Here is a 144179-nt window from a genome sequence, read left to right as displayed (position 1 = left end):
TATCCTGTAAAACAATGCATTCTCTTCCTAATTGTAACTGGAAATTATACCAAAGTTATCATCTGTGCTCAGTGAGTTTGTGAATTAATTTACTATGCTGTTAAAATCCCAGCATCTCTCATCACCTGCTGCTTTGAAGACTCAGGTTTGCATTACTCATGCTGTCCCATCAGCTGCCAACTGCTTGAGCTGGGGGCAGCTAAGAAGTGAATCCTTGAGCTGAGAAATTCCACCTAGGGGAGGAGATGCAGCTTTGACTTGCAAACATGGCCCAGGAACCCAGCAGAGCTATCTGGAGAACCACCTGAATCATCGATCCATAAAACCATCATGAAAGTCAATGTCTCCTCCAGCACAGATCAGAGTCAGGCTTGGATAAAATGCTGTAGGTGATGATAACCCTGTTTCTCTGAGCATGGTCAAGACTAAGGCATTGGTCGTAGTGTACTTGGAGGACAGCTGTGCAAACACTAACCTGAAAACAGCAGTCAGAGAAGCCAAGCCATCCCTTTGTTTTGAAATCCTTTCCTAAATATACGTGACTTATGCATTTAAAGTTTGATGTTACCTTTGAGTAAATAAGCCAGCATCACTGATTAAAAGAATATTTATTTTCTGCAATGCCACCATAAGCCACATATATTTGCCTGGCTGCCAAGAGATAATTAATTTCCTAGTGTGCACTGCCTGTCTCGAGACTTCCACAGAGCTACCTAGTATTTCTCATTAAAACGAATCCTGAAGGCACTTTATTATTGTTCAGTCTCAGAAAAATATTGGTGGGTTTTTCTTTTACCCTCCATCAACATCATTGTTTTCTAAATGTTAAGTGTAAAAGAATTTTTTGTACAGCTTTGAAGTATTCCTTATCAATAATTCATTTACAATCACAAAGGAGCAAAATAGCTGGGTGGTCAAAACTATAGCAATATTAGGAAAATCACATCTGCATTTAGCTCATCATATTACTGAGCTAGAGCTCCACTGAAGAAACAATAACGTCCACAAGTCCATGAGTCTCTTTGTGTTCAATTCAGCTGTGCTTTTAAACTGAGCTTTAGGGGGTGTTTTACCAACATTTCAGATGACAGCCCCAAGGTGTAGGCACTCTCAGATCCATTTTTGTTTAAATGCCTACTGAAAGAGCAGAGTACTTACTTGTGCAGTGTTCTACCTTTGCCTGTAGTACGGATAATTATCTCTTAATGTTGCAGTTTTGTTTACCTTATTTGTACATTATGCCCATCGGGAATGGATTGCTCCTACTCTGTGATATTCAATGCAGAGCCGACTCTAATGCCAGTGCTAAATAAATGTTAAATAATAAGAATCATATCGTTTTCGTCTTGAAGAATGTCATTCGAAAAAAAGCAGAATAAAATTGAAACCTACTATACATTTGCCAAAAACATCCTCGACAAAACTTAGATATAAAAAGTCAGACTCTCCATTTTGCTTTTACTGTCACAGGAAAAGGTCTTGCCATTTAATTATTCCAACCATAGGTTAAAGAAAACAGCCATTAGCTCTTTTGTTAAAACATTCTTCTACTCTCTTCATTTGAAAGTTAATGCCAGTGGTTTCTCTGTCACTGAACTGAGTTTTAAAACTACTAAACCTTATTCCTGAAGTCTAAAGTGACAGTTAAATGTTACATAGAGTTTATGTAACAATCTAGGATATATTTTCTTGACGTTATTAGACATCTTAGAGTTAATGTTTTTTTTAGAAACTACAAAAAGAGAAATAAAAATGTTGGTTGAGTCTGGCTTATAACTTATATCTGAAAAGTTACCTGTTGGCACACTCAGAAACCCATTCAAACTTCCTCTGGGCATCAAATGAACATCCTTTAGTATGTCTGCTTTTTAGTCAAAAAACAATGAAATATGATTTAATCTGAAATAAATCTTTAATATCTGTTTAATCTTTTATCCATGGCAAAATATAGCATTGTGCAAAACTAGTTACTGAACAAAGAATATCAATCATATCTCATAATTCACTTTTATCTCAGCACTGGTAGGCAATACTTGGGGTGTGCCTAACACTAAGGTTAAAAAGGTAAGTTTTATTCTATTTCATTGTTCACAGAAACATGAAAACCTCAGTCAAAGGTTTTACAAACTGAGAAATATGAATAGATTAAAACTGTACATTAGATTATTTCAAGAATAAGAAACATAAATGTTAATATAGCATCAATTGTCCACAAACTAAACTAAGCCAAATATACCTCATTCTTTTCTTTGATCAGGTATTAATTAGTCTGATATAGAAAGACATATATTGATCAAATTCTCTCATAATGTCCTCAGATAACAATATCAATAATAAACATATGTAAAAACACATGTAAAATCCTTATAACAATGTTTTGCGACTAGTATTCTTACTCCCATTTTTCAGTGGAGGAAACAAAGTTTCAAAAATGTTATATCTTGGACATAGCCAAAGGGCACGGCCAGGATTTGAATCTATGTCTGTATGACTCAGTACCTGTGTCCTTAAACATTACTAGGCAATAGTATTGTCAGAAATCTCAATAGTCGATTACACAACCTCATGTAAAGAATATGGATATATGTAATCAGTATTCTCCCAGAGAGAGGTCTCTCATACACGGATTTTCACATTTGGTTCAACTATTTTTAATCACCAGCTTTATTAAGATCTACTTTTCAAATTTACATATTACACAAATCTGGGAGGAATGAGTAGCTAATGGATTATGAAATCATATCTAAAAAGAGCTCAACACACAGAAATCATAAACCTAAACTAGATATATTTAATAGGAGAAGCATAAAGAGGAAGACCTATCTTAATCTCGGTCATAGTAAAAAAAAAAAAAAAAATCCTACAGATTTTAAATGGCCACAGATAGCATGATAATGCAGCCCAGGAAACAAAGATGAAGTGCCTAATCCAGACAGAGGAAAACAGTTCTATCACTGTACTTTGCAATTGTCAGGGAATGTCTACAATACGAAAAAATTTCCAAGAAGGACACAAGACAGCTTGCGAAAGTGTGGAGAGGGGAACTCTTGCAGTTTTCAGCCAGATTAGAGACCACATCAGGTTCGCTGTGGAACCTCTGAAGTTACATGGGCCTGGGCTCCTCCCCTCTGAAAGCCCCATCCAACCCCACTGGGATGCGACAGATCTTTCAGAGGCTTCTGCTGATGTGCTTTGAAAATGATTCCCCAGTGATTCCAATACATTTCTATCTACATTACATCTTATTCTCCTAAAACCATGCCTGTACCACCCTCAACCATTTCCCAAGTAAAAGTCATTTAACTGCATATATTAAGGCTATGAAATAGAAATAGACATTAAGAATCAAGTAGTAAGAGAAAGAAGCCAAATATGTCTTTCATTTAATAGCCAGAATTCAGCAACGCATTCGCTGAAATATCCCAGCATCAAAGCAAAAAGTAAGAAACTAGAGTATAAAGTAAACTTCGAAGTAGTTAAAAGTTAAAATTTTAAAGTCAGACAGATCTTGTTAGAATTTCTGCAGTGTCATTTAATAGGCTTTTGACGTTGGGGAAATTTTTTAGCCTCTTTAAGCTTCAAGTATCTCTTCTGCAAAATGGGATAGTAACTGTTCCTCAGCTTGAATCCCAGTTCAACCAATTCTGTCTATGCAACCTTGGGAAAGATGTTTGACCTCTCTGTGTAGCTTTGAGTTGACCTTCAATAAACCTTAGCAGGGGTTAAGACAAACCCATCTCTTTTAACAATGGAGACGATATAAACTGCCTTATCTATCTCATGGTACTCTTATAGGATTCATATCATGTAATGAATAAGGTATCATTCTTCAAACTGAAACTTGAATATTCACGGATATTTTTATTTTTATCATCCAGGTGTCCACAAAGCATTCATATCAATTTAAAATTAAATCTTAATTATATATTGTTGTATGTAGTCAGGTCATTTATCAGATTTGGGGGGGGGGGCGGTTTGAAATGAATCTCAAAATATGTTGCCCATAATTTTGCCTACATATGATAAATGTATGCTTACACATTTGCCTTTGCAGGAGACTTTGGGAAGAATCTAAAAATTGTGAATTTCAACCTAATTTCAGAAGCTAAGCAGGATCTGGCCTGGTTAGTACTTGGATGGGAGACCACCTAGGAAGACCAGGTGCTGTAGCTACAATAAATAAACAAACAAACAAACAAATAAATAAAAAGTTATTCTTACCATTTAAAAAATAAAAATAAATATATAAAAATTGTGAATTTCAAAACAACTTTTTAATGAACTTCATTTTCAAGCTTCCAGTGGAGAAAGCAAACAGCTGTTTTGGGGTTTGAGTTTCACTCAGACCCAGGATTGTTTTTAACTGACTTTATTGGCTAACCTTTGAGAAATAAATCATTGGTTCACAGACAGTAACACTCTGAATGAGACCCCAAAATCATCACCAGCAGACATCATTTCTAGCCACAGACAGCTGAATCATCTTCTAAAACATGGCTTCGAGTTGTACTTTTGCTTTAAAGTCTTGCTATTTTTTAAACTTCTAAGGTAAATTTCTCTGTATCTGCTGTTTAATGAACAACATTTTGAATTCATGTTTGATTTTTCTTTAGCTTTTCAATATTAAATCAACTACATTAGTTTGTTTGTTTTACTTTTTCTTATGCTGTCTCATATTCAAAGCTCAAAATATAATGCTTGCAGGCTATTATCAAATTATATGCATAGAATAGTATTCAACCAACAAAAAGTCATGCTACCTCAAAATGTATTAGATTTACTGAAGTGTCTTCAAAGAGAAGGTTGTTTTATGAAGAAAAAGAACTAGCTCTTTTTTTTTCCTGACCAGATTTTCTAGTTTGAAGTGAACTGTTTTCTCAGAATAAGTGAGAAGCGGCAATAGAAGCTGAGTGAAAACCCAGGAGACAGTGCCCGCCTTGAACTGAACGTGGGGGCAGCATCACACTATGTGCAAACGTCTCGCAAGACCGTCAGAGCCAGGTCTCCTTCGGCTCCATGAAGCACAGTTAATCTGTGCCTATTTGACAGCCATCAAAGGCCCCAAAAAGGAAATTTGTTTTCAAATGCCCTGGAGTGTTGATGATGCCCATAATTTCACAAGGGATAAAATAAAACTTTTGTTTTGTTTCTCAATTGTAAAAGCGAAGTTAACATTTCTCACAACCACCTCCTAGTAGATTAAAAATCAATTATTCATTGGGAAAGGAAGTAAGTACAGAAAGAATATTGCTAACAAAGACCTTTCAAATAGACAATTTTAAGCAAAAGGCAATCATGAACAAAAAGTTCATAGATTTTTTTTTTAATCACAAGAAGATAGGTGTCTGGGATGTTTAGTCTACTTTTAAAAGTGTTCACATAGTTTACTCTGAGATAATCTACCTGCAAGAAAATGAAGACCATCTTAGATTGTAGATGGTGCCGTTTAGACTTGCCAACCCTATGCTACCACAGAGGTAACTCCGGTTATTATTGAAAAGGAAGAAAAAAAGGGAAAAGGTCAAGGCTACTCCAAATCTGTATGTCCTACTTCTTGGTGATAGCCCTAACAACTACCTTTCACACTGCCGAAGTTATCATCAGGAGTTAGGTCATGGGGCTTTACAACCAAACAAAAATTTCATTAAAATTGTCTTTTTCTTTTATAAAGGTGACATGCCCATTTAAAAAAAAAATCTTACAATTCCATTTCTCCCAAAAAAGAGACAGTACCCTGAATGCAGGAAATACCCACTCCACAGCTTAAAACAGAATGACTTCGAAATTTTCTCCAAATAACTTTTTGAAAGAGGAAGGAATGTTGGAATTGTCATAGACACCCCAAGTACACAGGAGAATAATCTCTCCACTCCAAGTGAAAATACTCTGTAATTGGGCCCAATTTAAACTTGGACTTCCAACAACATTTTTGCTCCAGGAAATAATATGTTAAAAAGTGGAAAGGATGCCAATTCAAGTCATCAAGATTTAATTCTCATTTCCAAAAATATAATCATAGAAGGGAGGGCTTCTAAAATTAGAACCCAAAATAACTATTGAGCTAAATTCATCTTCAGAGGCAGTACTAAGCATTTAATTAGGCTATTTCTGCAAGGAAAGAGCTGGTAAATCAATATAATCTAATAAGCTTTTGGCCAGGGCAAGGAAGAGTGATCACAATTGCTTGCCATGTGTTTACTCTTCAGGCCTTTTATTGGGTAAGTTCCACTAAAGAACAATACAATCAAAGAGGAAGGAGTTGAGAGATTTTTTTTTTTAATAGAAGAATTCTGGCTTCAGGATACTATTTTATATATTGAAGATACACTATAAACCTTCTTTGAAAATTCTCCCTACTTTGAGCTTCATAAGTTTGATAAATGGCTGTTTTTTCCTCCAACCTACTAAACGGGGAGAACAAAAACATGAGAACATTTTGGTTTTAGAGTACTGCACATGGACCTGTGAAAGTTTTCTGATTTGAGTCACCATAACACAAAAAGGATGTGGCTTACCTTGTAACAAGAGGAAAATATCTTTAACTTTAATTCATTTAGCTTTTCTGGGTCTTGCTCTTATTATTTTTAAAACAAAAGGACTAGGTGAAATATTTCCTCACCGCCTCTGTTTGTAGGAATTTGGTTCTTATATGTATATATTGTTAAAGGAAACCTTATTCTGACAGGCGTAAAGGCTGTAAGGAAGAATTTATTCAGGACTACGGCAATAAGTGTTAAGACTGCCGCAATTGGGAGACACAGAGCTCTACTCCACTCCAAAAAAAGAAAAGAAAAGAAAAACGAAAAAGAAAAAAGAAAAAAAGAAAACAGAATGAGAGGGTCAATGGATGAAAAATTACTAAGAGGACACATCAAGGGTAGAGGGAATTCTTACTCAACAGATTTAAGAGGACATTGTTGAATGCAGGTCAGGGCAATCAGGTCCTGGGGAGTAAGGAATTTGATCAGATATGGAGGCTGGAGGATTCTCACAAAACTGACTCAGCAGGACTTTTGCTACAACTGGGCGACGCACACAGGCCTTGTAAAGACAGGGCCAAGGCTGAGACAGGTCAAGAAGAGGGCTCCGAAGGATCCTCACTAAAGGTTGATCAAGGACAGTCCTTGCCAATACGTAGGTCAGAGCACTGAAGCAGACAGATTAGAATCAGACGCAGCAGCAGGTGCACTTCAGAGTGAGAAACAAGATTCAGGTGGCACCAAGTGAGAGGCTGCCCACAAAGAGGGTGTGTGTTCAGGCACCTGAACAGGCGACAAACATTTGGGCTAATTCAAAGTCAAATCAAAGGATGCAAAAATGGGGCCGCTCCTCAGGCCCGCCAGACGTGGCCCGACTCGGCCGGCCGGGTTGGTCCAGTTCGGCGTCCCGCTCCGCCGCGCTCCGCGGAGCCTGCGCCTCGGCTGCTCTTCCCGCACGCGGCGTCTTCTCATGGCCTCTGGTTCGCACAGCGGGTCCTGGAGGCAGAAGGAGGATGTTCCTTGGTCTCCCCTCGGGTTTTTGCGCCTTTTCAGAATCTCTGCCGGATCTCAGATTCCTTGCGCGACCAGTTCTTCCAGGACTCAATCATCAAGACAATTGGTTACAACTGACTGGTCCTACAAGGAGAGGAAGGATGGTACCTGAGCTTTTCAGAACTGAGTCATTCATTAGTCTGGATATCCTGGCCAGCCAGAAATTTTTCCTCCTGGCTAGACAGAAATTTTTTCTGCTTTTTTTTTTTTTTTTGGCAATAAAGTTATTAGATTACAGAAATAAACACTGAAATCTCAACACTTTAAAAATACTCCCCCAATCCAACCTATGGAATATGGTTAAATTATATTAAATACATAATATATATGTGCATAATAATATAAATTAATAAACTTCTTACATCTATAGAATATTAGCATTTGAGTTCAAATTGTAACTTAGTAAATTTATTAGATTTTTCCTAATCTGCATATTGTAGTAAAAGAAATATACAGTGAGTGTTCATAGGTTTTATCCTAGATTCCCAAGGTGAATTGGAATCATGAGGAAAATAAATTAAATTTGAAAACTTAGACAAGAAATACAGTTAGTTTGCTGTTTCTTAGAATAAGAAAATGAAACAGTAACACACTTGTAAAAATATTTTGAGGGTCAGTATCTTTAGTTTCATAGTCCAAGGAACCAAACTTTTTTTTAAAAGAAGCAAAAATGATGGGTTATGTTCTGTAAAATAAAAAGCACAGTAATTACCTAACAATGATTAACTATCAAGTCAGTCGATCTGTTGTACTTGGAGAAACTACTTTTATCCTGAAGAATAGAGGGAAGTGGACATGTTCACTTTTTTCCTCTAAAATATAAATAGACAATGACAAAATAATCTTGCCAAATGTCAAACCTTTACTATTTTGAAAAGAGTAAACCAAAAGGATTAAGCCAACAGGACTTACTGTTATTTTTAAGGAACCCTCTCCAAGTGGTATTGAAACATTTACTATAACATCATAGAGGAATTTGTAATTTCTGTACTTATAAAATTAGTTTTACAAATGAATAAATGATCTGAAAAAAGGAGATGTGAAAATGGATTCATTAAAGTCTAACCTCACAGCTCAAATAGCCAACATCACAGCAAAGCCAGGGAGCAGAAAAGCATTCCTGGTCCTAACGGTTTATGGGTTCTAGGTCTGAGGGGAAATAAAGAAACTTTTGCTACCTTTTCTGTGTTCTGTGAAAACAAATGGCCAAAAGCCCTCAAAGTTATCACTGAGCAGAGACTCCAGATGAAGAGGGGAGGCTACACAACCTCACCTCCATCCTCCAGATGTAAAACTTGTCGTCTTCCTGTCATGTCCTCCAGTTCTTATGGTTGATCCCCGACCAGGTCTGCCTCTTCAGGCCATTGTCATTGAGTAATAGTTTGGTCTTGTATTTCTCATATTACTTCAGTGGAGTTACTAGTATGAGAGGACACAGAGAACAAAGTCTCCCTGAGTCGTAAACACTGCATCTTGAGAAAGACTCGCTCTGAATGGCTCAATCCCCAACTTCATGTCACACTGATTTCAAATATAAAGCCCAATTTTATCAGTCTTGGCATTGTACTTGCTGTGGATCTTCAGGGACTGTCTAGTCCAGAGATTCTCAAACTGTTGAACATAAGAATGACTATGCTGCTTTTTAAAAATGCAACTTCATAGGCCCCGTGCTCAGAAATTCTAATTAGGTCAGTCTTGGTTGGAACTTTCAAATATGCATTTTTCAGAAGGTTTCCAGGAATATCCATTTTTAAGAAGGCTTCCTGTAGATTTTGATGTTTTCTTTGAGAAAGCCTTATCTAGGGTTTGTCTCGTCAAAAACACGTGTCAAAACTCCTCTAAATTCCAATGACCTGTTTTCTAGGTCAAATTGAAAGTATTAGACCTGGATAGTTCGAAATTAAGGAGCAAATAATCACATGAGAATAAATCAAGCTAAATATTTATCCCTCTCCCATGAAGATATGGAAACACTATTTATAAACCTCTTTTCTAAAATTTAAGTTTTCGGACTTTTCCTTAAACTAAAAGCTCTTGTCCTAATTGGAGGGAGTATATGTTGTTATAAAGTCAAAAACTGACTCCCCTGCTAAGTAGTCTTGTAGTAAGGGCACTGATTCGCCACAGCCACATGTATTTTTCAACTCCCCAAATTAAGACAATCTATAAAGAAATGTTCATTTATTAGTAACTTGTGTTTGACAGTTTATTTCATGTCAGCCTCCAGCTTTCCTTTGCAAGCTTATTTGCATAATGTGTTATTATGTCTAAATGGAAAACTAAATGCCTGCATGTGGTCTTTAAATGACAAGTGCTTGTCAGCTTCATGCAATATTCAGAAGTAATAGATCCAAATCACAACAGCACTCACTGAGATGGTTAAAAAAAAAAAATTAAAAAAAAAAACTTGTTGTGTATCCTTCCTTGACAAATTTACACTTTGGTACAGAATTGTCAATTAGACATTCCATGTGTTAAACAGTTTAGTTCAACTGTGAAGGAATTTACTGTAGCTTTATTCTACAGTGTTCTTAGTAATTACAATTCACATTACATTTTTTTTTTCTAATTTCAAACAAAGCAGCTCAGAATAATCTCCAAATGACCTTGGCAAGATATCTCCAAGAACTTTTGTTTAATTATTTTAGAATATATGGAAGTTTTATGATAATGTTTTTAAGAACTCTGAAAAATCCACTGTGGGAATCTAAAATTATTTTGGCCTTGGACTTGATGTTTAGGATCAGCAAAATAGTGCTAATACTTGGTATTTAACAAGAAATACACTAGTTTAAAGGAATTTTTACTGACTCATCATGGGCTTCCCCCTCATGTATTTAGTATTGTTCTCTTTTTAACATACCAATTCCACATTAATATTTGATTTAACCTTAGCACCAACAATTAAATTCACAGAACTTCCTCCACATAAACCACTGAAAAGAAGTCCTTTTGTCTCAAGGGCCTTTTCAATTGAGAGACAACAAAGAGAATGTAGCCACAAAGTATCCATTCATACAATTTCTCTCACTACGTTTTGTTTAAAGTTGTGGATGTCCCACAGTGGACCCAACCTTGGAAAGTCCCCACAAGAAAGAAGCATAGAAAGATAACAGAGGCTTGAGACCCCTGGTTTAGGGATCGTAGGGATCTGGAAGCAGAACATGACAGGACTGAGGTTTCCATGGGGAGGGAAGACTGACCTGGCCTCTGAGAAAAGGGAAGAGGGGGAGGCCTGGTTGAATGTACCTGCATCCCATAGACCCTCTCCATAGAATGAATAGGCAGGAATGGAATGAGAGAACTGACAATGTGACTGATTTCCTGAGTGCATCCCCCAGGACTTAGTTGATTTGGGACTTTGAATGATTAGAGTCTGCACCCCAAGCGCTAGTTGGTGGGAAATGTGCTCGTAGGGATGTTTGACCCCCCCGTCCTGACCCTAGAAAGTGATGATGTGTTCAATAGGTTTTGTCTGGGAGTTCTGGAGACTGGTGATGGATGGCAAATGAGTGGGCAGAAGCTGACCTCAGAATAACAACAAGGACTCAGTGAACCCAGATAATGGCCTATTCAAGTCAGTTCCTAAGAGACCTCAAAGAGCCACAGAGAAAGAATTCAGAACAGTGTGATGAAAAGTAAGCAGTTAGGTCGATTTAGAAAGGAGAAAAATAATGGATCCAGAACTGTGGGAATCATGAATTGCTGAATATAGAAGGTACCTGAAAGACATGTTAGTCCAGTCCTCTTATTTTACAGATAACAAAAGAGAAGCCCAGAAAAGTGAGTGACATGATTTACCCTGCTGCTCAGTAGCATAATTGGGCCCGGATTTGGATCATCTAGCACTTAGTCATGATCGTTTCACCATGTCACGTCAGAGAAAATATTCAGTTTTCCCAGGTCCTCTCTAACCCCTTAGTCATAAAGTAAAATAGAGTTAATGGCAGAAAGTAAATCTAATTCTGTTTCATTTACTGTTCAAGGTGTTCTGGGCAATTCACATTCTTTTTAATGTTATTATCTATGATAATGATAGTATCAAGAAGAGTGAAATTGCTCTTTTTGGAATCATATTAAATAATTCTGATTATGGTACATTTCTGCTCAATTCTCCTCTTAGTAGAACAAGGACATACTACTCATGTATTAAAAATCAGCCAATAAATTAATATGAATTTTTAGTACTTCCTCCATTGATTCATTCAACAAAAATATATTTATCACCTATTAGGTGCCAGGCTTTGTTCTACAAACTTGAGATATAGCAGTGAACAAAACATAAAATTCCTTACATTCATAGTATTTATGCTCTAGAGGAACAGACAGTGATTACCAAAATAATGAGCTCAGACGTGGTACGTACAGTGTAGGAAATGAAGCCAGCTCAGTGTACGGGAACACTAGTCTACTGCATGGTCACTTCTCAGTAAATTATCTGGCCAGTAAGGCAAGACTAACTCATTGAAGAGCTTCAGAGGAATAGGAATAAAACTACATTTCACAATATGTGAGCCATATAATGCCAATTGTATCAGATGATAAGAGGTCTTTTGTGCAAAAACAAAAGAAACTCTATAGTTAAATAACTTTAGAAAAGCTTAAATTAAATAAAGTAAAATAAACATATTTCTGGACAGTTCTTCAGAGGCAATGGAATGCTAGAATGCACTGGGGCTCTCCAATACAAGAATATTAGAATATTACACTCGGTATTTCCCTGTCTTGACCTTAGAACCTGCTGAACAAATTCTCTATGGAAAGAATTTAGAAATACTTGTACTACAAATACTTGTACTGTGTAGACTCAAATATTTATTTTCTTTCCTAACATGGTAGGTTCAATGATGAATTTTAAAAAGCGATTGAGGCATAAACTTTGAAAATTGGTGCCTGAGGAAAATCTGTTGTATATTTCCATTAAAAGGGAGAAAAATATTATTTTACATTACAAAACATATAATCAACTTGTAATGTGTTATGTGTAAAGAAAGTTTTTATGGTCCATATAAAATACTTGTATGTCTATATCCCACCTAGACAACGTGTTGAAAAGACTCCAACGATGACACATCATACAATGCTTGGCAGACGGTATACGGACAATGTGCATGTGTTAAATATATGAATGAATCGATAAATGAATAAGGGTACCACACAGCAGTCCATGTTACCCCACTTATCCTATGATTGACATATTGCAATACTCATTTTTTATTATTGAGGTATAATTCACATGACATAAAATTAATTATTAACTTTAAAAAGCAAACAATTCAATGGTATTTAGTACATTCACAATGTAGTGCAACCACCATCTTTATCTGTTCCAAAACAATTTTATACCCCAAAAGGAAACCCATACCCATTAAGCAGTTACTCCCCATTCCTCTAATCCTCCCCACCACGAGCCTCTGGCAATAACGAGTTTGTTTTCTATCTCTGTAGATTTATCTATGACAGATATTTCATAGACGGAAATGTCTTTTTAAGTAGGTGACTGTCTTTGAATTTACTTTCTCATGAGCATGTGTTCTATCTTTCCGTAATTTATTCATTCCAACTTTAGTAGTCCATGTGTTCCCCTCACCTCTCCCCATCAAACTTGCTCCTATTTATATGTTACTGTGAATTTAAGTGACTGTGTTACTTCTTTGTGTTGTCTCTATCATTACCAGCTTATAAGATCCCTGAGAGCGTGGACTTTTCCTGCTCTTTGCTGTTTTCTCAGCACCTTAGACAATAAATGGCACATAGTAGGTGCTCAATAAATATTTATGGCCCAATTCCTCTAATTATGGAATACAAATAGTTTATGTTTTTTAAAGAACTTTAGGCATCAACAAACTGTCGTGTGTGTGTGTGTGTGTGTGTGTGTGTGTGTGTGTTTGTGCATGAGAGATAGTTACATAAAGGGGAAGGAAAATGAAATACTACCTAGGCAGCCACTTACTCTGACTATGCACAAACCAGTCAATCAAAACAGTAAGTTACCAAATTCGGAATCTGCCAAGTTTGGCTTAAAAAAATAAATTACAGAGGCTGCTAATCTCTAAAGTGACAGTGATTTACATATGCAGCTCCCTGAGTATTAAAGAAAAAAGGAACCCTAAAATGTCTGAAGCTAACAGAGATAAAAAAGCTTTCAGATGCATCTGTACATACGTTACCAATGAGATTTAGTTTAAGTTACCTGGGTGGCAATCAGACTATTTCTCCAGAGAAGAAAAAATTTAAGACATTATATAAGTACTGCTATTCATGTTTTAATCTACTGTAAAACTGGGGAGAAAACAAATACAATCCTTCACCTTTCTTGGGTATTTTTACTTGGAAATAATTATGCACAGAGAGATTAGTTGCAACCCTCACGGCAACTGTGGTAGCTTTTAGTGGTTGATAAGGTCCGGTAGTAATAAAATGAAGCGGGACCCTCAAGACAGCTTGGTGGGGGGCAATTATGGCCCATTACTGTGTGAATCCCACACTGTGATTAAACTCGTAGGAGGCGCTCAGCATCCGCACTTGTTGTGAAAAGGGTCCTGATTAGCATTTGTACTGTGCATTTTGGTAATCAGAAATCATTATAGAGAATGCAACATTAAATGAAGGAATATGGCAATCTCCCATGCATTAAATAGGCTAATTTTTAAAAAGAAATGACTTTATATCTAAAGCAAATAACATCATTTCTTTTCCTGAAAAGCATTAGCACGTGGTCAGACTCTCTATAAGGGTAGAGACTCTGTAAGTGTTGCCACAGCGAACATTTGATTAGCAAATACTCCACTCTGCATGTTAGAGAGAGTGTTTTCATTTAAATGTTGATATATAAGAGCTATTTTTGCTATATGTTTTTAGTCTAGTAGAGAGCTAAATGATGAATTAAACTAGCTAGATAGAAACAGCAAGTTTCAAATTCTTACACCATTCTACAAATTAGGTCAAGATTCAAGAAGGCTTCTGACAGAAGCATCAGAAATATTTTTAATTCTATGAAATATTAACAGGGATGAAAGCTACTAATATAATGTTTTTGGCATATTTTGACACTTGAACTATTGTCATTTCAAGAGACTTGCATTTATTTAACCATTGTAATAAAGTCTTAAACAATTGTATCAGATAGTTTGTGTATGAATTTCAAAAGTTTTTTCAGTTTTATATCTGTAAGTAAACAGTCTAAGAAATCCTTTTTGTATCAAATCTTTGCAAGATTATATTATTATACCCACAAGTATTCGATTCTATTTTTTTTTAATTGTATAGATTCTTTTGTAAAATATTCAGGAAAAGAGGCACTGTCAAGAATTGAATAGGACAGTCGAACTCTACATTCACTCAAAAGAAATTTTAAACACTTTATTTTTAACAGGTATAATTCAAACTAGTTATTAAATGACCATTCATTCATTATTTTATGCTATATGATTAAAAGAACTTTTAACTTTGACTGTAATGTTACCAACATGACTTACCTAAATCATTATTGCTGTATTTTTAAACCTCTTCTCTGGCAAAGCACTTGAACTGATCAACTAAAGAGCTAAAATTGGCTAAAATAAAGTAACTACCACTTATTTCAAAGTGCATTAGACAATAGCTAAATAAAGAACTTCATTAATATTTCTTTTTAAAAAGAATAAAATATGATGGTTACCCAGAGTTTCTTTTTGCTTTGCCTTAACTGATATTATTCTAAAATTATTTTGTAGTTTACACAGTATTTACAAAAATGAACCTAGTAAAATACTATATATTGTAATAATACGTGACTTGTCTGTAGAGATGTTTATAAGCATGACAGTACTCCAATTTGACCCACAAGCATGACAGTACTCCAATTTGTTTTCCCACATTCTATTCACACCCCATATCTCTGTCCCACTTTGTGACTAGAAGCATAATTTGCAAAGCTATCTGGCATTAGGACTGTGGTCATTTATGTAAAACAGAAAGCCGGTGACATAGTCCTATATTCAGAAGTGACAGTTTTGAAAAAGAATGGAGAAGAGAGAGAAACTAACAATTAATGAGTCCCACTAGGCATCACGCATACATTTTAATACATTTAAAAAATAATTTGAGCTGTACATACATTTAAAAAGTTAAACCGAGCACCATATAAGAGAGTGTAACATAACATGAGAAAGCAGTCAAATCACCAAGTACAAAGGAAGTCATTCTCTTGATTCTCAAATGAAGCTCATTTAGAAATTCCATGTCTCATAGTCAATGTGAATCCAGTGAAGGAATATCATTTGAATTCATGGAATGTCAATGCTAAGTTGAAAAATATATTGTGAGACAAAAAAACTGCATGTTCACTCAGAAGAAAAAAACACTAAACCTTTTTCTTAACTTGAAAAGGTCTTGACCTGGCATTACTATATAATAGAGGTTTCACTGATGATGGAACTTAGGTTGAAATGCTTTCCTGAGGTTGAGGAGAAGTGTATAAGAATATGGAATTGTCTGTGTTTATTTGTGTAAAGAAGGAATTGTGCAGGATATTTTGTGTTTTCAAGGTCAGGGTGAACAGAAAAATTCAGAGAAAAACCATTGGGGTGGGTTAAACTATGAGAGAAGATCTTTTGCTGATGTAAAGAAAAAAAAAACATTTGAGACTCTCAGTTAGTTCTGATTTGCAACAAGGTTAAAAAGCTACTGTTGTCGAATAATAGGAGAATACATAAAAATACATGATTTGGGAAAGGTTGGACCTGGATTCTAATTCTCATCCCACTTATCAGCTGATTGACCTTGATGAAATTACTTTTCATAGCCTCGTTTTTGTTTTTGTTTTTTAATCTACAAAGTAGGAGTAAAAATAGTAACCGCAGGGTTACTGTGAATATAAAATGAGATAATGCAAATAAATACAATGTATGGCACCTGGCAAACACTCAATAAATGTTAACTGTAATTAGTATCCCCATTTTACAGATGAGAAAATAAATGATCAGGGAAGTTAGGAAACTTTCCCATAATCCACAGCTAACATGTAATAAAGCCAGTGCGCAAATCACTTTACATCCAAGTGAAAAACTCTGAATGAATGAATGAATGAATGAATATATAGTAAATTAGGATACAGACTCAAGGCTGTCTAACTTCAAAACTCATATGCTTTCTACTTCCTCATGCTGCTTATCAAATTCAGGTGGCAAAAAAAAAAAAAAAAAATCAAGGTAGATAGAAGCAGAATGAAAGAAGACATTAGCAGCTCCAAATGAAGCTTGCATTACCAGTGGAAATGATTGGGGCATGGGAGGCATTTGACTGGGGTACAATATAAACATTTGCCTGTGTGCAGTTTCTGAATAGAATTTAGCAAAGAGTAACTGGGAAACAAAGGGCTCTAAAAACATCCCTTGATGTTTGTTCATATCAAGTCACAGGAATATGGTGTTTAAAACTGAAATAGCAACAGCAACTATTTTTCCAAAATAACTAATTTAAAAATCATCACATAATACCTGCTGTTTTGTATCCTTAATCTTAAACAGTCCACTTGTCAAGTGTTTCGTAGTCTTTTAATAGATGGTCAGTCAGGTCAGTCAGGCCACAAGAGGAGACAGAAGAGAGGCTCAGGAAAACAGTTTATTGTACTCACAGATGCTAGAGACATGAAGCAGGGCTCGCCACTCAGGTCCACAACACACCACAGCAGTTAGGAGGCAGGACCAGGAGGGAGGGCGAAGTTCAGACTACGAGCCTTTCTTGGGGTTTCCATGGGAAAGTGAAGGCAGCTCAGGGTAAGCTGTTTAAGAATGTCTAGTTTGAATAGTTTTAGTGGGCTCTAAACACAGGCATGGCCCCAAACTCACTGGTACCTAGCTTGAGGATGATTAAAGCCGAGGACTATTGCCTCCTGGGGTGAACAGGCGTGGCTTTGAATTGGTTAGTTTGCATACCAAAGGCATGTTCCTGGCCGAGCCCTTTGCTCTAAGAATTGGCCAGCCTCAGGAAAGGCAGTCCTACCCAGCCAGAAAGGTTTGTTTTTTAAGATATCAAAATGTGATAATATATAGAAAATAAAAAAATACATATATATATATACATGCAATACAATAGGCATCTTTTTAGTTACATATTCACATATCAAAATATTTCTTCATATATAATTTGAGAAAGATCTTGAAACATAGTTATCTATATGAGACTGATTTAACTAACTATATACACTCATTGAAATTATGTACTGAATCAGCTGATTTCTAATGGCAAAAAAAAAACCTCTGGATATTAGGATATATTTCTCTGACAAAAAGTTTTAAAACCTATTCTAATTAAGCATCTTTTTCCACACGCCTTGTTTTATAAATGTCCATGTGTCTTTCATTCTCAGTATTGCTCCTGTTTGAATATTGGGGTAGGATGGGCAGTACTCTTTTTATAAGGGCTCAAGGATGTGGAGCATCATTTCTCCCTGTGGGATGGGGGTGACCAGACCCTATGCCTCAGGCTCAAGCCGATGATCACATCTCGTTGAGTACTCCATCTTTTCCTTATTGAGACAGGTTCTGTCAAAGCTACCGCTGTTCAAGGGTGACAGAACATGACCTCCACAGAACACAGGAGAATTCAAGACAAATTGAAATTTCAGGTAATTTATTTCAAGTTAGAAATGTAACAAAAGCCTTGTGCTGATAAAGAGGCTCTCACACAGGATCAGAGCCATTAATCCGTAAGATCCGACTGAAGAAAAAGTATTATTCGCCTAAAATGCAATATCCTATTAATGATAGAGAAAATATTCACATTTGTGAATTCAAAATCATGTGAACCTCAATTATTGAAAATATACCCATTTATTGAATAACTACTAGATCTGATGCCCTGACTAGATATGGTAAAAAACAGAAAAATGTTCAAATCATAGTCTTTGCCCTCAAAATACTGGCAACCTAAAAAGAAAAAGACCAAGTATGCAGGGTAGAATTTTATCTTTCTTGGTCTGGAAAGACCTTTAGATTCCCTGACTCTAGCATGCCTTCTCCCCATTTCTTTGGCGCAGAAGCTCCAGCTTATTTTCCAAAATCTCCTTTTTCTTTGAAATCCCTCCTCAGATATCCCTCTTCAGATATTGAGTCACTCCTTGCTTGGTGCTCCTCTAGAGATTGTACTCACTTCTCCCAGAGCATTTATTATGTTATATTATATAGCATTTGTCTCGCCTTCTGCCCTCTGCAAGTTATGTCCATCCTTCTAATAATGCTTCCTCCTCCTGTAATCTCATAAACACCTTACAGCCCACATCCTGGTATAAGTCTTAGGATAACTGTTAAATAGATGAATGCAGGGATGATTGAATGAGTGGAAGGCACACAGAATTATACAAGGTCTGATTATTCTACTCAGTGGGATGCATCTCAGTCTTAGTTATATTCTGTTTAAATTCAGAGGCATTTTTGCTTATACCTCAGTTTTCCCAAATTTTAAGCACAACAAATTGCCCCTGGCTGATTTGCCTTAGCTGGCCAAGTAAAGAAAGACATGCCAGCTGCCCTCAAAATTTTAGCCAAGAACAGAATTGAAGCAAAAGCAACTTTTCAGAACTAGAAGGGTTTTATACTAGAGGGGACAATGTTCTGATTCACAAAAATGATTCGCCTTGACTAGAATAGCCCCCCAAAATGGAAGACTCCACCACAGTACTCGTCCTGAAAGCTTGGATTTCAAGTGAAGAGAATTAAAATGTTCAAATTTCATCCTCTGTTGGCTTGATACTCTGTCTACCTAAATGTTTTGGCTATTCACTGAACAGCTTGCATAGCCCATATGGTTACCATGGAGCCCATGTTAGACTGAATGCCACTTAAATCTTCTAAATCCTCCTTTCAAAGATTTCATGCCACTCTCTCTGCTTCCTCCAGCAAAATAAAATTTGAACAGTGACAGTTGGTAAGTAGCTCAGAACAAGCTATTGATTTTTAATTTACCAATTTGTAAAACAAAAATGTGATTTCTTTTTACATAATGTTTTGATAAAAATCTTACCAGTAATTAGGTTTTGATGTCTGTAAAACACACTGAATTCCTTAGAATTAAAACTCTCTGGAATTTCTCTCCAATTTGAAAAAAGTTTAATTAATTGAAAATATCTATTAAAAAATACACCAATAATTCCTGGTAATTCTGCTAAATGTGTACATTTTTAAAATTTTTTTAATTTAAAAAGAAAATAAATTAGAAAATGAAATGTTGGTTTCTTTCCCTCTGGATTAGAAAGGACAGTTTCCTGTTGTTATTGCAGTTCTTTCTTTTGCCTTAATCATTGATTCATCTTTAATTTATCAGGTGGCATTTTCCCAAGAGATCTAAGCAACTGCTATTTTTGGTGTGAGAGATTTGTAATTTTTCCTCTATATTTTTTAAAATATGCAATTATTCACATATAAACTAGTAAGGAATGTCGTATTGAGTACACATCTCAGCTTTCCTGGCTGGAGAATTTTGTCCCTAAAAACAGCATAAACAAATGGTTTGTGGGAGGGCATGTTTGCCCTCCATTATGTGAACAGCAGAATGCCAAGGCATTTTCTTCGAGAACTCACCAGAAATCTATCATCCACGCATGTATTTAAACCTTTTTAAATGCATTCTTATTTCAACCTATACTGAATCTTGAAGTAATACATTTCCATAATTTCAATATCCGTTATGTAAAGTTCTAGTACCACTTACTGGTTTTACATTTTTCTTCTTTTAAATCCCAAAGGATGCCCCCATTCTGTTTTTGCAGGAGTCAGGGAATAAGTCTATGCGAGTTACCCTTTTCAGATCGTTCATATTATAAATTGCGATTAAAACTCCTCTCACCTTTGGACTGAAATGTTCTACTTATTTAATATGTTTCATAGTCATTATCATTGGTGACCTGGTAAATATCCAGACATTAGCCCTTTTCAGTTATTATTCTTATTTCTCTGCCACATATGACGGTGTTAATCACATTGTTTCTTTATATTCTTTCTTATCCTGGCTCTTCTGACACACTACATTACTTTAATGTTTGCACTGCTATTCATTCTTCATACCATCAATATTCTCTTTTTCTTTTCTTGGCTCCAATTCTTCCACAGTGTGATCTAAATTTAGAATTTGATCACCATTCTTCTCAGCCACCCTTATCTCCTCTGATATGTTTTTTTTTTTTTAATTGACTTCAGGAGTCAATCTAGAATGATTGTTTTTTTCTAGAATTCAGAAAAATTCTGTAACAAAAACAAAGGACTTCACATTAAAAATCATCTAGGTATACTATTTGATAATATTCCTTCCTGTGTCTCTAGTGAAAACTGTCTTTACAGCCCAAATAGCCTCAGTAAGTCTTTCCAAAGTTTATGTGAAAGTTTATCTTTCCATATTTAGTTAAGCTGAATGCTCACTGTAGAAGATTACCCTTTTTTTCTGGGTCACTTACAAATGTGTTAAATAAAATAAATTCCAGCCTCAATCTTTGAGAAGCTACACAGCTTATACATCTCCAAGTTACAGGTGCTTTTTAAAAAGCAAAGATGCAAACCTTACCAAGCTTCATTTGTTAATTGATTTCCTTGATCGCTTGAACACTAAAATGAGACCCCTCCTAAAATGGTCCATTCTCTCTCTAGAGATGCCCACTTCCCTGCGATGTCCTAATTGTACTTTATCACACTATATATACTTTACATAGAAACTTGAAAAAAAAAAACAACCCTCTTATTCATTTCTTGTATGTATACTTGAAGCCTATTTAAAAAGAAATACAGTGACAATATGAATAAGAATTACAAAACTTTAAATAATTTTAATGGCTACTACAATCTCATTATGCATAACAATGAGTAAAATTCAATTTATTTATATTTAATTTTAATTACATTGAAATGGAAATAACCAGTCTACATTAAATAATCAAGCCACTCTTAGTGAGGCAGAATGACTGGACATATAAGGTATGGGATGTAGTGGGAGGTTTGATGAATTTCAAAGAATATCAAACCTCTCTTCAAAACTACTTAAATAATTTTATATCCTTTCTAGAAATGAAAGATTAACTATTGACATTTGATGCAGTGATTTTTATCATATCTGGAGAAATAGTTTTATATTTGTTCCATCACTTTCTTCCTTATGTCAAAACCTAATTATGACATAAATTATTTGGGAGTACATCAAAAAATAAATATTTTTACTTAGTTTTTTCACTATGCCCATTAAGAAACAATCGTGCATTCCCAAAAAAACCTCTACTAGTTGCGTGTGTGCATGTATGTGTCCCTGTGTGTATTGATAAACAGATTCTGAAACTTACTTGAAATGCATACAGTCAATAGCAATTATAATTATGGAAAAGGACAAAGTTAATTGAGTTATACTACTTGATATGTAGATTTATTATAAGATTATAGTAATTAAAACTGTGGAATTGGTGCAAGAATAGATGGAATGGAATAAAGAATTCAGAAAAAAACAATCTATTAATAATCACTTTATTTATCTATGACATAGGTGCCACTGCAAGGCACTGAGGAAAAGGTAATCATTTCAATTTATATTCATGTAGGTAAAAATGAACCTTGACCCTTATCTCATACCACACATTTCAGATAGGTCATGGACTTCAATGTGAAGAGTGAGACAATAAAGCTTATAGAAGAAAATATAAAAAAAATCTTCATGTCCTCAGAGTCAGCAATGATTTTTGAGAAATCACAAAAAAGTTTAAGAAATCAGAAATTAAGAAAAGCACCAATCATAAAAAAAAGAGATTGGCAAATAGGACTTCATTAAGATTATGAACTTCTGTTAAACAGGATTAAGAGATTAGAAAGGTAAACAGAAAGAAAATATTTGCAACGCATTTCCAGAACTCATATCCAGAATATATAGAGAATGACTACATGCCAATTAATAAATATAGAAAAATTTAAAACATGGGCAACAAACTTGAACAAACACTTTACCAAAGAGTATATACAAATGGCCAGTAAGTATATTCACAGGTCATTAGTCAACAAGGACATGTATTGGGAACCACAATAGATATTATTTCACACCCACCAAAATAGCAAAGACTAAAAAGACTGATAATATTTAGTATTGGTGTGAATCTAACGTGATCAGAACTCTCAGATTGTGCTGATAAGAATGTAAATCAGTACCAGTGTTTTTGGCAATATTTACTAGAGCTACCACATACCCACTCTATAAACCAGCAGTGCTATTCCCAAGTGTATACCCAGTAAAAGTGAGTGCATATGTCCACTAAAAGACGTGTCAAGAATATATATACATCAGTTTTATTCATGATATCTAAAATAAGAAAAATCCATATGTTTCCCAACAATAGTCTGGATAAATAAATTGTGTTCTACTTATATAATAAAACGCTATGCAACAATAAAAAAGAACACACTATAGCTACATGCAGCAATATGGATTAATTTTGTAGACATGTGTTGAACCAAAAAGCCAGCCATAAAAGATTTCCTGTGAAATTTAAAATCAGACAAATTACAGAGATTAACTCAGAACAGTGATCACTTTTTGGCAGAAGGGCAGTGAAGGGGAGAGAATACAAGGGAATCTGCTGGGATACTAAAAATAGCTTATATTTTGATCTGGCTGATGGTTACCTGAGTATACACATATTTAAAAAATTAAAATATGCACATAATATTTGAGTACTAGTGCATATGTATTAGACTCAAAAATAGGAGAGAAGGAGAAGTAAGAGGGAGGAAAAGGGGAGAGGAGGTAGAGGAGGAGCAGAGACTGTGATGTGAAAATTCATGAATTCAACCTGCTACAAAATAATTATGCTTATAAGATATTTATTTCATAATATAGCTATCTGCTTCATAGAACCATCTCAGATGGCCTTATGTAGATTGGCTTTAATTAAAAAAAAAATTAACATAAAAAAAAGACATTTTTAAAGCTGAGGGACTTCTGGCCAAGATGGTGGAGTAGGTAAATGCTGTGTTCCCCTCCTCTCACGACCACACCAAAATTACAACTTAACTGCAGAGCAATCATCTTTGGGAATTACCTAAAGTCTAGCTGGACAGAAGTCCTACCACCAGGGACACACAGAAAGAAGTCACAAGAAGACAGATAGGAGGGGCAGAGATGCGAAGTGGGCTGTCTGCTCACATGCTCACATGTGGAGGTTAAAAATCGGGAGAGATGTCTAAATTTCAAAGGTCCCCCTGAAGAAGTGAGAGGTCTCAGCCCCACACTGGGCTCCCCCGCCCATGGTTCCAGTGCCGGAAAGAGATGTCCCCATAACTTCTGGTTGTGAAAACAAGCGGAGATTGTGGCCGAGTGAGACAGAGGGCAACTGGAGTTCCAGGCACTCCACTTAAAGGGCTAGTGCATGAACTTATTCATGGAAGGACTCACTCGCTCTGAGCTCCAGAGCTGGGGCAGCAGCTCAACAGGGAGGAATTGAAATGTCTAGCTGCAGTGCAACAGCTGGAGGGGCAACTTTTCCCAGACAGAAATGTTGGTGGAGTCCATAGTTTTTTTGTTGAGCTTTCCCTTCTCCCAGCACATACACGTAGGTGAGCACCATCTCTGAGTCTCTATCAATCTGGCTAACCCCGGTTACCCCGCCCTTTGATTCCTTGAGACCCTGCTACACCCAACTGTGGGCCCACCCAAGCCACTTCCAGTGGCTTTTCCATACAAATGACTTCTCTTGGTTCATGCTTTGGACTTTCCTGATATCTCTCTAAGGTTCACAAACCCAAACAGGTAGCACCTGGCCTCAGCATACTCCATACCTTTTGTTGAGCAGCCCCAAGCCTGACACTAGTGACGACCAGCCTTGGTTTACAGTTTAGCCTCTCCCAGGCACCTCCAAATTCAGCACAAGCAGTAACTATCTGTAGATTACTTTGTAGCTTATATTAAGTGGCCCTGGGCAGGGCACAGGCAGCAGCCGACTTTGGCCTGCCGCAGAGTGCCTCCCAAGAGGCCCCAGAAAAAAAGTACCTTGTGCCCAGCTTTAGACCATACCACAGCATCACCCAACCATCTCCAAAAACAGCACACCCAAAGAGCAGACTCGGCAGACACCAGAGCCCCACTAAAGCAAATCCTGCTTTGTGGGATCGGCCGCTGAACAACAGCTCTTCCATGCAGTGGCCAGTTCTCACAACCACTGACTTGCAAACAGTAACTAAGGCTCAACTACAACAGAAAGGCACACACAACCCACACAAGGAACATACCTGGACCACCTGGCTCAGGAGACCAGGGAGATTGTGCCAGTGGGCCCCACAGGACACCTACTACATAAGGTCATTCTACTAAGACTGGGAGAAATAATAGCTCTACCTAATACATAAAAACAAACACAGAAAGGCAGCCAAATGGGAAGACAAAGAAATATGTTCCAAATGAAAGAACAGAAGAGAGCTCTAGAAAAAGAACTAAGCAAAATAGGAGACAAGCAATCTACCAGATGCAGAGTTCAAAACACTGATTATAGGAAGCTCCATGTTCTCAGTGAGAACTTCAACAAAGAGGAAGTGTAAAGATGGAGATAGAAAACAATAAAGAACCAGTCGGAAATGAATATAATAACTGAAATGAAGAATACATCAGAGGGAATCAACAGTAGTATATTAGATGAAGCAGAGGAACGAATCAGCAATGTGAAAGATAAGGTAGCAGATCACTCAATCAGAACAGAAAAAAAAAAAATCCAAAAAATGAGGATAGTTTAAGGGGCCTCTGGTACAACATCAACTGTACCCATATTCAGATCACCACATTCACATCACTTTTTCAGAAGGAGAAGAGAGACAGCAAGGATTGAGAATTTATTTGAAGAAATAATAGGGAAAAACTTCCCCAACTTGTCGAAGGAAATAGAAAGCCCAGGAAGCTCAGAGTCTCGAAAAAGATGAATCCAAAGAGGCCCACACCAGGACACATCATCATCAAAATGCCAAATGTTAAAGACAAAGAGAGAACCTTAAAAGCGGTGACGGAAAAGCAGTTAGTTACCTACGAGGGAGCTCCCATAAGATTATCTGTTAATTTCTCAGCAGAAACTCTGCAGGCCAGAAGGGATTTGCATGAAATATTCAAAGTGATGAAAAGCAAGTACCTACAACCAAGACTACTCGACCCAGCAAAGCTAGCTTTTAGAATCGGAGGGCAGATAAAGAGCTTCCCAGACAAAACAAAGCTAAAGGAGTTCATCATCACCAGGCCAATACTACAAGAAATGTTAAAGGAACTACTTTAAGAAGAATAAAAAATATCAAAAATATGAATCAAGAATGGCAATAACTACACATCTAGCAATAATTACTTTAAATGTAATTGAATCGAATGCTCCAATCAAAAGATTTAGGGTAGCCGAATGGAAAAAAATAAAACCCTTACATGTGCTGCCTACGAGAGACACTTCAGATATAAAACACAAAGAGACTGAAAGTAAAGGGATGGAACAAGATATTTCATGAAAATGGAAATGAAAAAAAATGGGATAGCAATACTTATACCAGACAAAATAGATTTTATTTATTTATTTATTTATTTATTTATTTATTGTTATTAAGTTTATTGGGGTAATGTTGGTTAACAAAATTACATAATTTTCAGGTGTACATTATCATTTGACGTTTGTATTCTCTATTGTGTGTTTACCACCCGAAGTCCAGTTTCCTTCAGCTACCATATATTTGATCCCCTTTACCCACTTTATGTTCTCCTTACTCCCCTATTTTTGACTCTCTTTACTCCATCTACTTCCTACCTCCTCCTCCGCCCCACTGGTAAACACCGTTACATAGTACTCTGGTAACCACTAGTTTATGGTCCATGTCCACGAGTCTCTGTGTGTTTCTCTTGCTCATTTGTTGCTTTTAGGTTTATATTCTACATATAAGTGATAGCATGTGATTTTCAACTTTTTCTGTCTGGCTTATTTCACTTAGCATGATTATCTTGAGTTCCATCCATGTTATTGCAAATAGCAGTATTTCATCTCTTCTCATGGCTGAGTAATATTCCATTGTATATATGTACCACAGCTTCTTTGCCAAGTGTCTATCATAGGACATTTTGGTTGCTTCCATGTCCTGGCCACTATGAAAAATGCTGCTATGAACATCGGTGTGCTAATATCTTTACGGATATGAGTTTCAAGTCTTTGGGGTAAGCACCTAGTAGAGGGATTGCTGGATCATATAGTAGATCAATTCTTAGTTTTTTGAGGAACCTCCATACTGTTTTCCATAGTGGCTGTACCAATTTGCAGTCCCACTAGCAGTGTATGAGGGCTCCTTTTTCTCCATATCTTCTCCAAGATCTGTTATTAATTGTCCTGTTGATTATAGCTATTCTAACAGGTGTGAGGTGGTATCTCAGTGTGGTTTAAATTTGCATTTCCCTAATAGCTAGCAATGTTGAGCGTCTTTTTATATAGTTGTTGGTCATTTGTATGTCCTCTAGGAAAAAGTGTCTGTTCAGGTCCTCTGCTCATTTGTTGATTGGATCATTTGGTTTTTGTTGCTATTGAGTTGTATGAGTTCTTTGTATATTTTGGATATTAGGTCCTTATTGGAGGCATATATTTTCCCATTCAGATGGTTCTCTCTTTACCTTGTTGACGATTTCTTTTTCTGAGTAGAAACTTTTTACTTTGATGTAGTCCTATTCATTTATTTTAGCTTTTACTTCCCTTGCTTTTTTGGTCAAATTCATAAAATCCTCTTTAAGTCCAAGGCTCTTGAGTTTAGTTCCTATTTCGTCTGATATTAGTACTGCTACTCTGGCTTTTCTCTGAATGCCATTTGCTTGAAATACCATTTTCCACCCTTTCACTTTGAGTCTGTATTTGTCTTTGGAGCTGAGATCTGTCTCCTGGATGCAGTATATGGTTGGGTTTTGTTTTTTAATCCATTCTGTGACTCTGTGCCTTTTTATTTGTGAGTTCAGTTCATTTACATTTTGGGTGATTATTGAAATATAAGGTCTTCTTATAGCCATTTTATCTTTTGCTTTCTGGTAGCTCGGCGTTTCCATTGCTTCCTTGTCCTTGTGTTTGTTTTCTTTATTTTGGTGGCTTTTGTGGGTTTTGTCTCCGGTTCTTCTTGTTTTACGTTATATACTTCAGTTCTGAATCTTTGGTGTGTGGTTACCATTACAAATATGAAAAGGATAGTTACATACAGTCGTCCATTTTCTGTGCTTGCTTTAACTCCACTCCCCTTTGCAAATTTGGAAATTCGAATCCCCCCTTTTCATCATTGTTATCTCAATTTATTCCTATGTATGCTGAACATTCATTACTATCTTGCCGTAACAATTCTCTTATTATTGTTTAAGCTTATGATGCCCTGTTCTTAGTAAGGGCTGCACTCCTCTGCTTCTATTTGCCTGATAGTCACTTTACTTCTAATTATGTTTTTGTCATTTTGTTTTAGGTAAACTGACCCCTTGCAGTATTTTCTGTAGTGCAGGCTTCGTAATGGAGAATTTTCTCAGTTTCTGTACGTCTGGAAAAGTTTTAATTTCTCCTTCATATCTAAAGGAGAGCTTAGCTGGATACACTATTCTAGGCTGGTAGTTCCTTTCACTTAGTAGTTTAAATATTTGATTCCATTCCTTTCTGGCTTGTAAGGTTTGCACTGAGAAGTCCAAGGATAATCTAATGAGTTTATAAGTGGCCTTTTTTTCTCCCTGGATGCCTTGAGAATTCTATCTTTGTCGTTGATTTTTGATAACTTTAATATAATGTTTCTTGGCGAAGGCCTTTTTGGTTTGAGGTAATTGAGTATTCTATTGACTTCTTGAATTCCAAGCTGCAGCTCATTCCTTAGATTTAGGAAATTCTCGTCCATTATTTGTCTGAAATGCTTTCTAGTTCTTGCTCCTTTTCTTTGCCTTCGATAATGCCCATTATTCTTATGTTTCCTCTCCTGATGGTATTAACTAGTTCTTAAATTTATCTTTCTTTATTTTTCATTCTTCGGTTTTTCTCTCCTTCCTTCTAAAACATTTCTGTCTTCAATATCACTGATCCTTGCCTCCATTTCTTTGATTCTATTTCCCAAGCTTGCTATTTCATTTTTCAACTCCTGCAGTGTGTGTGTGTGTGTGTGTGTGTGTGTGTGTGTGTGTATCTCCAGAAGATCTATTCTGTTTTTTTGTTGTTGTTGTTGTTGCGGATTTCAATCTCTTTTCTCTGCCCATCTAGTTGTTTTTTAAATTCCTGGAATTGTTGATATGATTTATTTTGGAACTCACTGAATTTTTTCAGAAGTACCATCCTGAATTCTTGGTCATTTAAGTTGCTTATTTTCTGGAGATTTTTCTCTTTCTTTCTGAGATGCCTTGTCACCTTGGTTGTTCATGGTGTTCAATGGACTATTTCTCTGCCTTGGTATTAATGGAAGTATGGAAGTATATTCTGCGGTTTTTCCAGAAAGAAGGTTTATTTTATAAAGATCTCTCTTTAGCCTGTTGCAAAGAAAGTACTTTTCTTTTGGTTTCCAGTAGGTGGCATCTAAGCCTTTTGGATCCCTGCTTTAAGCCTTAATATGCCTTTTTGAAATATTTTCTTGCAGATATTTAATCACCCTCACTGCTCAGTTTCAGTCCCTGTCAGTGTCAGTGACAGTCTCAGCCAAGTTTGCTCAGATTCCCCTGGGGCTCCATGCTGATGGGTCTTGGAGAGTATAGGGGGAGGGTCCCTCTGGGTGGGGGGTTGGGGGCTGTGGCTCAGCCTCGGTTTTGCAATCGGGGCCAGTAAAAATCAACTGTTGTTTCTCTGAGGTCCCGTCCCACTTCTCTGTCTTCTGCTCTGATGACTGGGCCCTTCTGCTCAGCATGGGTTGCTTACAGCAGTCCCAGGCAGGGCTGTTCGGGGAAGTTCCTGCACCTTCACCCCTCCCCCTTCTCCTGCAGGGAGCTCCGGTGGGTGCGAGAGGCAGCTCCTTTATTTCCCTCAGTCCACCACCCAACACCCAGGGTTCTGACCTATGGTAGCTCTTGTGTGCAGATCCCAAGCTCAGATGTGCTGGTGTGCAGTTTGGGTGTTTTTTTTTTTTGGTGCATTTTAGATGTTCAGCTTATTGTTGTTTCCAGAGGAGAGATCTGGGGACATCTCTCACTCTGCCACGTTTCTGCCAAGTCCCAAAATAGATTTTAAAACAAAGTCTATAGCAGGAGACAAAGAAGGACTCAGTAATTCCACTTCTGGGTACTTATTTAAAGGAACCCAAAACAGTACTTCAAAGAGACATAAGAGTCTACGTGTTCACTGTAGTATTATTTGCAATATCCAAAATATGGAGACACCCTAGGTCTCCATCAATGGATGAACGGATAAAGAAGTTGTGGTACATATATACAATGAAATATTACTCAGCCATAAAAAAATGAAATCTTGCCATCTGCAACAAAGTGGATGGACCTAGAGGATACTGTGCTGAGTGGATTAAGTCAAACAAAGACAAATGTCATATGATTTCACTTATATGTAGAATCTAAGGAATGAAATAAACAAAATGGAAGCAAATTCATAGATACAGAGATCATTTTGATGGTTCCAGATGAGAGGGGGTTAGGAACTGGATGAAAAAAAAGAGGAGTTAAGGACAAATTGGTTTAAGAAGCTAAAAATAGTCTTGGGGATGTAAAGTATACATAAGGAATATTATCAATAATATAATAACTATGTATGGTGCCAAATAGATTCTAGATTTATTGTGATGATCACTATGGTGTACACTTGAAACTAATATAATGTATGCCAACTATAACCGAAAAATAAAAAATTATTTAAATAAAAGTAAAGTCACAGAGGATATTCTAACTTTCCATAATGATTTAATTTGGTATTATCTGTACTCATATTGAAAGGATCTTATGATTTTTATTATTATTTTACCATAACCCCATGTGTCTAGCTGTTTACCTTTTTTCTATATTTACCAAACTTAGAAAAACTTCATTCATAACTCCAAAGGTCATAGGGTATATTTACACATTTGTAAAGCACATTATTATAGAAAATAATGTGCAAAATTTAAGTGACTAGTTTTTTATTTATTAAATTATATTGTTTTCTAGAATCGAACATTTACAAGTATTTTTATTTAGATTTATTTGTGATACCAAAGTCATATGAAATAAATTAGATAAAATAAATTAATGAATATCTTTGTGGAATATCAGTTACAACATTAAAACACTGCATCCTTAATATAGTATACTATTAACGATGATGTAGTAGAAAACAGATCAATCAGATCAACAGCATTGTTTAATATGATACCTAATTTGACACTTGAGGTACTCTTTAGATTCATCCATTTTTCCAGATATTTAAGATTATTTACTTTTAGAATCAAATCTATGTAACCACATCTACCTGAGCTTTCCATGTAAACACTTGCTGGCAGTTATACTAAATATTTGCACTCAGATATTTGAAAATAAATAATCAAGATTTTTTCACAAGAAGTATATATTATATATTAGTTTTTAAATAAGTAGTTTGAACCTGAAGTAGCGAGAGTAGTCAATTAAATATAGTTTCTATCTTTAAAAAATTTATTTCAATGTCTTAAGAAGAATGTGGCCTTTGAGTATAATTATATAGACATGGACCATCTTTGTTCAAGACTATCTCTTTAAGCATGTTTGTATGTGAAACAGTCTTAGAAGAGAGAGAGTCTTCCTATGGGACAGAGGGCAGGTTTGTTTACTGTCCATTGTAATAAAGATAACAATTCTCTCCAGGGTGAAAGTCTGGCAGACTTGCTTTCATTTTAATATAAAAGATTCAGGTCTCCTGAGATCAAGGCTCTTCATCTACAACAAAATCCCACTGTGTGCACAGCATCTACCTGGGTCTTTGTCATCACTAGGGGAACCAAGGTGAACATAAACTTCTGTTAATTTCTGTGCTGTGTGTGACAAAGTCTTTTGTCTCTACCCAGAAGTCTGTGTCCCTGTTTTGTGTCTCTATCTGTGAAACCGTAGCAGGCTAACTGGATAGCCTGGGGTGCAAATGGGGTTTTTGACAATCTGTACCTTGTTGTTTATATAATCGAGGATACTGTTTTTCTCAGGCACTGACTTCATTTAGTCACAGAATACTGCCAGAGCAGATGTTATCATCTAGGATTTAATAAGAGAAGCCAGGCGTTCCAGCCAAATGTAGCTATCCTATCAGTAGTTAAAATGATCAGACCGATGAAACTATACTCTGACATTTTATGTTTTCTAATGCTGCCCTGGCAAGACCTGTTCATGCCACTCATTTGCTTAAGTTCTTTCTATTTCCTAATGTTTCTAGAATACAATCATTAAAGTAGCACATGGGGCCGTAATTAATATGGGCCAAGTCTTTTCGGCCTCATTTTCTTTTCCTTCCTCTGTCCAGCTCCTGTTTCATTGAACTTTTCACTATTCCTTGGGTGTCACCAATGTTCTAACTGCCAGGAGCATCTGTGCATGCTTTTCTTTCCTCTAGAATGTTTTACTCTATGCAATTGATTAGAAACATATATTGAGAGACAAGTAGGGGCCCTTTGGTATGTTCAAATAAATGTGTTAGAAACAAACAATTCCTACCTTTATGGAGATTTCAATCTGGAGGATCCTGTTTTAGAAAGTTCTACTTTGCTGTTTAAGACCTAACTGAAATCTTAAGTCTTCACAGAAGCCTTTTTAATTATTTTCTAGGTGTACTTGTTTTTCTGTCCTCCATGCTAGCATGCTATTTGACCCATATCACAGCCTAACTCTCTGTCTCAGGGTAGGACCATGTCTCATTTATTTTTTATCCTCATCATCTACCTCAGTACTCGGGACCTACTTGGAGGGTGCTTAATGTTTAAGATTAAAAGGAAGAAGAGATGAACAAAAAAAGAAGCATATACATATTACACACTGGTTAGTCTGCTCTCATGATAAGGAAAAAATTAGAATGTGGCTTTGACCTGTATCTTTTTTCATTTGTAACCTGTGTCTTAAATGACTTAGGGCATGATTCAAAGCCCAGAGGCAAGGTTGCACCTCAGCACTTGTTCTTACTTTTTACTTAAGGAGTTACAGATAATCTTTGATTATGAGGTAGAGCCCGTATAATGGAAAGGGCAAGTGCTTTATTTAACAGAAGCTAATTAAAGGCTGGGCCAGCTGTATGGGTGCCCTGGGATTTCAGAATAAGGAACACTAAGAGATTAATGAAAATGTAAAAAGATGGAAAATATCATTTGTTTGTTGTTTTCCCCAGGATTCCTCTCTGAAAAAAAAACACTATAAAAGGTTGGAAAGAATTCTTTAGTATGTTATTGGATGAGGGAGTAAGTAGCAAAGTAGCTGATAACAATAACCAGCTTTCTCAGGAAATGGAACGTACAATCTGCAGGGCTTTGGTTCCCACCAGGGGCATATGGGTTTGAAACCAAAAGAAGGAAAGCTGGGCACTGTTGTTAGGGGGTCTTCTCCTCCCTACACCCCCGCCCCCCCCCCCCCCCCCGTCTCTCAGCATCTTTGCTAAATAAATGTTGAATAAACTGTTTAAAGTTTTCAATTTCATGATGCAGGGGGAGAGAATAGAGTGAGTGTTTTTTTCTGACCTTGTACATTGGAATGACACTGACCTAGGTTCAAATCTTAATTTGGAAAAAAAGGCTTAACCTCTCCAGGCAGGGCAAGCTACAATCTTAAAGAAAATGACACCCTCACAGGCTCTTGTAAGGGTTATGTGAGTTACCAGGTGAAAAGTGTCCAGCCTGTTGTAAACATTCAATAATTATTGTTCCTGTTCTTTCTCCTCCCACCCCCTCTCCTCTCTCTTACTCTCATACCCTTCATTATAACAGGGATAATATGTTAAATACATTTATGCTATTGGTTAAGTTACCCATCCAAGAAACAAATATAATATATATGTAGATAATGTTAGAGATAATTTTCTATAATAACAAAGATAATACAGGAAGATTGAAATCACAAATGTTAAGCCATAACGTAAAATTTCTCCCCATCGATTACCCTTTAATGAGAATTAATAGAAATGAATTTTTCTAGTGACATAAAACAATGATATAATATAGTACTAGAATTAGAATAAAGATCTTTTTTTAGTTCAATTTCATATACATTAGAGCACACTGCTTTAGTTATCTTAAAATTCACTGCACACTCAAAAAAAATAGTATTTCTTGTCTGTATTTTTAACAGATCAGAATTGGTTTTAATTTATTTTATTATAGTCCGTGCACACAATAGCGGAGATAGGCTGCATACCAAGTGTCCTGAATATGAAACTTGAGTATTTTATATGAAATTCCCTCCTGAAAATATTGAGAAAATGCCAAAATGTCTGTTATGTAAATTAAATATCAGCCTTGGGCACCTATGAGTTATGGGTCATTCACATTATACAGTAAAATGTTTTACTTTTTCTTAACTAGCACAAATTCCCTCTAGACCTAAAGTAAAAGTCACTCACAATCACATATTTAAGTACAGAAAATGCAAATGACGGTGCTTCTGAAACCCAGTCATGATGCCAAAGAATACAGATTTTATAGTCATTGAAAATTATATTTTCACATACACTTTCTAATATTTTTGCTTTAATTGTCAAAAGAGTTGATGCTTTTCTTTTTAAATGCTCATGCCTGAAAAAAATAGCATTGTAAAACTGAATTAAATTTCAACAAAATAAGAAAATATCTAATGTATATAATCAGCTTATCCATCATTTCAGTTTATAACATGGTTCATGTACCAAGATTCATTCTCTTATCTTCATAAAATATAACAAAAGGATTATATATATTTAAATGTACACATACATTTATATATATTTACATATATGTATATTTAAATAATGTGTGTGTATCTGAGAAGAAAAGATCCTTGATCTTTTTCTATCTGTTGTTTATTGGAGTTTAAATAATCTTCGAAGACAGGTAACCTTTTGTTCTCCTGTGGTGTTATTATATAATAAAGCTTCTTTGTTAACTTCGTCAAAGCAGGAGTTGAGTGGTGTAAGAGTTTCACCAAATATACATGCAATCGCATCTGTCTGTATAATTTAAAATGAGGATAATAATTCCTGTTCTGCCTATCTCCGGGGTCACGAGGAGGATCAGTGGAGATAAAGTATAAGAAAGCTTCTTCAAGCTCTAAGGCTTTTTACAAGTGTGTGGAAATATAGGAAAACGGTGACATTGTCATTTCTAAGTATTGTCAAACACTACTTATTAAATAAATGATTACTTGTAATACTGTGTTAAGTGTAAAGTGCCACACTGTAACAATGGAACCAATATTATGTTTGCAAATTATAATAATAGAGTTTACTTCAGAAACTGTGAACTCCCCATGGAATATAATGATCCTTTTCCCAAATACCCAAAGAAATGTTTGTTACTAATATTAATGGCTGAATAAATATTTTGTTTTACTTAAAACATAGGACTAGTACTGTAGCTTCTGAACTAAATACTTTTTATTCAAAACAACTTCACTCCTCTGCAAAAAAATACTATAGTTATTTTTTCAAATGTTTCTAAATGCCTTTGTTGTTCATTTACAAAAATAATTTACAAGTATATTTTCACATAATTTGTATTCATTTTTAAACTCTTTACTAGAATTTTTAGAAATTTTATTGTGGTGAGATCAAATCTAAGACCCACGGAGCCAATTGAGATGAATTGTGAGCCTTTATTAGCTGGCCAGTGACTGACTCTCTCTACCACGCAGGGTCAGAGGAGATCAGCCCCGAGCTCACAAAAGAGGCAGTTTATAAAACCTAGAACCACACCCTGGTTAACAAGTAAGAAGATTATCACATCCTGGTTAATAAATTAACAGATTACCACACCCTGGTTAACAAGTAAACAGATTACCATACCCTGGTTAATATCAAACAACTAAACAGATTACAGAAGCAATGTAAATCCTTAATGCTGGTTTACAGGAAAATTTTCCACCCTTAACAATTTAAGAATTCTTAACTATGTCCTAGGCTTACACCAAAATTTTAAGTCATACATGTTTAATGTTAAATACAGTAATGAAAGTGCTTTAAGAAACATATATAATATAAATATATGACACCAAAAGCAAAGGAAGAAAATCAATAAACTAGATTTCATAAAAATTTAAAACTCTTGCTGTGAGAGAACCTGTTAAATATATGAACAGATAAAAATAATATATTTCTTTAAGCACTTTAAAATAAAACATATAAGTATACATTTATAATAAAAATATATATTACGTGGATAATATTTCTACTTGAGTGTGTTTTTCACTTAATTTGTTTTATTACTTAAAATGATAAAACATTGTGTTTTAGAATATTTTCAACTTTCCTCTCTACCAGGCCGAGTTTTTGGCATGTATGTGACAAAGGTGATCTAAATGTAGGAGAAAATTGCAGCCATTTTATTGCTACATCTGAGTTTCATCTGTTAAGCATTTTTCCATATAAATTCATATTTAAATGAATTTAAACACATTTTGAAAAACATTCACCCTTAAATAGAGATCCAACACCAATGACTAATTCAAAGGTATAGATGACATTCGCTTTAGTATAATCTTATATATATAGATAATTATCTCTGAGTTTGGTAACAGATAAATATGGATTTTCAGAAAAATAAAATTACATTCTGGAGTTAATGTATCTGAAACAGCAAAAAAAAAAAAAAAAGACACTGAGAAAAGTACAAAATTTGTTTTCTCCTGAGTCTTTCTCTCTACTGCTCTAGAATAAGATTTCTGAAGGACATGTCAGTGGATATTTCCTGATGAGATGATTCAACTTAGGTTTTGCAAGTGGATTTTAATAACTCAAACAGAAAATCCTGTTTTAGAAAATCACACCTGGACATTCTGCTTTAAAACCTCAAGTCTCTGGATTGCTCATCTGATGACCCAAATAATAATCACCATGAAACTATTTAATTTTTAAATGACAAACAAGTGATATAGGGGAAAGAGAAATAGAAGATGACTTAGTGTGTATGCCTTGTCTACTATATACTATATTAAATGATATACTGACTATTTTGTTTAAAGAGCTTGAACTCCCAAAATAGCTGAGAAATAGAACACACACTACCAAGGACTTACTTCACAGCTAAATGTGGATACAGATATATATGACAGTACTACCTAGTCAGCTCTCACATAGGAAATTACAAATAATAGAGAATTATGTCTACAGTAATCAAGACGCTGTGATACTAGGAATAGGATAAACACATAGATCGGTGGAATAGAAGAGATAAACCAGAAATAGATCCACATGATATTTGACAAAGTTGCAAAAGTAAATCAATGGACAAAGGATAATCTTCTTAGTAAATGTTGTTGGAACAATTGAACATACAAGCTTGACCTAAATTTCACTTAACTATTAACTCGAAATGAATCATTGGTCAAACATAAGATGAAAAACTACATGACTTCTAGAAGAAAACATAGGAGAAAATATTTATGACCTAGGGTTTGACGAAGAATTCTGAGTATAACACTGAAAACAAGGGGCAAAAAAATCCATAAACTAGATTTCATAAAAATTTAAAACTCTTTCTGTGAGAAACCCTGTTAAGTTGATGAAAAGACAAACCACTGACTGAAAAAATATTTGCAAATTGTATATCTGAGAAAGGACTTGTAAGCCAAATATACAAAGAACTCTCTAAACTCAATAATAAGAAAACAATCCAATTAGGAAATGGACAAAAGACTTGAACAGACAATTTACCAACAAGGACATGAAGATGGAAAATAAGTACATGAAAAGTTATTCAATGTTACTAGCCATTAGGGAAATGCTAATTAAAGCCACAATGAGCTACCATTAGACATATTTTATAATGACTAAAATGGAAAACACTGACAATATCAAGTGCTATCAAGGATGTGGAGCTGCTAGAGCTCTCATCTGCTGCTGGAGGGAATGTGAAATGGTAAAACCACTCTGGAAAACGGTTGCGCAGTTCCTTATAAAGTGAAGCATTCACTCACCGAACAACACAGCAATTCCACTGTTGGGTATTCATTGTCGAAAAATGAAAACTCAAGTCTACACAAGAACCTGTGTGCAAATATTCATAACAACATTTTTGTAATAGCCCCAAAATGGAAACAACCCAAATGTCCTTCTGTGGGTGAACATATTAAAACGAAACAAAACAAACCAAAAACCTGTCCATACAATGGAATAAAAAGGAGCAAACGCTCGATACATGCAACAATATAGATGATATTAACGGTATTATACTGAATGAAAGAAGCCAATCTCCAAAGTTTACGTACTGTAAGATTACATTTATATAACACTCAATGACAAAATTATAGTGATGAAGAACAGATGAGTACTGGCCACAGGTTGGGATTGGAAAGAGGGTATGATGATAACAAGTTAGTGTGAGGAATGCTCCTTATTGTGACAGAATAGCATCTTTGTTGTGGAGGTGGTTGTATAAATCTAAACATGTGGTGAAATTTCATAGAACAATTGAGTCAAACTCTTTTAGCGAGCTCTATGTACACACACACACACACACACACACACACACACACACACACACAAAGGAAAGAGAGAAATCTGAACAAGTTCTGTAATTTAGTCAGTAGTATTATACCAATGCCCGTTTACTGGTTTGACTATTTAATATGATTACCTAAGATGTTTTTGGAGAAAGCTGGGTGAAGGATGCACAGGAAATCTTCGTACTATTTTTTCAACTTCTTGTAAGTCTTAAATTATTTCAAAATAAAAAATTTAAAAAGTACTATATGATGTGACTGGAATATAAATTTACTTGTACTTGCAACTTCAAGTCTGCATGAATATCTATTTAAAAAAGAAACATTTTGACACATCTAAAATATTCAAATCCATTTTTCAACAGATATGTAAAAAAAAATAGATTTCTGAGTGAACTCTCTAATAATAAAATCTTCTAGAAATGTTTACAAAAGGAGGAGGAAAAATCATTCTTTATGGGCCTGACAAGAACTTTGGAAGTAGAAGGAGGAGGGAGTAAGGAAATCAGAAGCTAAAATCAGAAGCTACCATTAGAGATAAATTCAGGGAAAATAGACACAAGAAACTTAGTGTTGCCAAGAAAAGTTCAGTGACAAGCTTGGTTAAGTGTTGTTCATTTAGTGAGGTTAAAGCCAAAGGTTACAATTTTGACTTCAAATTTCTATTTCTGTAATTTGTTGTCATTTTAAATTAATGATTAAACTACCTTGGAATATAAAATTCTATGTTCACCCCAGAAGGACATTTGGGTTGTTTCCATTTTGGGGCTATTACAAAAATGTTGTTATGAATATTTGCACACAGGTTCTTGTGTAGACTTGAGTTTTCATTTTTCGACAATGAATACCCAACAGTGGAATTGCTGTGTTGTTCGGTGAGTGAATGCTTCACTTTATAAGGAACTGCGCAACCGTTTTCCAGAGTGGTTTTACCATTTCATATTCCCTCCAGCAGCAGATGAGAGCTCTAGCAGCTCCACATCCTTTTTTTTTTTTTTTAAGTATGGAAATTCTTACCTATTTCACAGGGTGAAAAAGTTCTTAAATTACATCATCACTCCTCTCTAAAAATGTCCAAAGTTCAAGGAGTCTCCTTGCGATTAAGAATATTCTGTGATTGTGGTAATGTGTTCATACACATGAAGTTGTTACAAATTGTCTTAGCATCTTGGAACTCTAATTGGCCTTGGCTCATGATTTCAGATGATTCTTCAATCAAAAGAGAGTAAACTCCTATAAAGTTACTATAAGAAAGAAGGTTATGATCTCTCTAGATAACTTTTTTTCTAAAGAGGATTTGCTAACATTCTATATCTTTCCTTTAAAGTAAAGATTACGAGGAAATGACATCAGAAAATTGGGTATTTGTGAGATGGAAGACAAGGATCAGTTCTCGGACAAATATTCGGTGCAGCCGATTATAGACACTGATGCAGCCACCGTTGCAGCAAATGGACTGCAACTACATATTCTGAATTATTGAAGCAGTGGCTTGAAACTATTCAGTAGATCAGATGTATTGCCTTCCTTCTTGAGATTGATGAGAATTCAACTCTGCTCGCCACACTCCAGTGCAGAGGACTGGAGGGCATTTAGCATGCTGAGAAAGGTCAAAGTAAGACAGTATCAGTTCTGAACCTAAAAATTTCAAACTCCTTGCTACCCATTAAAATGAATGAAGAAAAGCTATGTTTTGATATGTAGCATCCCAAAATCTTGCTCTAGGCATAAAGGAAAGAAACTACTATGGCTCAGATCATTTGCCACCTTCCAGAGCATATAAAGGAGCACAGTGCTGTGCACTGTCTCATTCCTGAAACATTATCATCTCAAAAGTTATATGTCACTTAAATAATGGAGATTCCAACATAGAAAACACATTACTATATCCCCCTCCCCCTTTTTTGGGCATACAATCCAGAAACAAAACAGCAAAATAATTTTACTATAAAAATTATCGTGAAATGGATTTTTCATACAAAAGGCTGAAGTCAGATTTCACTGCAGGAAAAAGTCTAAGAGTTTAGGAAAAGCACTAATTAGGCAGAATATTAGTTTTCTGAGAAAACACTTATACTAGTGATCAAATACACTTCTCTTAAACTGTGCTTAACTCTCTGGTTAAATCACAACAGCTTTAAATTGTATGACATGGTTTAGAATGAGAGAATACTCTTGGTCAAACATGTTAGATGATTGTTCTTCGACTTGAAATAGTAGGAATTTAATAAGATGTAGTTATGTGCTTCTTATTAGCATGTCAGGTTGATCAGGACTGGAATTCTACTATTCTCTTTCTCTCAATTTTTTCCCTCCTCTGACTCTGTCTGGCATCAGAGATCCCAAAGAACATGACTCATTTATTAAATAATTTGGCTTCTGGAAGAAAGAAATATGGAAAGTAAGGTGCTTGTACACACACACACACACACACACACACATAATTTCTTCCCTTCGAGTTTATATCTGAAATTTTTTCTACTATCCTCACCCAAATTAAATTAAACTTCCAATAAAATCTTCCTTTGAGACCCCATCACTGGAAATCTCTTAGAGAAAGGTAGAGCAACATTTGTTATCAGAAATTTAGAATGGCCATAGTAACAGAAAGGGCTAAGTTAGTCTGTTAGGTTTCTTTTCCATCGTTTTTTACCAATTGACATTTGATACATATGTAAGAATATATATAAAGTAATTATTTTTGTGAATTGAAGTTACTAACCTTCGATTGAATTGAAGTTACTAACCAACATAAAAACACTGCCAATAATGTGGCATCTACCTGCTTCCTGTCTCTGTACCACCTCTTTGCCTCCCTACACCCAAGAGGTACCATGATTCTGAAACTTGCGTTTTTCTTGTGTTTCTTTCCCCTGCTTTCCCCCACTCCCCCATAGTTTTACATAAATGTATTTAGTTCTAAACAATATACTGGTTTGGAGATTTGTAAAAATAGTAACCTAATGTATTCATTATTCTATCATTTCCTTTGTTTAAGCAGCATTTTTTTCAAGGATCTATTCATGATGTTGCATATCATTGTAGATCCTTTTCACTGCTGTAGCGAATCACATTGTGTAAATATTCTATACTGATTCTAATTTGTCAACAGACATTTGGGACATTCAAATTGCCTCCCAGTTACCCAGGCTCTTGTCATCACCCATTTAAGTTTGGTAATCTTGATTGCCAATAGGCTAAAGTTTCTTCAGCTAGAATGAATTAGTATGTTAAATTATAGCCCTTTGTAAGGAATAAACCAAAGAGGCTCTCTGTAGGTCCTTCCGATCACAGATGCTTAGCCCTTTAGGAAGCCACATTACCGGTTCTACTATTTATTTCATGTTTTGTAACAGTATAGTCTGCTTCGTATTTACTTTGAATCAACATAGTCTAAATTTTGGAATCCTGGATGGAAAAATATTTTCTGTAATAGGAAGACTTTATGCTTTGGATTCAGTCGCATCTGGATTTAAGTCTGATTCTGCCACCTTCTATGAGATCTTAGATAATGTATTAACCTCCCCAAGTCTTAGTCTCTGCTTCATTAAAACAGAAACAATATTACATGTTCAAAAGATTGATATTGTGATTAAATAAGGTAATATATTAATGTCTAATGCAATGTTCGGCACATAGAAGATGATTAAAAAATGTTTAGAGAATAAAGGATTGAAGAATGAATAGGCAAAGGGGTGAGCAAGGAGGCTGTATAATTAGCTACAAAGCAGAGGAGAACATAAATGTGTGAGACAGGTGTAAGAAAATACTTAGTGGTAGGTGCTGTTGAAATGAGAGAACACACGCCCTTGTCACTGGGCTGCCACATCACACACCAGGATGCTCTCTGGAGTTGTGCCACGTGGCAGCTGTGTCAAGACATTTATTTTCTTTTTTAAGCAAATATAACATTCTGGTCAAACAAAACATGTTTGCTAGTGATTGGCCTGAATAACCAATATTCAATCCCTAGTTTATAGAACTCTTATCGGGGGATGTTGGAATTATCTAATATGTGATAAAAACAGAGCTAATATTTTTTGTGTACCTACCATATGTCATATACCCTCCTGGAATGGAAAATAAAAAATGTTGTTAACAAAAACCTCATCCCTTTTCTTAAGAACCTAAAATTCGTTCCTTCTCTCTTGTGACATGGTTTCCTGACACTGTCAGCTTCCTTGGGAAGTTCCTCCTTATCTAAGATATGCCTTTTGAAGTCAGTCCAGGCCAAAGGGCTTTGAATACCTAAAATACCCTTCAAAAGCTGCCAAGCACATATACTTATAAAGCAAAATAAGGTTGCTGGCTTCTCCACAGCAGATATGGTCTTGATATTCATTTCTACATCTCCTCTCATTCATCCTATCTTCCAGCCCTTTCCTACTATTTCCTGTTTCTCTCATTTTGTTTTCAGAGCTCTATTCCCTAAAACAAAGATGTTCTAGACAACTCATCTCTAATTCCTTTTATGTACCTCTTGCTAGGAACAACTGTAAGGAAACAATCATTTTGCACTGACTGATTGATGTAGTTCAAGTTCTTCATATTGTCTTATACATAGTATCTGTATTATTAGTACAATGAAACCTTTCTCTCCCATCCCATTGGTCATTCAAGTAAGTCATGGCCTACCATATAGAATTTAAAACATAGCTGAACATATTTTAAAGGCCAAATTTTACTGAAGAAAAAATTGGCCTACATTTTGCCAAATTCTGACTTGTAAAGTATGTATAAACTTTAAACGTTTTGGTCATTCTGTGGGAGGCCACATGCCAATGAGGCCAGGGCCCCCACTGATGAGACCTCCCTCCCGTCCCATAATGGTACCTACCCAGCCAGGAATGATTCAACAGGACAGGTAAAGAGATGGGGAAGCCTCTTTCTATCAGTTTTACATAACTTGTCCTTCTTCACCAGGACATTGTGGTGCTGTGACTTTAGATGTTTTCTAACAGCCTGGCAGGGAAGACTCACCTTCTCTTTCTATCAAAGAGAGAATAGTTTTGGTGGGGAGTAGTGCAACAAAAATAGCAATTTTCATTTGTATTGTGATGTGAAAATAATATTGTCATCTCTGAAAGTATGGATCATTCTTGCCTCTTTTCACCCTTTTAAAACCTTATCTTACATACATTGACCATTACTGCTTCCAAGTGATCATCCTAGGCCTGTCATCAGTCTGGCCTGGTTCCCTTGCATGCTTTAATGAGTTCATTTTATTTGGCCTCAGGAATCTACCATATATTGTCTGGCAATTTTATATAATATCCCTGGCAATTTTTTCTTCTCATTACTATATTAAGGAGATCCGAAACACCAAACAGTCATAGTCTGCCGTGCCCATTTTGTCACATTCTTATGGCCAGATTAATAAGAAAAAAAATAACACAACGATGAAATATTATAAGATAGACAACTTATAAAAGTTGCAAAAGTCCAACGTTGGGACATGCTGTGTGGTCCCTTCGTCATGCCGGAGGAGCGAAGATTGCCAGTCTGACTTCTCTGCTTACCTCTGTTGCTAGCCTTCCAGTGCGGCACTCCTGGTTCTCCCCTGCCCAGCGCCTCGTGTGTGAGCATCACCTCCAGTCTCTCCAGACCCCTAAGCAACATTTCTGGTCTATCATTTATTCTCAATTCTGTGTTTCTTTCTCTGGACTACTCTGATTTCTGCAAGGAATGATCGCACTGCAGAGGGGCTGAGGTAAAACCCATTTCCTTTCTAAGAACAGGTATGTTAATGTCATTTCTCTCTTGTGTTGTCAGTGTCTTGGCTGCTCACCCTAGTGGCACGCGTCAATAGGAAGAGCTTGGTTTCTAGTCTTTATGACTTTGGGGGACACTGTCCCCTATCAGAAAACAGCAGCACAAAAGCCATCCACTGGCTCTTTAATTCTAGACCAGACGTATTCAGCTAAAATTAAAAGAAAATATTACCGATAGTGGTAATACAGATAGGAAGTCTGCTACTACTATTCTACAATGCCATCGAAGACCAAGGCTCATCTAAGCTATCTTTCTGCTGTGTGTACTAAGCATGTAGTTTTAATCCTCATATTTTTAAAATGCCTACCGCGCTTCCATGCATTACATGTGTTCCATGCAGGAAGAAAGTAGAAAGAAGGTCACATACCGTCTTCTCACAGGGTTTCTCCTCTGAGATTCCCTTCTCTAAAAGTCCTTATTTACATTATCATTGATCAGAACTGCTTTATGGCTGATCTAACCTACAGCCGTGACTGGGAAAATCAAGAGTTTTAACTTTCCAGCCCCTAAAGTAGAAGTCCAATTTTACAAACATGTTACCCCTTCCATTGAAGGTTAAATAGCAGAATTTTTCTTAAGTTTAAGGAAATCGTATTCATATATAGAGATCATTATGTATATCTGTTACATTTTGTTACAGTTTTGAGGATGGTACTCAAGTCACTTCATAAGTACCTCAAATGATAAACATTTCACTAAATAATTTCTTAAAGATTAGTCTGCAAGGCCAAAAGTACGTGGAATAATGGAAGATGATAGGACAGGGACAATACAAAAAGAAGCACATTAAGAAATGGAGGACGGAAGTGAAAAAACTGAATAAAAAATGATGACGGCAAATTAGAAACCATCCTAAGTGATTATGTCTCAAAATCAAAGTCAACTTGCACTCAATCTTATCTTCCCAGGGTGTTAATGATGGTGCTGCAGGAGAAAAAAAAAAAAATCCAGATGCTTCAGCGCCTCCACAAATATACATGTGTAATAATTTTCAAATATAGAAAAAAATGACTGATTTTATTATGCTGTGTAAGAATATTAGACCACAGGCTATAAAAACAACATTTTCTCTATCTGAGGAATTTAAACAATTAACAGACTTAAAATGTACTCAGGAGAAATTTGTTAACAATATACTATATATAGAAATGAGAGCAAATTAAAGATCCTTTGCTCGTTCTCTCTTTTTATCTCCATTCCTTCTTTTTTATTCTCTCATTCCCTTGCTCTCCTTTTCTTACACAATTAATCCAAATAATTTTATATTTCTCAACAGAATTTTAATAAAATATGTACACATTTTAATAATAAATATGCATATTTATTAATAAAAATAAGTTATTAAAGTATTAGAACATATGGTTTAATATCAGGGCATAAATGTTTTCAAATTATTCTCCTTAGTTCTAACTTTTTTAAAAAATAAGACAAAATAAGATGGCAATAAATTAAACAATGGCAATTGTTTAATTTTTCTCCTTTATTCTAGCTTATCCCCTTATGCATAAAAATGCACATATACTTGCTACGCCCTTATTATGCAGCCTTAAAATAGTTGCAAAAAATGTTATTTCCATTTGAGGTTTATGTTTTCAACACCTTAGTACAATAATAACAGTTTTCATTCTCAAAGTACTTCAAAATCCACTTTTAATATTTGTACAGATACCATGATTCTGCAATTGCGAATATGCTTATACCCATATTGTAATTAACACTTTTAAGAGAAATCTCATGAATACTATCTAATGCTTTAACACAGTAGGATAGTCACATTTTAAATCCATTGATTCATTTGACATAATTTTTTGTGAGTACCTTCCACATGCCAGATGTTATGATTGCCTCTTTTCTTTTCTGTAGCCCATGGTATAAAGACTGGAGACGAGATATGAGGTTTGTCTCATTCTCCACTCAACTGTTAGCATCTAACTTAGTGTCTGGCACATAGTAAGTGTTGAATAAACATTTGCTTAGTGCATGAATTTACAGTTATCCTAAAAGCCTGTTTCTGTTTTCTGGTCCACTTCTTAGTCATTCTAAATCTAGATGTTTCTTTCCAAAAGAGTAATCCTTTTCCTTGTAGCAGAATTTCAGGCACGAATGGTGGTTCCATTTGTTCCCCAGCCATCTACATCTGTGCCAAACAGCTTGAGGCAGTACTTGAGTGAATTCTGAAGGTATCTCTCTTGCTCTTCCCATTATCTGACTTCATATCACTAGCCAGAAACTTCTTGGGTATCTTCTCAAAGGCATTCTATTGTGAAAATCAAGCACTTTTAAATATAAACATCACTGAATACCCCCAAATTATCCTCCCCATGAAAGACAAAACTTACATGAAGATACTTTTTAGGCTCATTTTCTTAAAAAGTATAAATATCATTTGTGAATATAACATTAAATATCAATAATTGTAAAATGAATAAGTTTATCGGATTCCTTTCTTCTCTGTGAGAAAATATTCAGGGCTTGTTATGTCTATTGAGAGTTCCCACATAGTTCTCAAGAATTCCATCCCTCTTGTGCATTTAACAGTAAGCCACAATATTTTATGTAAACTGTTTTGTAAGGTTAATAGTCATATAAAATGAGGCTAATGTTTTCTTTCTAAGAAAGAATTTTTGTATGTGAAAACACATTGACTGGAATATTAAGGTTACAATTGTGACATACTGAGATGGTATTTCTGCTGCATATTATACATACTGTATTCACGACTGTGAATCATTTCAGAGAAGTACCATAGAGTGAAAAATTTTAAAAATATTTGAAATGTCTAACTCCACATTTAGAATCAACTGTCAACCCACCATGACCTGGGGCCTAATTTTATGCTTAATTATGAAGCAGCTAGAGTATGAATTATCTCTCATCAAAAACTATTTCAAGTCTATGAACTCCTAAATAGTTCCTGGAGCCACCTGCTCCCTGATGAAGTTCAGGAGAACCCACATTTTAAATACCTATTAATGTTCTCAGAAGCTGTGAGTTCTAATCCTGTCCTATACACTAAATTGCTTCGTAATTCTATGCTGCTTTTCTCCCCCTAAATTTCTTCCCATAAAAATGAATATTAATATAATACTTTTCTCGTGAAAACATTGAGAAGTTAAATTAATTAATGCATGGAGAACATTCTAGCAAACTCAGAAGAGAGATATTGTATAAGTATAGAGCATCACACTAAAGTAAATTATATTTATAGAATATATTATTTCTAAACTTAATTATACAACAATGTATGTTTTCAATATGGATATTTTGACATTATATTGTCTGTGCCAATATTATAATCTAAAATAATTACAGTAGCTTTACTTTTCAAAAAAAGAAAAAGACATATTTTGGGGGGATATGAAATGCCACAGGTCTTTTAGTTATGGTTAAAATGATAGCCCCAGTAATTTTCTGTTAAGAACCAAAAGTCATATATAACAAATCCAGTGTGAGTGAGGAAAATGATGGCCACAGTTGGTGTGGGCTCTGATGATTACAATGCCATGCTGACACCATTAGTGGTGCATTGATGCTCTAAGGGAGGGCTTGCCATGGAGAGCCAAATCTGAATTTAAAGAAAAACTTGATAAAATCGTGTCTATGTAGTAAAAGGCAATGATTTTAAGGGGTGGGAAAAATTCTGAATGTCACAATGACAACCCCAAATTTTCTTTTGTTTGTTCCACTGAATTGAAAGCAGTAACAACCCATCATCCACCTATTATGCATTAAGTCCCATAACTTGTCAGCTGCTAAAATAATTGTCTAACCACTTAAATATTTCCAATATATGCCAGGAAGCAATGACAGTGTCAAATTCCCCCAAAGTGTAGAATTTATGATCTTAGAATCCACTTCATTTTCTTGCACTGAATCCCTCATGCATATATATTTAAAACCCTACTTCTAATAGCAGAATTATTTGAACTCGTAGTGCCTATCATCTGTTATTCTCAAAGTACTTTACTACTACTAAATAATCTGTGAAATTTGTTTCTGCTCTCAACATTACTGCTTTTTTTCAGCAGCCTGTCCTTGACAATGGTTCTGTCTATTACTGCCAAGATGTCTGATCGGAGGGATTAGAGATAGAACTAGAGACCACGGCCAGATTTCAAGGTGGGTGCCTGCCTGATGGTTCTGCTGCTTCTTAGTGCTGTATATGTCAAAAAACTTTTAGCTTTGATTCCACACAGGGATCCATTTGGAAGTCTGACTCCCTGGCAAAACAGCAGCGCAGAGAAGCTCAACACAACAGGGGCAGTGCCAGGACAAACACGCTGCCCCGATTCGCACCTGTTCGTAGCTCCTTTAACCTGCCGTGATTCACCACTCCTCGCTCCACGTTTTAGTTTCTCTCACCCAAGAAGCTAACAGGACACCAGAATGAGCACTCACTTTTTTGAGATGGTCAAGTGGAAACCATAATAATCGTATCGTTGGCATTAGGAGTTGTATGTCTTGATTGATTGTTTTCTACTTTTTTTTTTTTGTCATAGTAACGCTGTGTAAAAATAGAGCTTACAGGATAATAAAGGTTAACAGTAAGCACAGGATGGCCACATAATCCCTGTAAAATAACTTAATAAAGATTTGTCATTTCAAATCACATAATACACACTCTCTTGAGGTTTTTTTTGGTAATTGTTAAATCTCTGTTCCCAAGCACTTAAAAATTAGGAGTTCATTATTACTATCTATTTATTAGTATCTGTAGATAATGCTTGTGTAATTCCATCATCATTATATTTGTTTTAATTAATTTCTAGGCTGTTTGTCTATTTCTTGCAAACTTTCACTAACCATTTATGAAGATAAGGAAATGTGAGTCCACTATGGATATGGAACTTCTTCAGACTTGTGAAGATGCCAAGTATCATAAGCATAGTTAGAGGCTGCAAAATTAATACTAGTCTTTTAGTGCAGTTTTTCCTTTTTTAATCAAAATGCAAAAGATCTCTGAGTAATTGATATGATTAAATAAAGCTCACAATTTTATATCTTCCCCCCCCCCCCAAATTCCACATAGTAAACATTTAAAGTGAAAAGATCCGTATCAGCACTGAAAGTGGTTAAAGATGCTCTTTGCAATCTGGACATTTTGTAAAGTTCAGAAGGATAAAATATGGGTGGGGTCACAGACAGGGTCCTGACTACATAGCACCTCTGTGAACATTAAGAAAGGACACCTTATAAAGGAAGCCCTGAAAGCACGTTCCTATCTCTCTAAATGCTGAAGAACCACAAGATTCAGTTTTTGGTGTCCTCTATGTTTACCCCTCCTCACCAGGAAGTTCCCGTGTCTTTAAATATCATCTTCACATCAACGGCCAACTTTGTCTTTCCAGGTCCATCTGCCTGCCTGAGCTCTTAATTCATGTATCTGCTGTCCACTCAGCATATCCACCTCGATAGCTAATTGAACAAGCAGAGTTAATATGGCCAGAAAAAAAAATAACTGTATTCCTCTATTCTCACCTAAACCTGATCTTTCCTAGGTCTTTCCTATTTCAATTAATGGCAGTATCCTTCACGTAAATATTTAGCCCAACATGCTAGAAGTCATCTTTATCTCTTTTCCCAACTCCTGCTACAATCCTAGAGCATGTTCTGTTGGCTATGTAAATCTCGACTCAAACCATTCTCACATTCTCTATTATGACAAGCTAGCTAGTACAAGTAACTACCACGTCTTTTCATGACTCCTACAATTGCAACCTCACACTTCCTGGTCTCTATTTTTGGTCTGTATACAGTCCATTCTTCATGCAGCGGAATGATCTTTCTAAGTTATAAATCAGACTACAAGCATGGCACAGTTCAGACTCCCGTCTCCCTCTCCACGCCCCCATCCTGGAACAGTTCCATATCACCGTTAGAATAAAATCCAAACTTATTATTATGTTAAAGAAGGTCCTACCTTTCTGGCCACTCTAGTTCTGAGACCTCATCGAAAACACTGTTTCCTCCTCCTGTTCTCTGCCCTCTGAACATTGGTCTTTTGGTTCTTTCTCAAAAATGCTGAGCTTGTTTCTGCCTTAAGCCGTTATACTGCTCTGGTCATCTGTGAACGCAGGTTTATTGAATGCCTACCATATGGTAGGTTGTTTTATTTAAAGGGGAAACAGCAGTAACTATAGAACCTGCTCTCAAGGAGTTTACATTCTAGTGCTTAAAAGAATGTCCTCGAGATTCCTGAAATAGCCTCCTAACCCCTTCTTTCTGCTTCTATTCATGTTCTCTTCATATCCTGTTCTTCACACACGGCATGCTCCAGAGAGAGGATTTTTCTAAATATTCTATACAAAACAGTGCTCCTCTCTCCACCCCAGGTCCCTATCACTTTTTACTCTTTTTGCTTTCTCGATGTTCCTATTAGCTATATAAAATGGTATTGTGGACTTATTTGCCTACTTTTTTATTACCTGTCCCCCCACTAGACTATAAACTTTATAATGGCAGGGATTTTGTTTTTCAACCCTGTAACCCCAACTTCCTAAACAGCACCTGACACAAGGTATAGATTTCTTAAATTCTTTACATTAAGGAGGGTGTCTCAATACAAGACGCATACAAAGGAGCTTAGACCAAGTGCGAGGCAAAGGCCAGCTAGCGTTACCTGGAGTGGGCATAAGGTTTGCTGGCCTGTAGAGGAGGCGCTAAAAGACTTGTAACAAATTCCTAGATTCCAGCCACATCATAATTTCTACTTCACAAGTACAAGCCTGGGTTCCCTTGTCCCAACAGGAGTGTCCTTTGGAGGATATATAATCATGATCCTATCATACTGTATCCACTCGGTGCCTCTGCTTGACCATGTCTGAGTGCAGATGGGACATAATCAACCAGAGCAGGTAAGGGGGACTTATGCCACAGGCCAGCCATACTTTCTGTGAAGGCTACCGGTAAAGACAAACCCTGGGTTTGATTCAGATTTCCATTATTTATTAATATATTTCCCTGATTATAAATTGGGTGTCTCTCCCTAAATCTCTCCTAAGAGAATATAAACTCCTCAGGGACAGGTATCTTTGCAGGTTTTGTTCTCTGTTGTGTCCCAAGCACCAAGAATAGTGACTGGCACAAGTAGGAACTCAAAAAATAACTGTGTATTGAGTGAATAGGTCTCCCATCACTGGAGACTGTGAGACCCTTGAAAGCAAGAAACATGTTTAAGCAAGAACCATGTTTAAGTGGGCTTTGTACATCCAGCACCCAGTTCATTGACTGAGACCTTTTCAGAATCAGTGAGTGCTTTTTGAATTAGTGAATTATTTGGAAAGAGAACTAATAGGGAAAAAAGCTTTTCTTCCAATCCAGAGATAGTACTTTGGGTCACCTGTATGTGGCTTTTGCTCATTGGACATCCTGCAGACTCCACTCAACAGCTGATGCAATGCTTAGGACAGTGTATGTCTTGGGGTGGCATTTCCCAGACCTCAAGCATTTAAAATCACTTTCAGAGTCACTGTTTCCCCTGCACTTGAGCAGCACTAATATATTTTTGAATGATTTATTATGAAATAATTTTAGGTTTACGGCGTAGTTGTAAAGATAGTATAGACTTCTCAGATACCCTTCATCCAGTATCCCTTAATGTCGACATCTCACACAGTCACGGTTAACACTATGAAATTAATAGCACTTAGCTACAGACTGTATTTCACCAATTTTCCCATTGATGTCCTTTTTCTGTTCCAGAACCCAATCCAGAATACCACATCTCATTTAATCAAAATGTCTCCTTAGTCCCCTCTAACCTGTGACAATTTTTCAATCTTGCTTTGCTTTTCATGATTGACAGACACTTTTGAAGATTTATAATGAAGTATGCTATAGAATGTTTCTTAATTGAGTATTTCTATTGCGTCACGATTAGATTAAAGTTATAGATTTGGGGAAAAAACTTTGCAGAGGTGCAGTGTACTTGTCCATTAATTTTTAGTATTCCCAATGATGTTGTTATTTTACAAAGCAAAGTGAGCATTTTGTATCACTTGGAACACATGTCAAATCTGATGCCAGTGTTTAGTTGTGTTAAACTTAGAAATGCTGGTAGATAGTTCTTTTTTTACCAGAACAATTTAATATAGATTCTGGATCTTCCAGCCTACCTATGTAGATCTAGAATCTATATTAAATAAATGGTCCGATGAAAACAGCTGCTTCCGGTAACTAATCCCAGTAACTGCTGGAGAAGAGAAAGTGAAAAAGAGACTCTTGGGAGGGCATATACTCCATTTTTAAATTTTGATGTCATGAGAGAAGACAGGCAGTCTAATACTTGGCAAATAGTAATTATAATAAATATTTGTTGAATGAGTAAATAAGTGACTAAATGGCCAGGCCACAAAAGCACATTTCCTGGTACTAATGACAGAATATTGCATTTTGGGGACAATGGATCTGATCCTTTATGTCTGCAATTTTTCTCTTCAAATGTCATAGTAACCTGCAAAATTACCTTAATAACAGATAGTTGAGGAGAAACCACCAGTAAGATCTCATCGAAGTTTATATTAAGTATAAAATCTAGAAATTAAGTTGAGCTACACATAGAAAGTTTTTACTTGCTTTCTTTTTGAACCAAAAGGAAGACCCTAGAAAATATTATTTTTGTTTCTCTTATTATGATTAGATCTATATATCTAACAACCCTAAATCAAGGCATTTATATTTTTACAAAATTAAAATGAAGCGTATTGTGTACAGTGCTGACAAGAATTTTCCTTCACTTGCCAAACTTTACCGTCATAAAAATTACTGTCAGTGGTTTATTTTCATTATTTTTAAAGGTTTCCCTGGGAGGAATCTAAGAATGCACATAACACTGAAAAGTCAGTTTTCTGTTTCTGAAATAATTCTTCCTTAAAGAATGTCTCTGGCTTAAGGAAAATTTGGAAAAGGTTTTTTCTTTGAAAAACATTCGCATGATGGAAGAGATTTCACCTTCAAAGAGTTTTACTCCAGAGGGAGCCCCCTTTGAGAATTTTAAGCATTGCATGGGAAATGTATTCTTTGAAGATTTTTATGTTAAAAAACAGTTGCATGACTTGGGTATCCTCTTTGAAGTTTTTTTAAAAACAATATTTAAAGGATTTCCCCCTTTGAATGTTTTCTGGCTACTGAGTACTACATTTCTGAAAATGTTACTCTATTCAAGTAGTTTGCTTTTCTTTTCATTTTTTCCCTTTATTACCATACCTTTAATCATTTTGTTCTAATAAGAGGAACTGAAGATGCTACTACATCAGGGCTCTTCCCACATACTCTAAAAGTAGGATTGGATTTCCCAGCCCTTATCAGAGTTTCAAAAAAGGAAAGACTACGTCTGATTAAGAAGCTGAAAGTCTTCCTCCAGGAAGGGACATCTTAGGTAAGCACTAAAGCAATGTTTTCAATTGGAGAATAGTAACCCATAATTGAGTCGAGAAATCAATTCAATGAGATGAGACTAGCATTTCTTTCAATGAAACAGAATGGTAGAGAATAGAATACAATACAGTAAAAAAAGAAATATAAATTTACATCACACAATATAAGGGAAATGTGCTTTCAGGAAAATTTTGTTCCATTTAATTTTTATGTGCATATAGGGGTGTGTGTGTTTGAGTATATGTCAGGTTGCAATGTAAAATATATTTCTTACAGTGGGTCTCAGTAAAACAAGACAAATGAAACAGAAATCAGTTGAAAGCCACTACATTAAAAGATAAGAAAGATTTCAAGGAGGAAAACGAGCTAGGAGAATGGACGCATTTTTGGCAGAGGTCAAAAGGTGAAAACATATTAAAGGACAAAATAGTTCACTTTCTGGAAGAGTTTGCAAGGGGAGTGAGATAAGCCTGGAAAAGTAAAATGAGGCGAGGAAGGGAGTGAATTTTGGAGGACTTGACCTCCGAGCCAACGATTTCAAGTATTGTTCTAAAGTAGAAGGGCAGCACTGAAGCTTTTGGACAGGAAAACGATATCAGAGTATGTTCTAGGAAGATTAATCCATCATTGATAGATTGCAGGAAGTAGAAATTACAAGTGAGAGAGAGATTAGCGTATATTGAAATACTGACAGAAAGAGGGTGCTGGTTGTTATTTTAAAATAAGAAATGTGTGCACATGAAAAATATAAATTTTAAAATATTAACATAGAATAAAGCATCGTGACTGTAGTCTTAAGCAGAGATGTGTTTTTCTTGTAAAGAAATAAGATTAAAAAAACTTTCCTTTTAAGTGTGTTCTTTCAAATATCAAGAAGAATTACACTATAACGACACTATCCAATACTACATACAAACACCATAAAAATTACGAATGAATTCATAGGCATTTTCTTGTTTTCTTATTTTTAGCATTAGGGTTTCTTTTTTCCTAATCATTTAAAATTTTAACTTAGAGAATTCTTTTCAAGTTATATCGCTTTTATGTTTAATGACTCTATTTATAATGGTGTAATTCATACTGCTAAGATGTTTAAGAATGACCATAACTTAAAAAAACCCTCAAAGACCAGATCATAATATTGTGCCACATTATATATTAGTCCCTAGCATGATGTCTGATGCATAGTAGTTAATTTTCCTATATTTGGCAAATACAACTACAGATTCCCAGTGAATCTGAATTTCAGATAAACAATGACTAATTTTTGGTATAAATATGTCCCACTTTAGATGAACAACAAATAATTTTTTAAATATACATATGCCCTGAATATTGTATGGAACATATTTACACTAAAACAAACAAACAAACAAACAAAAGAAAGAAAGAAACAAACAAAAAACAAACCCAGAAAACCCTGTTGTTTTTCTGAAATTTAAATTTCACTGAGTATCCTATATTTTATCTAGCAACCCTAATAGTCGGTTTTCACTAATAATAAATGTTAATATTAAATACTCACATGTAGAGCTTTTATTGTGGTAAAAAGTACATGACAGAAAATTGGTCCTTTTATGTGTACAATTCGGTGGCATTTAGTGCATTCACATTGTCGCGCAGCCTTTACCACCATTCGTCTCCCGACATTTTCCCATCCCAAACTAAAACTCAGTCCCCATTAAACAATAACTCCCCATTCCTCCTTTGCCTCAGTCCCTGGCACCCACTATTCTACTTTCTGCTTCTCTGAATTTGTCTATTCTAAGTCCCTCAAGTAGTGGAACCATGCGATATTTGTCCTTTTGTGTCTGGCTTATCTCACTTAGCATAATGTTTTCAAGGTTCATCTGTGTTGCAGCTGTATCAGAATTCCCTTTCTTTTTAAGGTTGAATATATGTGTTTTTGTTAGAATGTTGACATAAGGATGACCCCATTATCCTCATATAACCTTTCCGGACTTGCCCCAATTCTAGCACTTCGCAGACCGGACTTGTACCTCTTCCTGTTGCCTCTCTACAACCCAAAAGCTTTTTATTCCTTGCAAGAAGCACAAGGGGAGTCAGAGGACAACAGCGCATGTAGTAAATTCATTCTCTTCTTTTGCTGAGCACGGCTGCCTCCAGTCATCATCTTTGCCCCATTTCCTGGATGCTGGAGTTTATCAACCCACCCCTTTCAGAACTAATTACCTGTGTCTTCTAGCTTGGCTCAGTTTTCTGAACTCCTGACACATTGTCTGACCATAGATCCCTACCAAAACCTTCTTTGCAACTGCTACATGCACTGGGTGACAGCCCATTACAATATGTTCGGCGAGTGATCACATTAAGTATTTCCTAGCATGAGTTGAATTCGTTTTTATTATTTTGAAAAATTTACAATCACTGACACGTAGATGGCCATTTTGAAAGGATGTTTGCTAACTATCCATTTAATTTCATGGTAAAACTTCAAAAATCTTTTGAAATATGTTCATATAATAATAATTTGATATACCTGAAGTTTGTTTAATTTTCACCCCTATTAAAACAATTTTGTGGCATTCTCCATATATATACACATGAGATGGTTGCTAAAAAACGATCACTGTAAATATCAAGTAATTTAGGTTTGGGCTTCGAAGGGAAAAGAGCTAAATTTGAGAGATCAGAGAAAGATAATAGTGGTTTTCCTTCTTTTTTTTTTTTTTCTACTTGAAAAGGCAGATATTCTAAAATCTCATTTTGTTAGTGGGCAGAATGGATCAAACATGACATTCCATGCCTTGCCTATCATGACACCCATGACATCTTGTATAACAGGTTAACAGCTCTCTTCTGGGATAGATGATGTGCTTTGTGAGGACTGCCTTGTGTTCCTTCTTGTCCCCTTCTGAATTCCCTGAGCCTAATGCAAATCCATATATATTATCATATTTAGTATATACAATAATTTTATATGCAATAATCTGTTTATATCTTTTCTTCCTGTCTTCATTATATTTGTTTTTCTTGAAATCCTTGAGCATATTTGTGATAGCTGTTTAAAAATATCTGCTGAAACATCAACTCTATAACTTCTGGATATATTTCTATTGATATCTCTCTTGAATATGAGTCTTATTTTTCTACCGTTTATATGTCTTATAATTTTGTATTGAGTTCTAAACATTGCAAATTTTATGTTGTGTGCCTGTGTTTTGTTGTCTTTTAAAAAATGTTGAATTGCTTGGTAGGCATTTAAGTTACTTCTGGATCAGTTTAACTCTAACATGATTTGTTTTTGTAGCTTGGTCAGGGATGACCAAGAGCAATCTGAACATTAGGGCTTAGTTTAGCCCTGCCATTAAGGTGGGACCTCTGTGGGATGTCTGTTGAGTGTCTAGGGAGTTCAACAGGACTCCCTACTGCAGATCTGCATAAAGTTTATGTGAGCCATGGGCATTGCTCAGTTCACGGCTCCTCAATTATTCTTTGACCAGCCTGAAAGAGTTTCACCCTTGTATGCGTGGTTCAGTATTTACTAATAGACTTCGGGGTAACCCTTGCAGATTCAGGGAGCTCTTTCCCTGCTCTTCCTCTCCAGCTCTCAGCATTCCAAATGTCAGGTGAGTTAGCCACTCCTAAATCTGATGTTTGTCACCTCAATTTAGTGAGATCGTCATGTTCTGCTTTGCTCAACCCTGTCCACAAGGTACTCCAGAAAGTGCCTTCAAGTGCAAAGCTAGAGAGATGAAGGCCCACTCACCTCATTTGTTTCTTTTTCTCAGTCAGTCCTGTACCTTTTTTTGTCTAATGTACAAGAACACATTGGTCCTTTTATTTTTTCAAGTTTTCTAATGTTTGTTATTTTAATGGTAAGAAGGCAAGTCAGGTCCCAATTACTCTTTTACGGTATAGGATTCCAATGAGCCAAGCCCAAATTCTTTCCTGTGGTTGACCTGTCTTGACTATTACTCGTGGAATTTCTGTTTTCCCATCCATGCACTGCTGCCATACAGTAAATAGTCACGCCTTCTCTGCAGTTTCACTTTCTATGGTTTCGATTACCTGTGATCAGAAAATATTAAATGGAGAATTTCAGAAATAAATAATTCATAAGATTTTAAATTATGCGCTGTTCTGAGTAGCGTGATGAAATCTCTTCCTGTCTCATTCTGTCCAGCTCAGGACATGACTTACCCCTTTTCCCAGCATCTCCACGTTGTATGCACTACTCACCCCTTTGTCACTTAGTAGCCATCTCAGTTATCAGATCGACTGTTGAGGTATCACGGTGCTTGTGTTCAAGTAACCCTTATTGTAGCCTAATACTGTGTCACAATGCCTATGTCATTCGCCTCACATATCGCATATCATCATTAGAAAAAGAAGGGTGAGTACAGTACAATATGGTTTTGAGAGAGAGAGAGCAAGACCACAGTTTCATAACTTTTATTATAGTATATTGTTATAACTTTTATTTTATTACTAGTTACTGTTGTTATTCTCTTACTGTGCCTAATTTATAAATTAAAATTTATCAAAAGTATGTATGTATAGGAAAAACCCTAGTGTATATAGGGTTTGGTACTACACATGGTTTTGGGCATCCACTGGGGGTCTTGGAACGTATCCCCAAAGTTAAGGGGGACTACTGTATTACTGAGAAGTAAATTTAGTTTGATTCATTGCTGAGAGGTGGAGATAAAACATAGCAATCTTAGAAGGAAGAAAAAAAGAGAGCAGCCTACTCCTTTTGCCCGTTATTTCTGCTGTATCTCAAGGACCTTGTCCCACTACAGCTGGGCCAGATGCTCACTTAGGATTTTATTTCATTAACTGTTATTTCTTAACCCAGATGGTATTAATCTCATTAATAATTTTTAACTGTTTATAAATGTGCGTATTATATGTATGAAATATTTCACAATAAAACTTAAGAGTTTGGGTTATAGTAGGATTTAAATTTTGGAATTACGAAGTTCACATTTTATATTTTAGCCATTGTGAGGTAAATATATTCCTATGGGACTGCTGTTACCAAAAAACTATAAGCAAGCATACAGACCAAGAAATAAAAAACCATTTTCCAATCCACGCAGGAAGGACAGGATGCAAACTGATCCCTCTGTGTCTCCTGAATGTCTAACATATGCCTTATGCATAGGAAACATTTATATATCCTGAATCATCCCTCTCAGGGATGCATGTTACCTTTTATAAGAGAAACAGGAGAGAAAAGAGTCACTGGATTTCTGACCTTTAGATGCCTTCGAATAAACAACTCAAAGCATAGCTCAGCACTGTCATTTTCATATAACAAGGTCATGACATTTTCAAACATCAGAGTACTGTGATAGCACATGTAAATTTTCTAAGAGAAACTGAGCAGCCAGAAACATATGTGCTTCTATGACTATTATCAAATTCTGTGGCTGGGCTATAAGAAAAATCACCTTTATAACAACCCTGTACCAAAAGCCACAGGCATCTGTTCTTAAAGGTAAGCGCTATCTCTCAGTTCTTCTCTGGCTGGTCCAGGATGGTGTCTGGGAAAAGCTCATCAGGTGGATCATTATAGTGACTAACATTGGATTAAACAATAATCAGGCTAATTTTGTGCTTAGGATGCACTGAACTTGGGGTATCACTTTTTTTTTTTTTTTTCGGTGAAAGTCTTCCAAACAGTCACTATAAAAATGTGTTGGACAAGGTTTAGTACTTTTTGATTTAGGATCATATTGAGATCTGGAGAATTGTACAGGGAAGGGAAAAGTTTTTCTTAACTTAGGGACCCTGGCTGGGTTTGAAAATTAAACTGACAAAGACAGGGTAACAGGAGGACAGTATGTCTATTGTATGGAAGTTGACATGTACATGTGAGCCTTCACAAGAGAAGGAGGACCTGAAAAAGAGACCAAAGCAGGAAGCTGTTATACCTTTTAGACAAAGAAACTCTACATTTGTGAAGAATTGACTAGACAGAGAGGTTTGGGCTCAGGGTAGTAAGCGATCAAGTAACTAGGAAGATAGAGGAGAGTTTAACTAGATTTGTTTATCGATTTTTCAGCCCCCAATCTCTGGTGACAAGAATGCTGTCCTTCCACAGGGTACAGTGAGAGTATCTTCTACATGGAAGTTTTAAGATCCATTTCAGGGAAGAAGGGCAAAGGGGTTTAAATGATCTTTCTGCTTCTGCCCTTTTCTCAAAATCTTTCTGCTTAAGATATTCAATATACCAATGCCCAGTATTTTGGGGTAGCATGTCTCAGACTCCATGAGATGAAAAACATACTTTTGTTTCTAATTATGCCTTCAAAAATTGCTATATGGCCTGCATAGATGGATCTTTTCAGCAAACATAGGGTATTGGGCTCTAAATAAAAAAGTACCAGACAAGATATTTGAAAATATTGTATCTGATAAGAGGTTAATATTCAAAATATATAAAGAACTCATACAACTGAACATCAAAAAAAAAATCAAACAATTCAATTAAAAAAAAATGAGCAAAGGGCCTAAATAAACTTTTCTCCAAAGAACACATATAAATGGCCGACACATGAAATGATGCTCAACATCATTAATCATTAGGGAAATGCAAATCAAAACTGCAAAAAGATATCAACTCACACCTGTCAGAAAGGCTATCATCAATAAATCAATGAATAGAAAGTGCTAGAAAGAATGTGGAGAAACGGGAACACTTGTGCCTTGTTGGTGGGATTGTAAGTTGGTGCAGCCACTATGGAAAATAGTATGGAGTTTCCTCGATATGGTAATAATAGAACTCGAATCCAAACAGAGGACAGGAACAAAAGACAGTAATGTCTCCAAAGTGAGTAGGACATAATAATGGCTTTTAAGATACCCAAATAGAAATATATAGTACTTTTGTGAAATTCCAAAATACTCAACATTTTAGAAGTGTTATAACATTTTTTTAGAACTCATATCAAATATTTATATGATAGCGATAATGGTAAAGCAATTGATACATTACACGAAATGTCATACTACTTATTTTTTTCAATTAATTGAGAGTGTATGCAGTTCCAAGTAATGTATAGGGTCTTATTTTACTCTTTTAATAGAAATGGTAAATGATTTAGTTTATTAACCCAGATCCTATACAGATAAAAAGTGGTTAAAAGCAAAATAAAATGGTTATTGACTGCAACTCTTTGGTTGCAAGTAACAGAAATAACTTGCCCAGTTTAATGAAAAGAAAGAGAAGAAATGAGAGAGAGCAATAGACTCCAGAGTCTTAGGAAGGACTGGACCTAGGAACCAGTAGGTAGCCAAGCAGTACAATCCCTGTCACTTAGTTTTGCTCTCTCTTTGTGTCATCTTTATTCTTTTATCCCTTATGCAAAGGGGTTATCTTTGCTTTTTAGCTCACATGGTAGAATACGGTTGTCCATCACTTCTGAGTCAAGATGTTGCCTTTCTAATCATATAGAGGACTGGCTATCTCTAAACTTCTAGGAGGGAGAATCTAACTGCCACACTTTGCTAAGCAGCCCATTCTTGGTCAAATCAGTCATAACCAAAGGGACTGGGCTCTCACAGAGCAAATATGGCTACAGAAGGCCACCCTTGTGAAGAGAGACAAGGAATGAGAGAAAAGGTAGTTCACAGAGAAAGAGGATTTGTTTGTAGGCTAAGCAAATATCAAAATACTTCAACCTAGATTTTAGAGTAGAAAAGGACTCAAAAAATCACTGAGTTCAATCTACCGTCCAGTGCGGTGATCTCTTATATCCTCTTTCTAATGCATGCATTCAGCCTCTGCTTGAACACTCACAATAGAGAGCTGACTAAAGCATGAGGCAGCTCATTCCATCATGAGGCAGTTTTATTGTTAGAAGGTTCGTTCTTAGGCTGAGCTGAAATTTGCCTCTCTATAACTTTAATCTACTCTACTTGTAGAACAATAAATAATATGCTTAATTCCTCTTTTTATATGACAGTCCTTTCTTTATTTGAAGACAAATATCATCTTTACTGGTTTTCCACAAGGTAAACATCTGCGGGTCCTTGAAATATTTCTTCCCTGATATGAATCCCTCATTCTTAACTATTTTAATGGTTAGCTTGCTTTTAATTACTTAAAAAAGTTCTTAAGCGAAGGCCCTAAGATCAGACAGTATCTGACATGTTCTGGAAGCAGCAAAGAAATCCGGTATATTGGGAAAAAATAAGTGAAAGGGAGAGTCACCAGGGATAAGGACAGAGAGAGGACAGGGGACCAGATTGTGCAGGACTTAACAAGCCTTTGTAAAGACCTTGGCTTTTTACTGACAATGAAATCAGGCTCAATTTCAGGATTCCTAGCAGAGGAGTGACATGACCTTACTTACATTTTAAAAGACTCTCTCTGGCTCCTATGAAAAATAGATGGTTGGGAGGCAAGAGATTCTTTCTGTTTTTCCATAAGCTTTAGGTTTAGGTAGGCTCCTTTTATGATTTTAGTGGGGTCGCTGGCATTGATTGGAGCTCCATGCTTCCACATTTGTGTCCATCAAGAAGGAGAGGGTGATTACTACTATCATCAAATGATGGTAAATTTCATGTTGACTGATCTACCTCTGAACCGATCCCTGGGTTCAGGGGAATGCCTTAGGTCTGGATTCTCTGAAGGTATCACTATGGAAAAGGAGCCATTACTTTGATTGACCTACCCCTGAAGCTGGGCATGAAGATCAAATTCACCCAAGTTACTTGGACACTTAAAAAGGAGAGAATAGAATGATGTTCAGCTGCCCACCATAATACTGTCCCTGTCCCACAATTACCCTGGTATAATTATTGTTGTTTTCTTAACATTTATTGTAACTCAACGTAATCTATGGACAAAATTTGAATAGAACACAATCGGACTATTACGTCTATTGTTGAGTATCTTCATTAACAATCCTGAGATTGTAATTGTTTTGGGCCAATGCTTTGTGATTTCTTTATAAGGTCTATCATCAAACCTTTAGATGTATAATATTTGTGAGACTGATATTTTTAACCTAAATAACACAGTTCACATTTGTATTCCTGTTGTATTCTTTCTAATATCATTTTGAATGTTGATTCTATCTTCCTAATATATCAGTCATTTGCAAATTCAGTGCACATACCTTATTATAAATATTAAATAAGGACAAAATTATATTCCCTTCCTCTTTCGTAAAAGGATACTATATTTCTATAATAGAAAATGGATGTACGGGGTGAGGGGATCTTAGACTGAGGTGACAATGCTACAACAGAGACATCTATTGCAAAAATAATTAAGTGACTTAATCAAATCTGAACTATTTTCAGCTCTCATTTCTCAGTTTTTCATTGGTGGTGTTAAGGTACAAAAGTACTCAAAATACTCTGAAAACTTTAGAAATATTAAAGGATTTTGAAAAGAGTGATGGTTTCCATTTGTTACTTGGTTCCTTTCTTTGTCAAGTTACCAAAGAAGAATTTAGGATGGAAATTATTCTTTCCGGGAATGAGTATTTAATTTTAATGCCTGTATTTTTATTTGCAAATTATTTGTCTTCAGTTGTCATTTAGGTAGCTATTTTCAGAAAGCCACAGAAGTTATAATATGGATTTATAACATGTTTATAATAGTTCATAGCTTATAATACATAAAGCAAAATGTTTTCTTTTTTCCATTTTTTTTTCACCTTTTACTTGTCTGTGTATTTTTCTTTACTTTTCCCATTCTCTTTCCTAGTTTAGTTCTTTATGCATGATCATTTTAAAAACTGCTGATCCACTCAAACTATTGTGTTCTCTTCCAAGAATAATCCTTATTATATGCACACTATAGGAAGGACAGCCGGCTATGCTGAGCTTTTTTCAGTGAACACACAGATAAGCAGTCACTTCTGCTGAATACAAAAGAGGCAGTATTTTTGCTAAGACAGTCCTTTGCTCACTACCATCTAAGCCTTTCTTTTCTAAATGTAAAATTTATTTTTTATCAAACTAACACATGCACATAGCTTTAAAAGTAAATAGCTCTAGAAGATTTATCGTGAAATAAACAAAAGCCAAAACCATACTTTTCTGTCTTACTCTTTTCTTATCCCCAAGTACCATGCCCGGTAATAACCACTTTAGACAATTCTCCCAGTATTTACCCCTATGCTTCTGAATAATATGCTTATCTGTGATTTTTCTCATCTACCAATTCTAGACATTATCTTTTGACTTCCTACTTTGGAAGGTGAGACAGTGTATTACCACAACACACACACACACACACCCATTCTTCTATCCTCCCACAAAATTGTTTCACAATTTTATTAATATTCAGTGCTCACATTATTATGAAGTAACTATCTTTACAACTGAGCCACACAGTGTACTATGATATTTCTTTACAACTTTTTATTTATCTTGGAGTTAATGTAAATTTTTTTTCCATATATCTTTAAATTTTTCCCCTAAGCATTCCAACAGCACTATAAAACTCTGCTCAGTACATTTAGACATTTTTGATCTTTAAGGTTCATCTTTTCTGTGGGAGACGGCTTTCCTAGGGCACTCTGTTCTCACCTTGCATCAGACCTGAAGGACCGCTGCATGGCTGCATAACCGTTGCCCTAGGCCTTCTTTTATCGACATCTAATTCACTTCTCTCTTCCATGTTGGATCTCAGATCTCCTGGATCCTATATCTTCTTCTTTACTAATGTATATCTTCATTGGGAAATACATCTTCTAGAAGATTTCAAAGAAAAAATGTACAGGAAACAAATTTTGTTACATTTAGTGTATCTAGAAGTATTTTTATTGTTTTCATACCTTATTGATAGGTCAGAAAAGAATTCTTTTTCTCAGTCCTCAGGAAGTTTGTCTGCCTGGGGAGAGTTGGGATGGGGGTGTGGTGTGGGCACTGACAAGTGAAAGAGTGTCTTCAAACTGTTACCTTGAATTTCTCTTATGAGCAAGGCTGAGCATTTTCAGTTTTACTTTTCTGTAATGTATGTTCATATTCTATTCATGCTTTACCTATTTTTCTATTTGGTTTTTGGCCTTTGACTTTTCTATTTCTTGGAACTCTTTTTATGTTAAAGAAATCAGCCCCTTTATAATGATAGGAATTGCTAATATATTCCGACAGGATCGAAGGACCTAGAGGGCAAATTGATAGCATTTTTTAAGATGAAAAATTTTTATCCACAAATTTAATTTATAGTATTTGTCCAGCAGCTATATTTACACATGTGAAAAATGACTTAGAAGCAAGGATATTCATTGCAGAATTGTTTGTAAATAGTTAGATTGGAGGCTACTAAAATGTCCATTGATGAGATCTAGTTAAATCATGATTTACTTATTTGACAGACTATTATCTAGCCATATATAAAGAATGAAGCAGTACTAAATGTACCGATAAGGAAATATTTCTAAGATATATATCTTTAGGTTAAGAAATAAGTTTCGGAACAGTGTATATTGTAATTACAAATTTGGAATAAAAGGAAAAATTATGTATGTAATTAGTTTATGTGTTAGAACATCTCCAGTAGGATGGGTTGCCTCTGGAACACAGGACTCAGTAGCTGGGAAGCAGGAGTAGAAGGTATATGCTTTTTCTTTCTGTAACAGCTTTATTGCTAATATAAATTACATACTATGAATTTTATCAATATTAAGTATATAATTCAATTTTAGTATATTTAGTATATAGTACAACTACCACCACAATCTAGTTTTACAACATTTTCATCATCCTAAGAAGAAACTATTCATTTACAGTTATTCTCCATTCCCACTCCCAGCCCTAGGCAACACTAATCTACTTTTGTCTCTATATTTGCCCTTCCAGACATTTTGTATATACTTTTTGAATTTGTTTTCTCTATTTTTAATTTAAATTGTCTATTCAAAATTACATACCAAAAATGATCTAGTTGATCCTATTATTATTCTCTCTTCTCAAACGAAGAAACTGAAGCATGAAAAAGTTAGTCTTTAGTACTATAAGCAGAAGAGAGGAAGGGCTAGAAATAAAGTTGGAGCATTATGAACAAGATCCCATTTCCTATATTTATTGCATCAATATTAGATCTCATTTTGGCTTTGCATACACTGGAATTTAGATTTAATCATTGTTCACATAAGTGTAAATCTCTGTAAAAGGTCAAAACATTTACCATGCAGAAAGGAAAGAACAAATCATTATGCTGATAAAAGATAGGCGTATGAAAATAATACTGTATGGGCACTTCACCTTTTATTGCCTTATTTTGTTAGAAATCCATAAACATTAATATAATCTTGTCATATATTACAAAGTTTCGCAATCTGCTAATGTCGAGATTAATAATCTAGCCCCATGGTTAACTCATAAAATCATACAAATTAAGATTTGGATAGGGATTTAGAAATTTATCTATGACATTTCTCCAGATTTATTCCATTAGATATCAGCCACTCTAATTACTTTACTGACATGTTTAACCTTTGTGAAAATCTCTATATAGATTTATGTGAATATTGTTGTTTGCTAAAAATCTAAGAGCCAAATTTGTGACCACTTGCTTTTCAAGTGAATAATAAATAATAACAATAATAAGAATGTTGATAAGAATAATAGGAATGTTAGTATTAACTATAGCCTGTCACTGAGTTAGGGAAGTGCTTTACATACATTAAGGCATTTAGCCCATACAAACTAACATCTATGATGAAGACCCTATTTTTGATCCCATTTTCATTGGCGGTATGGGAAACCTCGTTATTATCAGTAAAGGAAACTTTTTCCTAAAGCGGTAATGAACATGCCTAATGTCACACAGCTATTAAACAGTTAAATTTGAACCCAGTCTTTATTCAACATACATTGTTGCATTAGTCTCATTCATGACTCCATGTTACCTTTTGTCCTTTGTTTTATTTCTTCATATTTTACTTTATCTAGTATTTTATGTGTCTTGACTTGTAAACAACTTTCAATCTTCTCTAGTAAGTGATGGGTTTAAATAAGCAAGCATATTGACTATAGTTTGTTGTGCTGTACTTTATTAGGAGAAAAAAAAAACAAAGAAAAATGTGTTTTTGTGAATACTATAATTTCCTTTGCTACCTAAGGACAGGTTTCCCTTCTTTGAATAGTTTGTTTTTGCGAAGATAAAGCAAGAGCAATCAATCAATATCGATTGAGTCGATGTGGGGAATATAGAGAATTATGCTAGAGTTCCTGACCTTTGGGAGCTTACATATTTAATTGTTGAGTGAAAATACATGTACAAAACCACAAATATGTGAAAAGTGATTATTAATGGCATGGATAACGGGTCCTATATGTGTCATAAGTCAACGGTTAAAGTGAAAGGAAAGCATTGTAGGAAATGGATTTTTTTTTTCAAGGACTGTCAATCCCTGAGGCAAATCAAGATTTTTTAATATTTGAGTACTTTGAAGAGTTCTATAACAAAATATTTGGACAAGATGCTTTTTAAAGGTCTGTCCAACTTGAAAATAATATAATTAAATTAATTATACAGATTCTAATTAATAAAGAGTTAAGAGGTTTGTCAGAAGGAGGTATAGGAAAACCCAGAGTGGGCATAGAAAGTAACTGGAGGGACACAGGGAATATTTTTCATTTCTCAGGATTAGAAGTGCATTTGTGTGTGTGTGTGTCGAGGTTGGGGGTGAAGGGTGGATAAGAGGAAAAGGTGTTAGCAAAGCAGTCAACCACTGAGCATATTTTCCAAAGTGGCTATAGCTGCCTTTTCAAACTTTGTTGAGCCTCTGATAAAAACACATTGAAGGATAACGTCCAATATGCTGTTAAAATTAAATTGAGACTGTCAGACATAGAGAAAAGGGAGTCAATTTGTGTAGTCTATTTTAATGGTTCTTCCCTCTCCGGCCAATAGTGCACACTCAGTGACCACTCCTCATCCCACTTTCCCTTTCAAGATCCCAAGTGGTAGATCCTACTAACCACTGGGAGCATTTTCCTTACCGACTTTTTAAAACAGCGGTTACTTGTGCTCTTTTCCAACCAGGGTATTGTGACTTTTTCTTCAGTTGCCCACTAATCTTTAAGTGTGTAGCGAGAGAACCACCTTTTCCTCCACTTGTTGTGGGGCTACAGGTGTCTGGAAGCAAAAGCCTGGGTTTCAATCTGATAGGATCTACCTGCTTTGGAAAGGATTGCTTTCACTAGGCAGTGGTCTCATGGTGCAAAGTGGTTTGTTTTGTATGTTTTAGAGGATGGAGAGGGTCTGAAAATACAAGATGGCATAAGAAAAAAGTTATAAAATCATTTTCCCTTGGTCCGCGTAGGTCGAGGACAGCTAAGTTGGGACTCAGTTTGTAGCGAAGAGTTGGGGGGCAGTCCTGCACTCCAGGGGCCACCCTCCCGAGGTGCAGGGCAGGAGGTGTCGAGGTGTCTCACACACTCTGCCCCAAGAAGACCGCAGGAGCTTCTCAGGGGACCCCACGAAAGGAACCCGGTCGCCGTGCCCCGCGGGTGCAGGGCTGACCCGGGAGTCGCAGGGCCCCGGGCGCGCGGCGGCGCGGAGGCGGCGGCGGTGGGGGAGGCGCCCACTCCCCCTCGTCCTCGCGCCCGCCGCGCGCCTCCCGCAGTCGGGCGCCGGCGCGCTCGGCTCTTTCCGCCGCGCGCTGCCCCGTGCGCTCCGGCACCTTCGGTAATTTCCGTCGGGCCCTGGCCGCCATTTTCTCGCCGCTTGTGTGTCTGGCTGGCTGCGTGGCTCGGTTCCTGTGAGCGAAGCTTTGTCCGGTTCGGCAATGGACGGGTAGGTAACAGGGACGGCGAGGAGGTGTGTGAGAGGCGAGTCGGGCCCCCTGAAGCCCGGCCCGGGGTCGGGCGGCGACCCCCGCCTCGGCGGCCCCTCCCAGGGCCGGGCTGCCGTTACCCACCCCCGCCCCATCGCACACACCCCTCCCGCCGCTTCCCTGGCGGCTCTGGCGGCGAAACCCCGGAGAAGGGGGCCCGGGGGCTGGGGAGGCACTGGGGGACGGCGGGCGGCGGCCCCGGAGGGCAGCGGGCAGCGGCGGGGGATGGGGCGGGCACCCGGAGCTTCTCGCCGGCCCTGCCCCCTCCAGGAGCCATTTCGATCCGTAACCTGGGACCCGGACCCGCGGGAGCGGCGCCTGGACAAGCGAGTGTGGTGGCCACAGAGAGAGGCCTGCGGGATCCTGGGGGCGAGGGGAGAGGCGCCCCGTGCCTCCCAGCCGTCCCTGGCCGCCCGGCCCTCCGCGGCGGGGGAGATGCGGGTGGCGGGAGCCTCCGCCGAAGCCAAGTGGGAGCCGCTGGGGAGGGGGCGGGGAGCCGTGCGGCGGAGGGAGGGGGAGGGCGGATGTCACACTCCTTTGTTTTCACTGGAGTCTGGTAGTGGGGGCGGGAGGCCGGGAAAATGTCTTTTTGTGGGGCCTGGGAACATTCAAGGCTTGGCACAAGGGCCCAGAAATTAAATCATCTAAAACACCAAGTGTTTGTGGTCGGCATAAGTCACATGGGCAAAGGCCAACAGCCATGGTAGAAACGAGCAGATAGACAACACAGGGCCGTCTTTTTTAGCTACTTTAACCAGTTTTTGGAAAGATAAAAACCAGCTACGAAAAGCCAGGGCCGTGCTGCATCTTTGGGCGGCCGAGTGGAGATAGAGTGATGCTGAGTGAGGTGAGGCAGTGATGTGGACCAGGCTCTCCCGGGTGCTTAACGCACCACATCTGAAGACTCTTAATCTAATTGAACTCTGTCAGAACGGAGGCACCGTTTAGGGACAGAATCTGGCTGTAATCAGCCCATTTGTGGGGGAATATGAAAACTGTGTCATTTAAAAAGTACTTATTAGAATCAGTAACAGTATTTGAAGAGTCAAAGTAAAGTAGGAATTTATTTTGATTAAACGTCTAGGGTTTGATGTTTTTTAAAGAGTAAGTGAAGATCATATAAAAGTTAACATTTAAAAAACTTTAAAAATTATCCCAGAGGTTATCTAGAGATTATTTCCCGATTAAACATAAATAAAGTTAAGTTCAGTATTCCCTCAGAACAGAATGGAAGTGTCGATGGCAAAACTTGCAGTTCATGTCTCCTGATTCTTTCAAGATTACTGAAGAGTTGATTTAAGTTTTAATAAGCTAAGTGTACTAGCTTTGTAGAAATCACATTATATTGTTTGGGGTTTTGTTCTTTCTTTAAAGAGTATAAAAAATACTGTAAGTGTAGTGAATTTTGTTTCCCCTTTGAAAGTCTAGAAAACCGAATTGATAATAGTACAAAGAATTGTCACCAACTATCTATGTATTTGTTTTCCATCTGCATTGTGAGTGGAATGATGAACTACCCTAAAAAGTTTCAAACAGTGACCATCAGAAGAATAACAAGAGTTTGAAACTATTTTTTTTCTTCACAGGATTGTCACTGAGGTTGCAGTTGGTGTGAAGGTAGGAGAAGATTGAAATTAATGGAAAATGGATTGCTGAATCTATTATTTGCATCATTAATGAAACTTTTCAATTAGCGTTTGAAAACTAATACAGCTAACAAAACCCAAGTGTGAAGTATTTCATTTTTAAAGTTGCATTACGTAGTTTATAACCTAAATATACAACAACCACACGATTTTCTAGAAAGACAGAGAATAACATGGAAAAGTAGGTGTGAATGGTGTTCAAGGAATTAGAAATGCTCTCAAACATGGGTTCTTGTGAATATAAAATGATACCCCAGTTTTCTGAGGGATATTATGGTTTTTAATGGGCAGATAAGTGATTTGATGTAAATCATAATTTTCTTAATCTAAGGCTTTTTACTTTTCTTATGGAGACTAAGATAGTTTTGCCAGTAGCCACATTTGTTACCCTGATCCTTGAAAATAAACTTGTTTAGACAGTTAACTTCAAATTTGAGTCTGAAGTTAAGAGCTGGTTTGTCTTTATTAAAGGAAGATAGGCTTTATGGTAGATATCATTTGGAATCTTTCCTCAATCACTTTTTGGCCAGGAAAACTATTCATTCTTTAAAACTTAGTTCTAATGAGTAGGACTTTTTGTTTCCTTGAATTCATATTTTAACATCATGATGCATTACAATTTCGTGTTTGTAAGCCTGTCTACCCTGTTAGGGCATAGTCCTTGTCTTACATATTTTCCAAGTTTGGCACATCTTCCCAGCCTGTTCCTTGAATAACCTTGTTTAGTTATAATGTTGAATGCGGCAAGAACTTGACCCTGGTTTATGTTAATTTTAATTAGTCTGTGGCAAAATTGGTTGTGTTATACATGTTTTGCTTAAAGTAGCAGAACATATCAGTGAAGTTAAGAGGACTTACCTCTACTCAAATACTTGTTGGATGCAATGACATTCTTCCTCCAAGTGTGAGTCTTAAGAGGCGATGCTGACTGTCCAGGATATTTTTTAGAACTTTAAAATTTCATTCATAACAATGTGGTAGTTTTTAGAATGCTTTTGGTGTTATTTTGTGTTTCCTTGGTTATTTTCTGTCTTCTGCCTTATGTTGGTCCAGATACTTTGTGCTTTAATAGACATATTTGTTAAGTTCACATGTAGATCGGTGGTGAAATGATGAGCTTTTTTGAGGGGGCTTTATTTGGCAGTATTATTTTCTAAGGTGAGATAGATGTAGGATCTGAAATGGGGAATTGCTCAAAAGTGCAAGATGTAGATATTGTAGTTACCATCCAAACACATTCTCTGGAAGTGCATTTGTAAAAGAATAAATGATAAAGTCTGAGTTGTCTATTACTAGTGTATGATGGTAGAAGCAACTAGAGAAGACCCAGAATGAGAAGGCAGAGAGAAAAGAGACACGGAATAGGATGTCCAGATATGGTTTATTGGTTATAGCAGTTTTCTGTATTGGTAATTTGAGGAGAAAATATTGAAAAATGATATAAAAATAATTGCTTGCCAGTTTTTGCCCATTGTGTAATATAAAAGTTTGAATAACTAAAGTTACATTTTATATAATTTTCTAGAATAGTGGTTAAGAATTTTTGCTTTGGCATCAGACCTGTGTACAAATAATTAAGCTTTCATAATTCTTTAAAAATAAAAGTAATACATATGATTTTAAAAAGTTCAGAGTGCAAAGTATTTCCCACTGATTCCCAGTCCTGTTTCTTACGTATAGGTATTATGTTAAAATATTTCTGGTGTATTGTTTTCTGAAATGATTAGTTTATGTTTACTATACATATGAACATCCTTGTTTGTTTATGCAAATGTTAATGCCTTGTGTGCTGGTCTGCATCTTGCCTTGCCTTTAAAAAGCAAACAAATTAAAAAAAAAAACACTTCTTTTTGAGATATTTGCTATCAACTACACATACTTAAAGTATACCGTTTTGACATACGTATACACCTATGAAACCATTACCGCAATCAAGATAATGAATGCCTATCAACCCCAAAATTATAATTTTGACCTTATGTAATCCCTCCCACCTTTCCCCAAGCAACCACTGATCTGCTTTCTATCACTGTAGATTAGTTTGCATTTTTTAGAGTTTTAAATAAATAGAATCTTACAGTATATGCCCATTTTTGGTCCGGCTTATTCTATCAGCATAATTATTTTGAGAATCATCTATGTTGTATATCAATAGTCCATTCCTTTTTATTGCTTAGTATATTGTATAGGTATATGCAGTTTGTTCATTCAACTCTCAGTGGACATTTGGGATGTTTCTAGTTTGCGGTTATTATAAATAAAGCTACCGTGAGCATTCTTGTACAAATCTTTGTCTGAACAAGTGTTTTCATTTCTCATGGGGAAATACCTGTGATTGGAATGGCTGGAACATATGGTAGGCATATCTATCGTTAGCTTTTTAAGAAACTGCAAACTGTTTTCTAAAGTGGTTGTACCATTTTACATAGCCACCAGCAGAGCATGAGATTTCCACACCAAAAGGGTGATCCGTACAAGAAAATAATTGGTAAGCTGAAGTTCATTAGATTTTAAAATAGGCATCCTCTCCAGCGCCTGTTACTGTCTTTTTTGATTACAGACATTCTAGCGGGTGTGAAGTGGTAATTTTGTGGTTTTAATTTGCGTTTCTTCAATGTCTGTGATCTTTCCATATCCTTCTTGCCAGCTGTACATCATTTTTGGTGAAGTGTCTGTTTTAAATCTCTGCCCAGTTTTTAAATTGGGTTATTTATTTCTGAGTTTTGAGAAGTCTTTAGTCTGGTTACAGGCCCTTAGAATATTTTCTGGCACTTGTGTTTTCATTCTCTTAACAGGGTTTATTGAAGAGCAGCAGTTTTAAAATCTGATAAACTTAAGTTTACTGATTATTTTCTTGTATGGATCACCCTTTTGGTGTCATAGCTAAGCCATCCTTGCCTAACCTCATTTTCTCCTTTGTTTTCCAATAGAAATTTTTTAGTTTTTGGTATTACATTTAACTCTTTTTGAGTAAATATTTAAAATATGGTACAAAGTCTGAATCAACATTTATTGGTTTTGGGTATGGACATCTACTTTTTCTAAAAGTACCATATGTTGAAAAGACTATCCTTTCTTCATCGAATTGGCTTAGCACCTTTTGTCAAAAATCAATTATGTATGTTTGTATGATTTTATTTCTGTACTATATTCTTTTCCACTGACTCTTTTTTTGTCTACGTAGAAGCCAAAAACGTATTGTCTTAATTACTGTAGCTTTATGTTAAGTCTTGAATTCAAGTAGAGCTTTGTTCTTTTTCAAAGTTGTTTTGGCTCTTCTGGGTCCCTTACATTTTCATATGAGTTAGTTTCTACTAAACCTGATGGGATTTTGTTGGCATTAATGACTCTATAGAGCAACTTGGGGAAAATTGACAAGTGTTGAGTTTCTCACCCGTTAACACATTTACTTAGATCTCTAATTTCTTTCAGCATTGTTTTGAGTTTTCAGTGTACAGATTTTGTATATTTTGTCAGATTCATCCCTATCTAGTGTTTCCTGTTGCTGTTGTAGATATTTTAAAAATTCAATTTCCAGTTGTTACTGATATATAGGAATATAGATTATTTTTGCATATTGCTCTTGTATTGCATGTTTGCCAAATTCACTTATTAGATTTAATAGCTTTTTTGTAGATGCCATTAAATTTTCTTCACAGACTTTTTCCTTTTGTATCTGTATGCCATTTTTATTGCCTATGACATCTAGTACAATATTGAATATAAGTGATGAGAACAAGCATCCTTACTTTGTTTCTGATATTAGGATGAGCACCCTAAATGATATGAATTCTTTCTTAAATGTTTGGTACAATTCACCTGTGTAGCTATGTGGACCTGGTGTTTTTTTGGGGGGAAGAGGTTTTAAACTACATGTTCAATTTATTTAATAGACATAGGACTATGCAGGTTATCTGTTTCTTTTTAAGTGAGTTTGTGTTTTCCATAGAATTAGTCCGTTTTATCAAACCTGCTGAACCTATTTGTATAGCGTTCATAATATTACCATTTAATACTTTCGATATATATAATCTATAGTGATGTCACCTCTCTCATTCCTCATACTGGTAATTTGTGTCTTCCTTCTTTTTACCCTCATCAGATTGGCTAGAGGTTTATTATATATATTATTTATTTAATATAAATAATCCAAAAATCAGCATTTGGTTTTGAGTTTTCTCTTTGTTTTTTATTTTCTATTTTATTGATGTCCACTCTTTTTTTCCCTATTGCTTTGTATTTAGTTTGCTTTTTTTCTGTTTATCTAACATTGAAGCCGATGTTATTGACTTGATACTTTTTCTAATATAGAAGTATATTGCTTTATATTTCCATTTAAGTACTCTTTTTATGGCATCCCTCAGATTTTCACATACTTTATTTAGTTCAAAATACATTCTAATTATTTTTATTTCTTTGACCTATGAGTTATTAAGAAGTATGTTATTTAATTTCCAAATATTTGGAGTTTCCCATATATATATTTCTTTTATTTCTAATTCCGTTGTGACTAGAGAACATATTTTAAGACTTGAACCTTTGTAAATTTTGAGACTTGTTTTATAGTCCAGATTGATATTCTGTTAGTGTTAATTGCACTTGATAGGGATGTGTATTCTGCTGCCGTTGGATGGTATATTCTATAAATGTCAGTTAGGTCATGTTTACTGATACTGTTCAAGTAATCTAAACTTTCTGATTTTCTGTCTATCATTTATTGAAAACAATATTGAAATCCCCACCTATACTCTACATTTGTCTGTTTTTCTTTGGAGTTATACCAGTTTTTGCTTTTTTCCCCTCAGGTTTTATGATGAGTACATATATATTTAGGATTACTGTGTCCTCTTGATACATTGGCCCTATTATCATTGTGACTAGTTTTACCCTTGGTAATAGTCCTTGCTTTAAAATCTACTTTTTCTGATATTAATATAGCCATCTCATCTTTCTTTTGAATAGAGTTCGCATGGTATATCTTTTTCCATTCTTTTGTTTTCAACCTTTTTGTGTCCTTAAAGTACGTTTCTTGTAGATAGCATCAAGTCGAGTCTTGAATTTTAAATCCAATCTTATATCCTCTTCTGGTCATTAAGACTATACCCATTTAATGTTATTACCAGTGTGGTTAGCTTTAAAACTACCACTTTGCTTTTTGTTTTTTAGTCCCTTTTTTGTTTTCTGCTTTTTTAAATTATATTTTTTATTCAGTTTTATCTTGTTAGCTTATTAGCTTTTACCTTTGTTTTCTTATGTTACTGGCCGTTTTAGGATTTATGGCATACATCTCTAACTTACCACAGTCTTCTCTGAGGAGTATTTATGCCTTTTTACATGCATTCTGTGAATATTAGAATACTTCTCCCCTCTTGGCCTTTGTGCTATTGTTATACATTTTACTCTTGCATATGTTATAAATTCTCCATTATTTTTTGTTTGTTTAAACAACCAGTTATCTTTTAAAAATATTTTCTACATTACCTGTTTCATAGTTACATATGTGCATTGACTACTCGGAGGATTCTCTGCAGATTCTGCATTTCTCTCTGTGCAGTTCTTCTCTGGTACTCTGCCATCCAAACTCTAGTTGCTTTGTTCGCTTTGGACTCTTGAATCTTTCTTAACTAGAAATTTTCGAAGTTTGGTCTGGTTTCCCTATCTGAGCTGTTTCATGGCCTGGACTTTGTCTCAAGAGAGTCAGCTGGGGCAATCATGGACTCACCTTGTTTGTTTTCTGATGCTTAGGGTTCATGTCCATCCATCATTGTCTAATGCCCAGCAGTCTTGAAAACCATTCTATATATTTTGCATGAATTTCTATTATTATTATTTTTATTTTAATAGGGCAGTCTGGCCCCGTATTTTAATAGGGCAGTCTGGCCCCGTGTAACACCTTCTTGCTTGGTAGTAGAAGTCAGCGTTTTTTTTTTGTTTTTTTTTTTTTTTAAAATTACATAAAATGGTTATAGATTTACCTCATTCTTTGTTGTATGGATACACCACAGTTTAGTTACTACACTGATGGACGTTTTGGTCTGATTATTACTCTTAAAAAGTATGGAAATATATAAAAAGAAGTAAAAATGCTTTGTTAAATGAAATTTACAGTTTATGAAAAACAGTGCTAATGGATACTTTACTAATTTGTTTTCCACAACTGTGTATGGGGGTGTCTGTTTCTCCATACCCTAACCACTTCTTGATTTTATAAAAATTTAGAACATCAGCTAATTTTAGGCTTAAAATGTTTTGTAATTTGTATTTTGAAACAGGTGAGATATAAAATTTTGGCTATGTTTCTTTTCCTTTGAACTGTTTCTTTGTATATGTGACCTATTTTAATGATCGTCTATATCTCATTTGTTACAACTCTATATAAAAAGAAAATTGATTCAAATGCATCATAGTTCCTTTTTTCTTCCAGTTTATTATTTTTTTGATTTTTTTGTGTGTAATTTTGGGCGTATAGGTATACTTGAATTAAGTGCTATAATTTTATTTTGTCTGATACTTGAAAATTAAGTGTGATATGCATAAAAAGTTATCTTCAAACTAGGTCCTCAGTTAATGTTAACTAATTTATACTACATATAGAATACCCAAGTTTTATAGCTTTAGGACATGTTGAAATCTCATTTTTTAATACTCTTATAAAATTTGCTGTAGTTATTCAGATCTCATTGATTTTACTCCTTTTTGTTTATCTCAGTGACACTATAAAATGAGTGGAAATTTGATGGATTTCTTTAAAATTTTTTTTTACATCCTTTGTTATTTATAATTAACTTCAGGGTTTCATTTCTGTACTCTTAATCATTTTGCCAGTGTGAAATCCTTGCAAAATAATGAACCTATTGTTTGGGAAGACAAATGCATGAAATGATTGCAGAATAATGCAAGATGGTACTCAATATGGTAAAATGTTAACTTCTTGAATGCAAATTTTAAAAATAGTGAAGTTTGTACAGTTTCTTTTTTTTTTTTTAAGTAAGTTAACTGGACAGTTAAAAAAGGACCTATTAGTTAAAATAAGTTGTTAGCTTTTTCAAGTTGGATTTCATTAGTATTGTAAAAGCACTGGTTGTAAATTGCTGAATGCATAATTTGAGTTGTGATATGGATATTGAAGTCACCACCATTGGCGTTTTTATGTAATTACAATGAAATAATACTAAACCTAACTTTGTAATAGTTGACCCATAACTGGTTGTTTATAATAGGTATGTTATTAAGAACTGTTGGGTTTTTAGATTTAGATTTTTCTTAAAATGCTACATAATGCTTGTTATAGTATTTGTATTAGGATTTCAGATTGTTACCAAACTAAAGGGGGATTCATTTGTGCACATCAAAGCCAAATGAGGCATGAACAGGGGTTTGCAGAAAAGAAAGGTTTATTTAACGAAATGGTACCAGGCCTGGAGGCACAGGTGAGCTAACACTCAAAGGTATAGCTCCTTGATGGCCCCTAGGGGATATCATGGTAGCTAAGGGAGTTGGTATCCTGGGCTCTACTGATTGATTGGTGCTAGGGTGAGAGGCAGTTGATCATTACATCAGTTCCTCATCGTTTATGGTGTCGTTCTATCTAATTTAAAGAGGTTGTGACCAGTAGGGTCATTCCACCTACAGGAGTCTGAAGACGAAACTCAATTGATGTCAAGATATTGTCTTTAGTTTGACACAAACTCTGTTTTTGTGGTCGACAGACCTGAGGCTTTGTTCCTAAGTTTGATGCTGACCAGAATCTGATGTCCTAAGGGCTTAATGATTAAGGGAGTGGACATGCAGTATGGGCAAAGGTGGCAGGATAAGGAAAGAAAAGAAGCAAGTGAATTCAAGTCCAGTTTGAATCAAGGAGAAAGAGAAGGGAAAAGTCATTTTAAAGAAGTGAAGATTTGCATGATTATAGACATTTTTAGTGTCTCCTAAATGACAGTACTTTGTTAGAAACTGGTGATTCAAAACACTGAGACAATAGATGCTCCTTGAGGACACAGCCCTTATTTTATTGTTCCTATGATACCAATAGAACATGATAAATAGTACATACTCAGTAAACATTTAGTGACTCTTGAAGGGTCTGACTTCAATGTGTTTATAATCTCATGAGCTATTTATCAATAAAAAGATAAATACCACAGTGCTATATTTATTTTTATTTTATTACAAAACTTTTTTGCCAGAGATCTAAGAGAGCTATGTCTTCTAGAATGTCATCTAGTTGAAGAGATAATTACATGCAAACAAGTGCCATATAGCTACAGTAGGAGAGATTAGTTTTGGTTGGTAGGATCAGAATAGGTTTCATGAAAGTAGTTGGTTGTAATCTGTGCCTTGTAAATAGGTTGGGAGAGGAGGTGAGCGGCACAAGCATACATTGTTTTGTTGTGCTCCACTTTATTGCACCCTGTGGATGTTATGAAGATTACAGCTCACTATTGCGGTGGTCCAGAACCCGACCTGCAACGTCTTTGAGGTCTGCCTGTAGACAGTGAGAAAATGATGTGGTCAAAATTGTTTCTGTTGGCTAGCACAAATTCACAGCAGTTGAGCAGTGTGCTGAATATTTTGTCGTTGATGGGTGCGAGAAGAAAGATAGGGTGGCAGGTGTGTTGTAGAAGCCCCCAAGTGCAGGTTGTGGAATTCGTACTTCATGTGGGTAGGCACTATTCTGTATTCCTGTACGTTTCCATACATAAAAGTAGCTCATTTTCTTGCTATCTTTAGAATGTGGAAACTGAGCTCCGAAAAAGAAGAACTTTGGTATTATGTGGAGCACTATAAGCCTCTATAATTGTTAACTATTTTAATATCTTATATGGTTTGTATGTGTTGGTAAACTATAATAGCTTTCTTAATTTAGTTTTAGATGTACTGCTCTAGGGGCTAAGGTGATGAAGTAATATTTTTACTCCAAAAGTAATAAAGTATCACAAAGAGTCATGACAGGTATGTGTTTTTGAGCGGTGATTTTTTTTTTTTTAAATAACTACTGTGGTGAATTTTGAACATAGAAGGCAATAATATCATAAACCATTATTTGTTACTCATTCTCAACAGTCATTAACCAGTAACTCATTGCTAAAACTTATAATCTCCACACTCCAATTTTCTCCTGTATTTCAAGATAAATCCCAGATAAATTGTTTCATCCGTAAATGTTTCAGTGGGTCTCTTTAACAGATAAGGTCTCTGTCTCTGTGTATCTGTCTCTGAAGAAATAAAACCACAGTGCTGTTAGGACACCAAAACAACATCAATTACTGAATGTTATCAAGCGCAGTGTTAAAATTTTTAATTGAATCATAAAAGTCATAGTATTTTTACAAGGTTTTTTTTTTGTGTTTTTTTGTTTTGTTTTTTTTTTTTTTGTTTTTTGTTTTTTAAGTGGGCAGGATCAGGGTAGAAAAAGATCAACATGTTCATGCTAGATTGATATGCCTCTTACTTTCTTGTAATATACAAGTTCTTTCATCCCTGTCAGGGTTTTTTAATTCCATTTTATTTTTGAAGAAAACTGGCTGTTGGTTTTATAGAGTTGCCCCCACAGTCTGCATCTATTGATCGTATTCTGATATATTTTAATACGTTCTTCATGTAACTAACTCATTTGGTAGTTGGATCCTGAAGTCTTTCAGACTCTTTGTCTGTTTTGGTAATATTTTACAAGTGATGATACATTTTTCCATTAGAAGACATATGATGTCTGATTTTTTTTTTTTTTTGCATATCTGTGGTGTTATTCCCAAGAATATTTCCTGTAATAAGTTTTTCTTTGCCTTGTTTGTGCTTGTCATAGTCCCTTAGTAAATACCTGTTCCTTAGTATTCTTAAAAGATGTCTACAAAGAAGTGTTTCTTAAAGTGCACCTAATAGAAATACAATATTAAAATTTAACATAAATTGGAATTATTGATAGTGGACAAGAATGTATTTTCAATGGAGGTCTTGTCAATTTAAGAGCATGTGATTTAGAATTAACAGACTAGGGTCTGGCCCCTGTAACATCGAATAAGGTAACCTTTGAGTTTCAATTTCATAGTTTTTAAAATGGGCTTAGTAAGACATACCTCAGAAGTTTTATTGAAGGTTAGATAGAATAACCTATGAAAGATAGCACAGAATGGCACATAGGTGCTCAAAAGATGATAATGGTGGTTATTGTAGTTCTTTCATTTGTAAATATGATTTGGAGCACTTCAATGGAAATCAGTAAATAAATTTTTAAGAGAGCCTGGAGGCCAGGTTAAAAGTAGTTGGTCAGATGGCACTAAAGAGAAAATTAGTGAACTAAAAAATAAAAATTATTCAGCATTTACACAGAGCAAAAAAGAGATGAAAATAGGTTAAAAGAGATGGAGGAAAGGAAATTAAATTCTACAAATACCTACTTAGAGTTCCAGAAAGAGAAATTAAAGATTATAGAGAAGCAAAATTTGAAAAGCTAAAGACTGAACATTTTCTAAAATGGATGAACTACATGAATTCTTAGATTTAAGAGGCAAAAGAAAACCTAGATACATCTTAGTGAAAGAGCAGAACACTAAAAACACAGAGAAGATCTTTAAAGCAGCCAGAGAAAATCAGATGCCCTAAGGAGTATGAACTGGAAAGACAAAATGCTTTTTCAGCAACATGGGCATTCAAAAGATAGTAGAATAGTATCTTCAGAGCATTGAATGAAAGTAATAGTCCACCTGTTATCGCACAGTTGGTTAATTTATCCCTAAGAAGAGCAAAATAATGACTTTTTTTGTTTGTTTTAGAAATAATCCTTCCCACCCCCCCCCAAAAAAAAGGCAATTAAAAAAATTTATCAACAGACCTACCATAGGAATTTCTAGAGGTTATACTTTAGTAAGAAGGCCAATGCCTCCAGAAGAGATGTCTGAGGTAGAAGTAAGGTTAACCAAGAAATTGGTAAGCCTGTGGATGGATCTTAAATACTCAATGTATAAGAAAATAAATATAAGCAGTGATTGATAGGGAGTTTAAAAAATAGAACTAAAAATAATAAAATTATAGCAACATGTAAGAGTGGCAGGTAACTAGAGTTCTAGTATTGTTTTGAGCTGTGTTGTCAATTATGGTAGCCATTAGTCTATGTGGTTATTCAACACTTCACATGTGGCTAGTCTAAATTGGTCTGCTCTTAATTGTAAAGTACTAGCATATTCTTAAGACATAGTATTAAAAAGGTAATTTTTATATTTATACGTTTAGATGATAACAGGTTAAATAAAATATATTTGTAGTATCTTTTTAACTTTTTAAAATATGGTTACTGAAAAACAAGTGTTGCTCACGTTACATTTCTTTTGAACCTTGCCTTTCTGGAGGGTAGAAATTTCAAGTCTAAAGTGAATCAGATTTTTATATTTTAAAATAAAAGAATGAGCACAGTAAAAGTAGGGATAGGGTGTCTAACTTTTTAAATAATTAGGGATGGAGTGATTGAAATTAAAGATGTGTAATCCAAAAGAAGTCGGAAAAAAAAAATTAGAGTATGGCACAGTCAGTTCAATTTAATGGCTTTAGGAGCTATGGAGGATTCCTTTGAGCCTTTAAAAGTAAAATTTTTGGTAATAGGAAGTTGGACTTCATCTAACCCTAATTATCTCCCAGAGGCCCCATGTCTAGATAACATCACATTGGGGATTAGAGCTTCGGCATACGAATTTTAGGGGGACATAAACACCCTGCATATACCTCACCCCCACTTCTGTGGAATTATCTATACTTTTGATATATGTATTTATATTTTTTATCTTAATCATATGTGGTTTTGTTTTACTTGTTTAAATGATATATAGATATATATATATATGCTGTCATGCTGTGCATCTTCTATAATTTGCTCTTTTATGTTCAATGATTGTTTCTTAACCTATGTTTATATATAGTTCAGATTCATTCATTTTCATTGCCATATAGTATATGATTATATAAATATACCATTACCCTGTTGACAACTACAAGGTCATTTTTTCCTGTTACAAATTGCCATGAGCATTGTGCATATTTCGTTATGTCAAAGTTTGAGTTTCTCTCGAAGTAGAATTGCTGGATTGATTATAGGTTGTCTGTTTTCATGTTGAATGGATATTGGCATTGCTTCCCTAAGTGGCTTTGCCAATTTATACTCCTTTAGCAGTATATGAGAATTTCTGTTTCTCCATATCCTCTCTGATAAATGACACTGTTAAACTTTTTAATGGTTGTATGTGTGAATGGTATCTTGTTTTAATTTTAATTCCCTGAGTATTAATGTTATATTTTCTTAGTTAATTGACTATTCATGTTTCGTTTCTTTTCTTTTAAATGCCCGTTCATATCATCTATCCATTTTTCTTTTAAATGTAGTTTTTGTCTTTTTCTTATTGATTCCTAGGAGTTTTTATGTATTGTGGATATTAAAAATTTGTTAGTTATACATGCTACAGATAACTCCTTTCTTACTGTGGGTTTTTTACATTGAGGAATAGCAGTTGGACGTTTTAACATCACATTTATGTTTCAGTTTTAAAAAAAATATTTAGCTGAAAGGTTTATATTATTGTAGATTTTATTTTGAAAGTAAAAGTTTTGATTTTTACATTTAGAGCCTCAGTCTATTTGGAATTTAATTTTTGTGTAGTGTATGGTAAAGTTTTAATAATTTTTCCCTTATGCAACTTAGTTGAATAGTTAATTTTTTTTCCTACTGATCTGCAATGTCAGCTGTCAGGTTTCCATATGTGCATGGAACTGTTTCTGGGTTATCTGTTCTGTTTCATTGTTAGTCTATTTCTGTATGAATACCACAGTGTCTTAATTTAGTGTAGCATCACAGTAAGTCTTGGAATTTCACAACTTTGTTCTTCAGAATTGTCTTGGCATTTACCGCATACTGTATGTCTTTTAAGATCAGTTGGGTAATTTCCTTGAAGATTTTTTGGGTTTTGATTATAATTGCACTAAATTTTTAAGTTAATTGGGGAGCATTGTATTTGCTTTATCAATAAAATAATATGGCAGTGCTTCAGCTCAAAGGCAGAGAACTATATTTCTTTGAAGAATTTTCCCTTTTTTCCCTTGATATAGTCTCTAATTATAAAAGACAGGCTCAATGCAGAGAATTAAGTGCTTTATGCAGAAAGGAAAACAAATTAAATTACCAGGAATTTTACCAAAGCTAAGCAGCATTGTGTGTGCTTCCCATCATTTTTCCCCTTATTATATATGTAGGGTGTGGAAGAGGGATACTTCTTTGACAGAGAGTTTGATTTCTTCCAGAGTTACTGGTTTATTCAGTTATTCAGTACTTTTCTAGAAAATGATATTTTACTTTCAGATTTCTCAGAATACAGCATCTTTGAATTCTCTCCTTTTTTATTACTGATATTGAACATTTCTATTTTCTTTTTCTTTTTTTAGAGACCTTATTTTACTGGTGTTTTTAAAGAACCAAATGAAATCTTTTGTTTCATAATTCACTAATTTCTGTTTTTATCTTTCTTTTTCTGCCCACACAAGATTAATTTGGGGGGGGGGTGGCATTTAAAATTAGATCCTGGACTCATTTAATTTTTTGTTAAAAATGCATTTGAGATTAAGAAAGATCAGTTGATACCTTTGGAAGTAGGTTTTAACTTTTAGAGTTCTATTTTCTGAATTAGGTGTAACCGATACATAACATTGTATTAATTTCAGGTGTGTAACATGATTTGATATATGTTTACATATAAATACCAGGAAAAGTTTAGTTTACATCCATCACCACACATAGTTAGAACTTTTTTCCAGAACTTTTTAAGATTTACTCTTGACAACTTTCAAATGTACAGTACAGTATTATTAACTAATAGCCACCATGCTGTGCATTACATCCCCAAGACTCATTTATCTATAACACTTTTCCACTACCCATTTTGCCCATTCTGCCCTTCTCTCCACCCCCTGTCTCTGACCACCAGTCTGTTCTGTTTGTGTCAGTTTGTTTGTTCGTTTGTTTCCACATGTAAGTGACATGCAGTATTTCTATTTTGCTGTCTTTGACAGACTTTGCTTACCATAATGCCCTCAAGGCCCATCCATGCTGTCTCAATGGCAAGATTTCCTTTGGCTGAATAATATTTTATTGTGTATTTATCACCGGACCATTAACCAGGGTCTTGTCAATGTTGTGAGAAAGAATTCATGGACAGACAATGAAGGCAATGAAGTGACAGCTCAAGTTTATTGAAAGGGAAAGTGGACTCTTAAGACAGGAGAGCTGGCCAGCTCAAGAGGGAACTACCCAGCTTTACTTGCAGGGTGGGGACTTGATCTGCTGACTTAAAGGGGGTGGGGGTGTGTGGAATATTTATGATTCTGGGTTGTCTATTCAGAGAAAGGAGGTTACTTTTCTTGGAACTTGGGAGACACCTCTTTTCTTACCTTTTGTGGTCCTCATTGTCATGGCGTTAGGTACATGATGTGTACAGCATTAACTACACTGCTAATTTATGGTTATAACAGCTGAATCATCAGGGTAGGGTTAGGTTAAGAACAAATGGGGCTTGGTCTGTATGTGTATTCTTGCAGGGAAGAATGCTTGTCTTTCTAGGCCAAGATTTTGTGGGTTTTGAGCCCCTCTATAGGCCTATCAGGGCTCGTGGCAACCACATTGTGCCCTTGTGAGTTTCTCCCTTTCCTACTCATATCTGGCTATCTGCCCACTCTAATGTATGTACCACATTTTCTTTATCCATTCATCTATCAGAGGACACTTAGGTTGTATTTATTTCTTGGCTATTGTAGATAATGCTACAGTGAATATGGTGGTGCAGATATCTTTCTGAGATAGTGATTTTATTTTCTTCAAATAGATATCCCAAATTGAGATTGCAGGGTAATATAATTGTACTTATTTTTAATTTTTATTTTTTTGAGCAGCCACCATCCTGTTTTTCATAGCGGCTGCACCAATTTACATTCCCACCAACAGTGCACAAGCCTTCTCTTTTTTTTGCATCCTCATCAACACTTAGTTTCTTCTGTTTTTGATAATAGCTGTTCGTGTGACATGATCTCTTATTGTGGTTTGTTATCGGCATTTCTTTTGACGATTATGATGTGCTTTTTCTTATACCTGTTGGCCATCTATATGTCGTATTTGTAAAAATGTCTATTCACTTTCTCTGTCCATTTTATTTTAAAGCTGCATTGTTTATTTTTTTTTCCGAGTTGTGTGAGTTTTTTATATGTTTTTGGTTTTAATCTCCTATCAAATATATGATTTGCAAGTATTTTCTTCTGTTTCTTAGGTTGCCATCTTGTTGATGGTTTCCTTTACCATACAGAAGCTTTTTAGTTTGATATAGTTCTTATTGTTTATATTTGCTTTTGTTGCCTTTGCTTTTGAGGTCAGATCCAAAGAATCAGTGCCAAGAAGCTTAGCACCTGCTTTTTTTTTTATAGAAGTTTTATGGATTCATGGCTTAAATTTAAGTCTTTAATTCATTTTGAGTTGACTTTGGTATGTGGTGTAAAATAGTGGTCTAGTTTCATTCTTCTACACGTGTTTAGTTTTCCCAGCACCATTTTTTGAAGTTACTACCTTTCTCCATTGTATTTTCTTTCTTCCTCTGTTTTGTAAATTAATTGACCATATATGAATGGGTTTATTTTTGAATTCTATTCTGTTCCATGGATCTGTGTGTCTGTTTTTATGCCAGTGCCATACTGTTTGAGTTACTGTAGTTTTGTAATACAGTGTGAAATTAGGAAATGTGCTGCCTCCAGTTTTGTTCTCAAGATTACTTTGGCTCTTTGGAGTCCTTTGTGATCCCATACAAATTTTAGGATTGTTTGTTCTAGCTCTATGAAAAATGACACTGGAATTTTGATAGGGTTTACATTGACTATAGATTTCTTTGAGTAGTATGGCTGTTTTAACAATATTTGTGTCTTACAATTTTTTAATCTATATCTTTTTCATTTTTAAAACTTTATTATACAACTTTGAAAATAAATGAAAGTGTGTGAATAGTTTAATAATATAGTTAACTCTTAACACGGTTTGAACTGTGCAAGTTCACTTACACGTGAAGATTTTTCAGTAACTACTTGTACCGTTTTTGATCCATGGTTAGGAGTCTGCAGATGCAGAGGGCTGACTATATGCATCAACCTGCACCATTTTATATAGGGAAACTGAGCATCCACAAGTGATGGTCCTAGAACAAATCCCTAGATACCAAGTGACTTAACATTTTTGAGGAGTCAAAAGTTATATGTAGAATTTTGGCTGCACAAATGGGTCAGTTCCCCAACCTCTGATTATTCAAGGGCCACCTCTACACTTTTTTTTTCTTATGAATGGAGAATATTAAAGGAGCTTTCAGAGATCATATTCTCAAATACTTCAGTGTGTATTTTCATAAAAGATATAGTCTCTTGAAGATGACATTGATATCATTATCATACCTAATAAAATTTAAAATAATTTTTTAATGTCATCTAATCCCCAAACAGTAGTCAAAATTTTGTTGTTGCCTCAAAAATGTCTTTTACCTTTTTTTTTCCTTCTGAATCAGGAACCAAGGAAAGGCAACATGTTAATTTGGTTGATGTCTTTGAAGTCTCTTTATCTATAAATCAGTTTACATTTCCTCTTCCCTTTCTTGATTTTCTTTGTTAGAGAAATTGGGTCATCTAGTTTTTCAATATTCAGAAATTGTACTTACTTGATTTTGCTGATTATACCTCTAGGTTGTCTTCCAAATGTCCTTTATATCCTCTGTATTTCCTGTAAATTTGCAGTTAGATGAGGCTTGATCAGATTCAGGTTTAGTTTTTAGCAAGAATATTTTGTAGATGTTCTTTTTAAGCAAATATTAAAAAACAAATATATGTAAAATTTTGGAGGAATTGTATGAAATTTAAGGATAATTAATTTTGGACCACAGGGAACTTTTATATTTTCTATCTTTTTGGATTGACTTTTTAAAATTTATATTTGAAATTAATTAATATTGAATGTTACCAATACTGTTATATGTGTTTATATGTATCTTTTTATCCTTCTCTTACCCTTTTGTGGGTAAGAGAAGGTTTTGTTTTTTCATATATGATTTTTGTCATGTATACGACAGAAATACTATTCTCTGTGTTTGTTTTTTTATTTTATGAAAATATGTCCATATAATGTTTCCTGTAACTTCTGTTTTAATTTAATAATAATATTTTAAATAATTAGCCATGTTTTTGTATGTAGTTGTATAATACTCATTGCTGTGGAGTAGTCTTCTGTAAAAAATACCCTGAATTATCTTCATTTTGTTGGATAGCTGGGTCATTTAAAATTTTTGACTTCAAGAGCAGTGATATCTTGATTATTTTTGTACTTATTTTTGGTGCACGTATGCACGAGTTTTGGAGAGTATATATCTAAGAAGAGTATGTTAGATTTTACTAGGTAATACTAGATTATTGTCTAACATTTTGTTTTAATTTATGTTCTCACCGATGGTACACAAGAGTTTTTGCTTTTGAAATACTCATCAACACTTAGTTAAGTAAATTCTTAATTTTTGTCAATCTGGCGTGTAGTGTTTTAGTTCTGTTTCTTTAATTATTAATGAAGTGTTACATCTTTTTTCCTCTGTAACACATTTAGTGTTCTGTGAAATTCTATGAAATGTGTATTAATATCATTGCATAATAAAAATTTGAATTAAACTGATTTTATAGATTTTTATGTAATATAGTTAACAATTGTCTGTTGGTTGTGTTGCTAATATCACCTCTTAGTTGTAGTTTGCTTTGTCACTTCTTTATGCTCTCTTTTGATGAATAAAAGTTAATTTTAACTTGTAGGTTTTTAATATGGCCACAAATTCCCTTTGCCATCCTAGTTAAAATACTGTGTTCTCATTTTTTTACCTACCCATTTAAATTTTCCCCTTATTCTTCTGGTGTTTTTCACGTTAATTGTTGGAAATCAATGCCTAATAAAGGATTTTAAGTTCTCATCTATTGTTGGGATACAGTATTTTTCCCATAGAGATTTTGTGGCTACTTTGTAGTAGAGTTTATCGATACTTTCTTTTATGGTTAGGCTTCTTGTGTTTTAATTGAAAAGTTCTTACATACACAAGTCATACAGACATTTTTTAAAAAAACTGTTTAAAGCTTTACCTATTACATTTGTAAGACATGAGAGAATTAGTTTTTGTGTATTGTATTAGGTAGAGATTCAGTTTTATTTTTTTTTCTTAACAGATAACCAAATTCAATTAAAATTTGCAGTTCCATTTTTTTCCTTCCTTCCTTCCTTCCTTCCTTCCTTCCTTCCTTCCTTCCTTCCTTCCTTCCTTCCTTCCTTTCTTATCTATCTTTATCTATCATCCATCCATCCATCCATCCATCCATCCATCCATCCATCCATCTATCTATCTATCTATCTATCTATCTATCTATCTATCTATCTATCTATTTTAGGCAGAACATAGTGGCATAAATAGACTAGAAGTTTATTTCTTCTAAGCAAATTGTCCCGCTGGTGTAAGAAAATGGTATCAATCTGCTCCATGAGGTTTTTTACTGGGCCAAGATTCTTTTATCTTGTTGGTTCATTATTCTCTAAGCTTTTGTTTTTGTCTGTGTAGTTTGATGATGTATAACAGTGCTATCTTTATTTTTCCTTGATTATTCTCACGTAAAGTGTGTTTGTTTTGTTGTCTTGTTTACAAAAATGAACTTCTGGTTTTAATGATCCTTGTCAGTGTATCATTGTTATCTATATTCTGTATTTTTATTGGTTTCTGAGTAGTGCATTCACAACTTTGACTAGGTAGGTAGCACTTGGTTCACCTCTTCAGCTCCTTGGTAGCACCTCTGTGTTCAAAGAAACTGGAAGGAAATACTCACAGAAGTGAGTACTTTCCTTTCTGAGAACCTAGTTTTGCTCAGGATCTTGTTATTTGTATTCTTGCTGCATGTCTTTCTGTCATGGTTCCCTCTAGAAGAGAGAATCTTTGGGTAGCTAGCTCACAGTTGTGAATCCTGGCAGAGCCCAAGGGACTCTTATCAGCCTCAGCCTTCAGTTCTTGCTTGCCTTCCTGGTAGCTTCAGCAGCTCTTTCCCCTGGGAGTGATAGATGATAGTTGTATTGGACTAATGTGGTAAACAGAATTAAATATCCTGTTATTAAATATTTAATTCTGTTTACCACATTAGTGAGTACAAAAAAATAGGACATTTTTATCACTGGAATGTCAAATGCCAAGTGTCATTTAAATTGCATTTTTGTACTTAGCATTTTTTAAAGAAAAGTACTTATGTGATTGACATATAGATTGCATCTTTCTATATTAGCAGTTTCCTAATTGTTTTTGTGGGATACTAGTTTCTCATGAAGTGGTCATTGTTAGTACAATAACAATGTTATTACATTGTTATTACAAAGTTTCTGTGGTTAGATTTAACCAGGGAAATTAGTGCCCATCTTAGCGCTTAATTTCTTTTCTTAATTGAATCTAAGATCAATTGACATTTCTCTTACATGAATTAAATAGAATATACATACTTAGTGGAGATTGTGATTCCACGTTTAAGTGCCTATAATTTAATTTGTTTCAGCAACCACTATTTTAGAACAGCTGTTAATCACTATACCATTGAGTTGTCATTTGATTTTATACCTATTCCAGGGTGGGCAACTATGTCGAGGTATTTTAAATAAAATAATTCTATCAGTTGACACGGGAATGTTAACAATTATCAGTACTGCAGAATCAGTAATTCTAGGCATAATAGTGATAAGCTTGTTACTCAACAGAAAGGCAAACAAACAGTTGCTTTTTTATTTAAAAAAATGTGTACATTTGTAAAAACATTCAATATTTTTTGTGAAAATACCTTAGATTTGTAAATAATTTGGTATTTTTCTAACTCAGTTATGAATGTTGTTAACCCTGCTCTTAGCAGGTGTGAAATCATTGGGGGGCGGTGAGGAGAACTCAGATACAAAATTAACAAAAGAATTAGCAAAACTTTTCCATTCCTAAACATGGCTGCAGGAAGGAAGTGTCCTGCATGCTACTCATCAGAAGTACATGTTTTCTTTTATATTTCACTAGACCTTAGATTCCCCACCCCTCATCTTCAGAAATACTTATGAATACATTAGGGTGGAAGGATTTTGATTCACATTAAGCACATATCTAAAGAATGAACTGGTAATATATTTGAAAAGAGGTCAGATAGACTATTGAAATCTAGAGGAGTCAGTGTTTTTATTGTTTTTTTTTTTTTTTTTGAGAACTAAGGCAATTAGTGTTAATCAGCATTCATTCACTTAGTCAACAATTATGGGTGGATTCTATGCTTGGTTTACACTGGGAATATTATAGTGAACACTACCGATGTGAACCAGCCACTTTGCCTAGTAATCACAACCCGTGTATAACCATACCGCACTTTATTGAGCTTTGCAGATATTCTGTTTATTAAAAATTGAAGGTTTGTAGCACCCTGCGTTGCGTGAGTCTTGTTGCACTATTTCTCCAATGGCATTTGTTCACTTGTCTCTGTGCCAGATTTTGGTATTTCTCACAGTGTTTCAAACTTTTCAGTTATTGTACTTGTTATGGTGAGCTGTCATCAGTGATTTTTGATGTTACTATTGTAATTGTTTTGGGGAACTATGAACCGTGCCCATATAAGATGACAGCTTAATTGGTAAATGTGTTCTGCTGTACCAACTAGATATTCTCCATCTCTCTTCCTCTCCTCTGGCCTCCTTATTCCTTGAGACACTACAATATTGAAATTAGGCAGATTAATAGCATTACAGTGCCTCTAAGTGTTAAAGTAAAAAGAGGAGTCGATCGATGTGGCAGACTATTTAAGAAATTGCCACGGCTGACCCAGGCTTCAGCAGCCACCTGATCCATCAGCAGCCATTAACATTGAGGCAAGACCCTCCACCAGTGATAAGATTGACTTGCTGAAGGCTCTGATGATGGTTAGCATTCTTAGTAATAAAATATTTTAAAGTTAGGGTATGTACATTGTTTGTTTAAGACAATGCTATTGCACACTTAATAGACTACAATATAGTGTAAACATAACTTTTATGTGCCCTGGGAAACCAAAAAATTTTGTGTGACTTATGACCATAACTCTTGTATTATGGTGGTTTGGAACCAAACCTACAATGTCTCTGAGGGATGCCTTCATTATCATATTTAATCCCAAGGACTGTCATGTAAATTTTATACCTACATAATAAATGAGGAAATTAACACTTAGATAATAAGTACTTTACCAGTTCCATAGTTAGGTGGAAGCCGAACTATAGAGCCCTTTCTCAGGTTTCTTTATGTTACATTTCTCATAAAAACAAAACTAGGTTAATCCATCACACCAATAGACTACAAATGAAAAATCATGTAATTATATCACTAGATGGAGAAAAAGCATTTGATATGATTAAAAACTTACGAAACTAGGAATAGAAGGGAATTTCCTCAATTTGATAAAGATCATCTAGAAAAAAAACTACAACTGGAATCATACTTAATGTTGAGAAACTCAGTGCTTTTTCACTAAGGTCAGGTACGAAGGCAAAGATGTCCCCTCTCTCCACTAATTTTCAACATCCTCCTGGAAGTCCTCGCTAATGCATTAAGGGAAGAAAAGGAAATAGTGGGTGTGCAGATTGAGAAGGAAGGTATGAAACATTCACAGATGACATGAGAGACTGTAGAAAGTCTGACACAAGTGACACAAAATATGGAACTAAGAAGCAAGGTTTCAGGATACAAGGCTAATATACAAAGGTCTGTTGCTTTCATGTGTGCCAGCAACGGACAGTTCAATTTAAACTTAAAAACAATACTATTTACATTAAACCAAAAGTATTGAAAGCCTTAGGTATAAATGTAACAAAATAGTTACAAAATCCACATGAAGAAAACAACTCTGATGAATGAAACCAAAGAATCAAATAAAGAGATAGATAGTCCACATTCATGGATAGGAAGTAAACCATATGTAAAAATAGGCCAAAGGCACCAGGAACCTCGCCAAAAAAGATACACAAATGGTAAATAAACATAGTAAAGATGCTCCATATCATATGTTATCAAGGAAATGCAGATTAAACTGTGTGATACCACCACCCACCTATCAGAATAGCCAAAACCTGGAACAGTGGTCCCCATAAATACTGGTGAGTATGTGGAGCAGCAGGAACTCTCTCATACATTATTGTTGAGAATGCAAAATTGTATAGCACCTTCAGAAAACAGTTTTAGTTCTTAGAAAACTAAACAAACTTATGATACGATTCATCATTTGAAAACTTACGTACACACAAACCCTGCACACGGATATTTGTTAGCAGCTTTTTTCATAATTGGCAAAAACTTGGAAGGAATCAAGATGTCCTTTAGTAGGTAAATGGAAAAATACTATGGTACATCCAGGCAATGGAATATTTTTCAGCCTTAAAACAAAATGAACCATTAAGCCACAAAGGCATAGGGAACCTTAAATGCATATTACTAAATAAAAGAAGCCAATCTGAGTCAATATTGTATGATTCCAACTAAGCAGCATTCTGGAAAAGGCAGAACTACTGAGAATAAAAAGATTAATGGTTGTCAGGGGTTTGGGTAGGGGGGAATGTATAGGCAGAGCACAGAGGATTTTTAGGGCAGGGAAAAATTCTGTGTATTGTAGTGGTGGACTCATTGTACATTTGTCCAAACTATTGAATGTCCATGAAGAGTGAACCCTTAGGTAGACTGTGAGCTTTGGGTGATTATGAAGTGTGAGTGAAGGTTCATCTTCATAATAAATATACCAACTCTAGGGGTGGGTGTTGATTGTGGGAGAGGCTATGGTATGTGGGGGGGGGGGGTATGTGGTTTATGGGAAATCTGTTCCTTTCAATTTTATTGTAAACCTAGAACTGTTGTTTTTAATAAAAGAAAAAACTAGGAAACTGTTGTTGATAGTGGACCAACAGAGTATATATATTTCATTGGTTCTTAAACTTTAGCATGTATCAGAAGTACCTGAGGCTAAACTACAATCCGGATCCTACCCTTAGTTTTTTATTCAGTAGGTCTGGGTTAGATCTGAACATGGATTGTTAACTAACAAGGTCTAATGCTGGTCTAGGGACCATACTTAGAGAAATTCAGTGTCTAATTCTGTTCATCATGTCCGTGTAAAACAATGGCATGCTGAATCTTCCATACCTTGATGAGAAATTAGACATGATGCATATGTGGTATTAATGTGGCTTGGTACTGTGTTTTAATTTTTTTTACGTGTGTATTGCTCTGATCATTTGATAAGTAGAAAGCTTATAAAAAGGGAAATGATTTATGAATATTTGTTTACCATTTTGATATTTGGTATTATGTGTTTAAACACAAGTTAGCATAAAGTTTTTGGTTAATATGGATTGTTTTGGACTTTCCGAAATGCTTTGATAAATTATTTTCTCTACATTTTTTCCTTTTGATGGTTGGTCGCATTCAACTTCTTTGTACTTTTGGTTGTATGAATCAGCTCGTATCAATTTAGCTATTTTAAATATTAGTACTCATATATGTAAAAAAAAAAGCCTACTTAAAATAGGCAAAACACATTTAACTTTTTATGTTAACTACTTATTTTTGTATATATAAACATTTTTAAAATAGCTGAAACAACACTGGCTTGTTTGAACAGCTGCGCAATTCTGAGAACATGAATTTATAAAATTTTCTCTAAAGGATTTAAAGACATGATTCAGTCACTATATTGGCAGAAAAGAATTCTCATTACATAGATTTACCTTTGTTTTCAGCATTCTAGCCACTGAGTTGTCTACTTAATTTATTTTAATGATGACGATGAAGATGAGTTATCCAAGTTACCAGTACAAAGTTCTCATTTTCTGAAGACTTGAGTTATCTAGATGAATAAAGGGTTGGAAGAGTCACAGGATGTTTGTGAGAAAGTCCAGTTTGCTGTGGCATTAGGCCGTTCATAAAAATTGATGTAGTTCTCCAAAGCTTTTTGATTATGGAACCTAGTCATTTTTCCTGTTTATTGTCTTTTGTACTTGGGTGAAAGGAAGAAAGAAACTCTTGGCTTTGTGGAAAGGGAAGTGAGATTGGTACTAATGTTTTTATTTTAGGGATTACAATTTTTAACTATTCCCAATAGTATTATGCCTGACATTTTTGTTTTTCAGTGATTATTTGAAAAGTTATAGGTGACAGATTTTCAAATTAGTATTTTTAAATTAAAGATGTCTTATGTTAATTTGTTTTTGTTTTTATAGAGAGGGTCTGACGAACTACTCTCGGGTAGTGTTCTCAGTAGTCCAAACTCTAATATGAGCAGCATGGTGGTTACAGGTAAGTGTTAACCTTTTTAACAGTTTCATATTTGCTATTTTATGGGGCAGAATATTAAAACTAAAATTTATTGTTTTGCCAGAATAGCTTTTTTTTTTTTTTTTAATGCTTTCTGTTGAAACATTTTAGAGAAAAACCTTACTAGACTATATATGTGTCAAGTGAAAAAAACCTGTAGATGGTGACTTCCATGGGCAACTAACTAGGTCTGATTGCTTTTTTTTAAACCACAAAAATACAGCCTTTTCATGTTATAAGTCCCCTCACTCTCACCTTTTTTGTATTTCTGATTTTAGTTTTAGTGTTTGCATGTCATAAAACATTTCTAATTCTGTTTTCACAAACCTGAAAACCCAAACTGCAAATTAAAACCAAAAGATTCAACTTCATAGACTACATAGTTATCTTTATTGCATGCTTTCAACCCTTTTTCTTTGCTGTAACAATATATTAATTCTTTGAATTGATTTCCTTTACTTGCCTTATAACCCTATATTTTACATTTTTAACCTGCAAACCGAAGTTTTTTTTTTTTTTTTTTCCTAAAATCTTGCCTAAATTACTTGCTTGAGGAATTAAATGTGTTTGATAGCAAAAGGATTGTAAAAGACTGGAAGCGTATTGATTTCCTTCAGGTAGCTATTGCTTGTGTCTATAGGTAGACTCATGTTATTGCACACTGTGTTATTGCACTTTACAGATGTTGCCTTTTTTACTAACTGAAGGCAAGACCCTCCATCAGGAAAAAGATTATGACTCACCTTATTGTGATAACTTGTTTTATTGTGATACTCGCTTTATTGTGGTGGTCTGGGCCGAACCTACATTATCTTGAGGCATGCCTGTATGTATACTTGCACGCACACATACACAGCTCTGACAGTTAAGTAAAAATGAAAATGAAGTACGTACCTAATATAGTTATGTAAAGCTGAAATTGTCCTCCCAAATTAACTTTTTCTGTCCACATAGAATAACTTCAAATGTACATCTTCACCATGATAGACATAAAGTAATTTTCAATAAGTTTCAGATAATTGAAAGATTATACAGTATCTGATTGTAGTAGAATTTAATAGGAATTCAAAAGAGTAAGAAATCTAGGAAATTGCCAGATATTTAGAAATTGGAACTACCCAGTTCTGAACAACACTTGACTCAAAGAAGATGTAAAGGCATATTTCTGACTGAATAAAAGTGAAACCATATATCAAAATTTGTTGCGTGCAGCTCAGGAAGTGCATAAGGAGAAAATAGGTCTATACCTATATTAATTATCTGCCTATATTAAGAAATACCTATATTAGAAAATGAAAGGTCTAAAAGAGAAAGAAAACATAAATTACCAATTTTGGGAATGAAAATGGAGTTATTTCTATAGATATTACACAGTGTAATAAGAAATTAAGGCAATATTATAAACAACAGTAATGGTGAGAAATTCAACAAATTAGTTGATATAGACAAATTCCTTTATAAATCTAATTGACCAAAACTGACAATCTGTCATTCTATAATAGATACATATTAGCTCTATATCTATTATAAAAATTGAATTTTCAATAAAAATTATTTCCACAGAGATTATTCCAGGCATAGGTGGTTTCACTGTTGAAGTTTTTGAAACTTCAAATTAAGAAATAATTGCCATTTTCAGTATACTTTTTGAGAAAACAGAAGTGGTGATACTCCCTAACCCACTTTATGAAGCTACTGTAATTGACAATACCTAACATAAAAAATTAAGGTTTCAGACTAATATTTTTTATTAACATAAGTGTAGATATCCTTAACAAATGTTAACAAATCACATCCAAGAGTATATAAAATTATAATTTATGGTGAATAATGGAGGCTTACCCCAGGATTGTAATGGTTAACCTTCAAAAATGAACTCAATGTTATTTATCATGATGATAGAATACAGGGAAGAGAACAAACCCATTATGTCAGTAGACACTGAAAAAGCATTTGAGAAAAATACAGATGAAAATCAGAAAACTAGCAAGAGAAGGGAAAATTGCACAAGGTAGATAAGGGGCATCTACTAAGAGCCTAACAAATTCCATTTTTGATGGTGGAACACTGAATCTTTTCTTATTAGGAATGAAGTAAGGATGTCTGTTTTCATAATTTTTCTAGCATTTTGCTTATATTAAAGCAAGTAAAAAATAAGTATAAAGATTTGAAAGGAAGAAGTAAAACTGTCTTATTCACAGTCAACATGATTGTTAAAATTAAAAAATTTTCAATTACAGTTGACAGTATTACATTAGTTTCAGTTTGTGCAATGTAGTGTGGCTAGATGTTTATATTAAACTTACACAGTGGTTCCTCTGGTAAATCTTTCACCCACTTAACACCATATGTAGTAATTGCACTGTTATTGACTATATTCCTTAAGCTGTACTTAACATCCATGTGCCAATGTGTACTTCTTAATCCCTACACCTTTTTTACCCAGTCCCCAAACCCACCTCCCATCTGGCAACCATAAGTTTGTTCTCTGTATCTATGAGTTTGTTTCTCTTTTGTTTGTTCATTTATTTTGCCTTTTAGATTTAGGTTAGCATAATACCCTCCAGGTTCATTCATGTTGTCAGAAATGGCAAGATTTCATTCTTTTTTTGATGGCCAAGTAATATTCCATCATATATATGTACCACATCTTCTTTATCCATTTGTCTTTTGATTGGAGCATTCTAATCCATTTACATTTAAAGTAATTATTGATAGGTATGTAGTTATTGCCATTTCATTGTTTTCTGATTGTTTTTGTAGTTCTCTTATTTTTTTGCTGTGTTCTCTTGTATGTTGATGGTTTTCTGTAGTGTTGTGTAGATTCCTGTCTCTTTATTTCTTGTATCTCTTTTGTAGAGTTTTGGTTTGTGGTTACCATGTGCTTCATATATACAAAGCAGTCTATTTTAAATTGTCACCTAAGTTTGAACATATTCTAAAATCACTATCATTTTTACTTTGCCACCATGCATATGTTTTGTCATTAATTTTTACTTTGTGTGTGTATGTATCTTAATTTGCTGTTGTAATTACACATGATCTTTCTACTTTTGCCTTTTAACCTTTGTACTAGCTCTAGTGTTGGTTCACTGCCTTTATTATTTGTTTGCCTTTGAGAATTTTTTTCTTCGTGATATTTTTTTATTTATACATTTTGTTTTTCTGAAAAAAGTCCTTTTAACATTTCTGTAATACTAGTTTGGTGGTGATGAACTCCATCAGCTTTGACTTGGCTGGGAACAGTGAACATGAATTTTAAAATGAAATACTGAAAGGAATCTACAAAACTTTTGGTAGTACTAATGAACGAATTTAGAATAGTTGCAGGATACAAGTTTAGTATACAAAAGTAAAATCTTTCCTGATATTCTGAGCAAATTGTTGGAAAATGAAAAAATTTCAAATACACTACAAAAAGATAAGAAAGACAATATCCAGGAATAAATTTAACAGGAAATATGCAAGATATCCACGATAGCCACACCAACAACCATAAGACATGGCAAAAAGAAATTAAAGATCTAATTTAGTTAGGTCTAATTAAAGATAATGATAAAGCAAGCAGAGTCTGGGAGAATATATTAATATTTACATGTCAGTACACATATCTGACAAAGGATTATATCCAGAGTAGGTGAGAATGCTTCCATATCAGTAAATATGAACAACCTAATTTTTAAAAATGGACAAGAGAAGGTATATGAATGGCTAATAAGCAAATGAACAGATAGATTAGTCATCAGGAAAACACAAGTTAATAACCGTTAATGAAATACCACTTCACACCAACTAGAATTTAGGATTAAAACAGATGGCAGTGCCAAATGTTGATGAGGGTGTGGAGTTACTGGAACCATTCTCCATTGCTGGTAAGAGTGTAAAATAGTTGCAAAAACAGTTGGGTAGTTTTTTACAAAGTTAAGTATAAACCTACCATATAACCCAATACTTCTATGTTTAGGTTTTTATCCAGTGAAAACATATGTGCAGTACAAGATTTGTACAAATACATGTATAAAATCTTTATTTATAATGGTCCCAAACTTGAAAAAACGCAGATATCTTTTAACATTAAAATGTATCAATACAGGATTTTCAGTCTAGATGGTGCAGTAGGGAAACACGGTGCTTACCCCCCTTCATGAAACCTCAGAATTACAACTAAACTACAGAACAACCATCATTGAGAATCACCTGCAGTCTAGCTGAACAGAAGTCCTGCAACTAAGGACATACAGAAAGAATCCACATGGAGACTGGTTGGAGATGTGGACGCGTGAAACGGGCTTGTCCCACACCCATGTGTGGTGGTTTAAAATCACTATGGATACCTCAGCAGCAGAGCTCTCCCCTACTGAGGAGCAAGGGGTCTCAGCCCCACACTAAGCTCCTCTGACCAGTATTCTAGGGGTGGGGAGAGAGGTCCCCACAGCTTCTGCCTTGAAAACAAGAGACTGTGGCTGAGTGAGATGGAGGACTACTGGAGTTGCAAACGTTCATAAAGGACCTGTGTAAGGACTTATTTGCTGACAAACTCACTTGCTGAGCTCCAGCACTGGGGCAGTAGCTGGGAAGACAACAGAGACATACAGGGAAGAACTGAATTGTCTGACCACAGGGTGAGGGCTGGAGGGTCATTCTTCTCCCAGACAAAAGTGTTGGAAGGAACCATTGTTCCTTCACCGAGCCCTCCCCTCACCCAGTCTGCATGTGCAGGCGGGCGCCATAGCTGAATCTTCAGCATCCTAGCTGGCACTATTCCTTGGTGAATCCCTGAGACCCCACCCTACCTAAGCTATTTCCAGTGGCTTTTCCTTAAAAATGTCCTGTCTTGGCTCATGCTGTGGACTTTCCTAAAATTTCTCAAAAGGTTCACAAAATCCAAACAAGCAACACCTGGCCTTGGCGTGCCCTCAGTTCAAGGCTTGGCTTATTCCAGGTACCTTGAAGCCCAGCATGGGTGGCATCCATCTACACATCACTTTGTGGCTCATGCTTGGTGACCCTGAGTAGGGCATAGGTGGCGGCCGAACTTGGTGTGTGGCAAGACCCCTACCAGGAGACCCCAGAACCAGCTTCCCACTGGTGGCCAGCTTCAGACCATACCAGAGCACCACCCAACCACCTCTACAAATGACATACCCAAATGGCAGACTGGAGGGGGGGGGCGGGTACCAGAGCCCAGCTCTGTAGGGTCAGACCCTCTTCAACAGCATCTCCATTGTAGTCAACGCAAGCCCTCACAATAAATCAGCCTGAGGTCAGTCCCTCCTACTGATGTGCCAAGTTGAGCGGTCAAGGCTCAACTACAACAGGAGGGCACAAACAGCCCACACAAGGGACACATCTGGAACACTCAGCTCAGATGACCAGAGAGTGCTCCACATGGCCCCACAGAACACCTACTGCATAAGGCCACTCTGCTAAGACAGGGTGACATAGCAGCTTTACCTAATACGTAGAAACAAACACAGGGAGGCAGCCAAAATGAGACAAACATGTCCCAAATGAAACGTGTCCCAAAGCTTCAGAAAAAGAACTAAACAAAATGGTTATAAGGATGCTTCATGACCTCAGTGAGAACTTCAACAAAGAGATAGGAAATAAACATGGAGATAGAAAAAATAAGAAATAGTCAGAAATGAAGAATACAGTAACTGAAATAAACATTTTGGGGGAATCAATATTATATTAGAGGAAGCAGAGGATTGAATCAATTTGGGAAAGTAGCAGAAAACAATCAGAATAGCAACAACAAAAAAGAATCCAAAACAAATTAAGATAGTTTAAGAGGCCTCTGGGACAACATCAAGTGTACCAGCATTCACATTATAGGGGTACCAGAATAAGAATTTAAAACCTATTTAAAGAAATACAGAAAACTCCCCTACCCTCACAAAGGAAATACACATATAAGCCCAGGAAGCACTGAGAGTCCCAAATAAGGCAAACCCGTAGAGGACCACCACACTAAGACACGTCATAATTAAATTAACAAAGGTTAAAGACAAAAAGAGAATCTTAAAAGTAGGAAGAGAAAAGCAGTTAACCTACAAGGGAGTTCCCATAAGACCGTCCGCTGTTTTCTCAGCAGAAACTTTGCAGGTCAGAAGGGATTGGCACAAAATATTCAAAGTGATGAAAAGCAGGTACCTACAACCAAGATTAGTTTACCTAGCAAAGCTATTATTTGGAATCAAAGGACAGATAAAGAGCTTCCCAGACATCAGCTAAAGGAATTCATCAAACCAGTATTATAAGAAATGTTAGACTTCTTTAAGAAGAAAAAATGTGAATAATAAAATGGCAATAACTCATGTATATCAACTTTTTATATATTACTTTAAATGTTCCAAAGGCTGAATGGATAAGAAAATAAGATCCTTACATGTGCTATCTATAAGAGACTCACTTCAGATCAAGATACACACAGACTGAAAGTAAAGGAATGAAAAAGATATTTCATGAAAATATGGTACTTCGTGAAAAAAGCTACAGTGGCAATGCTTATACCAGACAAAATAAACTTTAAAACAAAGGTTATAACAAGAAAGAAAAGGAAGGAAGGAAAAGGAAGAAAAAGGAAAAGGGAAAGGTCCAGTAATTCCACTTTTGGGTATTTATTCAAAGAAATCTAAAACACTAAGAAAGACATGCAACCATTTGTTCATTGCATTATTTGCAATAGCCAAGATAAGGAAACAAGCTAAGTTTCCATCAAAAGATGATTGGATAAAGGTGTGTGTGTGTGTGTGTGTGTGCGCGCGCACGCGCATACAATGAAACAGTCATAAAAAAGAATGAAATCTTGCCATCTGCAACAATATGGATGGACATAGAGAGTGTCGTTCTGAGTGGAATAAGTCAGAGAAAGACAAATGCCATATAATTTCACTTATATGTGGAATCTAAAGAACAAAATAAATGAACAAACAATGGAAACAAACTCATAGATAACAGAAATCATTTGAAGGTTGCCAGATGGGAGGGGATTTGGGGGGATGGGTGGACAAAGGGAAGGGATTAAGAAGTACAAACAGCAGTTACAAAATACTCATGAGGGCATATAGTATAGCATAAGAAATATAGTCAATAATATTGTAATAAATATCTAATCACTGTATTGTACACCTGAAACTAATATATGTCAACTGTAATTAAAAATTAAGGCAAGTTATTAATAACAAAAAAACGCATCAATACATTGTGGTATAGTCTTACAGTAGGTTATTACTACTTAGTAATAACAAAAGAATGACAGTACATGCAACATAAATGAATATGAATAAACATTATACAGAGTAAAAGAAGCCAGACACAATAGAGTATATATTATATGGTTCCATTTCTATAAAGAGCAGATGATTAGTTTTTAGTATAGAAATCATTACAGTGTTTGCCCATGGGTGTTGGGAATTAACAGAAAGAAAGTACAAGGAGATTTTCTGGGGTGATGGACATGTTCTTTATCAATCAACAAAGTAGTAAAACAAATTTAAAATTTGTTTAAATATCTCTGGGAACCATCGTAAAATACTCAGAAGGAAATGACTAAAGGTGATTCCTCATAGGCAGTGTCTGGATATGGGATTTAATATACTAAGGAGCTTGGATTTTACCAGATTTACATTTTAGAAAGTATTTTGTTCCATTTGTATTTTGTAGGGGATGGAGGGGGTTACTAAAATGGATAGGGAGGACAGTTAAAAACTATAGAGACATTGAAGTCCTGAATTTTGAGGTCCCATAGCAGAATATGGAGGAAAAGATGTATCAAGAAATTAGAACATCTGAGTTATTTGGAAGTGGACTGATTGGGAGAAGGATTAAGGGTTTTGATAGAAAAAAAAAAGAAAAGGATATTTGTTTTTATTGAAAATAAAGGTTAATACATTACTGTTAAACTTGTAAAATTACTTATAAAATGTATGTTTAGGAGTAATAATGTAGTTTATCACCAAAGAATGAATCCAGTATCTTTGTAGTGATAGAGTAAAATTCCTTAAAGCTTTGTTTTAATGTAATAAATTTACATAGATTCAATTTATTTTACCTTTATGCTCAGAGGAAACATTTTGAGTTTTAAGATTTTTTTTTTTCTGATATAGGAAAATGTCTGTTTATGTTCTAACAGACCCCAATTTGAATATTGTTGCTTATAAGAGCATAAAAAATCTTTCAAAACTAGTGATTTTACTTGCCTGGAAAACCACTGCTGCCCATATGTCTCAAAAAGGGACTTTTACAGACATTATTACAAGAACACTTTTATGGTTAGCAGGTACAGATTACATTCTTATATTCCAGCTTTACCCAGATGTGTTTTTCTTTTGATTGACTTTACTGTAGAATTCTGTTTCTAACAGCATCTATCTGAATAGCCTTTCCCTATCTAGAAGTTTTTCATTATGCCTATTTTTTATGTCAATGAAAAAATTGTGGAAGTCAGAAATTAATATTAGAAACTTTGTCTTGGGTAAATATCTAATAAATCAGTAAATTAAGACTTATTTTATAATAAATTAAGTTCTACAGAAATAAAAGTAAAACATATTAAAATACAACTTGCTCTATCTAGTATTGGAATTGGATTTTATTGAAAGGAATTTGTAACCATTTGGCAGTGGGAAGGACGCAAGACAATTGTAAGATACGGTCTCTTGAGTCATTTCTTTAGAGCTGTGGAAATGGAAAATCCCTTGAAGTTTGATATACATATTTCTGCCAGTACTGCATATTGTTATTTCGTAGTAGCAGGATTTATTATTGCTAAAAGTGTGACGTTTTGCCTTATGTAAAAGAACTGAAATAATTCTGTAAATTCTGGTACATGTTACTCAGAACTCTTGAGATTTTTATTTTAATTTTTACAATTTTGATATGTCATTTCATGTTGTTATGCTTTGAGACAATTTTGATATGTCATTTCATGTTATGCTTTGAGAGTATTTTAGTTTTACAGTTTGAATGTTTATGGGGGTTCTAATATGTCCTCTTACATGTAGAAGTTAAGAGAAACTTCCTCTAATTTAGTCCAGCCTTCCATATTTTTCTAGCTCATGCATTAGATACTTATGGCAACTAGGCTTTGCAACTACTTGGAAATGCAGAGAGTTACAGCCAGATTTTACAATAAACCTAGTAAACGTTGGTGACTGTTGGAGTTAATTAATTAATCTGCCAGCAGAGTAACAGAAACAGAGTCTATCTGTATATACCTGTTTCTGGTTAACTCTTTGGAATTTCTATTTTCCAATATTGGAATGCAAAGAGTATGAGCATTCGTTTTTCTTACCTCCAATTCTTTTTTTTTTTTTTTTTCATTTTTAAAGCCAGATTCTGTGATATTTTGTGTTACTCTGAATTGTAAAACTGCTTGGAATTAAACTGCTTTGCCTCTCACTATCATATTTGAGAAAGGAAGTTAACCAGTGCTTTTAGAAATGCTTGAGTCTGAAAACTTGGCGAATGAGTATTATATTTTGTTTTCACAGGACAGATGAAGTATTAAGTTTTGAGATGTTGCACTTCAGATTGGTCATGCAGTTGAAAGTAAAGAATTAGAATATTGGCGAATGAGTGGGACTAAAATAATAGATTAACAAATTAAATGAGATGATTTTTCTAACCCAAGTGCCTGATTAAACTTATATGAGCAAGTAAAGGTAGGAAAAACTTTGAGACCAAAACAGCGTGGGGAACTCCAACCATTTTGGGGGATGAATGAGCAGAGGGTTCAAAGCAGGTAGACGATGAGTAGGGGAGAAAGACAACTAGAGATGAGTTGTTGGGCTGCTGTGAGGATAGACTTGGTAAGGGTGAGAGGCCTCTCAGATCTTTGGCCACAGACGGATTTATTAACACATTACCCTGGATCTTGGTTAAACCTGATGATGTGAAAACTATAGGTTAAAGCTATAGAGAACAAGGTCAGTCAAAGAGAAAAGAGATGGACTGGGACTGAGTAAAGATTGAAGAAGTTCACTTTAGAATTGAGTTAGAAAGCAAGAGAATATGTCCTGTTGTGTCTAATATGTCCTCTTACATGTAGAAGTTAAGAGAAACTTCCTCTAATTTAGTCTAGCCTTCCATATTTTTCTAGCTCGTGCATTAGATACTTATGGCAACGAGGCTTTACAACTACTTGGAAATGCAGAGAGTTACAGCCAGATTTTACAATAAACTTGTGCAAGAGAAGTATTCAAATATAAACAGTTTTTACATTTTATATGTTTAGAATTTTTGAGTAGAAGAACATCCTCCCTACGCAAAAGGCTTTAAGAGGCTGAATAATATATAGAAAATGGTATAATTAAAGATTTCTACAATACATATGCACCTTATATGGATAAGCAAAAACATGATTACATCCGTTGTTGCATAAATTCTTAAAAATCATTATTTTTGTTTTTACATGCCCAAACCAAAAGTTTCTGCATTTACTTGGAGACTGGAAGGAAAAAGATCATGGAAAGAATTCCAAATTGTTGTACTTTGTCTACCGAAGAATCATAGATCTGTAACCCAGAGAGACCCAATCTTCTCCAATAGGGGAATAAATGGCCTAGATACTTTCTAAGCTGAGGGCCATACATTTTCTTCTGCCCTCTTTCTTTTCCAGGGCTGGGGTCATCTCATATATGAAAGTAGGCTTAGTTGTATGATTAAAGAAGTCTTCATTTTCCAGTTTCACATTCTCAGAGTATGATTTTTTAAAATGAAGATTTTTAAAAAATATTTAGCACTAAAATGTGAATATTTAGTAACTGCCCTCTCTGAAGCAATTAACTAACTGAAGAAGTATCAGGTAACATGTGAAGAGAGTATAAATTTTGTTAGTGTTTTGATTTTTGGAAGAAAAGGACAGATTTTGTCTTGGCCATTGTATATAATAAGAAACTCATCTTTGGGATTCTCCTGTAGTGCATTGGGTTAAAAGCACAGGCTATAGAGTTATACTCCCTGAGTTTTAGTCCTTTTTCTACTACATTGTCTTCACTGCTGGTTAACTTATAGTGAATGTTAAATATTGATGCAAAAGAAAAGTAGCATCTTGTCTATATTTCTCAAAAAAAAATTGGTTATTTATCTTTTTTGAGAAAAATATCCCATCTTCCTATATTATTCAGCTGTTTTACTTCTGCTTACCAGCAACTATTTAGGAATTACCCAACACAAATCCAAAATAATAAATTCTGTTCTCTTAATAATAGATTTAAGCAGCCTTTTGCCTTTGGAGGGGATCATATTCTAAAAATCATTTGAGAAGGGAAGGTTATTGTTTCTTCCTTACATGTACAGTGTTAGGTAGTAGCTGTATTGTGGTGTTTTTTCTTGTCTTTTTCCTAATAGTAAAAGGACAGACTAAATTAGGAAAAACTTAAATTTGTTGTTTCGAGTTTCCTGATACCATTTTCTCTTACTCCTGGGAGGCTCTAGGTTGAATTATGAGGTAGTTGTCATTGTTATTCAAATAAATGAGTGAATGAGAACACAAACTATCAGGATTCTATACTCATATTGCTTTGCCAAGAAAAGCCTCACATAAGAATATGCATTTTTATGCCTATTATGAGTTTTAAGGCATATATATATTTTTGATTCCCTGCTTAACTTACATTTCCAGTTAACAGATGCAATGATGATTTTGTTAAATATGCTGCCACAAAATAGAAAATTCAACTTCTTTTTGATAAGTTCTAGTGCCTGTGCATGTACAAATCTTGCTTAGTTATGAGATGGTGCATGGGGAGCACTCTGTAATTTTTGGTATTTTTGTAGTAGCTAGAGCTAGCTAACAAGACTTTTATGTTAATGTATTCAGGTGCCAAAGTACTACTCTTCTGCACAAGGGGATTTTTGAATGCATTGGCTGGTCATTCATGGATATAGGCCTGGGGGAATCTCTTAGAGTAAAATATAACTAAGTATATTTTGACGAGTAAATTATCCAATGAGTTCATACATCTCTTAGAGATACCCTCTCTGATCATCCAGTAAAGTCACTACCACACCACCCTGTTAAGTAATTTTTACATTACTCTATTGTACTTTCTTCACAGCACTTAATCACTATAAAAAGTTATCTGGTTCATGTGCTAGTTATCCTGCCTCTCCTATTAGACTGTAGGAGAGCATCAGAGATCTTACTGATCTCGTTCACTGCTGTACCTGAGAGCCTAAAACAACAGTGCCAGACACATTTGAGACTCATTAACTGTGTATATTATCAATGTGTGAATGATTTTTGAAGACACTTAGAGATCAAGATGATCTTATAGTTTTATAGATATTATTTAATATATATATTATTTATAGATATGTTTACATAGTGTTGAATGTTTTGAGGAGTACCATAAAGGACCTAAAATACACAAAATTGAGTATACATGTATATTTTTTATGTATAAAAATCCTTCATTTTAGTCTCAGAAATATCCTTAAGTCCTTAGAAGTTAAAAGACCACTGATACTGAATAGTGGATAGACTTCAAGTTCTTCAAACAATTCTACTTAAAACATTACCTATTTTATTACATCTTTAGTAAGATTCTTATTTTTGGTGAAACTGGAATAAAGGCAGGTAACTGATGATTTAAATGTAAACTAATTTGATGATTTAAATGTATCAGTTTACTTTGAAGCTCAAAGTGTAACAGAATAAGGTAATCAAGTCCATGAGTAATTTATAGTATATAGATGTTGATGGCGATAAAACATTTAGGTAGAGCAGGTGGTAATATCAGATTGGAAGAGGCACATTGTAGGTAAGCATAATGTGAATTGATTATAATTTTTACAGCAATGCCTTCTTTGATCCTACTTTTGAGTATGATACTTCCCAAATTGAACAATTTGTAATTTCTCAGATAAAATTATAATCTCCATAATTTTTTGCTAAGTCATATATTTCACATTTTAAAAATATTTCTGTTAGGCTGTGATAAGATTATTAAATTGCAAGATAATAATTCTTAGCCATTGGACAAATTTTCTGCATGAAATTACATTTTAATGTTTCTGCTCTATTATTACTCTTATACTGTTCAGAAACACATTTACTCAGTGGTCATCTTAAATGATAATTTCATTTAATAATATTTGATGGATAGGATTTTCTCCATTCCTTTAAAACTTCAGTTTTTGAATTTTTAGGAATTATTCAGAGATTCTCAGCTGTGTTTTTTAAGTTCTTTCATAAACATTGTTTTATGTTTTTTAATACAGATAAGGAAAATTAAAGACTTATTTTTAATGTCTTTCAGCCAATGGTAATGATAGTAAAAAATTTAAAGGAGAAGATAAAATGGATGGTGCTCCTTCTCGTGTACTTCATATTCGAAAATTACCTGGCGAAGTGACAGAAACTGAAGTTATTGCTTTAGGCTTACCTTTTGGAAAGGTGACCAACATCCTTATGCTGAAAGGAAAAAATCAGGTATACTTCTTTCAGGATTTACAGAATGTTAAGCCGCAGACTATTCAGCAGGTGTGAATTAGCTGTCTCCTAATAAAAGTATAAAATATAGTTCTTTTAGAAAAGAAGACTTACTTTGATTTTTCCTGGTAGTTGTTGTGTGGTCAACTAATGCTAGGAAGCTAAAATAAATAACTCACAAGTTTTCAAATTTTGCCTTTTGAATTTACTTTAGGACCGAACAATCATAATGAGGTTGTGGAAAATACAAATGAAGTGCAGTATTTTATTGTGGGTCTGCTCTTTGTAATATCTGAAATCAGTAGGAGCACTAGTAGCATCTTGTTCTTTAAGCGAATTCCATGGAAATATTTATCTGATAGCATTAAAATAGTTATTAATCCTAGATATTCTTCATTGAATAATGTACGTGTAGCAGTAAGGCTCAGGTATATTAAAAATCACATTTTTTTAAATTAACAGACCCAGTGATTTTGTTAATAAGATACCACAAAATAGAAAATTCAGCCTCTTTCTGATAAGTTCAAGTGCCTGTGCACGAACAAATCTTCCTTAGGTATGAGAGGTTGCATGGAGAGCGCCCTGTAATTTTTGATATTTCTGGAGTAGTGAGAACTAGCTAGCAAGACTTTTATGGTAATGTATCCAGAAGCCAGAGTACTACTCTTCTGCACACCTAAGGGGATTTTTGAATGCATTGGCTTGCTATTCATGTATGTAAACTTGAGGGAAACTCTGAGTAAAATATGACTTGTTTAATTAGACTAGTAAGTTATCGAGTTATAGTACCATTTAGAAGAACTTAGGAAATTTAACAGTCTCTTAAGTATAGGTAATGTAAGTAATAATCTGACATTTAATTTTTAACTTTTTTCTTTGTCTATTATACTGCTTCAAAAATGACATTTCTGATATTCTCTAGGTTAGGAGTGGTAAAATTCTGATGCTAGGAATTGTTTAGATTTAATTTTCTCTAGCTTTTGTTGGGGGAAGTACTTTTGTGGTGTATGGAAAATCAGATATAGGAAGTAGAAGCACCATGTACTCAAAGAGCTTTTTACTGAGGTTAACTTTAATTGTATACCTAACCTTCAAAAAGGATTTCTAGTTCTTATTAGAGCATCTATATCTAACTTAAAAGATTACATGTAGATACTGATTTTTCTAATTAGCCGAATAGATTACACAGATGTTAAAGTTTATTCGAATTTAATTTGTAGTGTTACAACTTTTGCTATTTAAATTTTTAGGCATTTTTGGAACTAGCAACGGAAGAAGCAGCTATTACTATGGTTAATTACTATTCTGCTGTGACACCTCATCTTCGTAACCAACCGATTTATATCCAGTACTCCAATCACAAAGAACTAAAAACAGATAATACATTAAACCAAGTAAGTATGTGTAGGTATATAAATGAAATAGCCTAGAACATATTAAGAATCTCATAAATATATTAACAGGAAATAAAAATTTTAACCATCTGAAGATGTTTCTGTGGGCATTCTCCTATTATCATTAAGACATCTTTTTGGCAGTGTTACCCTACATGTTAAATATTACATTAATTTACAATAATTCTGTGTGGTCTCTTTCATATTTTAAATTAGTACTGGATGAATTAGTTAAATATTTTATTGATGCTTTTAAGGTTCTGGTCAAAATGTTCTTTTTCTTGTTGCTAGTTAAGTTGTTGTATTAAAACTGTTTATGAAGTAGGACTTGTTAGCATAAACTCTTTTGTGTACAGATCTCTTGCTAGGACTTGAAGGTATGAAGTTCACTACCTTCGGTTACTTGACTTTAACAGGTCCTAATTTCTTACGGAAAAATTCCTATTTAAGATGTGTTCGTGGTTTTCCTGGGGGAAAATATAAGAATTAAGAATATATGAATGTATTGATCTTTTAAAAATGTGATGTAGAAGTTACTATTTTAAATTATTATATTTAAAAATATATATATGACTGGTTTTAGACCTAAGTGCATAGGCTGTAGTAATGACTTAAAAACTATAGTTTTAATGTAGTTTAATATATTTTTGTAGCTTAGTATATTTTTCTGTTTCAGTAAAATCTAAATTGTCTCTGGCTTGTTGTCTTACTGAAAATTTAATGAAAAATAATTTTTCATAGATTTTAACATTTATAAAAGGTAATTTAAGATCACTTTAATAGTTTTTCTAAAAATAAGCATATAAATTTTTTGTATAAAAGATAAGGCTAAAATTTAGCTGTTTTTTTTAAATTTGGTAATAATTTGGATTCCTTTTGAACCAGAAGTTGTACTTATAAGAATTTATCATAAGAAAATGCATCACAAAATTGATCTATTCTGTAATCTTTTTATTTAGAATTTAAAATGGCACTTGATGTCCCAATTTTATTTTATATATTAGTATTTTCAGTAATTTGTGAATACATTTTTATTTTAAAAGATTCAAATGACAGGAACATGTAAAGAATAAAGCTAAGGCAGCAATAAATAGATGTATATAAGGGAGGGAGATTTTTCATTTTAAATAGGATAACTAGAGAAAACCCCATCAAGAAGTGACATTTAATTAATAAACTTCAAAGTGGCTAGGGAATAAGGTGCTTATTCCAGTCTGGATGTTTTTCAGAAACACGGTTATAGTGCAGAATTTCTTCTGTTAAAATATTTTTTGCAGCCATATTTTTAACTTTCAAAAGCCCTTTAATCTTTGGTCATCCTTTTTGCATTAGTTTTATGACTTCATAGTTCTTTATGGATACTTAATACCGTTTTTAAAATATTTCACTATACTCCAGATTATTTAATTTTCCTTTTGAATTCTTTCTTTCTAAAATTCACAGATCTAAGTGCCTATCAGGATAAAGTCCCTTTCAGAGATGGCTACTGTTTCTGTATTTTGTTTTTATGATTCCTTTCACCCTATATACCTGTGCTTCTATCCTAAAAGTAAATGTAGATCCTCTAACCTGGCATGCTTTCTCTTTCTCACAATGGCTTTTTGAGGCCATTGCGTCTCTGTGCTGTCACTTTTGCCTGGAGTATTTTGGCCTTGCTAGCTAGCTTTTGTGCTGTCTTCCCACCTACTCCCCACCCCATGTTGTACGTCGCCAGTTATTAGACATCTATCTTCAGGTCTCCCCTTAGCTAGTTTCCTCTAGAAAGCCATCCTTTGATCCACAAAGAGTGGATTAGGTTTGAATTAAGAACCTTTAATACAGAATCACAAGGAGTTAACGACCATGTACTGCTAGACTGGCTAAAATTAAGACAGTTAATACCAAGTGTTGGTAGAGAAGCTTGAACTCTCATTTATAAGTGATAGGAACAGAAACTGGTAGAATCATTTTTATAAACTTGAAATATTTACTGAAGCAGAGCATATTTATTCTTTGGCTTAGTCTGCACCTAGTTATATACCTAAGGAAACACATGTGCATCAAAAGATATGTATGAGAAAGTTCATGGCACACTGTGTAATAGTCCAAAGCTGGACACTATGCAGATGTTCAGCAGCAGTAGAATATGTTGTCGTATATCCATTAGGTGGAATACTGCCTGTAAAAAAGAATGAACAAGCTACTGGTACCTGCAAAATATGGATGTGTGTCATAAAAATGTTTATTGAAAAAAATGTATGGAGTAAGTATATACTTACATGCTTGTATGGAACGGATATTATGCACGTATGCTGGCTTATATGTAATGGTAGATGGTATTTCTGGAAGGATACCCAAGGGTAATACTGGTGAAGGGTGGGTAACGGAAAGCAGACAAAGTGGCAGGGTTGCAGAGGAAACTTTTAACTTTTTGGATAATATACCATGATCATGTGATTCCCATTTTAAAAAAAAAATTTATTATTTGATGTGGCAGATATTAATGTTTTTCTTAGTTGTGATTATTCTTGCTTATTGTAATTTCATATAGTGTGTGAAAGGACATGTTCATGAATGAAAAAGTAATGCGGTAAGCTACTTTAAAGCTTATTTCAATATGTATTGGGTTAGATACGGCAAGTCTTAAATAACATCATTGTGAAAAGGAGATGCTATAGGAATTTAACACTTCGTGATAAAATTGGTTTCTTTATGTCATTTTGCTTGAAGTTGCAGAACCTATTGACGAAGTTAGGTTAGGATCTACTGTATATTCAAACATTTAAATTAACATTGCTCTAGAAATCTTTTTATCCCTCTTTTTTCTTTATAACTATATTCTCCATATAATGTAAATGTCTTTATTAAATATGTTGTAAAATGTTGAATTTGAATTAATGAGTCACTTTAGATAACAAATTTATAGGTCATGTTATTATTTAGTTAGCATAGCATTTAAATATGAAGTTTGCCTACATGAGCATGTGGTCTCTTTGAGTCCCAAGACATACATGATCCTTTATTATATAGTATTTCAGTGAAATGACCATTTTTTCCCCTCAGATTATTGAGGTATAATTGACATGTAACATTGTTAAGTTTAAGGTATACCTGTTGATTTGATATATATTGCACAGTGATTACCAGCACAATGTTAGCTAACACCTCCAAAAAAATGTAACACTTCACAAATTTTTGTGTCATCTTTGAGTCGGGGCCACACTAATCTTTTGGTACAGTTTTAGGACATGTGCCGCTGAAGTGAGCATTGACCATTCTTGTTTATTCTCATATGTGTCCTAATTCTTCTGTATTCTTCCTTTTCATTCATCACTGTGATCTATTTGTATTCCTATTCATCTACCAGTACAGTTTTTAAAAATTATAAAGCAGTGCAGAGTTATTTATAATTGTTTAACGATTATTTCCTTTTATATAGATTTTTTGACCCTGGATAAGTTAGAAAGAAATTATTTTCTTATTTATGAACCTGTCAGACCAATAATAAGAAAAGCATAATAATAATAAAGGCAGTGTTTTCAGAGCATTTAACATGATTTCATTGACAGATTTCCTAAAAATACTGTATTCAATTCTAAATGTATACACATTTTAAAATCTACAATCAAAATGTGTGTTATAGTAGTTTGTTAGGATTTAATTAGCAGTATCTTATTAGTCATACATAAAATAATAGTGCATTTTACAAGTGTGTATTAGATCTATAAACCTGTATGGGAAATACCCTCTATATTTTTTCTTAAACTATTTCTGAAAATGTAATGGCTTTGTACATTAGTGTATGTCAGTTTCTGTTCTAAAATTTTGGGTGTCAGAAGTTACACCAGTAAGAAAAAAGACTTAATTTATATTCTGAATATTCTTGTAAGATTGTATTAGAAATAATAAGCTTTATGGGGATTCTTTTGGATAGTAGAATAATTTCCTTGAGGTTTACCATGTGCCCTTTTTATATACAGTAATGTTAGATAGAAATTTTATTTTATAAAAGTTTATTTGATTATATGGCAAGTCCATATAATCAGAAAATGTAGGTACATTTTGTTCCTTTGAAAATAAATAACATTGCCTGTTTGCACTTGTTCGGCATTGGTCCCAAACCCTAGATAATCGTTTTGCAGTAAACACTAAAATATTTGAATTACAAACAGACAGTGCCTGGCAGATGCTCAAAAGCAGTTGAGTGAATGTTAAATTTTATTTAACGTAGGTGTTTTAGAAAAGAAATGAGCTAACAGTGTAACATGTAGCAAACAATAAGTGAAAATACTTGATGTATTTCTAAAGTGCTTTTATCTTTCAATTTTCAGCGTGCTCAAGCAGTCCTTCAAGCTGTGACAGCTGTCCAGACAGCAAATACTCCTCTTAGTGGTACCACAGTTAGTGAGAGTGCAGTGACTCCAGCCCAGAGTCCAGTGCTAAGAATAATTATTGACAATATGTACTACCCTGTAACACTTGATGTTCTTCACCAAGTAAGTTTAATTTCATCTGCATGTTAACCTAAAAATTGAAGAAACAACAGTATAGTAGATAAATAACATTTTGATTTTAATTTTTTAACAGATATTCTCTAAATTTGGTGCTGTATTGAAGATAATCACCTTTACAAAAAATAACCAGTTTCAAGCTCTCCTCCAGTATGGTGATCCAGTAAATGCTCAACAAGCAAAACTTGTAAGTCTAGATATTATTTTTTTGACATAGTGATATTTTTCATAGGTGGATACACACAGCTAATGTTATTCATACTGATGTAACTTAGCAATACCATTTAGATGACACAGATTGGTGTCACTAAGATAACATTAGAAAAGTTTAGTATTTGTGATTAAAAAAATGTTCATTTTTAAAGATAATCATATCTGCAGTTATTTATAATATAGGCTTTTATTATTTTACATTTTTATTTGGTTTAGATTTTGTACCGTTGAGGATATGGCAGGATTGTATTGTGCATGCACAACTGTATGCATATGGGAGTTTTCAGTGGAAATTTCAAAGTAATTAATTTAGCTGTCTTTTTAAAGGTTTTTTTAAAAGATAAGTTTTCCGAATGGGTTTCTATTCCACTTTTCACATTATTTACATTTTTGTTGTTGTTACATATGGAGAGTAAGAAATTATTAAAAGAAGTCGTTCCCTGTCATGGCTACCATACCACATTTTTGCTTCTCAATGTTTTAATCTTCTGTTTATGTATCATATTTAAACTTACCTTTGCTCTGCCTCTTTAACTTTTTATGCCATATTATGTCGTTATTATTCTGTTGTTAAACCATTAAAGCACTGTTTTTTGGGCTTACCTCTTTTTCTACCTTTTACTCTTTGACTAATTATTATGGTCTGTAATACTTCAGTGCTTCCTCCAAATTAAGCTAGCCGTGTATGGAACCCAGACCATTTTTGATTATTGCTTCACTCCATGTCCATCCTCAGAATCACATTTGGGGAGCAAAAACAGCTTCAGGTAGCAGAAAAACTATACTAGTAATAGCATAACTGGAGTGGTTTGCCAGGTGTTATTATCTCATTTTTTTCTATTACTCTGTGTTGTAAACAGAATAGGAATTTTCCCTATGTCATAAGGGGATGCTAAAATTTAAAGAGGTAAATTACTTTTCATAATGTACATTATCTACAAGGTAGAAATTTTCTCAGTCTTCTTTTTTCTCGTTCCCAAGTTACACTATCTAATCTTACTGTATTTTCCTTTTCAGGCATAAATTAACAATTATAATTTTTTTCTCCAAAAATAATTTTCTTAACATTCTCCAATTCTTCAACTTTGGAAATATTTTATATATAAAGAGTTAGCAAAATCAGCATATGAGGTTTGATCAGCAGACAATCTAAAAGCCATGATTTCTATGGCATTTTTTACAACCTCAAACATATTTAAATATAGTGCATTTTTCTTAATGTAGAATATTTTCTTTGCCATTCCCTTCTGATTGAGAGGGATAGTATTTGCTAAAGGACCAAAGAAATGGAATTTGTTAGGAATTATTTTTCATTTGCGCTAATATTCAATGGGGAAAGTTGTTTCTATGTGTATCTTTTCTGGAGTAATCTATAGTTACATTTAATCTCATGATAAACAATTATACCTCAATCATGTTAGAAGGATTTGAGGTTTTCATTTACCCAGTCTTCTGTGCACTGTTAATAAGCATCAAACTGTAGGTGTTTGTGATTATTATAAACAGTCAAGTTTTCTCTACAAAGATCTGCAGTTGTCATTTTAAGAGAGTAGTTAAGGGAGGAAAACAGAGTTTTCTAAACTTGCTTGACCCATTACCTTGTAATTCAGACTCCTTGTTAAAATACATACTTTTGATGATTCAGCCATCTTTCTTTATGCCTGTGTCTGGACTCTTGAGTATACCCAGAGAATATCATATCAACTAACCAGTTTAACTTCATCAATATCAGTTACAAAATAGGCCCATTACTCTGCTTAAAAAATCTTCCTACATTTCTTCAGTCAGAGTGTTCTCCCATTTTTCATGATGACTATATCAGACAGTAATTTCTCCTTCAACCATGTCTCTCCTCACTCCTCTTTTGACCTTGCTTACTGCTTCTCAAAAAAAACACACCAAACTATCAGATGGAAACTCCATCACTTTTACTCACAAAATCACTATACCCATACCTTTTCTTTTAATAAAAGGCATAGATATTTCTATTGAAGACTAGTAAATGGATCCCATCCTCTCCTGCACTATCCATCATCCCCTTTTTTATAATTTTCTCTGTGTTGGCTACTTCTCACCAATGTTTCCTTAGGCCACTGTCATTTTAAATGAATTTACTCTTAAGTCAATCTCTCTCGCTCTATCTATCACCCCTCAGTTCTCCCTTTTCATTTATAATCAGACTTTTTAAATAAGCTTTCTTCGTTCGCTTTTTATACTTCTGATCCTCTTGTTATTTCTCTACCTACTGTAATTTGGTTTCAGTCCCCATTTACCCAAATTGTTCTACCTGGTGTCACCAGTGAACTGTAGAGTAGCTAGCTAAACCTCACCAGCATTGAGTCCTCCTCTTACCTAACGTCTGGGTAGCATTCGACACTGTGAACCTCTCTCTCTGTCTCTGTCTCTGTCTCTGTCTCTGTGTCTCTCTCTCTCTGTCTCTATTCCCCGCCCCCCCCCACCCCCACACACACACACTTCTCTGTTTCTTCCTTGTCAGATCCCTCCCGCTGCCTAGGGATCGATCTTGCCTTTTCCCACAGCTCTCATACACCTTTGTTACTCTGACAGTGCTCACATCACTTTCTCTCATACCTCTCCTGAGAAACCCAAACTAGGCACCCATTGGACTATGGGACACTTTCAAACTTAGCGTGTTCAATTTATCTCCTGTCATTTCCCCGTCATCCCACCCCACCCTTCCAAAAAAAATTCCTGCTCAACTCCTGGTGTTCCCTGTGTAAATGAAACTCAAGATAAAACCTAAGAAACAGGTTAGAAACATGGAGTCTTTCTTTATTTCTTTTCCTTTCAGTCTATCACCAAATTTTATTGATTCTAGATCCTAAATTTCTGTTGAATCTATCCTTTTGTCTTCAACTCTCATGCAGCCTTCCCTAGATTAAGCCAGTGTTGTTTAAAGTGCTGGGCTCTGGTGCTGCAAAGTGCTTGTGCCAAAATACAAATCAGCATACGGCTAGCTACAGTATGTTTAGTGTTCTATATTGGTATAAATTCTGATGCAAACTTCTTATCTTCATGCAGAGTAACCCGAGCTATTACCCCATGAACCATGGTGTGAATGGTACTAATGTATGCCATCATCATCTCTTAAAACTTACTACTTCATTGGCTTTCTGACTGAACTCACCGCTTTGACTTCTTTCCAGACTACTAAGAATGATGCCAAAGTCACATTACTTCCATTCTTGGTGCTCTTCAGTGACTGACTTTTGTCCTTTGTCTGAAGTCCTCAGTCCTTTTCATGGCTGTAAACTCTAAATCAATCCTCAGCTTGCCTCTCCTGTCTTATATCCCACCTCTTTCACTCTATCAGACTTCTTTAAATAGCTTGCTTATGTTGTATTGTCTCTGATCTCTTAGGCTTACAACTTGCTATTTATTCCATTTGCTAATACTGTTTTCAGCGCCTTATCTTCCTGTTTCAAGTATCAATTTAGAAGTCTCTTCTCAGAGTAATGTTCTGTAACCTTTCATTTAGATTAAATCTCCCTTTCTTAGTTCTCACCATCATACATCAATTGATAATTACTTGTTAAATGTCTGTATTTTCCGTTGGACGGCGTCTGCTTTGTTCTTTGCTATGTTCCTAGAACTTAGCACAATGTGTAGCATATTGTAGGTATTGGGACATTTTCATCCCAGGTCACAACTTTCCCAGCACCTGATGTGCTTCAGATTTTTTCCTGCCTTTCAGCCATCCATGTATCTCTCAGTATATTATAAAGTGAGTTAGTTCTAAACTTTGTAATTTAGTTGCTAAGTATTTATGCTTGTTAAGGCAATGGAGGTCATATAAAATTATAGGCAAGTAGTAAGAATTTGGGATGAGACTCTCAAGCCTACCTCTCTACTTCTAGTGATAATTTTTGAAGTGAATTGAGAGATGAAAAAATCTCTTAAGCACTGAGAATTCATTTAGCAGGCAAAGTGTAACTTCAGGTTTAGGGGAAGAGAATTTATAGTGTTCTAAAAAGTATGGTCCAGAGCCTACCTATGTTCCTGTCATATAAATTGCTTCTTTTAAAAAAGGACTCTTAAGCTGTCCTGAACTAACAAATTATAATCTTTGTGGTTGGGAGCCCAATATTGTGGGTTTTTTTGGTTGGTTGATGGTTGAGGTGTTTAGTTTTTGTTTTGTTTTGTTTTTGAAAGCTGTGGGAACCACTGATAGTAAATGCAGCTTGAGTGACAGAGCCAACCAAACTCTTTCCATATATTAGTTATGGTCTTTGGCAGTTACTTTTAGGAAATTTCCCCCCTAGCAACTCACAAAAAAACAGATTAACTGATTTTTTAGTGAGGGTTGGAGGGGAAAGTACAACAATTTCCTGAATTTGTCCTGAGGCTGGTATATGTTGCAGTGCAGTTTTTAATAAAACTCTTTAGTCAACAACAAAAGTTAATGTATATATTGAGGGTTGACATTTAGGATGATGATCACAAGTCGTAGTAACAACCATAATTATCAAATAAGAAGTAAATGTTTTAAATGATCCTTGCATTTATTAAAGAAAATACCTTAATGCCTTTTTTGAAAATCTTGTGTATTAGCAAGCAGTATATTGAGCAAAGCTGTGCCTTACTATTGTAACATGCGCGCGCGCGCGCACACACACACACACACACACGAGTAAAAAATAGCTCTTTTTGTTTGTGTTGGAATCAGCTTTTCAGTAGCATTATCTATTTTTATTAGGAATATCAATAGCTGACACTAGATAGTGACAGTGTCTTTTGGAAGTCCTTTAATACGATCATTTTATTTTAGCATACAAATGGATTGTTTCTCATGAGCGATTCCTTCTAGGAGCTTGTATTTCATTAGTTACTAACAGTAAAAATAAACAAGAGGTACAATATTTGCAGCAGTAAGATCTTGTCATTCTCTCCTTTTTACTCTGGTACTCTTTGCTTTTTGTGGAGTCTTTGAGAGACCTAATGAAATTATCCTTTCCTGTTTTCTTAAAGATTCGATTTACATTGACACCTGCCTAATTCTTCTTGTCTTTTTAGTGTTTACAATCAGTGTAATGCACATTCATATGATTGGAGGATTTATGATGAAACTGATGATTTCAGGATGTTTTAGAAAAATCTGGCGGGATCTACTAGTTTGGGGGTGGTTTTATATTGGTAAATGATTGGTCTGAAGTATTAGTATAATGAAACATTTTATATACTAATTTTGATAATTTTTCATGACTATCTGAAGATAGATGTTTAAAGAATTTGGAGCTTAAAATTTCCCTGAGCATCTACTAAATCTATGATTCCCAGCAACCTTCTCAAAAGAGAAGTAGATAAATTGGAAATAGGTTTATTGTGACTTTTCCTATTTTTAATTCACATGCAGTGTTTCATTGTGCTGTTTATGTATTCTGTGTCTAACATCTTTCCTTAGTTTTATCATGTTTTAGCCATAACTCCTATATTTAGTATGAAAATGTTTTTGCTAATTGTTTTTGTTAACTATCAACTTTCCCTGCGAGTAAACACATTTGCGATATTTCTGCATATTGGCTTGAGGTTTCACATTCAGAAATCTTTACTCCAATAAGATCACTGCAATCCTGATTGCTGGACCACAAGACCGATTTTTGTGCTCCTATTATCTCTTGGAACTTTGGAAATACATGAGCTCGAAGTGAGCTTGCATGTATGTTTTAATTAGATTTTTTTCGCCTTCCTTATTTGTGTTCGCTTTACTGCAGCCAGTTGTTGAAAATGCCTGAGTTTCCGTTTGCGTGCCTCAGTTCTTGTTCCTCTCCTTTGTTGCTAACACGCAGTTTTAATTTCCATATTTTTTGCTGATTTTTCTAGCTTATGAACTTCAGGTATACTTGTATATCTTCCACCAGCATAAAGGAGGTGTTTTTTTGTTTTGTTTTTTTAAGTTTAAAAGAAAATGTCAAGGTTTCTAGAGAGCTTTCTAACAATTAGCATATTTATTGTAGGTATTTAATAGCCTCGATATTACTTGGAAATAACTCAGCCCCAAATAAACTTTGCTTACTGTGAAGTCAGCAATTTTGTATTAGTACTTCACTTTTTGCATCAACCTAGATAACTATGACCTAAAGCCAGGTATTTTCTTAACAAGATATCAGAATTTTCCTTCAATATTATTGAAATAGTCACCTAAGAGTGAATTTTGCTACTCATCTCTTGATATTCACATACTGAGTATAGAGATACAGAATCTATTACTTGGCTTTCATTTCCCCTGTAGGAATGCTGTATGAGTAAATGAATACCTATTTTCAATGCTTTGTTTGCCTTTACAGCAGAACATTGAATTAATGTTTATATTCTGGCTGACAGTGTTGATACTTGGGCTTCCACTCTCATCTGGTGACAGTTACCTTGCCTAACTCAAATGCAATTCAGATCCCAATGCGTTTGTAGTCCCTTTGAGTTTTCGCCAGTATTGTGTTGAAATGGGTGAAGTTGTATTGAATTATTTTTTAGATTAGTTTTAGTTTGGTAAATATGTTCACATAAACTTAATTTTGTATACTAAGGAAAAATACTTTTTTTCTCCAGAGAGCGTGACTATTTGAATGAATTACAAGCACTGTGTACTTAAATAGCTATGTAGGTTTACTCTTTCCATAATAGGACACTCTTGTTTTTAAGCCTGTTTCATTACTTAGCCAACCACATGGCAATTAAAGTCATACCGAGGGAATAAAAAAACTCTTTGAAACATCAAGCATGTGAAAAAAATTTTGGTTTACTATTAAAATTTACATGCCTAATGGATCTTGGTCTATGTAAACATCAGCCTCGATAAATTTATCTCTTGTTAGAAGAACTGTTGTTTAATTTTCAGTGATTTATAGATCTAAATATATTCCTCATTTCTGAATTGTCATTTTATACAGTAAAAGTTTATTCTAATGAAAAACTGACAGTATATTTTACTGCTCTCTAGTTTGTTCCAGGCTTACATATAGCTGGAGTAGAAATGGTGACTATATAGGAGCAGAAAATCACATAATCATAACAGCAGCGTAGTCATTTGCCATTTATTATGTACTTTCATATTTATGATCTTTTATTTAATCCTCATAATAACCCCATGAGGAGGAAAGCATAGCAGTCATTATCATTTCTGGTTTTCAGAGTAAGAAAGACTGAGATTCAGTTTAAGTAACTTACTTGCTCAAGATGACCAAATTGAGCTTAGGCTTTCAACTCTAGACCTGGTGCTCTTCTACTCCAGAACTTTCCTTGAACGTTGTTGAATTTGCTAATTCAATGAGTTATTCTTATTCAGGTTGAACACCTCACGTTAAGGAAGATAATAGATTTTGCTCATTTTGTGGGAATTACTGTTATGCATTTTGGCTCAAGACCCCTTATCCAATGTGGGATCAAACGAATTATAAAACTATGCCAATTCTTAAGAGTATTGCCACCTAGCAAAAAAATATATGTATAATAAAATTAAAAGTATCATGCAGGCTAATATGGTACTACTTTGGAAAGACTCACTATACTTGTGACCCTTGTTAATTTTTTAAATTATTTGCAGATTTTAAAAACTAATAGTATTCGTACATGTGCTTAACTGGTTGTATTTTAGGTTTAAGTAGCACTTTCTATTTCAAGAAGATATTATTTGTGAAAATTAATACATGTACAGCTGGAATAGCAAAGAGTGATGCGTAACATATTTTGATCCCTTTCCTGGTAGCTGTTATGTGCAGGTTTTCATTGTTGAGTTTAATGTCAACGTTATATCTTTTGCAAAGTTTTACTTCTTAACATTGCTTTATTTACTTTTATAGGCCCTAGACGGTCAGAATATTTATAATGCTTGCTGTACCCTAAGGATTGATTTTTCCAAACTTGTGAATTTGAATGTAAAATACAACAACGATAAAAGTAGGGATTATACTCGACCTGACCTTCCATCTGGGGATGGACAGCCTGCATTGGACCCAGCTATTGCTGCAGCATTTGCCAAGGAGACATCCCTCTTAGGTATGATTTTTATCATCTATACCACTTTTCTCCTATTTTGCCAAATGAGAAAGTGCCTATGAAACTCAGTAAGTATAATGAGTCCACGATTTTGGAAATTAAAAAATTGTGTTACATTTTATTTTTCTCAGGTGAGAAGGCATAGGAGTACAATTGGTAAAAATTTAAAGTGTCCTTCATATGTTATATTTATGTGTCTTTCACCATGCTTACCTTCTCTCCCACTCTCCCAAGTAAAAGAACAAAAGCTGTAATGAAGAAATACTGTTAAGTTCTTAATAAAACATTTACACTTTAAACTTGATGTCACACTGTCTAAGTTGAAGTCTAGGTCTAGGTCTCTTGTGCATATTCTTTAGGGCTAACCTGTTTTAATTTAGTGCTACATAGAAACAGTGAAGTGTTAACAGATAAAACGTATAATGGGAGTAAAGTGTATCTTAGCCTCTCTTTAAAAAAAAAAAATTTTAACCTGGAGAGAATTTTTTATAAAATTTTGCTATTCGTCTTAATCATTTGTATTTCGCCTTGTACTACAATGGATTTGATTCATTTAACAAAAAAAGTGCAAAAATTTGTGACTAATAGTTGATATGGTCAAGATGAGAAAAACAAGGGAAAATGTTATTTTGTAAGTAAAATGGGTGATTTATAACATAAGATAATTTACAGTTTTTCTTATTTGATGTATATGGGAAATTCTTTATTTCTGATATTTATAAAGATTATCTTTAAATTAGTTTTTATTAGATTATTTTCACATTACCTTTAAATTAGTTTTGTCTCTATGGAACTCAAGATTGATGAGTGTCAAACTAGTCCTTACAATTTACTTTCTGTCCATCAACAACAAAAAAAGCATTTTAACAAAGTAATTCCTGAAATTTATGGCGGATATATAACATTTGTGCTATCCATTTGTAAATATGTAGTAATATATGTGATGCATCTTTGAACAGAGACACCCTGATGCACAAGAGAAGCAATTGATACTTGAAATTTCTCCTGGAGACTTAATTCAGACAAAATTGGCCCTTTATTCTAAGCTTGTTCTATATCTACGTAAGCCATAGCTGTTTATCGTGACTGTATAGACGCTTTTTTGGTTGATAACATTCTTTCCTGACAAAATTTCATCACTTTATGGGCATAGTTTAAGCCTTTATTCCCTCTTCTCAGCTTATAAGTTAATATTGATTGATAGTGTATTATTTTTAAAGATAAAATTGAGTGAGACAATAATGAGTGTGACACATGGCCTTTGCTTATAATTACTACTATAGATTATTAAATTCTTTTGTAATAGAATTGTATTAAAGAGGTAAAAAGACATTTATTGAATAGCTTCTAGGTCCTAGGCATTCTACTAGGGACTTAGCAGATATAATATTTAATTCTTAACATACCAAACAAAGTAGAAGATAACATCAAGATTATATATATAGTTTTTGAGAAGTTTAAAAATTCACATGGAATTTATTAAATAATTAAAGGGTAAAATATCAAGAAACTTCAGCTAGTATCAGACATAGGACACTGAGGAGATATGTGCCTTTGCCCATTTGAGTATAGTTAGCTGTGTTTGGATTCTGGGTTACAAGTCACCTGGTTTCTTCTCCTAGGGAATTCATCACTGTTTTCCTTGTAATCTCATGGCCTTGTTAAATTTTTCAAAAAATAATAGTAAATAAAATGTCTCATTCTGAAGCCTTGGCATAACTAGCTTCTATCTTACTCTGTGCCTTTATTTTTTTTTTCCAGCTGTTCTACTACATTTTTTTGCATAAAAAGCATATGAGTAAAGTTGATCAGTTCTTATTTAATAAATTGTCTCGTGTCTTCCAGCTCTGTTGAATATTTTAATGTAATAGGTTTTTGTTTCTTCACTCTGCCTGGTAAGAAAAAGGAAGACATTCTGTGGTGAAAATATGTGAATTCATACTCCTTTACTAAATAGCTTCATCATTTACCTGTTTTAATAGTGTTGCATCTTGTTATAACTGGGTTTTTTAAGTATCCTAAAATAGTTTTGGAAAGTAGATGAGTTTATAAGTTTTAAAAATCAAATAATGAACTCTTTAGTATAATTTACAAGAGATAACCACTTTTATGTTTTGGTATATATATATTTTTTTGGTACAAAATTAAAATCACACTGTATTTGCAGTTTTGTGTTGTATCGTAATTGTCATTTTACTAAGAATTTTTTCAGAAAAATGATAATTTTAATAGTTGCATAGCTATTAAAGTATGGATACATCATACTCGTGAAAGTAACTTTGTTGGACATTTAGTCTACTTCCATATTTTTTATTAATAAAAATGGCATGTGAAAACACCCTGCACATAACTATCAAACTATTTCCGTAGGCTAAACTCCTAGAATTAGAATTATTCTGTCAAAGAAAATGTTGAGGCTACCGAATCTTAACGCAAATTCTTTTCTAGAAGGTGATGTTAATTTAAACATGAATGGTCCATGATGCTGGCTATTCTGCTTTTCCCCCCATCAGCATTGAATATTCTTTTTTTAATTTGCTAAGATCTTCATTTGATAAGAATGTCAGGTTATTTTAATTTTTAAGTGCTTATGTATTTGCAAGTCTCTGAATTGGTTGTCAGGATTGTTTAAATTAGGATGTACAGTATATGTAAAATGCATGTTTATATTTGATATGAGCTGATCCTTCAACTTTGTTCACACATTTTAGACTGGCCAATTTATGGAAAAGTATTTTTAAGTAATTCATCTTAATATTAAAATATACATTTACAGGTCATTAACGTAACTTTTTTCATACATTTGGTGGATATTTTGATCTTCATTAGGAGCCACTTACAGTTTTGCTTTTTAAAGTATTCTTCAGACATTCTTTACAGGTGCCATCCAGTATTGCTTTAGTAAGGTCATGCCTTCTGGATTGGTAACTAAATCTTTGTGTGTGTGCTCGATTCCAACAATACTTAGTCAGGTGACTTCAAAGTACAACCAAACTAGTATTGATCGAATCCATTTCCTGCTATCCTCTCCCTCCCTCTACCTCCTCCCTCACTTTCACATATTGTAGAAAGCTAGTCGTTCTTTAAAGTCCCACAGTCTTAGACTGGTCTGGCTGTTGCCTTATAGTGTCATTCCTAATTTGTTTCTCCATCCACTGCTGCTTTTATGTAAACTAGGAGTTAGCTCCGAAAGCTTGATTAGTTTCAGATTCTGTTATTTATATTTGTTTAAGAAGAATACTTTATAGGTGCTCTTTGTGCTTCATGTTGTATCTTAGCAGGAAGCATGAAACATCTCGTTTTCCCGCTTTCAGTTACTTTAGTGATGCTTTGAGATTGATTGTGGTTTGGAGTGGTAACATTCTGATTCTTCCATTGTATTTTTTTACTAATGGTTTTAGTATCCACTAACGTTGCTGCCTTAAATTATTTCATTCGAGGGGTGCAAATGTGTGTTTGGTTTTTTTTTTCTTTTTTTTTTACCCCCTAATGTACACATTCCTTCTACATTAATTAGGTGAAACAAGTTGAAACAAGTTTATAAATCGGTATAACCTAAATTCTTCCCACCTTCCCCTTTAAACTTTAGAAACTGTTGATTGTTTCTGGTTTCTGGTAGTCCACATGGTTCAAGGTAATGAAATTAACTTAGAGGCGATGAGTTTTGTTTACGTAATTATTGTTTTTTTGTTTGGTCTTGTCCAGTGCCCCCCAAAAAAGAAGGGGGTAGATGGGTAAAGAACTAAACAGAGCTAATTAAAATTTAGATATTTTTTCTTTTAAAAAATAATTCATCATATAATAAAGAGCCAGAGAACATTAATATGTTCTCAGTAAATACCAGTAGATTGTAAAATCATTTCTCTTTTATACTAATTGTGAGAAAAAAATAACCTCCAGGCGTTTTTTGTTTGTTTGTTTGTTTGTTTGTTTGTTTTGGTACCCACGTGTATGTGCAGTTTCAGCCTGTTTATTCTTTTTGAATGTGATTCTATAAGATGTACAGTAAAAACATCTTTGGTGAAAGAGTACTATCATATATGCTATTACAGTGGAGTGATGGAGAGAACTTTCATTAAACCAGACTAATTGGAAATTAATATTGTAACAGTGAGCTAATAGAGCAGTGCTTGTTTATTTTCTTAAAATACATTTAAGTGATGCCTATGTTTTCCTTTTGTGTGAGTGCATTTTTTTATTTTTAAAAAATAAGATATATTCTTTCATTGTTGTTTAGGTATTATTTAATAAATTTAGACTATTCAAGGTTTCAGTATTCTCCAAAGATGAGTGCTTTTTGGAAATTCTTTTTTTTTTTTTTTTTTATTACTCAACCATTCAGTAACCCCCAGAGGTTAGGGAGAACAAAATTATTGATATTTTCATTAGTTTGTAAAGCTATTTTCAGTTAATTGTTGTGATGTAGGCCATTAAATAGGTGTTTCTAAAAAGAAATGCTGATGAAAAAGACTCTTAAAGAAACACATATACCTGTTTTTAAGAACGGGGTCTTTTGGATAATTGGTATTGACTGAGGAGGTTTAGCTGTTTTTTCTACCACTGTTTGCTCTCTAAAAATTTGGCTCCACTCTCTAAATGCCTAGATAAATAAATCTTTTGGGGGTAGGTTTATGGTAAGAATAACTATTTAGGAGATTATTAGCTTAAAATTATCTACTTAGATTTCGCCTCTATTGCTTAGAGTACTTCATTTTATATTTTTGGCAAATACATTTGAAATACTATGGCTTAGTTAGAATGGATTTATCTCAATCCTAAAGTTTGTCTGATGCATATGAATACTAACCATTTACTGAAGTGCTTATGTATTACGGGCATCTTACTTTTAGCCCTTTACTTGTAAGTTCTCACATCATCCCTAAATAAAGTTACCCTTATTGCCCTATTTTACACAGAAACTAGGACATAGATTAGCACTTTGTTCAAATTTCCATAATTAGTGAGCGGCTAAGACAGTACTCAGAGGCAGGTAGTCTGGCTCTAAAGTCCATGCTCCTGACTATTAAACAATAACATGTCCTGTAGATTAGCTGGGCCTTTTAGCCTGTTTTTTTTTTCGTCTACGGAGTTAATGTAGAATAATGTCACACATGTAGTAAATATATAAGTCCTATACTTTTAACTTTTTTTCATATACTAAGATATTTTCTGTTGCCATGATAGTTTTTTTTTGTTGCCAAGTCCATTCAGTGTTTAATCTGGTTATTTTATGATTACAGAACCAAAAGTGAGTATTGTTTATATATCCATTCAAAATTGCCTCCAAGTAGGAATACACACACACACACACACACACACACACACACACACACAACATGCAAGCCAAAATAAACTGAATTTATATCTTTTCACAAAATATATATTAAAACCTACATACCAAAATCTTAATCTTGCAAAACCCTAATCTATAATAATCCGTTAATAAGACCAAAATAATTTCAAATACACAAACATGCTAGAAACATTTCCCAGAAATAATAAATTACGTAAATTTTGAAAGTATGTTACTAAATGCTATAACACCAAAATACAAAAAAACAAACCATGTAATTAAAACAATGTGTTATCATGTTCAACATAAACAAATTAGAAATTTTTGGTCAGAAGTCACATGAAAATACCTGTACTAATTCAATGTTCTGTAACTTTGGTTTTCTTGTTTTATTTCTGTTTTGAACATCTAAGTAAGAAACTAGTTGTGAGATGCTTATTACTTTATATGTGCATTCTTCAAAGTGATAGTTCTTTGGATTATCGAACTACCTTCTATTTTCCTATGGCTGAATTTTAAACATAATAATTTTAAGTCTTTAAAATGTCTGTTTTAATGGTAAACATTTACAATGAGGAAGTATGTATAATCGCTAAGAGTGTGATTTCAAATCCAGACATCCTGAGCTCAATTTCACTGTCTCAGTTTCTGTGTTTGTATATGACAGCATCCCTGTGATCAGTGGCTGTTGCGAGAATTAAATATGTTCATGCATTCAGTGAACTTTGCACAGTGCCTGGCATTAATGAATGCGCATTTCGTGTTAATAATTTTTTTTAAAGCTAGCTTTAGTTCTGGAATTGATTATAATAGATTGGATCAAGAGGATAGTGGAAATGTTGGGGTCTAGAAAAATACAGAGATAGTTTTTATCATCATTGTGAGAACCATGAAGGGATTGTTATCAAGCTCACATAGAAGTTTAGAGGCAGAGATGGAGCCAGAAATAAAATAGTCCATAATCTTTTCACCATTCTATATCTTTATGAAGGAAAAAAAAAAGGGAGACAGGTGAGAAGGGAGGACCTTAGAAGTTGGTTGAAAAATTTGAGGGAATTTGGATCTCAGTATTACAAGATACTCGTTGAACAAAATGGGGTTGAGAGTAAGATACAAGACTTGAGTCTGGTGGCTATTTTAGGGAACTCCAGACTAGGAAATCTGCTAATATTGGATAGCAAAATGTTTGTGGAATCGGTTTGGGTTTGTGTGTGTATGTTTTCACTCTTAATATTACACAAACCCAGATGAGAGCATATCTAAAGTATAATTAAATTTATCCAAGTCTGGTGTTGGAGAGCATTTCAGGATTAGTAGGAAGTAAGCCTACTAATAAAAGCCAGCAGTGGTTCATTGATTTTGTGGGAGTAGGAGGATTGGGAAGCTGAAAAAGAATGAAGTCAGGAAAGGGGATTTAAATGTTAGGAACAAATGGCAGAGAGAGATGGAAGGGAGGGAGGAAAGGGAGAGGAAGAAAAAGATATAGCAAGTGAACTTCAATGTGAGATACAAAGTTCAAGAGAACTCTAGCAGGTAAGTAGGAGGAGGTACAGAGTACAGGTGATGGTTTTAAGAGTTAAGTTATGTACAAAGAGAATGCTAAGGAATAGCTTTTTGAGATTATTTTAATTTTGGTAACTAACGATAATTAGTTCTTCAGTTAAATTTTTCCGCCTTAGTAGGCCATGAGAATTATTGCTTCTTGCCTTTTAGAATTGACAATGAAACGAGAAATTAAACTGATTTTAATTTTTTATTGTGAAAAAGAGCCAGTCACGTGGCTTTGATGGATTTTTAAAATACTTTTTTTTTGTTATGTCAAAAGGAATTCGAGAGTTAGTGTTGAACTTTTTTTTCTTCTGTATGCTATGTTTTGCAGTTGGCATTTGTGTGTGTGCACACGTGTGTACAACATGCACATGCCTGCCCATATACCATCAACTGGATCCTATTAAAACCAAGGAACTTAACAGAATTTTAAGTTTCTTGTTCTTACTAAAAGATAGCCAATTAAAGGCAGGGAAACAAGGAATGATTTTACAGTGTAATGCCTATGCCTACATCTGGAGTTTCTGCCACTGTTAAATAATCGTGTTGTCAATTAGTTGGATACTATGTGCATGCAGCAAAAGCTGTGGGAAAATATGGAAAAGCAGTGTTTAAGAGGAGGGGGTCACTTTCTAAGAATGTGCAAACAAAAGGTGAGTGCATGCCTAGGAGTTAGGATTATATCTTTATACATGACATTGCCATCAAATGAAGATACCCACTGAATGTGAAATGGAAACAACCTATAAAGCGTAATGAGAGCTGTGATGTTTAATGTGGAGAGAAGTTAGTGATGCCATGGAATAGCTTGTTAAAAGGATACATACTGGTGGATCCAAAAATGCACTAAAAGGCTACTGTGCATTAGTAAATAGTAGACACAAGAAGCTTCTATTTTAAAATTAGATGCTTATTTCTGGGATTTAGTTTAAAAATAAAATGGGTGAGTGAATGGAACAAGATTGACCATGATCTAATAATTGTTTAACCAGTGTAATGGGCACCTGGGGGTTATTATTCTAATCTCTCTGCTTTTGTATATCTTGAAAATTTTTCAAAACAAGATAAATTCTAAGGAAAGTGGATAAATGGGTAATAAAAAGGGGTATTCTAAAACATGGTGTAGGCAGAAATGTATAAATTCATCCAGAGCAAGAATGTAAATGAGAAAAACATCATTCCACTGGAATTCTCAGAATAGATAAAAAAAATTTATTGAAGGGGAAAAAATTTTAATTAAAAACTAAGAGGTTTAAGCAGTTGTGAATCTTAAAGAACTCTTCAGACTGACAGTGAGAGATTGTGGTAGTTTCTAAAGTAAAAAGATAACAACTTGGCAATAAGGTATCTGAAACCAAAGGTAACTTCACATCCCTGTGACATACACAAGAAGGCTCGAAAGAAAAGAAGAAATAAAACGTGAACTTATGGGACTACAGTGCTAAGGGCCAGTTCTACCCAGGTATGTCATAAATTAACTTCATTTAGGTTGGATGTATGTTTTCTTTATTATGGAAATGAGAAGAACATATGTCTTTAGTGAACCAATATTGAGAAATAAGTTGGTATGTAAGAATTTAAGAAATGAAAGGATTCTGAGTTCATTGGTAATTGAAAAGTGGATAAAAGAGGCTGAGACAAAAGAATTCTCTCTAGAATAAATGACTGAACTATCTTAACAAGACTGTGATGTAGAACAATAAGAAGAAGAAAATATTAAAACTGGTAGGCAAAAGATAAGAAAATACTAAAAGAGGAAGTCTTATATAGTGATGTTCTCATTCTACTGGGGAAGTGTATTTGAGAAACTTGTGTTCACTATAACTACTTGAGTGTGGAATTAAGACAAACAGAATTGGTAAGATTTTCTTTAGGTCTTTGAATTAAATAATAATGTTCAGAGTGATTCGTCTATAGGAACTGATGGACTTATTTACTATATTTGTTTCATAAACTGTTTGATTTCAAGTGTGAATATATGAAGAAGATAGTACTTGTATAAAAAAGTGAGTTACTGTTGTCGAATATGCCTTTTTAAACCATGGAAGTGAATTTTTCAAGTCTCTTGGAAATATATTCTTTATGCTTTGTTTGCTTTTCCATAGGAAATGGAATATTTTATATTTAATTTTTAACATAATACAGGTATGTACCTTAGTTCTAATATTTAATGATTTCAGTGAAACCAGTTATTTTTCTCTAACTACATGTCAGCAAGCCATTTTTCTAAATGTTATAAAAATTAATTTTCAGGAACCGTTTGGAATGGTCAGCCCTAAGCCATGCAGCCATCGTGCTTAAATTGGTTTTGTAAATGACTTGTGTGTATTTCGTAAAATATGCTTTATTTTAAAATTAGGGCTTCCTGTTGCAGCTGTTCCAGGAGCTCTGAGTCCTTTGGCTATTCCAAATGCGGCTGCGGCTGCGGCTGCCGCTGCTGCTGGCCGAGTGGGTATGCCTGGAGTCTCAGCTGGTGGCAATACAGTCCTGTTGGTTAGCAATTTAAATGAGGAGGTCAGTAACATAATTTTCCAATGTTTATTCTTTAACTCCATTTCATTTGTGAAAGTTTTTCATGTTTATTTCATTTTGCACTTGCCTTTCTGTTTATGTACATTCATTAGTCAAAGTATTTTTTTGTATGTTTCTACTTCTGAATAAAATCTTTGTACATGTTTAAGTAATACTTTATTTCCTTAGACAGTCATATCTCTATATAGATATATATATATATTTTAACTTAACTACCTATTTTTCCTAAGAAAAATATGGTGAAGTACCATAGTTTGGCTTTTTATCTTTTTGTTGTTCTCAAAGGCAAATGTAATCTAATTTGCAGATTTAACTGTAAAACAGTTTTGCTCTTTGCATTTTCTAATTATTTGCTTGTTCATTTCATGCTTATGTGTCATTGCATTTTTTTAAATCTTATTTTGTGTGAACTACTCTAATACATTTTTCTTTGAAGGTTCTTCCAAAGAGCTTGACGAGGCACTCTTCCAGTTTTTCTTAGTAATTTTTTCTTTGCAGTTATTAGTTATTGTCTTCTAAAAATATTTTTCAACTTTATCCCCCCCCTTCTTGTTCAGTAAAATTTGTTATTTTCTTTAGTTGTACATTTTATGTCTGGTATATTTTATTTTGATTGCTATGAAAGCTGTTATGAAATGTGGGAAGCTCAATGTATCAGTTTACACTGTCTAATTTGAATATTTGTTTCATTTTTAATTGGCCTCTGTTAATACGAACATTAAGCTTATTTTATCATTTAATACTATTGTCATTCAGTTCTGCATGCCAAAATGTTTGAATCAGAGTGCCTTTGTTTTTCTTTTAAGAATTTTGCCTGCATTTCATAACCAGCCATGCTTATGCAGTTAAAGTTCAAAGTTAAAAATTCCTATGCATGCTTTCCTTCCCCATGTTGAGATGAAATGCTGTAATTTACTCTTTGATATAGATGTACTTTACCCATATTTGTCTTGGATGACTACATTTTACTCAGTTTTTCTTGTACAGTACATAAACCAACCATTTTCTGACCAAATTCCTGCATTTCCTATGTACTGACCTATATTTTATTTTTTTTTTGTTCCCCAATTCCTTATTTTTTTCTTCTGCATTGCTGTTTCCCTTCCCCATTTCATCCTTTTCCCCGTGTGTTCACCTTCCCTTTCCTTGTCTTTCCCCAAATGCCCATTCCCTTCCCTGTCTTATCCTTTATTTTCCTTGTCCTTGTCTTCATTCCCTGTCTCCATTCCCTATGTTCATGCTTCTGTGCTTGAACAAATGTTCCTCGGACCAACTTGCCCCAATTAACCGCCTTGAACCATGATCCATGACCACCTCACCATTCTGCGGGAACCACCCTTCGTTATGGATGATCTGTTCATCTCCGCTCTTCCTCGACTCTTCTCTCTTCTTGTCTTACGCTGCTTGCTCTTCTCTCCTTCTAAAGATGGTTACGCCCCAAAGTCTGTTTACCCTCTTCGGTATGTTATTGTTAGCACTATACTTTTATTATTGATTTGATTTTTGTTTCACCTTAATTCTTATTTGTAGCTAGCACTTTGGCTTAAAGTTGAATAGTAAATCTTTTGCTATTTTTCTTTGCTATTTAAAACTCTCCATAGACACAAAATTTGTTTTAATGCATGCTGATTTATTTTGCATGGTCTTTAATTTAATATCATTCACATAGCTTTGAGGGTTTATCAAAAATTATTCTTTTCAAAATTCACTGTTCAAAATCTTGATCTTTCTTTATTCATTTGTGAGAATGATGAGTTTGAATGAGTGATCATGTTGCTGTCTGAATGTTTCATTAATATGTCAGAAAGATAATCTTTAGCTGACTTGAACATAATATTAATTCCATTTTTGGATTACCTCTCTGTGGCTCTAAAAAAGGTGTTTATGGAGATGTGCAGCGTGTGAAGATTTTGTACAATAAGAAAGACAGTGCTCTGATCCAGATGGCTGATGGAAACCAGTCACAACTTGGTAAGAATAAACCATGTGTTACCTATACATCTTCAGATCTGATGTCAAGTACATAATATGTATCTGTGAGTAAAATAAAGCCCTGTACATTAGTAAGAAACCATTTTTTTTTAATAGCCAGGGCTCAAAGTATCATGTTAATTTTCATATTTTAATGTAAGTAGTTGTATATGATAAACATGTTAGTATTTTTCTGCTATCCTCTTACTATTTCTCATGCTCAATCTAGTGGGAAAGGGGTTTGGTTCCAAAACTACCATAACAATTTTACATAAGAATTACGGCATATTGATATTATAACAATCTTCAGTTGTTTTCATTTTTGGTTACTCCCTGTAATGGAAGTTAACTGTTCATATGGTCCATGAAATCCTGACTAATGCCGTGTTATTTTAATTCTAACGGCATTTTTAAGTATTTGGTTAAACTTAGTAATGGAAAAGTGTACATGGAAATGTATTTTAAAAGATACTAGGTTCTTTGAAAATGAAAAACCTGTGCCAAATACACCATTAGACCCTTTTGGAGTCTTAAAGTGTTTACTTGAGTCAAGTTAACACTTATTATTTAGATAAATAATTGGTGATTTTAATTAATATCATTTGACTTCAGACACAAAGTCAAATCACATAAATCTAGAATATAACTGCATACTCCCAGGGTGATTGGCTGTAAATATCAGTATGTTCTTCGCATATAATTCCATTAATTGAGATTCAGGAATGATAGTGCCTCATACTGATTGTATTCACATTGTTACTTTGAAATTTGCCATTTCGATGTAAGTACTGGTATATTTTTACTATCATATCCAGTGAGACTCACAAACTAACATGGTATACTGGATCTTTTGGCCTTTGGGGTTATACACAAATTTGAATTGCAGGGATTTTTACCAGCCAATGCGATAGTTCAGACTGTGTGTAAAACTTCATACATCTGGCTTTCCATTTTTTAAAATAAAGATATGTCTATAAAAGTGCTAATCATGTCATAGATGCTTAGTAAATCTCTCCTTCTGCTGCTTGTGTATACTTCTGTACTCTGGTGAGAGTGGTGATTGCCATTGTTTTTATATACATTGTAAATAGCATTTTACAGTGTTTCATAGTTAAAGCATGCTCAAAGTTTTCATTTTTTTCCCTTATCACCATGTGAGCTGTGGGTGGCATCGCCCTCATATTATATAGTCATTGTGGTTGAGAAGTACCTGAAGTAGACTTAAACCAAATTCTTCTGAATAATTCATTGGTTTTATATGAGGACTAGTTTAAATAAGTGATATTTTAATATTTATTATACATTAGTCTGCTAGGGCTGCCATTACACACACAAACCACAGACTGAGTGGCTTAAATAACAGAAGTTTATATTCTCACAATTCTGGAGACTAGTCCCAGATCAGGGTGCCCACAGACTCAGTTTCTGGTGAGGGCTTTCTTCCTGGCTTGAAGGTGGCTGCCTGCTTCCTGTATCCTCATGGCCTTTTCTCTGAGCTCTCTAGTGTCTCTTCCTCTTATTTTAAGGACAGGGTCTTATTTGGATTAGGGCCTCACCCTGATGACCTCATTTAACCTTTAATTACCTCCCTAAAAGCCCTATTTCTAGATAGTCACATGCGCAGGGTGAAGAGCTTTAACATATATATTTTGGGAGAATACATTTCAGTGTGGAAGAATACTTATATTTGTAAAAAGCCCTAATTTTTATAAGATTTTTTTCACTAAAGCTTTGACTTACTAGTAGCATCATTTATAGTTTTTGGACTAATGTAGTGGCAAATAACTTATTTCTCATTGCTGCTAAGGTAGATTTTGCTATCAAAGTTATTTTAATGAGTATTTAAAATAACAAAGCTAAATGATAAAGTACTATGCAAATTAGAATGTGATGTTTTGACAGAAAGTTTTAATTTTAAGAATGTTATAAAACCAAGGAAAGAAGATAATAAAGGCAACATTCTATAATGGTATAAATAGTGGAGAGAAAAATAACAGCAAATACTTGGGTCCTTTGAAAAGACTAATAGACATGTGGATGTCGATATTTTTTAAAAATGAGAGAGGCAAGACATTTTGAATTACAAAGGGTATTAAGTATTGGTAAGCTATATTTCCATATATGTAAACTCCTTTGTTTATAAATTTTTTGCTATCTTTTAGCTTCTTATTATTCATTAATGTCTTCTTCAGAGATGGATTAAGAGAAAGGTAAAAAATTGTATTCAACCAAAAATGTCATCTCCACTGTGCAACATTGACATTTACCTCCTTTATCATTGATTGCTTTGTCCATTTATGCCATTATTTTCTTGGAACAGTAAGATTTTAAGATACGAGTCCTATTATTTAAACTTGATTCATTTTAAATTAGTAATTCACATCTTCTTTTGCTTTATTTAATCATTATCTGTACCTCAATTTTTGACTTTTTTTTTAAACCCTGATATTCTACTAAAGAACAAAATAGAAACAAACTCACAGATACAGAAAAGATTTTGATGGTTGCCAGATGGGAGCAGGGTATGAGGGATAGATAAAAAATGAGAAGGGATTCAGAAGTACAAATTGGTAGTTACAGAATAGCTATGGGGGATGTAAAGTATAGCATAGAGAATATAGTGAGTATTAATAACTGTACAGTGTCAGATAGATACTAGATTTATAAGGCTGATCACTTTGTAAGTTATATAAATGTCTAATCACCATGTTGTGTTCTGAAACTAATACAATATTGTATGTCAATGGCAGTCGAAAAGTAATTATTAAAAGTGGGCGTGGGGACTGGTATTTTAATTACTCTCCCTCCGCCTCCACCAAACCTCCATCCACTAGATCATTTCAGATTCTTTTGTCAGCAGTCAGCTGACTAGAATCTCATTACCTGGCTACTTCTTCAGGTAGCTGTTCTTTACTTTGCTCACTTTTAATCCCATTTCTCCACCCATCTCTTTGTTACTGTGCCTAGGACTTTTCATTATTTTTATTCCTGCCTTTCAGTATTTCAGAGCTCAGCTTCCAGTCTTTTCATAACTTTTCAAAACCACACTAACACAACTTTCTGATGACAACCTTGGTCTGCTTCTTAATATTAGTTTATTCTCCAGACTCATTGCTTAGGACAGATTTCATGTGAGGAAATAGCACTTTATCATAAGAAGTTCTTTTCACTTAGAACAATAGAACTATAGAACTTAAAAAGATTTTTAAATTCAAGTAAGTTTTATTATAAAAGTGTACCATCACTATTGATAATTGAGTTGATTTCATAAGCGTAAGTGTAAATTTATATGTGAGATGCAATGTAAGAAAGTACTAAGAAAATTCAGGCCTGAGATGATTTTTTTTTCTGTTAGTCTCAGTTGAAAATCTTTAAAAAAAACTATTACAGATATATAACACTGTCATAAAGCAATCAAAGAGTAAATTTGTTTTTACAAATTAGGGAAGTGGCAAGTGAAAAAAAGTCACTTTTGATTCTTTTATAAATAGTATCTTATACTTTTACAGCATATTCCTTTTCAGACCTGTTTTATTTTAACTGGTTTATTCTGTACAAGTAAGATTTACAAATTCTTCCTGTCTCTTGTGTCAGACTGTGTACTGTAGTGTTCTAATCAAGTTGAAAACATTTTGAAAGTAGTGATTCTGTTCTCAATTACCTGTTCTTCCACATTGCCTTTCTCTCTCTGCTATTAATACTTAATACTTTGATTTGAGTAGTCAAATCAGACCTTCAATTTAGCTAAACTTATGTGACTTATGAAATGATCTTTTTAGTTGTGACTAGTGAATAAAAAATAAAACGTATAACTGTTCTCTAATCTCAATCTAGTTCATTTAGTTTTAATAACCCAATTATTACCTCAAGAAATAGCTACATAGTGTTCTGTATTTAGGTGCCTTGCTGTGTGTGGGGTAGAGATGGTGGTTCCCGCTTTCATGTACCTTATAGTCTAAAGAAGGATATAGATAATTAAAATAAACTGTGATGAATTTAAAAAGAAGGGTATTACATGGGACTATCTAGTGAGGTTCTGAACCTTTCCAAAGGATGGAGAAAGGCTTTCTTAAGGAAGTAACAGTGAAGGATGAGTAGATTAGGAGCATAATGAAGGAGATAGATAAAGGAGACAGGCTAAAGAGAAGTAAAACAAACATTTAGTTTAAGGGAATATATTTCGTACAGCTAAGCAGAAAGTGTGCAAGGAGCATAGTACTAAGGTACCATAAATTCCATGAGGACTGGGATGGTACTTGTCTTACCACTTGATTCCCAGCACTAACAAAGAGGTTAGTGTTGTACATCGATACATGACATAATCAGGTTTGCATTATACAGAGGTCATCCAGCTGCTGTGTATAGAATGGATTGGAAAGGTAGAAAAGAATCAAACAGGAAGACAAATTAGAAAACTGATTGAGTTATCTGGATTAAAAATAATGGCATGATAAGTGGACAAAATGGAGAGATGAATTTGAGAGCTGATTAAGGGGCAGAGTATCATAGGACTTGGCAATTGAGATGCGAAGCAGAAAGGAAAAAAGAGTATAGATGAGTATTAAGTTTCTTTCTTGAGCATCTAAGTATCTAATTTCTCAGCAGAGTTGTCAAGGAAGAGAGAGATTCATAATCTGGATTTTCATTCTGTGAAAGAAGCTTCTGCGCCAGAGTGCCTTGTTACCAGCAGTTATTAGAAACTAATGACTTACTTTAAAATCAGAGAAGTTATATTTTTAAGTTATTCTAAAATAAGCATTTTTGCTTTGAACTTTGTTAACATTTTTTTAATAGGCTTTTTTTTTTTTTTTAATAGCCATGAACCATCTTAATGGACAGAAAATGTATGGAAAAATTATTCGTGTTACTCTATCCAAACATCAGACTGTACAACTACCTCGAGAGGGACTTGATGATCAAGGGCTCACAAAAGATTTTGGTAATTCCCCCCTGCATCGTTTTAAGAAACCTGGATCCAAAAATTTTCAGAACATTTTTCCTCCTTCTGCAACCCTTCACCTGTCCAATATCCCGTAAGTATTAAAGCCGGAGTTTATTAAGGATATACATTTTAGGAATACAATGTAAAATTTATTATTAATCTTTACTCTTTGTTTCCATCCAATTTTCCTAGTCCTTCAGTAGCAGAAGAGGATCTACGAACACTGTTTGCTAACACTGGGGGCACTGTGAAAGCATTTAAGTTTTTTCAGTAAGCAAGCTTTCTTGTCTTTAAATTAGTGACCGGATAAAAAAGTTCTCCAAGTAGTTTTTATTTTTTTGTTGTTTATAGAAATTTTTGATTCTGGAATGGGCAAAATTCAAGTATTTAAACCTTTCCTAATTTTTGTGAAGGATCTAATTTTAAAATTTTGTTTCAGAAGAGATCACAAAATGGCTCTTCTTCAGATGGCGACAGTGGAAGAAGCTATCCAGGCCTTGATTGATCTTCATAATTATAACCTTGGTGAAAACCATCATCTGAGAGTGTCTTTCTCCAAGTCAACAATTTAAAAAAGGGGAGATAAAGATTAGAGGTGAATCACATTGTTTGGTGTCATCACCTATTGACTGTTCAGAATAGTCGGGACCAGAGTTTGATTTTTTTTTCTTGTTTCCTTTTTTTTTTTTTTCATGCTGTTATCATTCCTTCGTTCTAAAATGAAATGGCATATGTAAAGGCAGAGTTATTAACTGCTGTATTTCATCTGTTCTATAGGGAAGCCATTTTTATTGTCTGTTTAAAATTTCAGTTTAATTTTACTTTCCTTTTTCAACTTAGTTGACATACGTGCCTTAAAAGGAAAACTAGTGTTGCTATTGTGCATTTACTAGAAAAAAGGAATTGGTTGTCTAGGGCACATTGTTCTATGGGAATTACAATATGTTTAGGCAGGGGTGTGTAAAAAGGTTAAGTTTTTGTTTCTCCTGCTTGGAACTTATTTTGAATTATTGGCTTATCACATTTATTTCTGTTTAATCAAATAAGATACAGGATATTGAAAGAATAAAGCAGCATTCTTTTAGTTTTTACTATCTTAGGCTTTGCTTTAAAAAAACATTGGCCTTTTGTATCTCACAATTCTGGTCTAGATTCAGTTATGAATGTAGGCATTAGTTAAAATTAACAAGATGCAGAGTATTAATTTCTCAAGACAACAAAGTGATTTCTGTAAGTTTGAGCCCTATGTGGAAAGCATTGTGGAATCTTAACCTTTTTGTACACACTCTTGTGGGACGTATCATATAAATGTCAGCACTAAGTAATGTCTTGTTTGTGGCTGAATATTTTTCGTAGATGTTTTTGAAGTTGACATGACTTATGTGCATTTAAATATATATTGCCATCCTTAGTTTGTAATTAAGATTTGGAATATGGTTGTGGATTTCTGAGCATGTGAAGACTGGTCTAGCTAGTTCAGGAACTGGTGCATGTATTTTTCAAAGATAAAGAAAGTGTACTGCAAAAATTTGCAGGAAGATTAATTTTGTGGCAGTTTTCTAAAACTGACAACCAGGTGGGACCAAAGTTTATGTGCCTTTAGTCTTAATTTACCTTGCATTGTAATATTCAGTTTTAATAAATCTTCAAAATATTTTGTATTTAGGAATAGATCTGACTTTAATAAAAACATGGCTCAGAATCTACAGGTCAAATTAATTTGAACAGTTCTTGTCAATCTGAATTGTTGATTCTGTTTAAATGACCAATACTTTTTTGAAATTGATGTACTTAGTTTCAAGATTCATAGATTCTGTTATCTATGTAGACAGAATGGTCATGTATATTTTCTATTAGTTGAGTTTTTACATCTTTAGAAATGTAAAATTCAGTATAGTTTGAAAGCGGCACAATTAAAAATTAATTTTCTAACAAAGTTGGGAGGTTTGATGGTTGTTTAATTTCCTTTTGTGTGTACTCTGCTTACCTCTGTAGCATGCTCAATAAACACTTCTGTAGCTCTGTATTCACCTTCTGTCTTTCTCTGCTGCCTTTTCTCTCTCCTCTTTGTTTTCACTCCACTGTGCTTCTGAATTCATGTTTATTCTCTGCCAGGGTGGGAAAGGAGTAATAATATTATAATTCCATGGCTTTATTCCATAAATAAACCGAGATGCTGTGAAAATATACCAGCGGGTTTTTTTAGTTTAAAAGATGGTGACTGCTTCCCAGGAGGACACAATTAACATTTCCCACCCTGATATAATCTGCTGCTTTAAAGACAGAACTTTTATTGTAGCTCGTTAATTCTCTCTATCTCTTTTGTTGTTGTTGTTGTTTTTCTGGTAGATTTATGCAGTAATCGATCTTTTGGATTTGCCATGCTCTCTTGCTGCAGTTTCATCTTTCATCTTTTGTGTCTGCTAAAGATCTCCTACTAATCTTAGACAACCCTTGTGAGTTTTAACAAAGGGTACTTGATGTTCTTGGAAAGAAACATTAACGAATCCTCTGCTTTTGCATCAGGTGGGAAGATATACATACACATTTAAAGTATTTTAAAACTTAAGGGTAATTTGTGACGTTATGACTTTCACTTTTTAAAGGAGTCTGATTCGGATGCTATTTGTATTAAAATAATTTAGATCACTTTTTTCAAACAGGTATATTGGTGTTTAGAAAACTTCAGTTATACATGTTCCTTACATTTATTGTGTTACAACTGACAATGCAAAGTGAGTTTGTATGAGGAGGGAGTGAAATGGAGATCTCTCCCTTCTGAAGTCAGGTTCAGAAAACAGAAATGGGTACAGAATTGAGTGAAATTGAGCATACATAGGTGTTCCTATTTCATCTAAATATTCGTAGGAAATATGGTTGTAGAAATTCTCAGTTTTTATAGTTATTCTTCACTCTCCTAAATATATTTATTCCCTTTAAGTTAATCTTTTTTTGTTTCAGATTTTGCAAATAAAAGAATAAATGTTGAAGAAGAGTGTCAGATAACTCACATTAAGGACAAAAAAAGTGTTCAAAGATGCAGAAAAATAAAAAAATAATGAACAGATATGTACTTACTACTCTTTCACCACCTAACACTGTCCATAATTTACAAGGCCGTTTGGACATTGATAAACTCCTTATCAAATCACATGACATTTAACTACTTTTGAGGAGGTTTTTAAATCAGTTTCTTTACAATAGTGATTGAGTCTCAAGTTTCTTTCAAGGTAAAGATGTACAAAGTGAAGGAGCTATCGTTAGTATTTAAAAAGCTAAATTTTCATGTAAGATCCTTAAATACGAATATACCCTTTCTAGTTTCACATATCTACCCTTCTTGCAACTTCTTCCCATTTCAGTGGACAAAGTATTTGGCGTCTTTGTTTTCATCCTTTTATTTGGTGTTCATGTTTAGGATTTTTCAGTCAAGGAATTTTAACTTATGTTTCAAACATGCAAAAAAAATAGAAGACTATAACACACCCCCGTATTCACCTTCAGTTATCAACTTATATTTCTTGTTGCCTCTACCCTCTACTCATCTTTTATATTAATGAAAATCCCAGACATAAGTCTTCAGACTTCCTGGCATATTTTTCTTACAGTATTTTATTCCTGGTCATAGTTGCTCTGCTATAATAATATCTGGGCTGGCCTAGCTTATCAGCGATACCATTTCTTCAGATCCTAGAACCTGGCAATTCAAAATGCAGTCCCCAAACCAGCAGCAGTTAGTATCACTTGGGAACATATTAGAAACTCAGTCTCTGGCCCTATCTCTGTTCTGCTGAATCTACATTTTGATAAGAGTTGCCAGGTGTGATTCATTTGGACAGTAAAGTGTTGAGAAGTCCACTAATGAACTTTTTCAGTTCTACGAAAATAAGCTTAAAAGTTTTTTTTTCTTTTATTCCTGAGCCAAAATCATTTTATTGGTAATTTTAAGTTATTCAAATGTATTGTGGTTAACACTAAAATTAGAACTAAGAAGGATCACAAACTATATATACATATACATGTACATATATATAGTTTTAAACTTTATATTTAAAACTATATGTAAACTATATATATATATTTAAAACTATATATATATATATATAGTTTTAAATATAAACAGTTCCAGAGAGATCGAATAAATAGTTTAAACAACATTTGTAGTGAGTGGCCAGTAATTAGAATATAGTTGCCTGAGTCTCCAGTCCTCCAAAGTATTATACTAAATAATGGAAATAGAGATCTGTTGTTCATAAATTAAAACTGTAACATACAAGTTAATAGGTAAATAGCTGATCACAGAGATTAATATGATTTTTTATTTAGTACTGAACATCAAATTTCACCTGACAGAGAAAGACCTTTCATGTGAATCGACTTTTTTAAAAGACTGTAAATGTACACTCTTAAGCCCTATGTCTGTTATATATGGTAAAATGATAACCTTGGGTCATTTTAGTAAATAGCATTTTTATGCACTGAATGTTCCTTCAGTCCCTTTCCCTACTCCACTTGGATAGCATAGTTTTATAGTTCAAGTACCTGAGCCTTGCTGAGTGATGACTGATACTCTCAGAGCTGTGGCATAGTATGACCCACATACCCTTAGCATAGTTTTTAATGTTCTAAAGCTAGTGGTTTTTCTGTCACCCTGCTTACCACCCCCATTGCTGTGTCTCAGCCTTGTTGCTTTAACTATCCATCACTTTTGCTGTTTCTCTCTTCCTTTTTCATTCATCTTCAATGAAGTTCCTTGCTCCTGTGACATTTTTATAACTATAACCAACCAATTAGATATTTATATTTCTGATTAATGAACTGACAAATGATAATGCATTGTATGTAATATTCAGATGTTTTGGGTTCAGCTTAAGATCCTTTCACCTTTTTTGTCTTTTTTTTTTTTTTTTTTTTTTTTAACTTTTGGGATTATAGCAATACCAGATGGTTGAAATTATTAGTGGAACTCTTTAGAAACCTGAAGCAATAATGTGGTCAACTCCAGCGGAGAGGAAATTGTCAAAGAATTATGTTCAGGACTGAGCTCTTTTAAGGGACTTGTAAAATTCTAAAAGGTGATTCAAACTCATTTAGTTGTGATCCTAGACATTACAGTGCATGTGTTCAAAGAAGTAATTACTGGTATTTTTTAAAGATGTACGTAAAGAGCTTTGGGGGAGCAGTTGTCTCTTTCCTAAGTTTGGAATTTATAATATACAAATATTTTTTATTCTGTAAAAAACATAGGCATTACTATTAAACTGAACTTTATTCAAACCTTGTAAGTTACCCAGTACCTGTGAGACCTTTAAAGGCCTTTTTCTCATCTGTAGAATGGAAATATCTACCTCATATGTTCACTGTGAGGATTATGTGAAATCCAGTTTTGTTCCATCAGTTTTTCTTTGCCCTTGGTTGGGAAGATAGTTGGCATTTTGTTTATAAAAGTTTTTTCTTTCTAAATGTGAATTTAGACATCTTATACAAAAGATAACTTGTTGGACACTTGCTATATGCATTGTCAGGAATACAAAGATAAACAGTATAGTTCTTCTATAACAATTTGAAAATGCAAATTTATTCCAACATCTTTGATATATATTAGGCAACAGTTTATACATTACATGAATTTTGCATTTACTTATATATACAGTTCCATCATGAGAAACTTATGAAAACAAAACATACAAGATGTACATGTGTACATTTCAAACATCTGTCAGCTGCTTCAGTCCTCCACCTTAGCCACACCTATCCACATCTGGTGTTTCAGATAACCTTCCTATACACTTCACAATAACTCACAAGCTGGAGTACTTCAAACAACCAAACTAGATCTTTTGCAAGACATTTTATAGCAGTATTTATATATTTCTTAACCAATTAACATGTAAAACAGCACCGATGTTTTTCATTGCTTCTATTTTTGTATCACTGGTGAAGTTTTTGAGTGTTGTGCCACTAATCCTAATTTTTCCCATAAGCCCAGTGGTTTTTATTGTGTGATTTCACATGGCGTGGCAGTTTCTGGAAATGCATACATTGTATTATAGAACTATCTTTTTACAAAGAGCCTCTAGTATAATTCACATTATGACAAATAGTATATAGCAGAATAATGTGACATTAGACATCAGAAAACATCACCACTTACTGATCAGAGTAGCTTGAACAAAGCATGTTAAGTTATCTGGACCTATTTTCTCATCTATGTTCTTTCTGTTTTACAGGGTCATTTTTAGTTTCAAGTAAGATGGTTTATGTAAGAATTTTATGAA

At 34.5% G+C, this 144179-nt stretch overlaps 1 protein-coding gene and 1 pseudogene across 5 annotated transcripts; one reads left to right on the top strand and one right to left on the bottom strand.

Annotated features, from left to right (window-relative positions):
• The first annotated feature begins 67845 nt into the window (after positions 1-67845).
• PTBP2 (polypyrimidine tract binding protein 2) lies at positions 67846-140968 on the top strand. 5 transcript variants are annotated; one of them, XM_036235159.1, is made up of 14 exons: positions 67847-67971; positions 69598-69628; positions 93974-94049; positions 107336-107508; positions 108759-108902; positions 113213-113377; positions 113469-113579; positions 121420-121615; positions 130831-130970; positions 132415-132448; positions 132867-132959; positions 137776-137992; positions 138094-138171; positions 138344-140968. In XM_036235159.1, exons 1-14 carry the CDS (start codon positions 67964-67966, stop codon positions 138471-138473), a joined length of 1596 nt encoding a protein of 531 aa, XP_036091052.1. In that variant the 5' UTR covers positions 67847-67963; the 3' UTR covers positions 138474-140968. The 5 variants fall into 5 exon arrangements, with proteins under 5 accessions (XP_036091054.1, XP_036091052.1, XP_036091051.1 ...); XM_036235158.1 differs by having other exon boundaries at positions 138341-140968; XM_036235157.1 differs by having other exon boundaries at positions 130816-130970.
• Positions 112051-112150, bottom strand: LOC118613221 (annotated as a pseudogene).
• Positions 140969-144179: the final 3211 nt, after the last annotated feature.

Source organism: Rousettus aegyptiacus, unplaced genomic scaffold (genome assembly GCF_014176215.1).
Source record: "Rousettus aegyptiacus isolate mRouAeg1 unplaced genomic scaffold, mRouAeg1.p scaffold_m13_p_17, whole genome shotgun sequence".
Lineage (NCBI taxonomy): Eukaryota > Metazoa > Chordata > Mammalia > Chiroptera > Pteropodidae > Rousettus > Rousettus aegyptiacus.
Note: the sequence above shows the minus strand (reverse complement) of the source record. Positions and strands in the feature narration are given on the sequence as shown.

Coding starts and splice junctions, on each gene's coding strand:
- PTBP2 (XM_016140920.2), top strand. Junction 121,616..130,815: donor CAAGGAGACATCCCTCTTAG/GTATGATTTTTA, acceptor TTTTAAAATTAG/GGCTTCCTGTTGCAGCTGTT. Junction 137,993..138,093: donor CTTCACCTGTCCAATATCCC/GTAAGTATTAAA, acceptor CAATTTTCCTAG/TCCTTCAGTAGCAGAAGAGG.